The sequence below is a fragment of the Oncorhynchus mykiss genome, chromosome 5 (assembly GCF_013265735.2).
Source record: "Oncorhynchus mykiss isolate Arlee chromosome 5, USDA_OmykA_1.1, whole genome shotgun sequence".
Lineage (NCBI taxonomy): Eukaryota > Metazoa > Chordata > Actinopteri > Salmoniformes > Salmonidae > Oncorhynchus > Oncorhynchus mykiss.
Genome location: NC_048569.1, coordinates 63,459,684 through 63,603,862, shown reverse-complemented (window position 1 = coordinate 63,603,862; position 144,179 = coordinate 63,459,684). Strand labels below are relative to the sequence as shown.

General features: G+C 43.0%; 4 protein-coding genes across 4 annotated transcripts; 3 read left to right on the top strand and 1 right to left on the bottom strand.

Moving 5' to 3' along the window:
- Positions 1–46,739: 46,739 nt before the first annotated feature.
- On the bottom strand, positions 46,740–49,225 carry foxq2 (forkhead box Q2). The gene is made up of 2 exons (XM_021601329.2): positions 48,384–49,225; positions 46,740–47,416 (listed from the first exon to the last, which is right to left on the bottom strand). The coding sequence occupies exons 1-2, from the start codon at positions 48,816–48,818 to the stop codon at positions 47,042–47,044; spliced, it is 810 nt and encodes a 269-aa protein (XP_021457004.1). The 5' UTR covers positions 48,819–49,225; the 3' UTR covers positions 46,740–47,041.
- A 19,572-nt stretch (positions 49,226–68,797) lies between these two features.
- Positions 68,798–101,247, top strand: LOC110524294 (E3 SUMO-protein ligase PIAS4-A). Its single transcript, XM_021603817.2, has 11 exons — positions 68,798–68,955; positions 75,636–76,014; positions 79,264–79,348; positions 79,454–79,495; positions 81,509–81,599; positions 81,711–81,839; positions 82,061–82,166; positions 82,256–82,329; positions 82,527–82,687; positions 95,114–95,259; positions 97,375–101,247. Exons 1-11 carry the CDS (start codon positions 68,929–68,931, stop codon positions 97,629–97,631), a joined length of 1,497 nt encoding a protein of 498 aa, XP_021459492.2. The 5' UTR covers positions 68,798–68,928; the 3' UTR covers positions 97,632–101,247.
- A 248-nt stretch (positions 101,248–101,495) lies between these two features.
- LOC110524297 (dual specificity mitogen-activated protein kinase kinase 2) lies at positions 101,496–111,436 on the top strand. The gene is made up of 11 exons (XM_021603819.2): positions 101,496–102,182; positions 102,453–102,663; positions 106,168–106,314; positions 106,661–106,738; positions 107,367–107,418; positions 108,504–108,628; positions 108,834–109,053; positions 109,232–109,296; positions 109,413–109,474; positions 109,810–109,855; positions 110,259–111,436. The coding sequence occupies exons 1-11, from the start codon at positions 102,094–102,096 to the stop codon at positions 110,367–110,369; spliced, it is 1,206 nt and encodes a 401-aa protein (XP_021459494.1). The 5' UTR covers positions 101,496–102,093; the 3' UTR covers positions 110,370–111,436.
- An 821-nt stretch (positions 111,437–112,257) lies between these two features.
- LOC110524292 (zinc finger and BTB domain-containing protein 7A) lies at positions 112,258–141,359 on the top strand. The gene is made up of 4 exons (XM_021603813.2): positions 112,258–112,393; positions 126,118–126,654; positions 127,331–128,250; positions 134,282–141,359. The coding sequence occupies exons 1-4, from the start codon at positions 112,277–112,279 to the stop codon at positions 134,688–134,690; spliced, it is 1,983 nt and encodes a 660-aa protein (XP_021459488.2). The 5' UTR covers positions 112,258–112,276; the 3' UTR covers positions 134,691–141,359.
- The last annotated feature ends 2,820 nt before the right edge of the window (positions 141,360–144,179 follow it).

The window sequence follows — 144,179 nt, the reverse complement described above, 5'->3', positions numbered from 1 at the left end:
GCATTAAGAAGGAAATTAAATCCACAAATGACCTTTTAACAAGGCACACCTGTTAATTGAAATTCATTCCAGGTGACTACCTCATGAAGCTGGTTGAGAGAATGCCAAGAGTGTGCAAAGCTGTTATCAAGGCAAAAAGTGATGTGGGAGGACCACCAGAGGGCAGGTTGGGCTCACGGATAGTGGCCCAACAAGGCATGGGAGACAAGGTAACCAGAGGCAATTAAGCACAGCTGACGGTACTAATGACATATTCTCCTTCCCTTATAAGAGAGAGTATGGAACCAGCAGAGAGAGGGGGGGGGGTAACTATCTCTGGAAGATGGCCACCGAGACAGAGGAGCTGCCCATGAAGAACCACTAAGACGGTGACAATCCCGTGACTTTTGTTGTAGTTTATAAAGATAATCATATTGTGTTCCTGTTTCATCTGGAGAGGAAGATGTATGTTTTTCTTTGGGAGATTTTCATTGATTATGTTGGAGTGTTTGTGTTGACCAAATGCCCTCAAAAGACAACTGTGTTCAATCAAGTAAAACCTACTCCTGACTCGTTTATTCCACCTTCCCGCTTTAGAGTGACGCCCAATTACTTGGTCCGCTCACATTGGTGGAGAATGCAGGAATTAGGTGGACGAGTGACACAAGGATAAGTGAGTAAATCAAGATTCTTCCAGTAGACCCGGAGGAACTATTCAAGAACGATGGATATCGCCCTACTACAACAATTGATCACGGCACAGCAGACAACCATAGAACTCCTGCAACAACAGCTGAGCCGGCGAGAAGAACCTAGAGTTAAGCCAAGAGCGGCTGCTCACGCCATCTTACCTCGTCTCTCCAAGAAGGATGATATTGAGGCCTTCCTCATGACCTTCGAAAGGATGGCCACCTTGGAAGAGTGGCCGCCCACAGAATGGGCGAGCGCAATAGCCCCTCTTTTGACCGGGGTGGCTCAGGAAGCCTATTTTGACCTGGATTCCCGCGAAGCTGCGGACTATGGGTGACTAAAAACCGAGATCCTGTCCCGGTACCAGCTGACTGCCAGAGATAGGGCCGTAAAGTTCCATCAATGGACCTATACAGCTGATCAACCCGTCCGTGCCCAGATCTTCGCATTAATACGACTGACGAAACAGTGGCTAGAACCTGGAATGGGAGTAGGACATGTGATAGAGACCCTCATAGTGGACAAGATATTGAGGGAATTACCCAGTGATTTAAAAAGGGTTGTGGGGCAAGCCAACCCGTTGTCAGCCGACGACATAGCCCAGGCGGTGGAAACATATCGGTCTACAGGGGAGTTGTTAAAAAGTGACAAGGAGGAACAGAAGGATTCTTCCAATCCCGTACCACGACTCAGCCCGGCGCGTCCGCCACCGAAACGTCCAAACCCCCTCCGGAGGTGGGAGAAGTCAGACACCACACAGCAGGGTCGGTGTTATAAATGTCAGTCTCCCGACCATTATGCCCCACAATGTCCTAGCAAGGCCGAGCCCATGGTCACGGAGTCATCACTGCCTACCCCCACACATCCTGTTTTGAGGGGGCAGGATCAACACTGTTGGTTAGCAAAGATAGCCCCAGCCCCAGAGATTCCGGTTCGAGTCGAAGGACAAGATGTGGTAGCCATTCTCGACTCGTGAAGTATGGTTATGTTAGTAGAGGAGCGGATGGTGACCTCCGCAATACTGCTACCAGACAAAGTAGCAGTATCCTGTATCCATGGAGACACCCACTATTAATTACCCCACTGTGAATCTGCCTATTCTCACTCCAAAAGGAAGGTGTACAGTCAGGGCAGGGAAAGTGCCCCAGCTGAAGGTGCCATTATTGATCGGGAGAGACTGTCCCCTATACAAGGAGCTTCGGCAGATGACGTTATGCGGGAAGAAGGGGGACAGGAAATAAGAGAAAATCCAAGCCCGAAGTAGTAGTCCTACAAGGAGACGTAGCCGCGTCCTCGTCCTCTGCAGCAGAGGAAGAAATAGCAACCCAGCGTTTACGACAGATATTCCAGGAAACCACCGATGAAGACACCTGTGAAGGGTTATACACAACGTTGGAAGGAAGGAGCAACCAGGCGCTAAGGGATATATTTGAAGCTCCATCCGAGGAGGGAACCTGGAAGGGATTCTTCTCGGTCACCCCTGATGGGGATGGGGAACAACCTCCACATCCCTCTACCGAGGTCGACCTGCCCCAGGAATTAAAGGGACAGTTCGGCACCTCGCAGCATAGAGACCCAGACCTAAGGGAGGCCATGAGGAAGGTGAAGGTGATCGACCGGAGGAACGTCAACAGATCAGGTGAGCCCCCTCTTCCTTACTATGCAATCAGGCGGGGTCTCTTATACTGGGTCGTACGACGAAAGGGGGGAAAACCAGGAATTACTAATGGTGCCTAGACCATACAGGGATACAGTTCTACAGTTAGCCCATTCCCACATCCTAGGAGGACACCTGGCACGAGACAAGACTATTGACAGAATCATGCAGAGATTCTATTGGCCCCGGGTCACCCGGGATGTGGCCAGGTATTGTAGGACGTGTGATCAATGTCAACGTACAGCTCCACGGCCACACCTACGTAACCCTTTGATTCCTCTCCCCTTCATAGAGACTCCCTTTGAACGCATAGCTATGGATCTCGTAGGACCCCTCCCAAAATCTGCCAGAGGACACGAGTACATTCTAGTGGTTATAGATTGCGCTACCAAGTTCCCGGAGGCCATACCCCTGCGTAACATGTCGTCAAAGGGAATTGCCAAGGAGTTATTCATGATGTTCTCTCGTGTGGGCCTCCCCAAGACGATCTTAACCGATCAGGGAACCCCGTTCATGTCCCGGTTGATGAAGGACTTGTGTCGGTTATATCAGGTTCAACAGACACGTACAAGCATATTCCACCCTCAAACAGACGGGTTGTGTGAACGCTTGAACAAAACGATTAAAAGCATGTTGAGAAGAGTGGTGTCCCGAGACGGCAAAAACTGGGACATGCTTCTCCCACACTTAATGTTTGCCCTGCGAGAAGTACCCCAGGCATCCACTGGATTCTCTCCGTTTTAATTGCTCTATGGCAGACCCTGTCGAGGTATCCTCGACTTAGCCAAGGAGACCTGGGAGACCCAACCATGCCCCTTTCGATCCACAATAGAACATATTACCCTGATGAGAGACCGCCTGTCAGCAGTGTGGCCCATAGTCAAGGAGCATATAGAGAAGGCACAAAGGACCCAAGGCCGGGCCTACGATAAGTCCGCGACCCCCCCCCCCCCCCCCCCCCCCCCCCCCCCCCCCCCGTGAGTTCCCCGTGGGAGAGAAAGTGATGGTGCTTGTGCCCACGGCCGAACATCGCTTGCTGACGCAGTGGAGGGGGCCCTACGAGGTAATGAAAAGGGTCTCACCAGTCAATTACCTCATCAAGCAACCTGACAGGAGGAAGTAGGTCCAACTCTATCACATAAACCTGTTGATGACGTACCTTTGACGAGAGGAGGAGGTGGCTTTGATGGCCCTGGAGGGCAAAGGAAAAGAGGAGGCTCTACCACAGGTGCGCCATGGCCAAACTCTCCTGCCGGAGCAGTCAAGACAGCTAGACAAGCTGATTATGAACTTCGGTCGAATATTCTCTCCATTCCCAGGACAAACAGATATCCTGTTCCACCATATCCACACTGAACCCGGCAAGAAGGTGCATATCCGCCCTTACAGGATTCCTGAGGCTCGCCGAGTCTTCGCTAAGAACGAGGTAAGGGAGATGTTGAGGATGGGCGTGATCGAGCCATCGACGAGTGAGTGGTCCAGTCCCATAGTCCTGGTCCCCATATCCGATGGTAGTATGAGACTCTGCAACGACTTTAGGGGCGTGAATGCCATCTCTACATTCGATGCGTATCCCATGCCCCGCGTGGATGAACTCTTGGAGCGCTTAGGAAAGGCCAAATTCATCACCACCCTGGATTTGACAAAGGGATTTTGGCAAGTGCCGGTGGCTCTGGAGGATTGCCCAAAGACTGCCTTCACCACCCCAGAGGGGCTTTTCCAGTATGTGAGGATGCCCTTCAGACTGCATGGTGCCGCTGCATCTTTCCAACGCCTCATGGATGCCATTCTACGGCCCCATCAAGAGTATGCAGCGGCGTACATAGACAATGTGGTCATCCACAGCGAGGACTGGGATAGTCACCTCCTGCGATTACGGGCGGTGCTCGTGAGTTTGGAAGCCACAGGGTTGACAGCCAATCCAAATAAATGCTGCCTGGGCCTGTCTGAAGCAGAATACCTAGGGTACACTGTGGGGAATGAGAAAATACGCCCACAGGCAGAGAAGACCAGGGCAATTCGTGACTGGCCTCGACCCCAGACCAAGCGAGACGTTCGGGCCTTCTTAGGGATAACGGGATATTATCGCCGTTTTATCCCGGGATATGCAACCATTGCCAACCCCCTCACAAACCTCATCAAGAAAAACCTGCCAAACCAGGTAGAGTGGAAAGACCAGACGGAAAAGGCCTTTCAATTGCTAAAAGATGGCCTGTGTTCTGGTCCCGTTCTACAGGCTCCGGACTTCTCACAAGAGTTCATTGTGCAGGTCGACGCCTCGGATACGGGGCTCGGGGCCGTACTAGCTCAGGGTAAAGGCAAAGCAGAGAAGCCGATTCTCTTCATAAGTAGGAAGCTCAGCGATCGGGAACAGAGGTATGCTACCGTAGAGAAAGAGGCCTTAGCCATTAAGTGGGCCCTCGATTATCTCTGGTACTACCTACTGGTTTGGAGGTTTGCATTAGTTACTGACCATGCGCCCCTCACGTGGATGGCTGGTAAGAGAAACAATAACAACAGAATAGCCAGATGGTTTTTGTCTTTACAACCATTCTCTTTCCATGTCATCCACAGGTCCGGATCGAGGAAAGGGAATGCAGAAAGCGCTGTCCCGACGTGACCAAGACGTCGGGACGCCCGACCCTCCGGTTCGGTCCTGAGGGGGAAGGTATGTGGAAGTACCACCAGAGGGCAGGCTGGGCTCACGGATAGTAGCCCAACAAGGCATGGGAGACAAGGTAACCAGAGGCAATTAAGCACAGCTGACGGTACTAATGACATATTCTCCTTCCCCTATAAGAGAGAGTATGGAACCAGCAGAGAGGGGGGGCAAACTATTTCTGGAAGATGGCCACCGAGACAGAGGAGCTGTCCATGAAGAACCACTAAGACGGTGACGATCCCGTGACTTTTGTTGTAGTTTAAAGATAATCATATTGTGTTCCTGTTTCATCTGGAGAAGAAGATGTATGTTTTTCCTTGGGAGATTTTCATGGATTAAGTTGGAGTGTTTGTGTTGACCAAATGCCCTCAATAGAAAACTGTGTTCAATCAAGAAAAACCTACTCCTGACTCGTTTATTCCACCTTCCCGCTTTAGAGTGACGCCCAATTACTTGGTCCGCTCACAATGAATTGAAGAATCTCAAATATAAAATATATTTTGACTTGTTTAACTCTTTTGTTTTGGTTACTACATGACTCAATGCTAGTTATTTCATATTCTACAATGTAGAAAATAGTTAAAAATAAAGAAAAACCCTTGAATGAGTAGGTGTGTCCAAACTATTGACTGGTACTGTATGTTGAACAATGACAGTGCTGCCAGACAGCGATGTCCAGTGGAGTCCAGTTTGGCTGACGTGAGGACATAAGTCAATGGATGTTGTCAGTTATTACTGTAAATTAACAGACATAGAGGTAGTCCCGGAACTTATCAGTGACTGCCCTTTTGAGAGCAAGAAACTCAAGTTTATGGGCCGGATAGGTCTGTTCACTTCTGCTGAGTCATCTGCTGGCATATGCAACTACCCGCATCGGTCCATCTTGCATCTGATACAGGGCTGCACCAAGGCCTGATGTGTAGGCATCAGTATGAAGCACAAATGGAATTCTACAATCTGCAAATGCAAGAACAGGCACAGAGGTGAGCCTCTCAAAGACAGTCTCAAAGCTCTCACCCCGTCATCTTGCGAGTGGTGGGCTCTCCTTGGGCCTCTCCAGTTGCCCTTTTTTCTTCACGGAGGGATCTCCAACTCGAAGATCATTATCATTCAGTGGGCTCACAATTCTTTAATAATTCTGAACAAACCTTCTGTAATATGCAGAAAAATCAAGGAGTAACCTGTCCTTTGTGATCCTTGCAACAGGCCAGGTCTTGAGTACAGACACTGTCTTCAGAAGGCTCAATTCCCCTCTCAGAATGCCCCAAGTACAACTTGCATTTGGAGTGGTAGAGCTTGAGTCCATGCTTTGAGACATGAGACAGAACCTTCATTAACCTCTCTTCATGCTCCTCCAGCATCTCAGAAAATATGATGTCATTAAGGAAAGCAATGACTTCCTCCAGGTTTATCCCTGCCATTCCCTTCTCCATTGTCAACTGAAAAGTAGCAGGGGCATTGGTCAATCCTTGCGGCATCATCTTAAACTGCCAATTTCCAAAAGGAGTGGTAAAGGTCGTCTTAGGCTTGTCACCCTCCTCTATCTCAAACTGATAGTAGCCACTTTTCAAGTCCATTTGAACCATTTGAAACCGGCAAGAAGTCTGAAGGTCTCCTCTTTTCTTGGAAGAGGATAAGCATCACGCTCGGTTAAGCAATTCAGCTTCGGATAGTCTACTACCATCCTTAAAGCATAATTATTGTTCCTTACAAGCACAATGGGACAAGCATAGGGACTATCAGATAAAGGTGCTGCTTTAGATCATTGAAATCGGTCGGGGACATAGTACAAGTCCGCTCCTTGAAAGGCACATCAGTTGACATTGATCCTATTTTTCACTCCAGATATATGGCCTATATCCAAATCATGCTTGGAGAAAGCATGTGGGACCTCTTCGATCAGTCTCTTAATCACACGGTTGCAGAATTCAGGTACAGCTAGCGAATCTTCCAAATGAAAGTCAGACGACTGAAAAGCTGACTGTTCGGAAGGAGAGGAGTTGATGAAACATAAGTAGCCCTCCTGGCAAGCATGGATCTGAAGGCTCCTCTAGCACAGCACACTTGAACTTATCAACACTGCTGACGAATTCACCTGAGATTTCAACAGTTTCCTTTTTGAGAACAGCGACAGGCTTGCTGGTGTTCACTAGTAACTGCTCTATTGGTTCATCCATGACAGAGGCAGTGACTAGATGACATACAGCTTGCAGTACATGGGCAAAGTATTCTTGAATAGTGAGTTAGTCAAAAGCACTGTCACTTGTAACATCTCTACATGACCTGGCAACAAGTTTCAGCTAATTTGTCCCTACAATTATAGGCACCCGCATGGAGTACTGATGATCAGGACAGACAAGAACTAAGATATTGAAAGTTTCCTCTGTCTCACAAAGCTCTTCAGGTAGTTGAATGGCTATTTCGATATCATCCAAGTATGGCAAACTCTGCCCAGCAGCACCTTCAATGCTAATCAATGTATTCAGGAGAGTTAGTTCAGGGTGACTTTGGTGATATGGGAGGTCTCCTAAACACATGTGACCTGTGATCCACTGTCAATTAGACGTTTACATTATTTTCCATCAACAAACACTTTGGTTTCACATGCCTCTCTGACCCTGGGGTGACAGGGTAGCCTAGTGGTTAGAGTGTTGGACTAGTAACCAAAAGGTTGCAAGTTCAAATCCCCAAGCTGACATCTGTCATTCACTGTTCCTAGGCTGTCATTGAAAATAAGAATTGTTTTCATAACTTGCCTTGTTAAATAAAGGTAAAAACATGCTTTATTTTTTACTTCAGGGATTTTGAAAGGTTTGTGTTCCCTCTAAAACCTTTCCATCTGCATGTATGTTCTGTGAGTAAAGCATAGGACTTTTCTTTTAAAGCTTCTGTTTGTCCCCCAACAAAATCCTTCACATGTTTAAAGACTTGGGTTGACGTTACTCTGGAGCTCCTCTGTCGAACTCCTCTGTTTGGATCAGCAACGGTTTCATTTTTTCACTGACCCAAGTGATGGCTGTCTGGTAGTCTTCTTCTCTTTGCATTATCTGAGAGGTTGTATTTTAGATTTGATGCACCTGCACACACCACACAGCATGTGTCACTTCATTGACAGGTTTAGGTGAAACACCAGAGAAGACCTTCAGGTGGGGTCTTAAGGTGGGGCTAGATGATGTACAGTTGTAGTCGGAAGTTTACATACACCAAATACATTTAAACTCAGTTTTTCACAACTCCTGACATTTAATCCTAGTAAAAATTGCCTGTCTTAGGTCAGTTAGGATCACCACTTTATTTTAAGAATGTGAAATGTCAGAATAATAGTAGAGAGAATTATTTATTTCAGCTATTATTTCTTTCATGAAATTCCCAGTGGGTCAGAAGTTTACATACACTCAATTAGTATTTGGTAGCCAAAAAGAAAGGAGGACCAAGGAATTCTTCATATAATTGATTAAAATGCCTTTATTAGTATGGCATGTTCAATAGAAATAAAGTTTTTAAAAACCGACGCGTTTCGGCTGCATGGCCTTCGTCAGGGAGTACAAAAAAGAGTACTTGGTATCATTGCCTTTAAATTGTTTAACTTGGGTCAAACATTTCGGGTAGCCTTCCACAAGCTTCCCACAATAAGTTGGTTGAATTTTGGCCCATTCGTTCTGACAGAGCTGGTGTAACTGAGTCAGGTTTGTAGGCCTCCTTGCTCGCACACGCTTTTTCAGTTCTGCCCAAACATTTTATATGGGATTGAGGTCAGGGCTTTGTGATGGCCACTCCAATACCTTGACTTTGTTGTCCTTAAGCCATTTTGCCACAACTTTGGAAGTATGCTTGGGGTCATTGTCCATTTGGAAGACCCATTTGTGACCAAGCTTTAACTTCCTGACAAAAGTCTTGAGATGTTGCTTCAATATATCCACATAATTTTCTTTCCTCATGATGCCATCTATTTTGTGAAGGGCACAAGTCCCCACAACATGATGCTGCCACCCCCGTGCTTCACAGTTGGGATGGTGTTCTTTGGCTTGCAAGCATCACCCTTTTTCCTCCAAACATAACAATGGTCATTATGGCCAAACAGTTCTATTTTTGTTTCATCAGACTTCCTGAGTGGTATAACGGTTGCATGGTCCCATGGTGTTTATACTTGCGTACTATTGTTTGTACAGATGAATGTGGTATCTTCAGATGTTTGGAAATTGCTCCCTAGGATGAACCAGACTTGTGGAGGTCTACAATTTTATTTCTTTGGATTTTTCCCATGATGTCAAGCAAAGTGTATGCAAACTTCCGACTTCAACTGTCTCCCTCACAACATGCTCAACAGCCATCTTTTAAACATCAGCAGGAATGGAAAGAGGTGGATGTCTGGCATATGTGGGAGGATTTACTTTGGTGTGAAGGAGCCTATGGGGTACATCACAGTTAAGCTGTCTCGTACTGGGGTGCCTGACACACTGAGCTTCATGATTGCATGTTCCCTCAATGCATTTTCCCTCACAGCGTTTGCCGCAGCAAGTGAGATCCTGTACTGTCTTCAAGCAGCTCATCTAAAGACCTGACCCAAGCACTAGCTTCTTGCTGTGAATTACGCGGGGGACCCTGCTCTTCTTCAATGATCCTGCAATTCATCAAGATGTTTGACTGTGATTGTGTTTGAGAATTCACACAACATTTCACCTTGGCCCAAATACTTGCCTGTGGGATTTCACCAGATACATGAAATACCCTTTGTTAATTGTTGGTTGCTTGTCTCAGATAATCCATTGCAATGGTGAAAGGAATAATGGAAATTAATAATGAAGATGTATATGCTCTTGAAATAATGAGAGAATATTTATGATGTAGTCAATTGTGCATTTTCATTTCTGAAAAAGGACCCAGCCCTGCGTTGGGTGCCATTTATGCAACTGTAGATTCATGTAAATAATCAAATATAGCTGGGTGCTTATCCAGAAATGAAATAAATATGCAACAGTATTTTCAGAGACAAATGTATTACTGCTATCAAGTGAACAATTATATACAAGAATTCAGAAATAAACCTATGGCCATAGGAAAAGAAAACCACAAAAGAAAATGGCTATTTAAAATTAATCAGATTAATACCAGATTAATCAGTGAACTAGGTCTAGGCCAGACAGAGAGCAAAGACCCATAGGGCTGAGCTCAGGGCAGTCATAGTTGCTGTGTGTCCGTCTGTCCACACTCAGGGAAGAAAAACCTAATACACACACATCTAAGTAAAGGAATGGAATAAGAATGTATAAATACAGTGCCTTGCGAAAGTATTCGGCCCCCTTGAACTTTGCGACCTTTTGCCACATTTCAGGCTTCAAACATAAAGATATAAAACTGTATTTTTTTGTGAAGAATCAACAACAAGTGGGACACAATCATGAAGTGGAACGACATTTATTGGATATTTCAAACTTTTTTAACAAATCAAAAACTGAAAAATTGGGCGTGCAAAATTATTCAGCCCCCTTAAGTTAATACTTTGTAGCGCCACCTTTTGCTGCGATTACAGCTGTAAGTCGCTTGGGGTATGTCTCTATCAGTTTTGCACATCGAGAGACTGAAATTTTTTCCCATTCCTCCTTGCAAAACAGCTCGAGCTCAGTGAGGTTGGATGGAGAGCATTTGTGAACAGCAGTTTTCAGTTCTTTCCACAGATTCTCGATTGGATTCAGGTCTGGACTTTGACTTGGCCATTCTAACACCTGGATATGTTTATTTTTGAACCATTCCATTGTAGATTTTGCTTTATGTTTTGGATCATTGTCTTGTTGGAAGACAAATCTTCGTCCCAGTCTCAGTTCTTTTGCAGACTCCATCGGGTTTTCTTCCAGAATGGTCCTGTATTTGGCTCCATCCATCTTCCCATCAATTTTAACCATCTTCCCTGTCCCTGCTGAAGAAAATCAGGCCCAAACCATGATGCTGCCACCACCATGTTTGACAGTGGAGATGGTGTGTTCAGCTGTGTTGCTTTTACGCCAAACATAACGTTTTGCATTGTTGCCAAAAAGTTCAATTTTGGTTTCATCTGACCAGAGCACCTTCTTCCACATGTTTGGTGTGTCTCCCAGGTGGCTTGTGGCAAACTTTAAATGACACTTTTTATGGATATCTTTAAGAAATGGCTTTCTTCTTGCCACCCCTCCATAAAGGCCAGATTTGTGCAATATACGACTGATTGTTGTCCTGTGGACAGAGTCTCCCACCTCAGCTGTAGATCTCTGCAGTTCATCCAGAGTGATCATGGGCCTCTTGGCTGCATCTCTGATCAGTCTTCTCCTTGTATGAGCTGAAAGTTTAGAGGGACGGCCAGGTCTTGGTAGATTTGCAGTGGTCTGATACTCCTTCCATTTCAATATTATCGCTTGCACAGTGCTCCTTGGGATGTTTAAAGCTTGGGAAATCTTTTTGTATCCAAATCTGGCTTTAAACTTCTTCACAACAGTATCTCGGACCTGCCTGGTGTGTTCCTTGTTCTTCATGATGCTCTCTGCGCTTTTAACGGACCTCTGAGACTATCACAGTGCAGGTGCATTTATACGGAGACTTGATTACACACAGGTGGATTGTATTTATCATCATTAGTCATTTAGGTCAACATTGGATCATTCAGAGATCCTCACTGAACTTCTGGAGAGAGTTTGCTGCACTGAAAGTAAAGGGGCTGATAAATTTTGCACGCCCAATTTTTCAGTTTTTGATTTGTTAAAAAAGTTTGAAATATCCAATAAATGTCGTTCCACTTCATGATTGTGTCCCACTTTTTGTTGATTCTTCACAAAAAAATACAGTTATATATCTTTATGTTTGAAGCCTGAAATGTGGCAAAAGGTCGCAAAGTTCAAGGGGGCTGAATACTTTCGCAAGGCACTGTATATGGATGAGCAATGTCAGAGCGGCATAGGCTAAGACGCAATGGATAGTATTGAATACAGTAAATACATATGAGATGAGTAATGCAAGATATGTAAACATTGTTAAAGTGGCATTATTAAAGTGATTAGTGTTCCATTTATTAAAGTTGCCAATGATTTCAAGTCCGTATATAGGCAACAGCTTCTCTGTGCTAGTGATGGCTGTTTAACAGTCTGATGGCCTTGAGATAGAAGCTGTTTTTCGGTCTCGGTCCCAGCTTTGATGCACCTGTACTGACCTCGCCTTCTGGATGATAGCGGGGTGAACAGGCAGTGGCTCGGGTGGTTGTTATCCTTGATTATCTTTTTGGCCTTCCTGTTACATCGGGTGCTGTAGGTGTCCTGGAGAGCAGGTAGTTTGCCCTGGATGATGCGTTGTGCAGACCGCACCACCCTCTGGAGACCCCAGCGGTTGTAGGTGGTGATACAGGCCGACAGGATGCTCTCAATTGTGCATCTGTAAAAGTGTGTGAGGGTTTTAGGTGACAAGCCAAATTTCTTCAGCCTCCTGAGGTTGAAGAGGCGCTGTTGCGTCTTCTTCACCACATTGTCGGTGTGGGTGGACCATTTTAGTTTGTCTGTGATGTGTACGGTGAGGAACTTAAACTTTCCACCTTCTCCAATGCTGTCCCGTCGATGTGGATAGGGGGGTGCTCCCTCTGCTGTTTCATGAAGTCCACGATCATCTCCTTTGTTTTGTTGACATTGAGTGAGAGGTGATTTTCCTGACACCACACTCCGGGAGCCCTCACCTCTTCCCTGTAGGCTGTCTCGTCGTTGTTGGTAATCAAGCCTACTACTGTTGTGTCGTCTGCAAACTTGATGACTGAGTTGGAGGCGTGCATGGCCACGCAGTCATGGGTGAACAGAAAGTACAGGAGGGGGCTGAGTACGCACCCTTGTGGGGCCCCAGTGTTGAGGATCAGCAAAGTGGAGATGTTGTTTCCTACCTTCACCATCTGGGGAGGCCCGTCAGGAAGTCCAGGGCCCAACTGCACAGGGTGGGGTTGAGACCCAGTGCCTCGAGCTTAATGATGAGCTTGGAGGGTACTATGGTGTTAAGTGCTGAGCTATAGTCAATGAACAGCATTCTTACATGGGTATTCCTCTTGTTCAGATGGGATAGGGCAGTATGCAGTGTGATGGTGATTGCATCGTCTGTGGACCTTTTGGGGCGGTAAGCAAATTGAGTAGGTCTAGGGTGACAGGTAAGGTAGAGGTGATATCTTAGCTGATAGAATTTAGGGAGTCTTGTTTTCAGATTAGCCTTGTTAAAATCCCCAGCTACAATGAATTCAGCCTCAGGATATGTGGTTTCCAGTTTACATAGAGTCAAAGTTTGTTCAGGGCCATCGATGTGTCTCCTTGGGGGGGAATATATGCGGCTGTGACTATAATCAAAGATAATTCTCTTGGTAGATAATGCGTTCGACATTTGATTGTGAGGAAATCTAAGTCAGGTGAACAGAAGGACTTGAGTTCCTGTATGTTGTTATGATCACACCATGTCTTGTTAATCATAAGGCATACCCCCACCCCTCTTCTTACCAGAAAGATGTTTGTTTCTGTCAGCACGATGCGTGAAGAAACCAGCTGGCTCTGTACCGACTCCGATAGTGTGTCTCGAGTGAGCCGTGTTTCTGTGAAGCAAAGAACGTTACAGACTCTGATGTCTCTCTGGAAGGCTTCCCTTGCTCTGATTTCATCAACCTTGTTGTCAAGAGACTGGACATTGGCGAGTAGTATGCTTGGAGCGGTGTGCGATGTGCCCGTCTCCGGAGCCTGAACAGAAGACCGCTTCGTCTGACCCTTTTACGGCGACGTTGTTTTGGTTCGACGGCTGGGATCCGATCCATTGTCCCGGGTGGTGGGCAAAACACAGGATCCGCTTCGGGAAAGTTGTATTCCTGGTCATAATGATGGTGAGTTGACGTTGCTCTTATATCCAGTAGTTCCTCCCGACTGTATGTAGTAAAACCTAAGATTACCTGGGGTACCAATGTAATAAATAACACATAAAAAATGCTGCATGGTTTCCTAGGAACGCGAAGCGAGGCGGCCATCTCTGTCGGCGCCGGAGTACACGTCTTGGTAATCTGTCTGGCCCTGCGGCCTTCTGAATGTTGACCTGTTTAAAGGTCTTACTCATATCGGCTGCTGAGAGCGCGGTCACACAGGCGTCCAGAACAGCTGATGCTCTCATGCATGTTTCAGTCTTACTTGCCTCAAAGCGAGCATAGAAGTTATTTAGCTCATCTGGTAAGCTTGTGTCACTGGGTAGCTCTCGGCTGTGCTTCCGTTTGTAGTCTGTAATCGTGTAGTCCAACAAGCATCGGTAGTACGATTCGATCTTAGTCCTGTATTTACGCTTTGCCTGTTTGATGGTTCGTCGGAGGGCATAGCGGGATTTCTTATAAGCTTCCGGGTTAGAGTCCCGCTCCTTGAAAGCGGCAGCTCTACTCTTTAACTCAGTGCGAATGTTGCCTGTAATACATGGCTTCTGGTTGGGGTACAGTCACTGTAGGGACGACGTCCTCGATGCACTTATTGATAAAGCCAGTGACTGATGTGGTGTACTCCTCAATGCCATCGGAAGAATCCCTGGAACATATTCCAGTCTGTGCTAGCAAAACAGTCCTGTACTTTAGCATCTGCTTTATCTGACCAAATCCTTGAGACTTCCTGACCGAGTCACTGGTGCTTCCTGCTTTAATTTCTGCTTGTAAGCAGAAATCAGGAGGATATAATTACGGTCAGATTTGCCAAATGGAAGGCGAGGGAAAGCTTTGTACGTGTCTCTGTGTGTGGAGTAAAGGTGGTCTCAATTTTTTCCCCCTCTGGTTGCACATTTAACATGCTGATAGAAATTAGGTAAAACTGATTTAAGATTCCCTGCATTAAAGTCCCTGGCCACTAGGAGCGCCACCTCTGGATGAACGTTTTCCTGTTTGCTTATGGCAGTATACAGCTCACTGAGTGTGGTTTAAGTGCCAGCATCAGTCTGTGGTGGTACAGCTGAAGTCGGAAGTTTACATACACTATGTTGAAGACACAGGTTGAAGTCATTAAAACTTGTTTTAACTCGTTTAAATTTCTTGTTAACAAACGGTAGTTTTGGCAAGTCGGTTAGGATATCTACTTTGTGCATGACACAAGTAATTTCTCCAGCAATTGTTTACAGACAAATTATTTCACTTATAACTCACTCTATCACAATTCCAATGGGTCAGAAGTTTACATACACTGAGTTGACTGTGCCTCTAAACAGCTTGAAAAATTCCAGAAAATGATGTCATGGCTTTAGAAGCTTCTGATAGGCTAATTGACATAATTTAAGTCAATTGGAGGTGTACCTGTGGATGTATTTCAAGTGCCTCAGCGCCTCTTTGCATGACATCATGGGAAAATCAAAAGAAATCAGCCAAGACCTCAGAAAAAAAATTGTAGACCTCCACAAGTGTGGTTCATCCTTGGGAGCAATTTCCAAACACCTGAAGGTACCACTTTCATCTGTACAAACAATAGTACGCAAGTATAAATACCATGGGACCACGCAGCTGTCATACTGCTCAGGAAGGAGACACCTTCTGCTACAAAAAATAAAGATAAAACTCTCTAGGTAGATAGTGTGGTCTACAGCTTATCATGAGATACTCTACCTCAGGCGAGCAAAATCTTGAGACTTCCTTAGCTATTGTGCAACAGCTGTTGTGCACATAAATGCATAGTCCCCCGTCCCGTGTCTTACCAAAGGCTGCTGTTCTGTCCTGCCGATAGAGTGTATAACCCACCAGCCGTTTGTTCTTAATGTCGTTGTTCAGCCACAACTCGGTGAAACATAAGATATTACCGTTTTTAATGTCCCATTGGTAGTATGAACATGCTTTCAGTTCATCTCATTTATTTTCCAGCGATTGAACGTTAGCTAGCAGGACGGAAGGCAAGGGCAGATTAGCCACTCGTCGTCTGATCCTCACAATGCACCCTGATCTCTTTCCGCAAAGTCTCAGTTTCCTTCTCCAGTGAATAACGGGGATCTGGGCCTGGTCGGGTGTCTGTATTATATCCCTCCCGTCTGACTCATTGAAAAATAACTCTTTGTCCGGTTTGAGGTGAGCAATCGCAGTTCTGATGTCCTGAAGCTCTTTTCGGTCAAACTGTAATCGATGGTAGCAGCAACATTATGTACAAAACAAGTTACGAACAATGGGAAAAAAATATCAAAATATCATGGTTGGTTAAGTGCTGATAAGACGGCAGGCAGCCTTCCACTCCAGCGCCATCACCTCCCCAGTCAGCCTGTTGTGTGTATTGACATTCATATTTCACTGTACAGCTTTACCTAAGGATTGGGGATCAAAGAAATGGGGTATCAGTCGACTCAATGCCCAATATATTTTTTCCCAACGTCCTCCTCATTTATCAGACTCCAAAACATCCACGCAGTATGGTTTTTCCTCTGGAATAGTGTTCAATACAAATAGGTTGACAGTAAATGTGGCTCAATTCACAGTTGTTTCAGAGCCCTGCAATAAGAGCTACGACGTTAATGTTCTCTGGGTGTCACTGAGTAGACTGATACCATGTCATTGATCCACAATCCATAGGTAAGGCCGTACAGTGAAATAAGTATGCCACCAATGAAATTCTAAAGTATAATACATCCAGTGTGATTTCAACAGATTTTTGCCAAATTAACAAATTATTGCCTTTTGTTGATTTTATATAACTACATACCAACCTTGTTTAGCATCATCTAGTCAATTATGGCATAATTATACTATTTGTTTTCATTTGCATCACTGTCAATGACATACTTTTATTTTGAAGGCTAACCGCAGAGTCCACTATTGTGGCTAATTCTTACTGTGTCTAGCTTCACATAGATGGGTCCGACCACCATTAATCAAATAAGAACTGTCTTATAAATTAGCTAAACTGAGCAAAAAAAGAAATGTCCTCTTAATGTCAACTGTGTTTATTTTCAGCACACTTAACATGTGTAAATATTTGTATGAATATAATAAGATTCAATAACGGAGACATAAACTGAACAAGTTCCACAGACATGTGACTAACAGAAATTGAATAATGTGTCCCTGACCAAAGGGGGGGGTCAAATCAAAAGTAACAGTCAGTATCTGGTGTGGCCACCAGCTGCATTAAGCACTGCAGTGCATCTCCTCCTCATGGACTGCACCAGATTTGCCAGTTCTTGCTGCGAGATGTTACCCCACTCTTCCACCAAGGCACCTGCAAGTTCCCGGATATTCCTGGGAGGAATGGCCCTAGCCCTCAACCTCCGATCCAACAGGTCCCAGCCGTGCTCAATGGGATTAAGATCCGGGCTCTTCGCTGGCCATGGCAGAACACTGGCATTCCTATCTTGCAGGAAATCACGCACAGAACGAGCAGTATGGCTGGTGGCATTGTCATGCTGGAGGGTCATGCTAGGATGAGCCCGCAGGAAGGGTACCACATGAGGGAGGAGGATGTCTTCCCTGTAACACATAGAGTTAAGATTGCCTGCAATGACAATAAGCTCAGTCCAATGATGCTGTGACACACCGCCCCAGACCATGACGGACCCTCTACCTCCAAATCGATCCCGCTCCAGAGTACATTTCTTATTTCTTTAAAATGTTGTGCACAAATTTGTTTAAATCCCCTTTAGTGAGAATTTCTTCTTTGCCAAGACAATCCATCCACCTGAGAGGTGTGGTACATCAAGAAGCTGAATAAACAGCATGATCATTACACAGGTGCACCTTGTGCTTGGGACAATAAACGGCCACTCTAAAATGAGCAGTTTTGTCACACAACACAATGCCTGAGCCGTCTCAAGTTTTGAGGGAACGTGCAATTGCCATGCTGACTTTAGGAATGCCCACCAGAGCTGAATTGTTCATTTCTTGGCAGTTTGCTGATGTCACCGTTGTGAACAGAGTGCCCCATGGTGGAGGTGGAGTTATAGCATGGGCAGGCATAAGCTACAAACAACGAACACAACTGCATTTAATCTATGGCAATTTGAATGTACAGAGATAACGTGATGAGATCCTGAGGCTCATATTTTTAAAGGTATCTGTGACCAACAGATGCATATCTGTATTCCCAGTCATGTGAAATCAATAGATTAGGGCCTAATATATTTATTTTAATTGACTGATTTCCTTATATGATCTATAAGTCATAAGATATTTGAAATTGCTGCATGTTGCGTTTATATTGTTGGTCAGTATAATATAGTTACTATCTGTACTGTAAAGTAGTGCAACAGAAAATCTATAGTGAACCCAGATGCACACTGTGCAATACCGCAGAGTAATATAGCTGAAAAGTATGTTTCCAAGGAAAACTAGGATCCACTGGAAACCAGAATAGTTACTGTCCTTACTGTAAAGTAGTCCAACAGAACTATAGTAAACCCAGCGACACACTGAAACTCTCAGTGTAATAGAGCTGAGATGTGTTTCCAAAGGAAACTAATATAGTTACTGTCTGTACTGTAAAATAGTGTAACAGAATACTGTATAGTAGTCAAGTTACTACTGACCTACAGTATCAGCCTTTGTCTCATACACTGTCTGAAGGAGATGTAAATGGAATGTGTACTGCCTGGCCGCGAAGGGGAATTGAACTCTAACTCTGTTAAATATAAGATATGTGTTAAAATAATTTGTCTTGTTTTGTACATGTAGGTCGCCTATAACTCATGCCACGTTCATAGCTATTTTTTGCTTCATACGCGGGGGTTCAGGTAGGCAGGACTTAAGGGCAAAGCGTGTTCAGAACTTTGCGCTTAGTCCTGCAATGGTCACCTCTCACTTTGCATAGTTCGTTCACTGTGGAACACACAAGAGTCTAGGCAAGATTGCTGTACCCTGTGAGAGATGAAAGCGTGGTGCGCCTTGCGTCACCTTGCTTGCTCTCATGAAAGTCCGCCAGAGCGAAACATACCCAGAACTACACAGTCTCCCGATCTTGTGGGGTAGGCGCGGAGCCCGAAGGCAAAATAACGGTTCTGGTGATACCAGATAGATCAGGACAACCCAAATGGGGGACAGCAGTGCACTCAGATGAGGAGGCTAGCTAGCTGGCAAGCTATTTAATAGTTGCGGGAATACTTATGGGTACACTCTTACCATAGAGCTCTTACCAACCGAAAACTCTCTGGAATGAGCTGAGAATTGAAAGATGTGGAAGTAGTGCGTTACGTATATTTAAGGGGGTCAATCGCAGCCGCAGCACTACCAAGTAAGGGACTAATCTGAAATCATTACTCGGAATGTATTCTGCTGTGCGGAAGGATACCATATTGGAGTAATCCAATATAGTGCTATATAACAGCAATGGTGTATGATGTGCAGGTATCCACAATTCACCTAGTAACAGAGTATGACTAAAACAGTAGCTCCAAACACGTTCACAAAACATTCCACATGAATACTTCTGCGAGTAATACAGGACACGTCTGGATAAAGCAGCAGCCATAGAATAATTAACGACTCGCGCAAATTCTGGTTGAAAACAGAGAAACCTTAAAGGGGCAGCGCACAATTTTACTATAGCGCTATACTGTTATTATCAACTCCACTATGATATTACAAAAGTAACACAGGGTTACATGCGTAAAATGTGTGCGAGTCCATTCTAGTTTGTAGGCCCTATATGCCTTTCCTGTACACAGGGCTGCGTTCACACAGGCAGACCAATTCTGATCTTTTTTGTGGTCTTTTGACCAATTAGATCAGCTCTGAAAATATCTGATGTAAAAATATCTGATGTGACTAGTGAAAATACCAATTAGTGGAACAAATATCAGAATTGGGCTGCCTGTGTAAACACAGCATGTGTAGGCCTATATTTATAATAGTAGTTTGGGCTGTCGAGGACAGCATCATGAGATGGCATCTCTACATATACACAACACATGGAAATGTGAAGTCGTGTGTAATAGGCTTCATAAAATGAAAACCTATGGTCTACAGCACACAGAAAATCCCCACCAAATTTAAGAAATTCGTTTTATATGACCCGGAGTGTGTGTGTGTGTGTGTGTGTGTGTGTGTGTGTGTGTGTGTGTGTGTGTGTGTGTGTGTGTGTGTGTGTGTGTGTGTGTGTGTGTGTGTGTGTGTGAGTGTGAGTGAGTGAGTGAGTGAGTGTGTGTGTGTGTGTTATAATAAGTAGGTCTATTGGCCCGCCTAAACTATTTTGACTTGTTTTGCAGATATTACGCCTGCTGTATTGAGGATATTATGTATTTATTTTGCATACACTTCAGGACGGACAAAATGTTGTGAAAACGATAGTTCTACCCAAGTTAGGCATGTACTTTAATTAAAGTAAATTACGATTAGGTGCTAGCCCTAGCTAACACCACTTTATGAGTCCCCTGATTGTAAAATAGTGCCTTGCTGCTCGCCAGTCGATGATGCCACCGGTGGCATCAGGGAAACAACAGTGTTCGCGTGGGTTAATGTACCTCTATTGATCCCTGCAACCACTTTCATCGAAAATGAATTACTCGACCCTGCAGCGAATCCGTCAGCTCCGCGCAGTGAACCTTATTGGTCGGCTCTGTGATATATGTTAACTTTCGTCCTCCTTCGTTGGTAATTCACACGGGTGTAATACACATCGAAACTCAAGATTAAACGTTTTTACAGTGTATAGTTTTATAATTTTTATATCACCAAAATGTGATGTTAGGCTAGTGGTCGAAATAACCCTATTCGGTTTCTTGTTCGTTATACCCTCTCGTTTCAAATCGATGTTAAACTTAGTTGTTACTGTAGTTTTATTTTCAAAAGCTGTTGAAAACACTGTGTTCTGGGCCATCAATTGTAGCTTATTTAACATAATACAATCGAATGATCTTTTGAACACACACGCACACTTGGTTTTAATTAGTACATGTCCATATATTTTGCTTTGGTTAAATAATGTTAAATAATGTTGGCCAAGTTATTTCATGCACCTGCAGCTTGTGTGCACAGTTCATATTTGCATACAAACGATGCCTCACCCCCCTCATTCTTCAAAATCTATATGTATTAGCCTAGAGCTTGGTTTTAATTTGTATTTTAATCTACGGTTTTCGAATGTCCAAATAAGCATATCCTATGGCAAATACAATATTAAATATTAACGTTGTCGATATATGCGGTGTGAGAGGGGCGATGCGCGAGGCCCAGACATTTATTTCACATTATTAACAGCGGGTAGGTCGGTAGGGCTTCAGCACCACACTGGCATCGACTTTACTCAGCCACGCTGGTGCTGCTACCACCGCCTACATACTCCGGTTAATAACAGACTTACAGACGCAGACTGGTAGGAAATAAACAACTTGTATCCCCCTCTGTGAGATATAGTGCCTTACACTATTATTTTTTGTAGCACCTGTTGTTAAGTAGAACAGCCTTACCAAACGAGTTTCGTCATCAAAAAATGTAAGGACTTATTCTCTGGCTCTCTGTTAGACCTTCACAAATATGATACATTTTTGTCTCTATTATTTCAAAAACGTTTTGTGTGACCTTTGAATTTACTATAATGTGTCGAGGTTTTTGTTGTTAACATCTCCACCAGTTTTATTTTTGGAATAGACTAATACATTAATGCTAATATGAACACTTTTTAACGGATTTGATCGTCTTATTATTATTATTATATTAAGGACTAGGGATGATTGATTTCTGTATTCTCAAACGACAACATTTAGCGCACCTGTTTTTGTAATACCATGTTAAAATAATTAGTTAACAAAGTCTGCATGTCGTTTGGAAAAATATTGGCATATAGTGTTTTTATACACAAATAAATAGTACGAAAATTAATATTGAAATAGGTTTTTGTTTTTGTTTCCTCAAAGAGATTTGAACATTTGTTTTCTTGCTTGTACTGTATTAGGCCTACATAAAATTCTTGACCACATTAGCTGTTTGAAACCAATGAAAGAGAATTCGTACAAGTCCTCACACAAACTCTATTTTTTCGAGTCTTTAAAAAAATCACTCGATATAGAGACAGACTGATCTTTTCATGGCTTCTTGAAAGACTCCATCGCTGATGGATCACGCTAATGTATTCTAAAGTATATTTACTTGGATCTGGCTATTGGCAATAGTTAAGTACCGGTGTTTAGTAATGTTGCATTGATCAGGCCTCTGAGCAAGTCAGCGGGATGGAGCACTCTGCAATGCCACAGAGCCTCAGACGCTAGGTGGCCTTGGGTGTGAGAAACTCAGAAACTCGGTTGTTTGACTAGCTCTACTTTAAGTAAGTCTGTGTGTGTCTATGAAACTTAGTGTGTGTGTGTGTGTATCACTACCATCAATATGTGTCAATGATCTCGTATACACTGAACATTAGGAAAACCGTTTAGTCCCCCCCCCCCCCCCCCCCCCCCACACACACACACACAGCAGCTTTGCAGTTCTTGACACAAACCAGTGCGCCTGGCCAGGGCCGAATTAAGAAATCATAGGCCCCAGGGCTTTGTTTTTTATATATATTTCCACACATGGAAATATAGGATTTCCACACATGTGGAACATTTGTTAGCAGGATCAGGAAAACAATTGCCTTTTAAAAAATGGATTTCATGAGTTTCAACGTCAATTACATGCTATATGACATTAGCTGAATATTTTTTTAATACCACACAAATGACAGAAATTAGTGGCTACTCTGACACTGACAAACTGAGATCAATCTGGTCTTGAATTCAAACAAACAATAGCCAGGTCAATGAAGCGACACACAGATTGTACAATATTAGTAGGCAATGTATACAGTACCAGTCAACTTTGGACACACCTACTCATTCCAGGGTTGTTGTTTTTTTTAAACTATTTTCTCCATTATAGGATAATAGTGAAGACATCAAAACTATGAAATAACACATGTGGAATCATGTAGAAACCAAAAAAGTGTTAAACAAATACAAATATATATTTTATTTGAGATTCTTCAAAGTAGCCACCCTTTGCCTTGTTGACAGCTTTGCACACTCTTGGCATTCTCTCAACCAGCTTCATGAGGTAGTTGCCTGGAATGCATATCAATTAACAGGCGTGCCTTGTTAAAAGTTCATTTGTGGAATTTCTTTCCTTCTTAATGGGTTTGAGCTAATCAGTTGTGTTGTGACAACGTAGTGGTGGTATACAGAAGATAGCCTTACTGGGTAAAATACCAAAGTCCATATTATGGCAAGAACAACTCAAATAAGCAAAGAGAAACAACAGTCCATCATTACTTTAAGACATGTAGGTCAGTCAATTCGGAACATTTCAAGAATTCTGAAAGTTTCTTCAAGTGCAGTCGTAAAAACCATCAAGTGGTACAATGAAACTGGCTCTCATGAGGACCCCCACAGGAAAGGAAGAACCAGAGTTACCTCTGCTGCAGAGGATAAGTTCATTAGAGTTACCAGCCTCCAAAATTGCAGCCCAAATAAATGCTTCACAGAGTTCAAGTAACAGACATATCTCAACATCAACTGTTCAGAGGAGACTGCGTGAATCAGGCCTTCATGGTCACATTGCTGCAAGGAAACCAGTACTAAAGGACACCAATAACAAGAAGAGACTTGCTTGGGCCAAGAAACATGAGCAATATTATTTAACTAGGTAAGTCAGTTAAGAACAAATTCTTATTTACAATGACTGCCTATCAGGGAACAGTGCATTAACTGCCTTGTTCAGGGGCAGAACAACTGATTTTTACATTGTCAGCTTGGGGATTCAATCCTGCAACCTTTCGGTTACTGGCCCAATGCTCTACACATGAGGCTACCTGCCACCTTGTGGAAATCTGTCCTTTGGTCTGATGAGTCCAAATTGGAGATTTTTGGTTCCAACTGCCTTGTCTTTGTGAGACACAGAGTAGGTGAACGGATGATCTTCGAAAGTGTGGTTCCCACCGTGAAGCATGGAGGAGGAGGTGTGATGGTGTGGGGGTGCTTTGCTGGTGACACTGTCTGTGATTTATTTAGAATTCAAGGCACACTTAACCAGCATGGCTACCACAACATTCTGCAGCAATACGCCATCCCATCTGGTTTGCTCTTAGTGGGACTATCATTTTGTTTTTCAACAGGACAATGACAAAACACACCTGCAGGCTGTGTAAGGGCTATTTGACCAAGAAGGAGAGTGATGGAGTGCTGCATCAGATGACCTGGCCTCCTCTACATGATTCCATGTGTTATTTCATAGTTTATTGTCTTCATTAGTATTCTACAATGTATAAAATAGTAAAAGATAAAGAAAAACCCTTGAATGAGTAGGTGTGTCCAAACTTTGACGGATATTGTATATATATATATATATATATATATATATATATATACAGTGCCTTGCGAAAGTATTCGGCCCCCTTGAACTTTGCGACCTTTTGCCACATTTCAGGCTTCAAACATAAAGATATAAAACTGTATTTTTTTGTGAAGAATCAACAACAAGTGGGACACAATCATGAAGTGGAACGACATTTATTGGATATTTCAAACTTTTTTAACAAATCAAAAACTGAAAAATTGGGCGTGCAAAATTATTCAGCCCCTTTACTTTCAGTGCAGCAAACTCTCTCCAGAAGTTCAGTGAGGATCTCTGCATGATCCAATGTTGACCTAAATGACTAATGATGATAAATACAATCCACCTGTGTGTAATCAAGTCTCCGTATAAATGCACCTGCACTGTGATAGTCTCAGAGGTCCCTTAAAAGCGCAGAGAGCATCATGAAGAACAAGGAACACACCAGGCAGGTCCGAGATACTGTTGTGAAGAAGTTTAAAGCCGGATTTGGATACAAAAAGATTTCCCAAGCTTTAAACATCCCAAGGAGCACTGTGCAAGCGATAATATTGAAATGGAAGGAGTATCAGACCACTGCAAATCTACCAAGACCTGGCCTTCCCTCTAAACGTTCAGCTCATACAAGGAGAAGACTGATCAGAGATGCAGCCAAGAGGCCCATGATCACTCTGGATGAACTGCAGAGATCTACAGCTGAGGTGGGAGACTCTGTCCATAGGACAACAATCAGTCGTATATTGCACAAATCTGGCCTTTATGGAAGAGTGGCAAGAAGAAAGCCATTTCTTAAAGATATCCATAAAAAGTGTCGTTTAAAGTTTGCCACAAGCCACCTGGGAGACACACCAAACATGTGGAAGAAGGTGCTCTGGTCAGATGAAACCAAAATTGAACTTTTTGGCAACAATGCAAAACGTTATGTTTGGCGTAAAAGCAACACAGCTGAACACACCATCCCCACTGTCAAACATGGTGGTGGCAGCATCATGGTTTGGGCCTGCTTTTCTTCAGCAGGGACAGGGAAGATGGTTAAAATTGATGGGAAGATGGATGGAGCCAAATACAGGACCATTCTGGAAGAAAACCTGATGGAGTCTGCAAAAGACCGGAGACTGGGACGGAGATTTGTCTTCCAACAAGACAATGATCCAAAACATAAAGCAAAATCTACAATGGAATGGTTCAAAAATAAACATATCCAGGTGTTAGAATGGCCAAGTCAAAGTCCAGACCTGAATCCAATCGAGAATCTGTGGAAAGAACTGAAAACTGCTGTTCACAAATATTCTCCATCCAACCTCACTGAGCTCGAGCTGTTTTGCAAGTAGGAATGGGAAAAAAATTCAGTCTCTCGATGTGCAAAACTGATAGAGACATACCCCAAGCGACTTACAGCTGTAATCGCAGCAAAAGGTGGCGCTACAAAGTTTTAACTTAAGGGGGCTGAATAATTTTGCACGCCCAATTTTTCAGTTTTTGATTTGTTAAAAAAGTTTGAAATATCCAATAAATGTCGTTCCACTTCATGATTGTGTCCCACTTGTTGTTGATTCTTCACAAAAAAATACAGTTTTATATCTTTATGTTTGAAGCCTGAAATGTGGCAAAAGGTCGCAAAGTTCAAGGGGGCCGAATACTTTCGCAAGGCACTGTATATATATATATATATATATATATATATATATATATATATATACTACAGTCAGCTATTAAATATAATTTCAAATGGCACACTGACTCACCTAATGATGAAGATGAAGCCATAGGCTACTCATGGTGATGGCAGATGTCTTGGCAATAACCTGTCTCAAGATGAGGTACTTTGAAAAACAGTGTTTCTGTTCTAAAAGAAATGGGAGTTGTTAAAAAAAAATTATGTAATATTGGTTTCTACAGACATATTAGTCTTCTCTTTTCAGCTGTAGGCATTTGTTTTGCAAACAGTATGTTTTTCCCGTGATTGTATTTTGAAATTTGCAAAAGACATGAGTTTAATAGTGAAATTGCCAGGGCATGAGGTTCCAAAACCCTTCTATGGATTATGTGTCTATGGCCACAATGCAACAAGCTGTATATTTGGCTCGCATGCTGGCCAAACTGTGGACTTCCCGACCATACGCAACCGGTACCTGCCAAAATAAAGGAAACATTTGAGTAAATGAGGGATACAAGTAGTATGTTAGGGTCTGCATTTTCCTGGCATGGTTTAGGTCCACTTGTAGAATCAATGCCAAGGCACATTGAAGCTGTTCTGGCAGCTCATGGTGCTCAAGCACACTTTAAGACACTATGTTGGTGTTTCCTTTATTTTGTCAGTTACCTGTATGCGCTTGTGATAAAATGTCATTCACAGTTATTTTGGGGGGAATCTATTGACCCTCTGATGTATTTAGAACATTGAGAGTGGAATCCTGTGGCTTCTGTGGTTAGATAAAACATTTGATATATATTTGTTTTGCCTCTTGGTCCCCTTATGGGCTTGAGCCCAGCCCCTAACTCACACAATTGACCAGTCACATGTATTTCTTAGGCAGTTTATTTATATTTTTTATTAATAGTTACCCAATCAAGGCAGTTACCCATGTGTGCCCCCTATCTCTTCTACTCTCCCCATCTGGCAGTTAGCAGAGCATCAGCAGGCAGCAGCAGGAGAGCTGGATCCTGAATCATCCTGTCATCGGTGGTTGCAGTAAAAAAAAAAACTATATATATACAGTTGAAGCCGAAAGATTACATACACTTATGTTGGAGTCAATAAAACTCGTTTTTCAACCACTCCACAAATTTCTTGTTAACTTAACAAACTATAGTTTTGGGAAGTTGGTAAGGACATCGACTTCATGCATGACACAAGTAATTTCTCCAACAATTGTTAACAGACAGATTATTTCACTTATAATTCACAGCATCACAATTACAGTAGGTCAGAGGTTTACATACACTAAGTTGACTGTGCCTTTAAACAGCTTTGAAAATTCCAGAAAATGATGTCATGGCTTTAGAAGCTTCTGATAGGCTAATTGACATCATTTGAGTCAATTGGATGTGTACCTGTGGATGTATGTCAAGGCCTACCTTCAAACTCATTGCCTCTTTGCTTGACATCATGGGAAAATCAAAAGAAATAAGCCAAGACCTCAGAAAAAAATTTGGAGACCTCTACAAGTCTGGTTCATCCTTGGGAGCAATTTCCAAATGCCTGATTGTACCACGTTCATCTGTACAAACAATAGTATGCAAGTATAAACACCATGGGACCACGCAGCCATCATACCTCTCAGGAAGGTTACGCATTCTGTCTCCTAGAGATGAATGTACTTTGGTGCGAAAAGTGCAAATCAATACCAGAACAACAGCAAAGGACCTTGTGAAGATGCTGGAGGAAACAGGTACAAAAGTATCTATATATCCACGGTTTGCACCTGCACATGGGGACAAAGATCACACGTTTTGGAGAAATGTCCTCTGGTCTGATGAAACAAAAAATAGAACTGTTTGGCCATAATGACCGTCGTTATGTATGGAGGAAAAAGGGGGATGCTTGCAAGCCGAAGAACACCATCCCAACCGTGAAGCACGGGGGTGGCAGCATCATGTTGTGTTGGTGCTTGCTGTAGGAGGGCCTGGTGCACTTCACAAAATAGCCGGCATCATGAGGAAAGAAAATGATGTGGATATATTGAAGCAACATCTCAAAACATCAGTCAGAAAGTTAAAGCTTGGTTGCAAATGGGTCTTCCAAATGGACAATGACCTCAAGCATACTTCCAAAGTTGTGTCAAAATGGCTTAAGGACAACAAAGTCAAGGTATTGGAGTGGCCATCACAAAGCCCTGACCTCAATTCTATAGAAAATGTGTGGGCAGAACTGAAAAAGCGTGTGTGAGCAAGGAGGCCCACAAACCTGACTCAGTTACACCAGCTCTGTTAGGAGGAATGGGCCAGAATTCATCCAACTTATTGTGGGAAGCTTGTGGAAGACTACCTGAAATGTTTGACCCAAGTTAAACAATTTAAAGGCAATGCTACCAAATACTAATTGAGTGTATGTAAACTTCTGACCCACTGGGAATGCAATGAAAGAAGTAAAAGCTGAAATAATATATTCTCTCTACTATTATTCTGACATTTCACATTCTTAAAATAAAGTGGTGATCCTAACTGACCTAAGATAGGGAATTTTTAGGATTAAGTGTCAGGAATTGTGAAAAACTGAGTTTAAATGTATTTGGCTCAGGTGTACATGTATGTAAACTTCCGACTTCATCTCTCTCTCTCTCTCTCTCTCTCTCTCTCTCTCTCTCTCTCTCTCTCTCTCTCTCTCTCTCTCTCTCTATATATATATATATAATTATATACTGGATACAGTTCCTTTATTTATATATATTTTTGTTGCCTCCTGGGCCCAGGGGCTTCGGCCCTGGTAAACCCCTGCATTAAGCCAAGCCTGGCACCTACTACCATACCCCTTTCAAAGGCACTTAAATATTATCTTGCCCATTCACCCTCTGAATGGCCACAAACACAATCCATGTCTCAAGGCTTAAAAATCCTTCTTTAACCCTTTACTGCAGTTGGCTAAATCAGCGTTCTTGGTAGTTGTAAACAAATCTACTTTGAAACTAAAGTGTACACCTCACACACATGGTTATGGGCATTAAAAAGGAAGACACCTGTACCATGTCAGATATATAGTTGAAATGGTATATACATCACAGAAGACTGAAATAGAACACAACTGTTTGACATAGAAACACAGGATTTCTGGCTGTTTAACATATATATATATTTTTATTAATTATGAAATTATGAAAAATAATAACATTCCACCCATGAGGCCACTAGGTAATTTGACTGCAGGAAATAGATTCCCTGTCTCCTCTCCTTCATCTACACTGATTGAAGTGGTTTTAACAAGTGACAAGTGACAAGGGATTCTAGTTTTCTCCTGGATTCACCATGTTAGTCTATGTCACGGAAAGAGAAGGTGTTCTTAATGTTTTTTATACTCAGTGTATTGTGTAGCATTATGTAATGTGTCCTGATTCAGAAATGTCATAATCATTTATAATAGGCCTAGTTTATTTTAGTTGGCTATTTTGTTTTATTTCAAACTGGCTATCTGTTTTGCATTTCTGTATTGTGCTGGAATGTCCTCACATATCGCAACGTGCGACAAATGAAACACATTGACAACTGCTTCCCCGGATAACCATTCTCTTTCCGTCTCTCTCACTCTCTCTTTCTATTTTTTGTCAATATATTCTTTTCACACATCGGCACATAGGCCTGTACCAACGCTAATGTTTTACCTTCAAAACAACGGGCCTGTCTCTCTGCAGGGACACTCAAGTAATCAATATTATAGGCTTATGTTTTATAATCTATATTGTCCATGCTCAAGTTTTTTTTCAAGTAATGTTGTTTTTTGCTTGTAAAATAATGTGGCTTAAAGGATCATATCTTGAAAATATTTAGTTTTTCTACATTTCTACCATTGTACAATAGTTGAATTTGTACATGTGTGAAAGCTCCACTTGCTTTCATTGAATTTCAGTTTTTGTAAAGCGTTTGCGTTCAGTTTGTTAAGAAATATTAGTGTGTTGTCATAAATGATTATTTAGGTACATTTGCGTTTGAAAGCGTCCTGCAATAGAGGATTTGCGGTGAACAATAGCACTGGCGCCATATAGCTCTATCCCGAATTCTGATCAATTGGCAGGCAGTATAGGGCCTAGAATGCTTAGGGACACTATGGTTGGTTTTACTCGAATGATGTAATTTGGATTTTACATGTATGCATAATTTACTTATATGACGTAGCCTAAGATATACACTAAGTAATGTAAGGTGAGACAGTAAAAGTTTTCGGTTGCCCCAAAAACAATAAGAAAAGTAATGATTCTTTACAGCTCTGAATCTATCGATAATCTATATATTTAGCCATGCCAGGGATGTTTATTGGCATCCTATTAATCAGCCTGATCAGAGAGGAGTTTCATTTTTAAGATGAATTGCTTAGAGGGAAAACATAAATATCCACTGTGGGCTACACTTAACAAATAAAACACAACCTGAAATAAAATGTTTTATTTTGAAAACATTGTTTTTTGTATTAATACCTTGATTCGTATTCAATGGTAAATTATATAATGGCACATTTTTGAATAATAATAATAATATAGTTAATTTTATAATAACAAAAATAAGGCGTTATAACAGCATAATAAAACATGTGTACTCATTTCCTTTTGCCTAACACTGAAATGTACAAAGGGGTCGCTTATTACATCGTGTAGATACGACATAAGCATAAATAGTAATACGCATATAGAAATAGCCTACATATAATGATTTCATTGGCCCGAACGGAATACTTTTTAAATCATCAAAGTGTGTTAATCTGATTGTTGACTATTTCTAATTTGTGAAGGGCGTGTACGAGAAGGCTAAGCCTATAATAAGATGAACATGGATGTTATTTTCCAAATACAGTTGTGATATCCAGAATGTGTCTTACTGTTGACGAGTCTACTCACTACTTGTAATGACTGATGATGTAACCAATATTTAGCCGCCTGTCGACACTTCAGATACATTCTTCTTCTGCTATGTGAGCTATGCCAGCCGAATTAAAAAAATATAGCATTTTTTATTTTTTTGATACTTTTATGTGAGTGTGAGTCTGCTTGAGCCACTGAACATCGAACATGCATTTTTTGATTGCACTCCCACCAGTCGGGACTGTGGCTATAAGGGATATGCAGGATATACACATTGATTTGTGACTATACTTTTTTTTTTTAAACAGACATTGTGTCTAAATGTGGTTTTGTGTTTGATCTAAATGAAAACTCTTTTAAAATGTTTTTTTTTTGTGTGTGTATTTGTATTACGTAACCACAGCCCTGTTTGGATAGGCCTATAGCATGTCATCGTCGACATCCTTATCTAGAGCATCGATCTTATTGGGTGGATTGATTGAATCATCCCAGGTCTAACTTAATTTCGCCCCTTTTTCTGATGAATAAACAAATAAATAAAGTTGATGCTATGTTCCAAAACAACAAATCCCATATCCCTGCACATGATAGGCAACATTTATATGATATCGGATTTGTCTGGATTGTGCAATTAATGTCCCATATTCTTTACTAAGGAAGGCAACGGGTTTTATGACGCCATGGAGGAACCCATCATCTGTAATCTTATATTCTAGGTTGAAACTAAAACTCTAAATTACTGCATAACTCACAAATTAAACTATTTTGTAACATCTTGCTTTTTTATAAATCATCACCAAACTTAGGTGGTTTTGTATGAAAATGATGCCATTATTAAGCTGATAAGGAAATGAACTGGAGACTGCATCCAGTTTCTAACAATTTCCCAATGCACACTTTTGTTGTGTATAATGACGGTTATTATCTCACAGGGGGATAGTGACGACTGAGACCTTTGTTTGTTACCAATTAGACTTGAAATGTAATTACAGTTGCCATGTCTATCTCAGTCATAGTCAGCTGATAAGGTGCACCTCCCTCCTGATATGAATGTCCCTAGAGTATTCTCTCCATCCTTAAGTCCCCCTCATACCACACAGCCTTTTCACACTCTTAAAGGGCTCTATTCAATCTGTACCGCCATAGAAATGATAGAAATGTAAAGGTCATTTCAGATTGAGCCGACATATGCAGTGTTTACCGTGAATGCAGACACTGCTAAAGTGGGAACATTGCCTTTAAAGTTGTAAAGTTGAACTTCTGCAATGCGGATTGAATAGAGCCCTAATTACTCTCTTATTTACCAGATCCTAAATACTTGCTGGATTTTACTGAATGAAGGGATTCCAAACTTGCACTTTATTTCTAAATATTATTAAATAGGTTTTCTTTCTTTCACCTAAACACTTTATGAAATAAACAATATCAATGTTTAATAAGAGCAGTGACATCACAGACTGGATAGGATTTTTGTTGTTGATTCACAGTCTCATAAAATGGACAGAAAATCACATCGTCAAAGTTGTCACTCATTATGTGTTTACTGTTCCCCTGTAATGTACAGTATAGGCTATATTTGGTACTGTTATGGCAGTTGTGTAAAGTTAGACCTCTCATAACAGTCAAGCAAAATACTATAGAAGTAAGGCTATTCCATGAAATAAAGAAATTGGAAAGGTTATCCTAATATTCATCAATATCAACAAGCTCACCGATGTACAATAAGCTGTTAACCCCCCCCACCCCCCATTCTAAAACTACCAACCTCCACACCCGATAGAGCACTGGTTGCTAAGCGACAGAGGGAGAGATGGATTGAGAAGGCATAGTCGATCAATTCTACAGAGAGTGAGAGCAGAGAGAGAGAGCGAGAGAGAGAGAGAGAGAGAGAGAGAGAGAGAGAGAGTGACCCAGAGAAAGAGGAGAGGGGGAGAGGAGAGAAAGGCAAAATGCAGAGTGATTGCAATCATATTCCTGCTTTGAGTTGCAGAGAGGGGTTTGATATGATCCTTTGAAAAATATAGCTTTCTTAACAGTATCTTGCCTTGGCAAATAAATCCATCTCTAAAACTGTCCGCCTCTCAATCTCTTTTCAAATATTCCACTTTCATACGTTTATCACTACAAATTATAATCTGTTCACCCTCCCTATGTTGAATATTCACCAATTCATGAGAGAGTTTATACATTTAAATGTTAAACTCGCTCAGAATTTCTATCACACACACACACACACACACACACACACACACACACACACACACACACACACACACACACACACACACACACACACACACACACACACACACACACACACACACACACACACACACGCAATTACTCATGGCCAGCAGTAGCACATCTCCCCCAGTGTATGTGTGTCTGTGCAGAGCTTGGTGTTGAGCGCATCGACTGAGTATTGATCTCTCCACTCACCTCCCTGCAGTCAGCTCTTGTCCTACATAGCATGCCCTGTCTGATTTCTCCCTTAATGGCTTTTATCCAGCTCCAATCTTTATTTAAACTGAAAAGTAGGAATTAGCGCTCACTCCCATCCCACTCCCCCTTCCCCATCCTTTTCACCCTCCTCTCCAGGTAGTCAACACATCACTGAACCCCATTCCTCCTTTTCTGTCTTTCTCTTTCTGCCCATCCACATTTAACTTACTCCCCCCACCAACCTTGTTTGTCTTTCAGTGTGCTGGTAATGATTGTGGTGTCGTTTGTGTGTCTGTGTGACAGAGAAAGAGAGAGTAATAGCAACAGAAAGATCATATGAGTTTCAGTCATATAGTATCTGATATAACCAAAAATTAGCACCTAACTCATCAAACATCTCCTGAGAATCATCCTTTGCCGTATGTGATTTGCTGATTTCTGATTTGCGCATAATACCAAATAAATATTCAAGCTTGATATATATGTACATGTCATTTCCATCCTAGTGTCACTGACATTTCAGCCTGGGAATGGAAAGCATTTGTTCTCTGTGGAAGTCTTTGTTATTGATGGGCTTTCTTTATTGTGACTAGCTAAGCATTGGGTGCCTTGGGGAGGACCTGCTGCATGCCGTCACCCCACCATTCCATTCGGTTTGATTTGTTGTTCATAGAAGGAAGTGATTGCAGACTCTTATCTTGGCTGAGCAGAAAACAAGCCATACCAAATAAGACACGGCCGACTATCTGTGCTGGCACACACAATGGGGATTAATTGATCTCCTAATACCACCGATAAATCAATTCCTGCCTTCCCCTGGAGCTCATCTGTCCAATTGGAGGACTTATCGTTTGATCAACAGAGGCTCCCTGGCCAATAAGGAGGCAGGTGGGAGGGAGACTGACAGACAGCAGCATAGAGGTTAACCCTACTACGGCCAGGGGAGAGTCAATCAGAAAGCCATTGGCAGGAGAGTTGTTACTGAGCTGGATGGAATAGAGTGAGCGCTAAATACACAGAGCTACAGAGTGCCCTGTGTAGTACTGGCAAAGTTGGAGTGGGAAACGACTGCATACGAAGCCATCTATGGTCAGAGAACAATATCTAGTTGACAAAATATTCAGATACATCTAATAGGAATTAATGTGTTTGTTGAGTCCATTGATATCACAAAGCACACGAGTTACTGGAAACATTTGACAACATCATCAAGTATCATATGGTCACCCTTTCTGCTGGCCCCGCCCAGATAGCCCACCCTCTCCTCCTCCCATGCAGCCAAGTCTCTGCTCGGGGCATCGGCCATTTTCTCACAGTCGCATCCTGTTATCTCCACCTTCGTTTGATTCATCTCCATTAGACTATCGCTTCCATCCTCACCATCCCTCTCACTCTTCTTCGCCTTCTTTTGTCTCGCTCCTCGCTCTCCTCCTCTCCCTTATAAGCCGACATGCTGTTTCTGCCTTTCCCACAAACATGTTTTCGTCTTACAGCTCATATAATAAGGGGCTAAAAATATGCCTTTTTTTCTGGAGAGTATTGATTTTGCCTGTAGCATTGTCTATAGAGAGGGAGAGGAGAAAGAGAGAAGGAGAGTGGGAGGGGGAGATAAATTAACTAGCAGGAAAAAAGGGGAAAGGATTAGTCTGTGTCTTGTGATGCTCCCACCTTTTGTACGGCTGTACTTTAGCCTGTTGAAACATCAGGGCACTGTACATTACAACACAACAGTAATCCCACTAAGTTGGTTAGGTTTTTCACCATTGTACCGTCCAACAGCACAGGTAGTGAACATGTGCAATATGTATGCATGTATAAATATGTACCATTATAGTCTACTGTCTACATACATTTTGTGATATGAAAGAACATTTGACAGGACTTACAATGGCATATGCTCACCAAATATGTTTTAGTGCTGTGAATGGCTGGCTCTTTTGGCACTTGTGTGTAATGGAAATGGAGAGAGCTGATCAATAGGCTATTGATCGTAGCTGGCCATAGTCAGGGGAATTGAGAGTGAAAATAAGAGGGAGTCGGGGTGGGGGCTGGCTGCAGGTTGAATTTTTTCAAATGCTCTATTTCAGAGATGACAAATAGTCTGTTTGAAACGAGGGGAGAATGGCAGAGCTGAAGCCTCTCCTTCCAGTATGCACTCTGTCTGAACAGAGATCAGACAGACTGGGTATCCCAGAAGTTGTCTCTTGGATCTGAGCTGAATCTACTACAAAGCGATGCAGGCTTTTAAGGCCACAGCAGCTTGTGTGTGGGGATCTCTGTTTAAAGGCTTTCAGATCCATCCAGCAGTGTTTTAAAGCACTGCAAGCACATACAGTCTAGGGATTTGTACTGCTGTCCAGGGTGCAAGAGTGCCTGGAACCCCAGGGGAAACAGACACACAGAACACATTGACCAGGTCCTATAATCGTACACCTGACACTGGAGGAGTGGATAGCAGAGGCACACCAACATTTTATAAAGGGGGCACTGATGATCTATTAATTTTGTGTGGAAAGAAAGAGTATGTCTTTACTATACAAATGGATTACATTGAGGGGGCATGTAGGCTACCTTCTCAGTTTCAGTGGGTATACTGGCTGTGGTGGGCATTACCAGCTGGTAACCCAGGTCCACAGGAGCCATTGGTAAGGCATTGGTAAGTGGTTAGAGCCCTGGTCTATAAGTAAGTCTCCCTGAGAGAGGCCCCATACCTCAGTAAAAATGCAGCTGTAAATAATGTATTGAATGGAACCTTAAGGTCCAGAGGGAACAAGGGATGTGCTTATTATTATTTCTGGTTGCCTATTTATGCAGTGAAGGTTCAGACTGATCGGTTTCCAGCTTCATTCTCCATTATAATTTCAGCAGTCTATCCAAATCCATATCCAGAGGTAGGGCCTATAAATATATGTAGTCTTATTTTTCCATTTTGCCCTCAGGTTTGCATACAATAAACCTGTGCGCCCACATGTTTCTTGCCCTGGTTGGGGTTCATGTGTGTGTGTGTTACCTAGACCGGTATCCGAGGCGGATACATGGGACTAGGTGTGTGTGCCCTGTTAATGCGCAGAGCCATGATCCATTGATCTCTGTGCTGTGCAGGATGTCAAACATTTTAGCGCGGATCTTGTCCTTGTTATTGCCCTACACAAGCAGGCTGTTAATGCATTAAAAATCATTTCTCCCTATCTTTCCAAGCCTATTTCTGAGCCCTGCCCGGAGCAACACAAGAATATGCCTCCATTGTATCATATACCACACCTGACCCCCCTCCTTCCACAAACTGTTTCTCCCTGTCCTTCCATCCTCTTTGTCTTAATCAATCTTTACGACACCCGGTTGCATCTACCTAATGTTTCCGGACTTTATTTGTATCCCCTTTCAAAAATTCTTAATTAAGCCCGTTCTGTGTGTTTACAGTTGGGAAAATTACAATCTGACAGGGCTAATAAAATAACATTTGAGAGAGGAGGTCAAGAAAAGCATAGAGGGACCATTCTCTATGACGCTTACCTACTCCATCTACCACTCCATCTCTACCACTCTTTATCTCCCTCCATCCCACTCCTCACCGGCTGTTTAGGGCGACCTAGAAGGTGAATCAAATCAATGTATTTATGAAGCCTTTTTTTACATCAGCAGATGTCACAAAGAGCTTATACAGAAACCCAGCCTAAAACCACCAAACAGAAAGCAATGCAGATGTAGAAGCATGGAGAGAGGCCTACCATCATTTTTTCAGAGCAGAGTCCAACCACACGTGTCTGAGGTCAGAGGTCATGGCAGGAACAAATAAGGAGTGGTTTCCTCAGCAACCTGAAAAGAAAGCAATAGACCCCAAACGACGCAAGAGATATTCAAAGGGAGCGTTTGGGAAATGCAAAGGGACATATAAGAGGCTCAGTTTCACACAACTTAGGTACATTTATTGGCCAAATGATTGGAATGGTACAACTTATTGGTAAAGAGTCTTACTTACTTTCAAATATTCTAGTGACCAACAAAAACTAAAATAAGTTAAATGAGTTTGAAGCACTTTTAAAGTGCATTATTTTCTTTTGTATGTATGTGCGCGAGCAACAGAGGAAAAGAGTGTGTGTATGTGCGCGTTCGAGATGTTTTATGTTGCTCGACACAGTCTGACAGGAGCAAAGCCCTGTAGAATTGAGCGTATTGTATTTCACACTCCACTGGACATATACCTCACATTGGATGTGAGAGAAATCCATTGTGGTCTGTAAGAACCTTTCAGAGGGCCTCTGTGAACACACCCTCACCTCCTATATGTCAGCCACACACACAGGCAACCCACTGCAGTGTGATGTGTTTGACTCTCACAAGAGGGTGTGTGTGAGTGTGTGAACTGAGAGAGAGAGAGAGAGAGAGAGAGAGAGAGAGAGAGAGCGGCTCTGAGTATGTGTCATAGGATCAGTGTGCGTGTGTGTGTGGAGTGTGTGTCTGAATGGCTGTCTTTAGTGAGTTAATCAGAGGAGAGGCCTGGAGAGTGTCAGGCAGCTCAGTTGAAGTGTCCTCAAGCCCTCTCACTGTGCGTTGACACCTCTTAACCCCAGTCTATCATCTATCACACTGACACGGCCTCTCCATTGACACTTGCCACCACCGTACAACGTACAGCCCTCTCCAAAGGCTGAGAGTCCACTACAGGGGTTGTTAGCGTAAGACAGTGTTCAGAACAGTAAAGCATGTGCATGGACTGTACAGGGCCTTCAGAAAGTATTCAGCCCCCTTTCCTTTTCCCACATTTTGTTACGTTACAGCCGTATTCTAAAATGGATTAAATATAAACAATCTAATCAATCTACACACAATACCCCATAATGACAAAGTGAAAACAGGTTTTTAGAAATGTTTGCAAATGTCTATTTCAAAAAAATTGAAATACCTTAAGATCCTTTGCTATGAGACTCGAAATTGAGCTCAGGTGCATCCTGTTACCATTGATTATCCTTGAGATGTTTCTACAACTTGATTGGAGTCCACCTGTGGTATGTTCAATTGATTGGAGATGATTTGGAAAGGCACACATCTGTCTATATAAGGTCCCATAGTTGACAGTGCATTTCAGAGCAAAAACTAAGCCATGAGGTCCAAGGAATTGTCCTTAGCACTCCGAGACAGGATTGTGTCGAGGCACAGATCTGGGGAAGGGTACCAACAAATGTCTGCAGCATTGAAGGTCCCCAAGAACACAGTGGCCTCCATCATTCTTAAATGGAAGAAGTTTGGAACCACCAAGACTCTTCCTAGACCTGACTGCCTGGTTAACTGAGCAATCGGGGGAGAAGGGCCTTGGTCAGGGAGGTGACCAAGAACCCAATGGTCACTATGAAGGAGCTCTAGAGTTCCTCTGTGGAGATGGGAGAACCTTCCAGAAGGACAACCATCTCTGCAGCACTCCACCAATCAGGCCTTTATGGTAGACTGGCCAGACGGAAGCCACTCCTCAGTAAAAGGCACATGACAGCCCGATTGGAGTTTGCCAAAAGTCACCTAAAGACTCTCAGACCATGAGAAACAAGATTCTCTGGTCTGATGAATCCAATATTGAATTCTTTGGCCTGAATGCCAAGTGTCACATCTGGAGGAAACCTGCCACCATGCTTCATCTTAGGGATGCAGCATCATGCTGTGGGGATGTTTTTCAGCAGCAGGGACTGGGAGACTAGTCAGGATCAAGGCAAAGATGAACACAGTAAAGTACAGAGAGATGAAAACCTTCTCCAGAGTGCTCAGGACCTCAGATTGTGGCGAAGGTTCACCTTCCAGCAGGACAATGACCCTAAGCACACAGCCAAGACAATGCAGGAGTGCCTTTGGGACAAGTATCTGAATGTCCTTGAGTGGCTCAGCCAGAGACCGAACTCGAACCCCAAAATCTCTGGAGAGGCCTGAAAATAACTGTGCAGCAATGCTCCCCATCAAACCTGACAGAGCTTGAGAGGATGTGCAGAGAAGAATGGGATAAACTCCCCAATTACAGGTGTGCCAAGCTTGTAGCATCATACCAAAGAAGACTCAAGGCTGTAAATCGCTGCCAAAGGTGCTTCAACAAAGTACTGAGTAAAGGGTCTGAATACTTATGTAAATGTGATATTTCAGTTATTATTTTTATTTTTTTTGCTAACATTTCTAGAAACTGTTTTTGCTTTGTCATTATGGGGTATTGTGTGTAGACTGATGAGGAATACATTTTAATGCATTTTAGAATAAGGCTGTAACGTAACAAAATGTGGAAAAAGTCAAGGGGTCTAAATACTTTCCGAAGGCTCTGTATTGTATCAGAACCCCCCGGGATATTACATTGTAATGAATTCAAAAAGATCAAAGAAAATTAGGAGACGCTGATTCGTTCTGTAAAAATATGGATTCTAAAAGATGAAAATGAAGTATAATGACTTTCAGCTCCCATGACCATTCTCTGCATGCCTGTCACCTTCACGCTTATTATTCATTTATTGTGCAAATGGATGGATGGATAGATGGACAGATAGATGGATAAAAAGATGGATTGAAGGGCCAGTGATGAAGTGAAAAACAGCATCCATCTGTATTACCCCAGAAACAATGCAAATGTGTCCTTCTCCTGTACAGCTGCCCAACGGAAGAGAGAGGGGTGTCAGTACTGTCCCTGGCCAGTGTAAGTGGGGTCAGGGGGTGACGGTCAGTGGAGGAAGGTGAAAGGTCACCGAGCAGTGGGTCTTGTTAAAATACCTTTTAGCCTCCTTCAGGGATGTTATGTAATGGCTCGGGGACTAGTTTGGCTTGCAGGGTGAGGGGGTGCTAGCTAGGAGAATGTACATGCACTTTGCTTGATGCATATTTATTACTCTTTTTTTATTTGGAATCAAAGTGAGTGCACAGAGGTCAAGAGGGTCAGGGTCAATGTTTATATATTTTTGGGGAAGGATTATTATCATTCCGTTTTACCTAAAGAGGATGTGTCTTTAAGTATCATACTTGAACCTTCTTGAACATTTTAATGTCATTGAATGTCATGAAAGGATGGTCTTCTTTCATCTTTATCTTTAAATCTCGTGATAATAACCATATTCATTTTCATATGCTTTGCTCAATAGCCTTGTATCATGAGCGATGATATCCCCCTTTTACATCACAAATCTCCATCACTCTCTCCATATCATCATTGATCACTCCACATCCCCAGTCTCTCTCTCCCTCGGCTATCTTGCTCTTCACACCTCTAACCTCCCTCCATCCTCTAGCCTCACTGTAAAATTTGTCCTTATTCCCTGCTTCAGCAGGCTAACCGTGTGCTGTACCTTTTATCAGTCTAGAGCTGTTAAATTAATAAATTGATATTGACGAGCTATCAGCCGGGGGATAAATTATTTGGGAGCAGAAGGCCTGGGTCATATGACTTTTAGTACCCAGGATTCTGTAATTATTCCCTGCGAGTATGCTAGTGCATAACCCATCCCCCCATCCATACATTCACACATTGGTCTATAAACATCCACACGTACAGTGGATTACAGGGGGCTGTGGGGAATACTGATGATCATTATTTCTGTCATATTCATCATGTTTACATGGTTTAGAGCTGAATATTGTGCATTACTATTGGTATTAGCCTATCAATACACTCACAGAATACATACAGTATGTGCATCGTTGTTCATACAGTATGTGCAATATATGTATAGAACCAAATGCAAATTGTACACTATTGAGCCCGTATTCTGCCTTAAGGGCAGAATACCTACAGAAACAAACATATTGAAACATGGAATGTTATTCAGCAGACATTCCCATTATAAATGCCAAATTGGAGTTGATATCTAGGAGAAAGGTGACGACTGCAGATGAGGGGGCAATGAGCATGTCAGAGTGCCAATCATGGAAGCGCTCTCATTGCCCTCTGGCCACCACTAACCTCTTGACCCTGGCCATGGCCTAAAGGTTAAGGGTCACCAACAAGAGGATCACTGCTGGCCTGGCTGGAGAACCATCACCATAGCAACCCTGTCCCTGGGGAGGAAGAAAGGGAAAGGGCACTGGACTGCTCTAACATCTACCATCTCCCCCAACCAGGGGCTCCATCACATCTGTGCTGCTTTTAGAGATTTCCACTGCCCCTATGGCACACATTGGACTAGCAGAGAGTTGTATCCTTAGGCTTACAGTAGGAAATGTAGACACAAGCCATCTAGTAAGTGACCATTATCATGATCTATTTCCAATCAAATGAGGATTGGGAGTGACACTCTCAAGCAATCTGATACTCTCCCAGAGAGAAAGGGCTGATCTCTTGAGATTCTCATCTGACAACAAATGGACATTTGTATCTTGTTCTGTGAAGTATTGTTTTCCTTGTCTTACTAAGATGTCTTGTTATGTCTCTTATATTGTATACCCAGAAAATGACATGCAAGTCTAAATACTGCGCATGTAGGATTTCAATATAGTGCGATGAACATGAGGCCCACTGAAATATTTGTTCCAAATGATCGAAACAACGTTGAAGTTTACTGGCATCTTGCGTCATCTAGAGGCGAAATATCATATTGCTCTTTATGCAGCGCGGCACAATTGGTCCTTCACCGTCTCCGCTCTCCTCACTGCTCCTCCCGCAGAAAAAAATAATTCGGTCTGCCTCAGTCTCCCGGGAGCACCGGTCGATGCCTCGTCCTACCATATGTCTGAGCCCAGCTGCCAATCAACAGGTCAACGCGACCTCGGGGAGAGAGGGAGGGTTGTTGGGAGAGATCAAACAGTGTACCTCAGGGATGACAGATGCAGATGAAAAGAAAGGCAATAAAACATTGCTTCAAAGATGGCAACGGTGCACTGGGAAGCAAATTATTGTTAACAATAATGTGTAGAATAGCGCCTTGCATTCATGATGATCGATTGACTATTATGGGGCTTTTGATGCTCAGGCAGCCTGGGCTATTATTCCTACGCCATAGAGATAGGGGTTATGGTGCCAGCATAATGCTGATGTCTAATCTACCTGTTTCTATCTATTCAACAGCTTTACAAAACGTTGTTTCGACCTTTTCCAAAGTAATTGTTGGTCTATAACTATTCAAGAGTCCTCAAAATTGCGTAATTCTGTGTAAATTCATTCTATAGGTCGTGCATAATTCAGGTACATTTAAACCTTGACTAAATTTGGGTAATGTAAATGTTGACCAATTAAAATAATCTAACAGTTTTGACATGTTTATTGAAAGCATATGTTTATATTTTTGGCGGTGAAGTTGTGCTTCCTGTCTTATCAGTCACATCCACAGTTTGAATGTCCTTTTTGAAGCTCTGTGGAGTCAGACATCAACCAATGTTTTGTCAACATTCATCAATAATGTCTCTTGTCAATCCACAATCAATCCAGGAGACACTACGACAGAGCAATAAAAGCAGCTTTGGAATGCTATAATGTGGCCATAACATGGCCATACGTTTTCATCATCATCATCACAGCAGGACTCATCTTCTTACCTCACTCTCAGATTTGTTAATCAGGAGCAAATCGTGGGCAGTAATCCCAGGCCCCCTGCACCCTTCCGCCTATCCTATTAGATTAAGGAGATACAGCACACAACCTAACACGCCTCCCTCTGCCGTGGCCCTACAAGCTGCGGCTACACTGACAGCCTTGGTCAACTTAAACACATAACTTGTGGCCATAATGCGTTGAATGGAGACATTCTTTAGTAAACGGAAAAATCTGATGTTGATGGACGTTCACATATTCCTAACATGTCTGGCATCTAGTTGTGTGCCGCAATGAGTTACGAAACAGCTGAAAGAATGACAATAGGAGTAATGCTTGAATGGAACATTGCATTCACCCTCAATTTGGGTGTACATCATTACTAACACTGTAACAACTTGTCAACATGTCTTTTGTGTTGAGATTTAATTTTTTTTTTTTTAAAGGTGGTTCAGCATACATGTAGCCCAGTGTGTGTGTGTGTGTGTGTGTGTGTGTGTGTGTGTGCGCGCTGTAATGGAAAACTGTAATTTATACAGTAATTTTAAGTATTATTAACAGTAAAAAAAAAAACACAAACATTTACTGCATCATACTGTAAATTATAATACATTGTGGGAAAACTGCTGTATTTTGAATGATACTGTAATTCCACCCCACAGAATACAGTACCGTACCAGACTGCCCAAACTATTTTGACCACTAGTGGGTGCATGGGATTGTTGTTTCTGGCGTATTGACATATTTTGAGATGTGCCTTATAAGAGAAAATATTTGTTGCAGTGAGAATGCTCTAGCAATTTAACTCCTATGTGGTACAGTGCACCATCAATTTAAATTGTATAGGGGACAGATTGGAGTGGCAGCAAGTCTTAAACCTTAAATGGTTAAGCATTTTGCCATATCTTTCTGGTCTGTTTCTCCTTAAGTCGCTGCCTGTTTGGAAACCATTTGTTAAGGCCTCTAGAAGTGCAAGTGATATAAAACACCAAATATTCATTAATATGCTGTAATGCATAAGCACTTTACCTACATTCTAAAAAGAAAAGGTTCCTGGAGTATCCTTTAGGGGTTCTTCAAATTGAAACTGTGGGGGAACCCCTATGAGTTCTTCGAAGAACCTTTGAAAACGTTTCTTCAAAGAACCCTTTTTCATGGATCCTCAAATAACCTTTTGAATAACCTTTTTGGGGGAGTTTTCAGTGCCAAGAACCCTAAGGTTCTTCTAAGAACTTTGAGGATTGTTGAACGCTTGTTGAACCCCTCATTTTTTTGAGTGTAACAGCCAACCTGCTTGCACCAATCCCATATTATTACAAACAAATACTGTGAAACACAAGCCTCTCCCCTCAATAAATGTCATTCATCCATTCATTCATTCATTCTGATTAAGGTTGCATTTACTTTTACAGTATAACACAGTCAATACAATACAGTCACAGTACTTGCTTTGATACCATATTTCTATTACAGTAGGTGTAATATTAAATACAGAATTGTACTTGCCACCAAGCTGCCAGTATATTACTGTCAAATTAATGGTTACCCCTTTACAGTGTGTGTGTGTTTGTGTGATAGATGCAACCTGTTCAAAGCCTTGTTTCCTGCCAGCATGCAGAAAACATATGCAACAGAAGTAAAGCCCTAAAGCTTGCGAATTGAAGAGGATTTAATACAGAGTGCAATTCATGGGAATTAAACAAATTAGTGGTCCAATTAGCTTGTCCACAATGAACAGAGAGATTTGGTGAACAAAAATTAATTAGATGGATTTGTCATCGCTCTAATAAACAGAGAAGAAAATGGGGTTTTGACATGTTTGTCCACTGTATTTTTGTCTTTTCCCATAAATAAAGACATTCTCTTTTCTTTTTAGAATGTACTCTAATCTACCTTTCAGATGTATTGCCTCATCCAAATTTCCAATAATTGGTAAGCAAAAACTGCACATGAATTGACATAAACAAGCAGTATCAAAAGTCGATCTCTGACCTAATCCACTCAACAACAAAAAAAAAAACTCAAGAATTGTGAATTTAAATGCCAACCTTTGGAAATTACATCTCAGTTTCCTATCGATGGAATAACTGACAGCTGATGATTGACTTTTCTTTTTTTATGATAATCTTGTTGTATTCTCCAGATATAATTATCTGACCATGCTACTGCATATTTTAACACTTTTTGCCCTTTGATAAAGAAATATGGAGCCAGTTCTCTATACATTCTCAGACCGGTATAAAGATCAGTATTATTGTATATGGTATAATATACCTTTCACATTTCCAGTTGAACTGTTGTTTCTGATTGGACTCGTCCCCTTATATCTTTTACTTGTTGTTGCCAGTGAAGACTTTGACAATGGTCCCCTTTACACGCTCATACCTGCACCTTCACTTCTCCGCGCCACCCACTCCCCCGACCCTTCTGCCACCTCCTTCCCTTTACCTCCCTCCCCCTTCCGTTCCCTACCCTCCCTTCCCCCTCACCTCACCTCCTGCAGTGTCTCCTCAGCACAGGAACGGTAACAGATTACACTGTGTGATAAGCTTCCTATTTTTTGAAACTCCTTGGGATCTCTGGGATTATCCGGGTGCTTATCCCCTGAGTCGACTTTGGGAAGCCTGCTTTAGTCTCTTAGGGCACAAGATTTGGCATCCCGGCATCTCTGACTAATTAGCATCTAAACTAGGCCGGGCTTCAGGAGTGGGCTCACTTTTAACACCCTGAATCCACACACAACCACACATTGGAACACACAGGAACACACAACCACAAAAATACACACAGACACACAAAGGTAGAAGCACGCATGCACGTATTCAAGCATACACATGCACAGTTAATGAACTGTACCACCTGGAGTACCAAATGTCTTCTCAGAACAGTCATCTGTACAGTACTATGTCAGTACAGTCATCTGTACGGTACAATATTCTGTACATACTGTATAAGTTACTGTAAAGCACGGGTTGGAACCAAAAATATTTTTCATTCTGAACAGAACCATTCTTTTTTGTTGTTTCATTCCACTGTTCCGACCAGCGAAATAAAGTTCTGAACCAGTGTTTATCGTTCCGTTCTGTTCGTTTTCTTTACATTTAGCTCTAAATGACATTTCTTCACCAATCAGTGCGGATAGAGTAGCTTGCTGTAGAGTGGGTAAGCGATTGAATCTGTACACGAAAGTCGTTTAGAGCAAATTGTATTTTGCCGTAACAGCATAGTTGAATCATAATGAAAGACAAACTCACACACTGTGCTACCAGTCACAGTGTAGGGCACGAGATGCAACTGAAATGTTGAGGGTGAGGATGGAGGAAGCTTCCCTTGAAGCAATGGACATTTTGTTATCTGAATTAGGCCCACAGAATTATACCTACGGAGGAGGAACTTCTATAGAGGAACTTCAAATGTCTTTGAACTTCTGAGTTGGTTTAAAGTTGGACCAGAGCAAGCGTTAGCTAGCTAGCTTGTGTGTGCATAGCGGCACTAGAAATAAAAACACATCTTACCTTTTTGTAGTTAATAAATCCAAATGTGAAGCGTGATAACTATAGTATCCTTAACTAGCATTGAAAAAGTCAACCTATTCTTCTCTAATTTAACATCTCTCCCTAATTTCTGAATTACGCTTGTACCATTGTCAGTAGGCTTCAGTAACCTATGTTTCAGAGGGGAGGGGCAGGTAGCCTACACACACGCACACCTACTAGCAAAGATTTCTAGTTGTCAGACAGACGCTGGAATACGTTTCAGAGTGAAGGCTTTACGTAGGGGCTTTGTTGGCACTTTGTTTGTTGTGTGGGACTGAACAAAATGCCCAGAATGTTAGTAACCGGTTCCCATGCTTTTAAAATAACGGTTCTGTTCCAGAACAGTATAGATCACTTTTTTTTCAGTTAGCGTTCTGTTCTTCAAATCATTTTGTTAGTTTCCGGTTTTTGGTCAACCAGTTCCAACCCTTGCTGTAAAGTGCTTTATTTATAGATTTAAAATATTCTCATTCTGTGTAAGCATTTCTCATGTTTGACAGAAATCATTGACACATTGTTGGTTAGGTTTTTTTGTTTATTTATTTGAAATTGTTGAAGATATATAAAATAATGCAATGTGTTCATCAATATATTTACAATTCTATTTCTTCATATACAGTACTCATCAAATACAATATACATAATATTACAGTACAAATCTGGTGTATCACATTTCAAACAATAAATAGTGCAATATAGTACTTTGGTGCTTTGGTACTCTTATTTGTGCCAGCTAGCCACAGATTTCACAGTCATACTCAATACATCTCTCTCAGCCACCTGTCATACAAAGAGTAGTTCAACATCAAACATGTATCCAATTCTATGTGGTGCTATTGAACCGGAGCGTGGAGGGATGGGTGTCGTCTGACATACTGGCTAGCCCAGCTCCAATACATCCTGGCTGAGAGGCAGGACAGAGGGTGGGCCATGGAGAGAGGGTGGGCTGGGGGGCAGCACCAGCACGGCACCCCCCTGGGCCTGTTGAGGGGGTAATAGGGTGCGTGCAGGGTATACGGGAGCTGTCCTGTCACCCTGCGGATCCTGCGGCGAGCTCGGCGGCGATGGTAGTCCCCATTGGAGAAGTCCTGGAAGTTAGCGGGGTGGATGGCCCAGAAATGGCCTTTACCATTGTCACTCCGACCAGCCTTCACAAAGCATTCGTTCAGAGACAGGTTGTGTCTGACGCTGTTCCTCCAGTTCTTATCCTATAGGACAACAATAATGTTCACATATGAGACATGAAGAATAAAGGTGATTCATGAACTAAGTGTTGTATGTGGCCCTGGAACAGAAATGATCCAACATCATCCTTGTACTCAATTATTAGAAACCAAAAATGGCATTCCCTCATGGCTGAATCCACCGTATACATTGTACAGAGAACATTAACAATTTTCCCTTGCATTTATTTCATTGGTGCCAGGCCATGTAAAGGGCCATAGTGACGATTGGTTATGGTTGTTTGAGTTGACTGACTGACGAAACCACCACCTTCACCTTGTTTGATTCCCCTAATCCCATGAGGTAAACCTGTTGTTACACCTGTTAAAGAGCTAGTTTTAGTTCTTAACCCGTTGCGGCTATCAACAGAATTACCTGCAGCCTTTAGGTTACTCAGTTAGACCTTCCATGCAACAACATAATCAGCTGAGCCAGGTTCATGCATGCAGTAATTCTACCCATTACCGTGCCAGATCACCCTTTTTCAACAGTTCACAATGGGAATATAGTGAAAAGAGAAAACGGCAGATATACTTTTTTCACACTCTTTATTTTAAGATGCTGTCTTTTGACTACAGTGGAGGATGTGCGTAATGAATAGTACTTTAGGTTTTTGGAAACTTTCCACACACTAGTCATTTCTTGATCAAACAGCTTTGCAAATGTTTTTCTCATGAGCATCTAATGTTATGCAGTTAAATTGATTAGAATTACAGACTATTGCCAATACAGGGAGCTGGCAATGTAAATTCCAATTCAATTCAGTCCGTGTTTGAAGTGAACTGAAATAGAATTTCAAGAACCAAAAACAATCGGCTTTGAAAATAAATGGCACTCTTTTCAATTCCGAATTGGAATGTACCTCCTGAATTGAAATTAAACTGATCCCAACCCTAGTTCAGACAAATATTCCACTTGGAATGAACCCTGAATTGAATCACTTGGACATACCTTGCTCTTGAAGTAGGGGTAGCTATCCATGATCCAGTGATAGATGTCACACAACAACAGCTTCTTCTCCTCTGAAGCAAGTATGGCCATAGAGATAAGGGCGATGTAGGACTGGGTGGGCTTGTCCCGTGGACTGTCTGTAGTGGTCGCCTCTTGATCTTCTTTCACTTTGACCTCCTCCTCCTCTTCATCCTCCTCCTCTGACCCCTCTTCTCCTTCGGGCCCCTTCTCAGGGCTCCCAAGTTCGATACTTTCCCTCTCTGAGAGGATGTCAGGACTCCGCTCCTCCACTGGACTATGAGAGGTCTGCTCTGCTGGGGGACTCTTTGCCTCCTCTCTCATGCTCTTACTGTCCTTGTTGTACAGCAGGTAGTCTATGGTGAAGCGTAGTCCCAAGCGCTCCCGGCCAGTGTTGCAGCTGCTTCTGTCCTCCATGGGCCTTCTTGGACTTTTAAGGCAGTTGCTAACACTTTAAATGTAGATGACCTATTTCCACCACAATATAATCCTCAGATTCTTCACAGATGTTTTTGTTGCTCAGTTTCCCAGTGCTGGTCTATGACACTGCTGTGCATCAAGTAAGATGCCTCTCTCCAATGTACTTTGGGCTAAGTAAGTTAATGACTGCAGTCTCTTTGGTCACAAGATCAAGTTAGGACAATTAAATGGGATAGTCCCAATTTACCCTGATTGTTTGGTAACTCAACTCAATGTGATGCCAAAGCCTGTATAGGTTAAGGACAATCAAACGTGTTATACCACATTGATCTGATAGAAGAAGAAGAAAATGAAGGAAAAAAAGAATTTATGCAGTGTTATTTCCTTCCTCAAATGTATCTTGTGAAAACTAGATCAGAATGGATCAGAGTTGTGATGGTACCACTATTTAAACGTCTGTAAATGTTTCCCTCACAGTGAGGGGCAATAGAGACAGGAGAAGCAGAGGTAGGGGGTCTAATCAAGGCCGATTAATTTTATTAAACCACAGCAAATCTTTGTAATTATGGGAGATTAAACACTGATTTAGTAGGACATGGTGTTCAGAGGGTGCTTCAGCAGCACCAAAAGGCATTTAAACAGCATTATCCCTACTTAAATGGGTTTGGACGGAGGATGCTCCGTATAGTGCACATTATCAGAGTTACTGTAAGAGATTCTGTTATAAAACAGTAGTACATTTGCCATAAATTAGGTACTATAATACAAAAAACATCACTACAGCATGATGCTGCCACCTCCATGCTTTACCGTAGGGATGGGGCAAGGTTTCCTCCAGAAGTGAAGCTTGGCATTCAGGCCTTGTTTTCATCAGACCAAAGAAATGGGCTGTCATGTGCCTTTTACCCGAGGAGTTGCTTCCGACCAGCCACTCTACCATAAAGGCCTGATTGGTGGAGTGCTTCTGAGATGGTTGTCCTTCTGGAAGGTTCTTCCATCTCCACAGAGGAAATCTGGAGCTATGTCAGAGAGACATCGGGTTCTTGGTCACCTCCCTGACCAAGGCCCTTCTCCCCTGATTGCTCTGAATACTTATGTAAATAATGTATTTCTGTATTTTATTTGTTATAAATTAGCAAACCTTTCTAAAAACCTGTTTTCACTTTGTCATTAATGGGATTGATGAGGGAAAAATAATTTAATCCATTTTAGAATAAGGCTGTAATGTAACAAAATGTGGACTACTTTCCAAATGCACTGTACAGGCTAATGACAGAAGAGAAGCTGCATGTATGTAACTATAGACAAGTTGAGTGACGAACAGCCAACCAAAATGTTGGACATTATAAGCAGAAACGTATCTAAATCAAACAAAAGAAATCCTGCACCCCCTGTCAAAAAATTATTTGGCCTGTTAACGGGTTAGGGTTGGGTGCTGGCCTATATTATTAATATTTTTTTCAGGGGGGTGCTGCAGCACCATCAGCACCCCTAATACCCACGGCTATGTAAAAAGATGTGGATTCGTTCATGCCTAAGTATAAAGGCTTAGATATGTCAGCATGTTGACACATACCCTTTCCAGAGTTAGAATATTCTACAAATACAGTGTCTTCAGAAAGTATTCATACCCCTTGACTTATGAAAATGTATTCTCACCCATCTACACACAATTACCCATAATGACAAAGTGAAAACATGTTTTTAGAAAAATGAAATAAATAAATATGTTATTTACATATTCACACCCCTGTAGAAACTCCTTTGGTAGCAGTTACAGTTGTGAGTCTTTCTGGGTAAGTCTCTAAGAGCTTTCCAGGCCTGGATTGTGCAACATTTGCCCGTTATTCTTTTCAGAATTCTTCAAGATCTTTCAAATTGGTTGTTGGCCATTAATAGAAAACCATTTTCAGATTTTGGAATAGATTTTCAGGTAGATTTAAGTCAAAATAGTAACTCGGCCACTCAGGAACATTCACTGTCTTCTTGGTAAGCAACAGTGTAGATTTTGGCTTTGTGTTTTAGCATACCCATAAGATGTTGCAGCCATCATTATACTTGAAAGTATGGAGAGTGGTACTCAGTAATATGTTGTATTGGATTTTTCCTAAACATAACATTTTGTATTCAGGATTTTGCTTTACCACATTTTTGCAGTATTACTTTAGTGCCTTGTTGCAAACAGGATGCCTGCATGTTTTGTATTAATTTTATTCTATACAGGACTCCTTCTTTTCCCTCCGTGTCAATTTAAAAAAACATTTTTATTTCACCTTTATTTAACCAGGTAGGCCGGTTGAGAACAAGTTCTCACAACTGTGACCTGGCCAAGATAAAGAAAAGCAGTGTGACAAAAACAACAACAACCACAACCAAGTCAAACGTTGTGAACTGAGAGCAAAGGACATTACTTTTAATTTTGGAGAAACTATCTTAGCTAGGAACTACCTCAGAGGACCAAAGTGGGTTCCTGCTACAGTCATTGCTCAGACTGGTTCTTTGTCCTACTGTACACTATCCAGCCTGCAGAGGACATCATCTGGAAAAGGCACACATATCAGTTACTGTTGAGTAAAGCCACACTGACAGAACTACCAGAGTGGTCCAGAACTGTTACTGGGTGACACCCTGACCCAGCAGTCGTCACCTAGGGCAGTGTTTCCGAACTCCAGTCCTCGAGTACCCCGAACAGTACACATTTTCACTGTAACCCTGGACAAACTCATCAAGGGCTTGATAATGATAATGGAGCTGGAAGAGATGGCTGCCGTTTTACGGTCCCCTAACCAATTGTGCTATTGTGTGTGTTTCTTTCACATTATTTGTAACTTAATTTGTACATAATGTTTCTGCCACGTCTCTTATGACTGAAAAGAGCTTCTAGATATCAGGACAGCAATTACTCACCTTGTCCTGGAAGATGATTTTTTCTTTAACGAGTCGAACGCAAAGGATTTACTTCAGACACCCGACAAGGCCCTCATCCCTGTCATTCTCAGGAGAAAGAGATAGAGATATTTGGACGTAGGTCAGGATGCCTTGTAAGGATCCGAAGGCGAGTGGGTAATCTGCCTTTACCATCAGTCCTATTAGCCAACGTACAATCATTGGATAATAAAATAGACGAAGTACGAGCACGTATATACTACAAACGGGCCATTAAAAACTGTATTATCTTATGTTTCACTGAGTCGTGGCTGAACAACGACATGAATAACATGAAGCTTGCAGATTTTAAGTTGCACCGGCAAGATAGAACAGCCACCTCTGGTAAGACAAGGGGTGGCGGTCTGAGTATATTTGTAAAAAAATACAGCTGGTGCACAAAATCTAATAGAGTGGAAGTCTCAAGGTTTTGCTCTCCTGAGGTAGAGTATCTCGTGATAAGCTGTGGACCACACTATTTACCAAGAGAGTTTCATCTATATTCTTCGTAGGTGTCTATTTACCACCACTAACTGATGCGGGCACTAGACTGCATTCAATGAGCTGTATACGGCCATAAGCAAACAGGAAAACACTCACCCAGAGGCGGCACTCCTAGTGGCCGGGGACTTTAATGCAGGGAAATTTTAATCCATATTACCTCATTTCTATCAGCATGTTAAATGTGCAACCAAAGGGAAAAAACTATAGTCCAACTTTACTCCGCACACAGAGACACATACAAAGCTTTCCCTAGCCCTCCATTTGGCAAATCTGACCATAATTCTATCCTCCTGATTCCTGCTTACAAGCTAAAACTAAAGCAGGAAGCACCAGTGACTTGGTCAATGAAGAAGTGGTCAGATGAAGCAGATGTTAAGCTACAGGACTGTTTTGCTAGCACAGACTGGAATATGTTCCAGGGATTCTTCTGATGGCATTGAGGAGTACACCACATCAGTCACTGGCTTCATCACAGATGACGTTGTCCCCACAGTGACTGTATGTACCCCAACCAGAAGCCAAGGAATACAGGCAACATCCGCACTGAGCTAAAAGCTAGAGCTGTCGCTTTCAAGGAGCGGGACTCTAACCCGGAAGCTTAAAATAAATCCCGCTATGCCCTCAGACAAACTATCAAACAGGCAAAGCGTCAATACAGGACTAAGATCGAATCGTACTACACCAGCCTCAATGCTCGTCGGATGTTGCAGGGCTTGAAAACTATTACAGACTACAAAGGGAAGCACAGCCGCGAGCTGCCCAGTGACACGAGCCTACCAGATGATAGAAATTACCTCTACGCTCGCTGTGAGGCAAGCAACACTGATGAGAGCATCAAATGTACGGATGACAGTGTGATTACGCTCTCCGTAGCGGATGAGAGTAAAACCTTTAAACAGGTCGACATTCGCAAGACAGATTACTAGGAAGTGAACTCTGAGCATGCGCTGACCAAGAGGCAAGTGTCTTCACTGACAACCTGTCCCTGACTAAGTCTGTAATACCAACATTTTTCAAGCAGACCGTCATAGTCCCTGTGCCCAAGAACACTAAGGTAACCTGCCCTTAATGACTACCGACCCGTAGCATTCACGTCTGTAGCCACGAAGTGCTTTGAAAGGCTGGTCATGGCTCACATCAACACCATAGTCCCAGAAACCCTAGACCCACTCCAATTTGCATACCTCCCCAACAGATCCACAGATGATGCCATCTCTATTGCACTCCACATTGCCCTTTCACACCTGTCCAAAAGGAACACCTATGTGAGAATGCTGTTCATTGACTACAGCTCAGTGTTCAACACCAGGGTGCCCACAAAGCTTATCACTAAGCTAAGGACCCTGGGACTAAACACCTCCCTCTGCAACTGGATCCTGGAATTCCTGACGGGCCGCCCCCAGGTGGTAAGGGCAGGCAACAACACATCCACCATGCTGATCCTCAAAACTGGGGCCTCTCAGGGGTGCATGCTCAATCCCCTCCTGTACTCCCTGTTCACTCATGACTGCATGGCCAGGCACAACTTCAACACCATCATTAAGTTTGCCGATGACACAATAGTGGTAGGCCTGATCACCAACGATGAGACAGCCTTTTGGGAGGAGGTCAGAGACCTGGCCGTGGGGTGCCAGGATAACAACCTCTCCCTCAATGTAATCAAGACAAAGGAGATGATTGTGGGCTACAGGAAAAAGAGGACGGAGTGCACCCACATTCTCATCGACGGTGCTGTAGTGGAGCAGGTTGAGAGCTTCAAGTTCCATGGTGTCCACATCACCAACAAACTGTCATGGTCCAAACACCAAGACAGTCGTGAAGAGGGCACAACAAAACCTATTCCCCCTCAGGAGACTAAAAAGATTTGGCAGCGTCAAGTCAAGGGCCAAAAGGCTTTTTGACAGCTTCTTCCCCCAAGCCATACGACTCCTGAACTGCTGATCAAATGGCGACCCATACTATTTGCATTGCCCCCCCTCCCCTTTTACGCTGCTGTTACTCTCTGTTTATCATCTATGCATAGTTACTTTAATTCTACCTACATGTACATATTACCTCTATGACCTCAACTAACCTGTGCCCTCGCACATTGACTCTGTACCAGTACTCCCTGTATATAGCCTCTATTACTAATATTTTACTGCTGCTCTTTAATTATTTTTGTGTTAAGTCAAATATATATAATTTAAAAACATAAAATAAAATAAAATAAAAAAATATATATATATATATTTAAAATTATATCTATTTTACTTAACACTTATTTTTCTTTAAACTACATTGTTGGTAAAAGGCTTGTAAGTAAGCATTTCAATGTAAGGTTGTATTTGGCACATCTGATTAATACCATTTGATTTGATTTGATTTGATTTGATGTGTAGTTGACAAGTTGAATCAGGTGTGCTTGTCCAGGGTCACAATACAAATGTGTACTGTTAGGGGTACTCAAGGACCAGGATTGGGAAACACTGACCTACAGTTGAGGCTCACAGTCACTTTCTCAGGACACTGACTCATCCGTACCCAAACAAGACTGTGACACAGGCTACTCACATGCCTACAGCTGTGTCAACGCCACAGTCTAAAGACGTTGTTGTTAAGAGTCAGGTTGACTGTCATTACCTTATGAAAGATAGGCAGGCACTAGAGGTTTTCACGGTTTCAACAGACACAAAATACTGAGATCCGAACCGGGACCCGAACAAGTCTGGGCCATGAATTCAGACTTTTGTCTCAGACCTGGTCGGATATAATTTCCACGGTCTCGGGTATGTGCAATTAAAATGGATTTACCGATTGGAACCAATTGGACCTGTCCTCTGTTAATTTAGTGTTTATGTGATGAGAACTATGTGAGCTTGTTATCTGTGACAGCCAATTGCAACTTAATAAAACGTATAGCTTGTGTCCAGCTGAAACTGGTTCTGGCTGCTACCTCACGTGTGCCTGCTGCTGAGAAGAGAGAGAGCGAGTAAAATGAGCCTTGGCCTCGGCTACTTTCATTTAAGTGATGAAAGTTAGAGCAGAAACAGTATAGTAAAAAGTATGGTGAAAAGAAGCCAACAAGGGAAATGTCCTCTGGGAAAAGTTTTAATATTTTAGTGGACAAAGATGAAAAGAACATTGTTGTGGCCAAATAGACTGTGTGTAAATCATTATTCAGATTTGATGCAATCTTCTAACTTGAATTTATTTATTTTAGTATTTATTAGAAATTGTGTAGTCATTATTATTATTATTGTAAATTGTTATTATTATTATTATTATTGTAGGCCTATGTAATCATCTGAACCAGTTCTTGAAATAGCCAATGCAATAAGTATTTTCTTTCAGTTTGTTGAGACATTTTTGTTGGCTAAATTACAGTACCAGTAAAAAGTTTGGACAAATCTTCTCATTCAAGGGTTTTTCTTCATTTGTACTATTTTCTACATTGTAGAATAATAGTGAAGACATCACAACTATGAAATAACACATATGGAATCATGTAGTAACCAAAAAAAGTGTTAAACAAATCTAAATATATTTGTTATTTTAGATTATTCAAAGCCACCCTTTGCCTTGATGACAGCTTTGCACACTCTTGGCTTTCTCTCAACCAGTTTAATGAAGAATGCTTTTCCAACAATCTTGAAGGAGTTCCCACATATGCTGAGCACTTGTTGGCTGCTTTTTCTTCACTCTGCAGTCCACTCTGCATTTCCAAACCATCTCAATTGGGTTAAGGATCCACCCCTTTTTTAAAATTTTGACATACCCTTTTATTCAATTTTGAGATACCCAAATCTAACTGCCTGTAGCTCAGGACCTGATGCAAGGATATGCATTTTCTTGATAACATTTGAAAGGAAACACTTTGAAGTTTGTGGAAATGTGAAAGGAATGTAGGATAATATGACACATTAGATCTGGTAAAAGATACAGTGCCTTGCGAAAGTATTCGGCCCCCTTGAACTTTGCGACCTTTTGCCACATTTCAGGCTTCAAACATAAAGATATAAAACTGTATTTCTTTGTGAAGAATCAACAACAAGTGGGTCACAATCATGAAGTGGAACGACATTTATTGGATATTTTAAACTTTTTTAACAAATCAAAAACTGAGAAATTGGGCGTGCAAAATTATTCAGCCCCTTTACTTTCAGTACAGCAAACTCTCTCCAGAAGTTCAGTGAGGATCTCTGAATGATCCAATGTTGACCTAAATGACTAATGATGATAAATACAATCCACCTGTGTGTAATCAAGTCTCCGTATAAATGCACCTGCACTCAGATAGTCTCAGAGGTCCGTTAAAAGCGCAGAGAGCATCATGAAGAACAAGGAACACACCAGGCAGGTCCGAGATACTGTTGTGAAGAAGTTTAAAGCCGGATTTGGATACAAAAAGATTTCCCAAGCTTTAAACATCCCAAGGAGCACTGTGCAAGCGATAATATTGAAATGGAAGGAGTATCAGACCACTGCAAATCTACCAAGACCTGGCCGTCCCTCTAAACTTTCAGCTCATACAAGGAGAAGACTGATCAGAGATGCAGCCAAGAGGCCCATGATCACTCTGGATGAACTGCAGAGATCTACAGCTGAGGTGGGAGACTCTGTCCATAGGACAACAATCAGTCGTATATTGCACAAATCTGGCCTTTATGGAAGAGTGGCAAGAAGAAAGCCATTTCTTAAAGATATCCATAAAAAGTGTTGTTTAAAGTTTGCCACAAGCCACCTGGGAGACACACCAAACACGTGGAAGAAGGTGCTCTGGTCAGATGAAACCAAAATTGAACTTTTTGGCAACAATGCAAAACGTTATGTTTGGCGTAAAAGCAACACAGCTGAACACACCATCCCCACTGTCAAACATGGTGGTGGCAGCATCATACTTTTCTTCAGCAGGGACAGGGAAGATGGTTAAAATTGATGGGAAGATGGATGGAGCCAAATACAGGACCATTCTGGAAGAAAACCTGATGGAGTCTGCAAAAGACCTGAGACTGGGACGGAGATTTGTCTTCCAACAAGACAATGATCCAAAACATAAAGCAAAATCTACAATGGAATGAATCAAAAATAAACATATCCAGGTGTTAGAATGGCCAAGTCAAAGTCCAGACCTGAATCCAATCGAGAATCTGTGGAAAGAACTGAAAACTGCTGTTCACAAATGCTCTCCATCCAACCTCACTGAGCTCGAGCTGTTTTGCAAGGAGGAATGGGAAAAAATGTCAGTCTCTCGATGTGCAAAACTGATAGAGACATACCCCAAGTGACTTACAGCTGTAATCGCAGCAAAAAAAAATGGCACCCCAGATGGGACAGCTCAACATTGAGAACTAACCAAAGCAAATATTTTGTGTGGAATTAAAACAATGGATTCACCCCAAGATAATGTGCTCATCCATTTCATACCTGTCAATGGGAATACACAGGGCCATTCTGACCATCAAGCTGACAACACAAATCATAATGGGAATGGAGATAATGGAGTTGATTTGGGCCAGAGCCCTGGGAATCTGAATGCTCGGTCTGGACCACAGGCCACAGGAGGTCTAACCAGTTACTCACTTATTGACATGGATCTGTGTGAAAGTACTGAGCCAGCCCTCCATCTGACACCCAACCTTCCTCCATTGTCTGGTTTATCTCCAGAGGTTGTAGTTTTACAACTTCAAGGTGACATCCTTGATATTCGTCGGACTCAACAACATCTCCAAACTCTTATCCACGATAAATTCCAATGTCTGAGGGAAGAGCAACAACAGAGTGCCATGGAATTCAGAAACTCACTGAGCACTCTAACCCACACACTGACAGAGCTCAGTGAGAGTGGAAGACGGGAAATTACTGGTGCCATGGACAGGCAGTTTGACTACCAACGAAACCAACTCACTGCCACTCTCCAATGGCGCCTGCAACATCATCACACTGAGGTCCTCAAGGACGTTAATTCTGTTTTTTCTCCCATGGCTAACACTGTAGACCACTTGCAAACAGAGCTCTCTAATTGTGTTAAAATGTTGGATGACGTGTCTGTGGACATGGCCTCCATTAGGCACAACTCCTTACACAGAGTTTCTCTAGTGTCCACTTCTGTTCAGACCACTGAGGGCCAAGCTGGCACCTCTGAAGAGCCAAGACAAGGACATGCTACAGCAACCCCTTGCAGGATGCAATCCACCATGCATCCTGGTGTTCATTTTCATTGTCCGATAACGCCCTCCCCCTCTACTTCCTCAATCCCTCCTAGCTCGTTTGTTCATGGTGAATTGAGTAGACGTCATGTGGGGGCGATGCCCATTAAATTGCAATTTCCCACCTTTGGGAAAAAAGATGACAGTCCGGATCCGCTAATGTACCTAGAAAGATGTCGTGACTTTCTTGCCCTCAATCCCCTGGCTGACGAAGAACTCCTTGCCACATTGAGGAATGTGTTGCATGGGACAGCTCGAGACTGGTGGGATGTGGCACGTCTCACCACTACCTCCTGGGCTGACTTTGAGGCCAAGTTTTCCTCTGCATTTCTGTCTGAGGACTACACAGATGAGCTGGCAGACAGAGTCAGGAATCGAGTGCAAAGAGAGAAAGAGAGTATCCGTGACTTTGCATACGGTTACCACTCCCTGTGCAGAAGGTGGAAACCTGGCATTGAGGAGGAAGAGGTCATTAAATTGATCTTGAAGAACATCAACCCACTACTAGCCAGTCAACTCCGAGAACGAGTCACCACTGTCGATGGACTGGTTCGCTTGGGACAGCAGTTTGAGAAGGACAGAGAATGCCAACAGCAATATGACCAAAGAAAGAAACAGTTACCCAAGACAGACCATCAACAACAGCTAGAGTCTCCAGCCAAGACCCCTCTCATGTTCTGTTGGAGATGTAGCCAAAAGGGACATTCTTCAGCTACATGTCCAAGACCGTATCAAGAAAACCCTTCCAGAAACCACAAATCACAACAGGCCAACACACCTAACTCTCTTCGCAGGAATGACCATCCTTCTCTGGGTGCTTTAACCAGAGCTGAAACCCCAAGAGTCACTGCCTACGCCCCCCCATCGACATCCCCTTCCTTTCAGTTCATACCGCACCAACTGGTGTTACCCCTGTCCATAGGCCCATGGACAGGAAGAGCCACCCTGGACACCGGGTCATCCTACACACTGCTCAATGAGAAACTGTGGAAGGAGGTTAAAGGTCCGCAATACAACTTGAAGCCGTGGACAGAAGGTCCACTCTATCTGGCTGATGGTGAGGCTAAACGACCACTTGGATGGAGTGAGGTAGAGTTCCGCCTGTGTAACCGCTCCTATATGATTCCTTCGGTTATCCTACAAACCAAGAACCTTGCTTTTCCTGTCGTGTTGGGAATTGATTTCATGTACTTCAGTAGTGTCCAGATTGATATAGCACACAATTGCTACTGGTTTCCATACAATCCGAGCAAGAAGCATTTCTTCCAATCAGAAGCTACGAAGTTACATGATTGGGGTTCAAATGTGGCAGTCTTCTCTGCCGTTGCTCCGTTACCACTAACCCTTGATAATCCTTCTGACGATCTCCTTTTACAGGCTGTAAGAAGAGCTCAGCTGGAACATCCAGAGGAGTTAAGGCTGTTGGAACAGCTGCAGAATAATGCTGATGTATGTACTTCAAGGCTAGGACGCACCGGGCTCCTGAAGCACAAAATATTCCTTACACAGGAAATGCCGATCAAGCAAAAGCCATATCGTTTGTCCCCAGCGAAGCTAATCATCCAAAAGGGACTCATTAATGATATGTTAACACAAGATATAATAGAACGTTCCTCCTCTCCTTGGGCTGCTCCTGTTGTCCTCATCCCAAAAAGGACTGGTGGTCTTAGATTTTGTGTGGACTATAGGAAGACCAACAATGTTTCCCAGACTGATGCCTATCCTCTTCCTACCATCCACGAGATCCTGGAGTCATTGTCTGGCGCTGTTGTGTTCACTACCCTTGACCTCAATAGTGGTTATTGGCAAGTTGAGATGGACCAGGAAAGCAAGGACAAGACTGCTTTTGTCTGTGCTGAGGGCTTGTTTTCCTTTAAGGTGATGCCTTTTGGATTAAAGAATGCACCTGCCACTTTCCAAAGACTGATGGAGATTGCGTTAGGTGAGCTCAAAGGGAAGATCTGTTTCGTTTACCTGGACGATATAATTATCTACTCCCAGAACAGAGAACAACACTTTCAAGATCTTCAAGCAGTGTTGGACAAGCTAAGAGAAGCTGGTCTGACCGTGAATATGAAGAAGAGCAATTTCTGCCAAACTTCCCTGAAGTTCCTTGGCCATATTGTGTCTTTCGACGGCATTCATGTGGATCCTGAAAAGACCAAGGCGGTACAAGATTTTCCTGTGCCAACCACACTCAAGGCCCTTCAACGGTTCCTTGGGATGGCTGGATGGTACCATCGGTTTGTGTCGAACTTCTCCCAGGTGGCAGAACCCCTCAACGCGTTGAAGCGAAAAGGAGTGAAATTCCTATGGACGGCAGAGTGCCAGACATCCTTTGAAACCCTGAAACGACACCTCGTCACACCTCCCATTTTAGGTCATCCCAACTTTGATTCCCCTTTTGTTGTTTACACTGATGCAAGTGATGTTGGACTTGGTGCTGTCCTAGTCCAACAGACTGGACTTGGCACTGAAGAAGTGCTAGCGTTCGCCAGTCGGACATTGAATGGAGCAGAACGGAACTACTCCACAACCGAGCAAGAGTGCCTTGCAGTTGTCTGGGCTTTGGAAAAGTGGAGGTACTACTTGGAGGGAAGACACTTCACTGTGGTCACTGACCATTCCTCCCTTGTGTGGGTGTTCAAGACCAACAAACCAAGCACCAGACTCATAAGATGGGCTCTACGGTTGCAAGAGTTCACCTTTGCAGTAGAATACAGGAAAGGAAAATACAACACTGTTCCAGATGCCTTATCTGGAAAAAAGTAAAAAGTAAAGTATTAACTTAAGGGGGCTGAATAATTTTGCACGCCCAATTTTTCAGTTCTTGATTTGTTAAAAAAGTTTGAAATATCCAACAAATGTCGTTCCACTTCATGATTGTGTCCCACTTGTTGTTGATTCTTCACAAAAAAATACAGTTTTATATCTTTATGTTTGAAGCCTGAAATGTGGCAAAAGGTCGCAAAGTTCAAGGGGGCCGAATACTTTCGCAAGGCACTGTAATACAAAGAAAAAACAACCTTTTTTGTATTGTTTTTTGCACAATCATCTTTGAAATGTAAGAAAAGGGGCATAATTAATTATTCTAGCCCAGTCGCAATTTAGACTTTGGCTACTAGATGGCAGCCCTGTATGTGCAACGTTTTAGAGTGATCCAGCGAGATCTTGCGTATCTATTCAAAATGTTGTATCAATTCTGCCCAAATGTGTCTAATTGGTTTATTCATACATTTTCAAGTTCATAACTGTGCACTCTCCTCAAAAATAGCATGGTATTCTTTCACTCTAATAGCTACTGTAAATTGGACAGAGCAGTTAGATTAACAAAAATTTAATCTTTCTGCCCATATCAGATATGTCTATGTCATGGGAATTGTTTTGTTTCTTACAACCTCATGCTAATCACATTAGCCTACATTAGCTCAACCGTCCTGCAGACGGGACACCGATCCTGAAGAAGATTTATTAAGGGCAGGTGATTGTTGAGGCCAAGTCATCTGATGCAGCACTCCATCACTCTCCATGGTCAAATAGCCCTTACACAGCTTGGAGGTGCCCCGGTCATTGTCCTGTTGAAAAACAAATGATAGTCCCACTAAGTGCAAACTAGTTGGGATGGCATATCGCTGAAGAATGCTATGTTATCCATGCTGGTTAAGTGTGCCTTGAATTCTAAATAAATCACTGACAGTGTCATCAGCAAGCAATCCCACACCATCACACCTTCTCCTCCATGCTTTATGGTGGGAACCTGATTAGGACTCATCAGACCAAAGGACAGATTTCCACCGTCTAATGTCTATTGCTCGTGTTTCTTGGCCCAGGAAAGTCTCTTCTTGATATTGATGTCTTTTAGTAGTGGTTTCCTTGCAGAAATTTGACCATGAAGGCCTAATTCACGCAGTCTCCTCTGAACAGTTAATGTTGAGATGTGTCTGTTACTTGAACTCTGTGAGGTGCAATCTGAGGTGTAGTTAATTGCTAATTTCTGAGGCTGGTAACTCTAATGAAGTTATCCTCTGCAGCAGAGGTAACTCTGTGTCTTCCTTTCAAATCAAATCAAATTTAATTGGTCACATACACATGGTTAGCAGATGTTATTGCGAGTGTAGCGAAATGCTTATATGGCGGTCCTCTGTGAGCCAGTTTCATCATAGTGCTTGATGGTTTTTGCAACTGCACTTGAAGAAACTTTCAAAGTTCTTGAAATGTTCCAGATTGACTGACCTTCATGTTTTAAAATAATGGTGTACTGTGGTTTCGCTTTGCTTATTTGAGTTGTTCTTGCCATAATGTGGACTTTTTCCAAATAGGGCTATCTTCTGTATACCACCCATACCTTGTCACAACACAACTGATTAGCTCAAACGCATTAAGAAGAAAGACATTCCACAAATAAACTTTTAACGAGGCACACCTGTTAATTTAAATGCATTCCAGATGACTGCGTCATGAAGCTGGTTGGGAGAATGCCAAGGGTGTGCAAAGCTGTCATCAAGGCAAAGGGTGGCTATGTCACGTTCTGGCCTTTATTTCCGTTGTTTTGTATTTATTTAGTCTGGTCAGGGCGTGAGTTGGGTGGGCAGTCTATGTTTGTTTTTCTATGTTTTGGGGCATTTCTATGTTTTCGGCCTAGTATGGTTCTCAATCAGAGGCAGGTGTCATTAGTTGTCTCTGATTGAGAATCATACTTAGGTAGCCTGGGTTGCACTGTTTGTTTGTGGGTGATTGTCTATGTTGATGGCTTGTTTCAGCACAGTCCATATGATTAGCTTCACGGTTGTTATTTTGTTTACTGGTTTTGTATAGTTTTCAGTGTTCACTACTTTCTTTATTAAAGATTGACCATGGACACTTACCACGCCGCGTATTGGTCCTCAGATCCTTTTCGCCTCTCCTCTTCAGATGAAGAGAAGAACGGCCGTGACAGGCTACTTTGAAGCATCTCAAATATAAAATATATTTTGATTTGTTTAACAATTTTTTGATTACTAGATGATTCCATTTGCGTTATTTCATAGTTTTGATGTCTTCACTATTATTCTACAATGTAGAAAATATAGAAAATCCCTTGAATGAGTAGGGCAAAAGTCCAACCTTTTGACTGGTACTGTATGTTGAGTTGAGCACGTTCCAGATAAATGGCTGAACTGAATTCCTGTATCCTGTCTCCCGTCTCATCATTGTTGAATTGATTAAAGATGTGGTTATGAAATCTTCGAGAAATAACAATGAACAAACAACAGGCACAAATCCGATATATAAAAAAAAAATTCTCAAAGATTCAGGAATGTCACATGCACAATCCGTGTCTCAATTGTCTCAAGGCTTAAAAATAATTATTAAATGGCAAAACGGAAGGTGGATACTGAGAACCGGGGGTTTCAAACAAGGTGGGAGTCGGAGTATATGTTCACGAAGGTAGCTGGAAAACCTGTGTGTCTTCTGTGTGGAGAAAGTGTGGCGGTACTGAAAGAGTATAATCTGAGACGACATTATGAAACGAAACACGCGGACAAAAACAAGAATATGGACATGGAACAAAGGCTACAAAAGGCAGAGGAATTAAAACGAGGCCTCAAATCTCGACAGGCTCTGTTCAAAAAAGCCAAATCACAAGGCCAGGCTGCTGTCAAGGCCAGTTTTATTTTGGCAGAAGAGATCGCTAAATCAGCCCGGCCATTTACGGAGGGGGATTTCATCAAAAACTGCATGATTAAAGTTTGTGACGAAGTTTGCCCAGAAAAAAGGCAACTCTTTTTAAATGTGAGTCTGAGCAGAAACACCATTGCCGAGAGAGTAGACCAGTTGTCCATCAATCTAAAAGAGCAGCTTGTGAAAAAGGGAAAAGATTTTATTGCATATTCCTTGGCTGTGGATGAGAGCACCGACATTTCTGACATTGCCCAGTTGTCAATTTTCATCCGCGGAGTGGACTCCAACCTAAGCGTGACAGAGGAGTTTTTGGCTTTACGTCCTATGCATGGCACAACTACGGGGCATGATTTGTATGAAGAGGTGTCAAGATGTGTAAATGAGATGGAGCTGCCTTGGGAAAAACTCGTGGGTTTGACAACCGACGGAGCACCTGCGATGTGTGGACACAGGAGCGGACTGGTGGCGAAGATACGGGAAAAGATGCAAGAGGAAAACGCGACAGGTGAGCTGACAGCTTATCATTGTATCATACACCAGGAAGCGTTGTGCGGTAAAGCCTTGAAAATGGAGCATGTAATGAGCATCATCACGCGCACAGTTAACTTTATCAGAGCCAAAGGTTTGAATCACCGCCAGTTCAAGGCATTTCTGACGGAGTTAGAAACGGAGCATGGTGATTTGCCTTATCACACAGAGGTGCGATGGCTAAGCCAGGGAAAGGTGCTTCAAAGATGTTTCGAGCTTCGTGAGGAGATTTGTCTGTTCTTGGACAGCAAAGGGAAAGACACAACACAACTCCGAGACGAAATGTTTCTGTGTGAAATGGCTTTTCTGTGTGACATTACGAGTCATCTGAATGCAATAAACTTGCAGCTGCAGGGTCGGGATCGTGTCATCTCTGATATGTACAGTACAGTGAAGGCATTTAAAACCAAACTGACTCTGTGGGAGACGCAGATGCGGAAAGAAAATTTGAGCCACTTTCCCAGCTGCCAGACCATGAAAGGGAAGCTCTCTACCAGTGCGTTCCCGAGCACACAGTTGGCTGATAAAATAGGTATGCTTGCCGCTGACTTTCGACGCCGATTTGCTGACTTTGAAGCACAAAAAAGCAGGTTGGAACTGCTCGGTAACCCATTTGCTGTTGACGTGGAAAGCTCACCACCAAACCTCCAAATGGAGTTGATTGACCTCCAATGCAATGATGCACTGAGGGCAAAATATGCGGCAGTGGGTGCTGCGGAGTTCGCCCGTTTCCTCCCCGGCACAATGCCCCAGCTGCGCATCCAGGCTGCTCAAACGTTGTCTATGTTTGGCAGCACATACCTGTGTGAACAACTGTTTTCTTTGATGAACCTGAACAAAACATCACACAGAAGTCGACTTACTGCTGAACACCTCCACTCAATTCTGAGGATTTCTTCAGCTCAGAGCCTTACCCCGAACATTGATGAACTTGTGGAAAAGATGGGACACCACCAAGTATCACCCTCAACCTCAAACAAGTGAACATTACTGTGCAATCACATATTTAGAGTTTTTACTCAGTTCAAGTTTAAAAGTTAAAATTTAATATTTGTTTTCACTGCATGTTACTTCTCCTTAAACAAAGTGTTGTTTTTGATTAATAGATTTTTGCACTTTATTTTTTTGTATTTCAATCCAATTATATTTTACAAATATTTCAGTTGAGTGGATGATAGAAAATTGCTATTATTGTTTTTTCTTTGAAGTAAATTTAGCCCACTTTTGCTAAAATAGAAAATATAGTCTACTGATGGTGCCTTCAATACCGGTTTCTTTCATTTAATGTTCATGTTATGGGGATATTTATATAAAGGAAATTTGTCTTTTGTGTCTGTTGAAAATTAAAGATTACTGACAGAGCCATAAGAAAATATTGCTTTATTTATCTGATCATATTGTAATATATTTGTTAGGTTTTCAGTAGGTTCAATTAGGTTCACTAGACTATATGCGTCATTTAAAAATTTTTCAATGAACATTCGAACAGTCCGGCCCTCGTCTTGTAGCTGATTTTTTTATTTGGCCCTCCGTCCATTTGACTTTGACACCCCTGGTCTAATCTATCAAAATAGCAATTCCCTTTTATCTTGACCAAATTTGACACTCTCATTGCCCCCCATACAAAAACCCTCCCTCGGTCTGCTTAGCGCTTATTTTAACTAGGACAGATTTGGAGCGGAGTCGACCCTCTCGCCTCTGTCTCTCTGGTTGTAGTTACTGTAATAGAACAAGGTGGGGCATGCAAACCGTTTTACACCAATGATGTGTATAATGTATACACTGAGTACACAAAACATTAAAAACACCTGCTCTTTCCATTAAATAGACTGACCTGGTGAATCCAGGTGAAAGCTATGATGCCTTATTGATGTCACTTGTCAAATCCACTTCAATCAGTGTTTAAATAATTATTTTTAAGCCTTGAGACAATTGAGACACGGATTGTGTATGTGCCATTCAAAGTTGAAATGGGCAAGACAAAATATTGAAGTGCCTTTGAACTGGATATGGTAGTAGGTGCCTGTCTCACTGGTTTGTGTCAAGAACTGACCATCCTACCGATACTCGATTTCGGCGATATCATTTACAAAATAGCCCCCAACACTCTTCTCAACAAATTGGATGCAGTCTATCACAGTGCCATCCGTTTTGTCACCAATGCCCCATATAATACCCACCCCTGCAACCTGTACGCTCTCGTTGGCTGGCCCTCGCTTCACACTCATCGCCAAACCCACTGGCTTCAGGTCAACTACAAGTCTCTGATAGGTAAGGCCCCGCCTTATCTCAGCTTACTGGTCACCATAGCAGCACCCACCCGTAGCACGCACTCCAGCAGGTATATCTCTCTAGTCACCCCCAAAGCCAATTCCTCCTTTGGCCGCCTTTCCTTCCAGTTCTCTGCTGCCAATGACTGGAATGAATTGCAAAAATCACTGAAGCTGGAGACTCTTACCTCCCTCACTAGCTTTAAGGACCAGCTGTCTGAGCAGCTCACAGATCACTGCACCTGTACATAGCCCATCTGTAAATAGCCCAACCAACTCCCTCATCCCCATACTGTATTTATTTATTTTTCTTGCTCCTTTGCACCCCTGTATCTCTACTTGCACATTCATCTTCTGCACATCAATCACTCTAGTGTCTAATTGGTATATTGTAATTACTTCGCCACCATGGCCTATTTATTGCCTTACCTCCCTTTTCTTATCTCATTTGCACATACTGTATACAGAGTTTCTTCAACTGTATTATTGACTGTATGTTTTGTTTATTCCATGTGTAACTCTGTGTTGTTGTTTGTGTCGAACTGCTTTGCTTTATTCTTGGCCAGGTCGCAGTTGTAAATGAGAACTTTTTCTCAACTTGCCTACCTGGCTAAATAAAGGTGAAAAAAAAAAGAAAGCTGCAGAGTTTTTCACACTCAACAGTTTCTCGTGAGTGCCAAAGGACATCCAGCCAATTTGACACAACAGTGGGAAGCATTGGAGTCAACATGGAACAGCTTCCCTGTGGAACACTTTCGACACCTTGTAGAGTCCATGTCCAGACGAATTGGGGCTGTTCAAGAATGAGAGGAATGAACCACCGGTGGACTATATTGCCCTCGTCTGTCCAAGTTGAAGAACTACTACTACAGCCTGCCTACACCATCCAAGTAGCCTGAATGAGACATGTGATAAAATGTATCATTAAATAGAAATGATTCCATAATAAAAAAATACTGAAGATAATTATGTCATTGTCAAGAGGACATACACCTCCATTTTAATTTACAATACCTTAAGCCAACACTGTTTGATTATAATATGAAGCTGATATTTCACAGAACTGCAGGTTTTGTAAGACACTGACTGTCCTGTGAATATAATTTTTGCTCAAATGTGTATGTGTGCAAGCAAACAACTTATGATAAAGCACACAGGAATGGTATTAAAGTAGGCCTACATAGAGCAGAGCTGGGACAATATATATTGTTCCAATTATCTGTTACTTATCACAGTTAATATCCAAACTTGAGGTGAAAGTCAAATCATGCAAAGATTATATATTAAAGTTTATATTATTCTTTCATTTGATTTTAAACATAAATGGTTTTGGTTTACGATCTCTGTTCTTCAGCACAAATCAAGAAGTTTGAAAATCCAGAAATGGATTTCCAGGGGAGGGTGTGAAATCAAGAGAAAATAATTAACACAGGGCTGCTCCTATTCGTTGGACTGCATTTTTAAATCGAGAAGCATGTATAACCTCTCTTCCAATGTGACTTCAGTACACTACATCTGTGTACTGCATCTTGACTTGGCTCCCTGTGAATATTTAGATTATTGTTCAAAATAGATAAAGAGTTTATTCGATATCCAATGGTTCGTTGCATTTCCCGAAGCGGAGTATTTCACTCGGACAGGAGTTGATTGGGCCATGCGCTCCTCCCCATTTAACAGGTCATGCGTTCCTCTTGTTTTGAATTTGAATTATTTTCACAATGCATATCCTCTTTGATTCGATAGTATAAAACTCAGCAAACTCCAGCGTTCAGCTACTTAGTGGCTGGTTATGTTTTCTTATAAGTGAGGCCTTACATAGATGGGAGGCCTGTCTCTGAGTGTTTAAAAAAAGTTGAACTGTCACTTTAAAACAATGATGACACGCCTACTTTCAACGTACTCCTTGAAGCTCGTAGTGTGGTTGCGCTGTGATTGGAAGCAGAGAAGCGTCGAGCAGCGAGCGTCCCGTCTGCTTCTCACTGGTGAAGGACTACCTTTCGGCTCTGCCTCTCGCGGGGCTGCTGTACAAAGATGGCGGGCGAACTGGTGGAAGCGATGGTAAGCAGAGATCCGCTCGACCGGTTTGATAGGAAAGGGCCTGCGTGGGAGATGGCCGGTTAGTATGGGAAACTGTAAAGGTTTCCCATGAATACTGTATAAAAGGGTTTAACTTAGTGAAGGTTGATTAATTGTAAGTTATATTGAAACTGGTTTCTCTTCGCCGCTAAGTGCGTCTAGCTAACGTTAGCTAGCAGGGACATGGAAAATGAATGATGAGGCCATAAAAACACTCGCCAGCAGGGAGTCAGTGCGAAATTGTATCATTCAATGTTTATGCGAGAGATTGCATTCAACATTCGGTCCATCCACTGGCACTTTGACTTGTCAATGGACGTATTTTCACTGTTGGGATAACAACAAAGCAAGTGGAGTTAACGTTAGCTTACCCACTAGCCTAGCTTCTTGTCAGACAAGGCAATTGTCAATGCCGCTGTCCACCTCTACACGCTGCAAGCCTGATACACGAGTGGTAGAAATGAACCTGAATTAATGATATTGATGTAATTATTTTGCAAGACTTTTCTAACTACACTGAACAAAAATATAAACGCAACAAATATTAGACTGAGTTACAGTTCATATAGGAAATCAGTCAATTGAAATCAATTAATAAAGCCTAATCTATGGATTTCACATGACTGGGAATACAGATACCTTAAAAAAAAAGGTAGGATCGTGGATCAGAACCTGTCTGTCTGGTGTGACAACCGTTTGCCTCATACAGAGCGACACATCTTCTCATAGAGTTGTTCAGGCTGTGGAAAGTTGTCCCACTACTCTTCAATGGCTCTGCAAAGTTGCTGGATATTGGCGGGAACTGGAACACTGTCGATTCAGAGCATTCCAAACATGCACAATGGGTGAGATGTCTGAGTATGCAGGCCATCGAAAAACTGGGACATTTTTCAGCTTCAAGGAATTGTGTACAGATCGTTGTGACATGGGGCTTTGCATTTCGTGCTGAAACGAGGTGATGGCGGCAGATGAATTTCACGACAATGGGCCTCAGGATCTCATCAGGGTATCTCTGTGCATTCAAATAGACAATGAACAATTGCATTCTATCAATGGCTATCTTATGCCAGCCCATACCATAACCCCACCGCCACCATGGACACTGTTCACAACGTTGACATGTGAGTGAGCAAACCGCTCACCCACAAGATGCCATACACTGTCTGCCATCTGTCTGGTACAGTTGAAACTTGGATTAATCCGTGAAGTGAATACTTCTCCAGCGTGCCAGTGGCCGTCGAAGGTGAGCGTTTGCCCACAACTCTGTTACTACACCAAAATGCAGTCATGTCAAGACCCAGGTGAGGACGACAAGCACGGAGATGAGCTTCCCTGAGACTGTTTCTGACAATTTGTGCCGAAATTCTTCAGTTGTGCAAACCCACAGTTTCATCAACTGTGTGGTGGCGTGTCTCAGATGATCCTGCAGGTGAAGAAGCCAGATGTGGAGATTCTGGGCTGGTATGTGGTTGTGAGGCCGGTTATTTTTTTATTTAACCTTTTATTTAACTAGGCAAGTCACACAACACTACATAAAGAGAGAGACCTAAGACGACAACCTAGCATGGCAAAAGCACATGAAAACACAGCATGGTAGCAACACATAACAACATGGCAGCAGCACAAAACATGGTACAAACATGATTGGGCACAGACAACAGCACAAAGGGCAAGAAGGTAGAGACAACAATGCATCACGCGAAGCAGCCACAACAGTCAGTAAGTGTCCACGATTGAGTCTTTGAATGAAGAGATGGAGATAAAAACAGTGGAGTTTTTTTTTTTGCAGCTCGTCCAAGCCTCTAGCTGCAGCGAACTGAAAAGTGGAGCAACCCAGGTTAGACGTACCACCATTGGATGCGATTTATGATAGAGAAATTAACATTCAAAATTCAAAGGGCACTCGCACATCTGAGCTGTCTTTTCTTTTAAGGTGCATGGTAACAGTTGAATAAGATGAGGGAAAAAAATAAGAAACCCACACTTCTCCTGATAGTATCACTTCTCTTTAATAGGCTTTACGTATCGGCCTTCGTCAGAGCTTTTGAGTTCATTATTTTTTTTATGTCGACATGGCTCCACCCACATCTGTTCCATGCATCAAATGGGGTTAGAGTCGAGGGAAAATAAGTAAGCGTTACCAAAAATAATGTGCATTTGATAAATATTAAAATAGTGTGACGTCAGAGTAATCTGAAATGCGGGCATTAATTGATCAAATTTACAACGTAACATACATTGGCATTTCATCATTAAAAACATTCTCTTTGGCTCAGAGTATTATTTATGTCACCTCCCCTGTCTGATATCTTGACCTTCTCAATGCCACAAAATCTGACGGTAGAAACGTCATATTTTTGGTCTTTTAAAATCTACTGGGACTGTATAATCCCTGTCGTTTCTCCTGATTTTTAATTTATATTCACAAATTCTCTGTTAGAGAGAATGAGAGGTTTTACCTACATAACACAATCCACATGGACATTTCATCATGTAGATAACATGGGTGGTGGAGCACGTATGGTCATTTATTGGGAACCGTTTTGAACATGAATGAATGCTCCCATTTCAGATTACTCTGTATTGCGCTGTACCCAATGATTTATGAAAACTTGCTTGGTGGGTTGATGTCCTCATTGTGGTTTTACAGATGTGTTTAATATGTTTTATGTACATCCTTTTATTAGAATATTTATGAAATTCACAATGTTATATTTGGTAACACTAACTTATTTTCTGTCGACTCGAACCACATTCGAGTCGGATGTGAGTAAAGCTGTCTGGATGTGAGTAAATGTGAGTAAAGCTGTCTGGATGTGAGTAAAGCTGTCTACATAAGGGTGAGAAGAAAAAAAGACTGGGGAAAAAAAATCACAAAAGCTCTGGCGAAGGCCTTGGGGCTGATACATAAAGCTTATTAAAGAGCACTGATGCTATCAAGATTAGTGTGCGGGTTTATTTTTTTTTCTCTCAAAGAAATAAACATTACATTCTTTGGCAACAGCTCTGGTGGACATTCCTACAGTCAGCATGCCAATTACATGCTCCCTCAACATGAGACATCTGTGGTGTTGGACAAACTGCACATTTTTTGTGGCCTTTAATTGTCCCCAGCACAAGGTGCACCTGTGTAATCATGCTGTTTAATCAGCTTCTTGATATGCACACCTGTCAGGTGGATGGATTATCTTGGCAAAGGAGAAATGCTCACTAACAGAGATGTGCACAAAATTTGAGAAGTATTTTCTGCGTATGTAACATTTATGGGATCTTTCATTTCAGCTCATGAAACATGGGACCAACACTTTACATGTTGCATTTATTTTTGTTCAGTGTAGATAGGGACTAGCTAGCTAAATGCATTGATGGGTCTTCAAATGCACCAACGGTGTTGTGTCCTACACTACTTAAAAGGGGGGCCAGTCTAGGTTTTGTTTGCAGGAAAAATATTCTATGCATGGTGTTAGGAACAGAAGGGGCTCATGGGTCATGCTACTGAATTCTAGATGGGAGGGAGGAAATATTACTTGAAGCAAGTGCACAGACACTATATTTACACAAAAGTATATGTGGACACCTTCAAATTAGTGGATTCAGCTATTATTTCAGCCACACCCATTGCTGCCTGGTGTATAAAGTCAAGCACACATCCATGCAATCTCTATAGACAAACATTTGCATTAGAATGACACCATCACACTTTCCAACAAGTCAGTAAGTAACTTTCTGCCCGGTCAACTGTGAGTGGTGTCATTGTGAAGTGGAAACGTCTAAGAAGTGACAACGGCTCAGCCGCGAAGTGGTAGGCCACACAAGCTCACAGAACGGGACCGCCGAGTGCTGTAGAGCGTAAAAATTGTCAGTCCTTGTTTGCCTCTGGAAGAAACGTCTGCACACAAACTGTTTGTCTGGAGCTTAATGAAATGGGTTTCCATGGCCGAGCAGCTGCACACAAGCCTAAGATCAACATGTGCAATGCCAAGTGTCGGCTTGAGTGGTTTAAAGCTCGCCTCCATTGGACTCTGGAGCAGTGAAAACATGTTCTCTGGAGTGATCAGGCTAGGCCCCTTAGTTCCAGTGAAGGGAAATCTTAACGCTACGGCATACAATGACATTCTAGATGGTTCTGTGCTTCCAACCTTGTGGCAACAGTTTTGGGGAAGGCCCTTTCCTATTTCAGCACGACAATGCCCCCATGCACAAAGTGAGGTCCATACAAAAATGGATTGTCGATCGGTGTGGAAGAATTTGACTGGCCTGCACAGAACCCTGACCTCAACCCCATCGAACACCTTTGGTATGAATTGGAATGCCGACTGAGCCAGGCCTAATCGCACAACCTCACTAATGCTCTTGTGGCTTAATGGAATCAAGTGCCAGCAGCAGCAATGTTCCAACATCTAGTGGAAAGCCTTCCCAGAAGAGTGGAGGCTGTTTATAGCAGCAAAGGGGGGGACCAACTCCATATTAATGCCCATGATTTTGGAATGAGATGTTTGACGAGCAGGTGTCTACATACTTCTGGTCATGTGTATTTCAATTTAGCATTAATCATTTGAGTTGACATGCTGAGTGTTAATTTCTTTATACCAGGTAATTATATAGATAGGTCTGTGCACAGCTCTTCAAATCAAATGTTATTGGTCAAATGCACATATTTAGCAGATGTTATTGCGGGTATAGCAAAATGCTCGTGTTTACAGACAGATTATTTTACTTATAATTCACTATATCACAATTCCAGTGGGTCACAAGTTTACATACACTAAGTTGACTGTGCCTTTAAACAGCTTGGAAATTCCAGAAAATTATGTAATGGCTTTAGAAGCTTCTGATAGGCGAATTGACATCATTTGAGTCAATTGGAGATGTACCTGTGGATGTATTTCAAGGCCTACCTTCAAACTCAGTGCCTCTTTGCTTGACATCATGGGAAAATCAAAAGAAATCAGCCAAGACCTCAGGAAAAAAATTGTAGACCTCCACAAGTCTGGTTCATCCTTGGGAGCAATTTCCAAATGCCTGAAGGTACCACGTTCATCTGTACAAACAATAGTACCCAAGTAACAACACCATGGGACCACGCAACTGTCATACCGCTCAGGAAGGAGATGCGTTGTGTCTCCTAGAGATGAACGTACTTTGGTGCGAAAAATGCAAATCAATCCCAGAACAGCAAAGGACCTTGTGAAGATGCTGAAGAAAACGGGTATAAAAGTATCTATATCCACAGTAAAACGAGTCCAATAGACAACCTGAAAGGCCGCTCAGCAAGGAAGAAGCCACTGTTCCAAAACCGCCATTAAAAAAAGCCAGCCTACGGTTTGCGACTGCACATGGGGACAAAGATCGTACTTTTTGGAGAAATGTCCTCTGGTCTGATGAAACAAAAATACAACTGTTTGGCCATAAGGGCCGTCATTATGTTTGGAGGAGAAAGGGGAAGGCTTGCAAGCTGAAGAACACCATCGCAACCTTGAAGCATGGGGGTGGCAGCATCATGTTGTGGGGGTGCTTTGCTGAAGGAGGGACTGGTGCACTTCACAAAATAGATGGCATCATGAGGAAAGAAAATTGTGGATATATTGAAGCAACATCTCAAGACATCAATCAGGAAGTTAGATTGCCAATGGGTCTTCCAAATGGACAATGACCCCAAGCATACTTCCAAAGTTGTGGCAAAATGGCTTAAGGACAACAAAGTGAAGGTATTGGAGTGGCCATCACAAAGCTCTGACCTCAAACCTATAGAATATTTGTGGGCAGAACTAAAAAAGTTTGTTTGACCCAACTTATTGTGGGAAGCCTGTGGAAGGCTACCCAAAATGTTTGACCCAATTTAAACAATTTAAAGGCAATGCTACCAAATACTAATTGAGTGTATGTAAACTTCTTACCCACTGGGAATGTGATGAAATAAACAAAAGCTGAAATAAATCATTCTCACTACTATTATTGTGACATTTCACATTCTTAAAATAAAGTTGTGATCCTAACTGACCTAAGACAGGACATTTTTACTAGGATTAAATGTCAGGAATTGTGAGCCAAATACATTTAAACTCAGTTTATGTAAACTTCTGACTTCAACTCTCCTATCTATATTGTGTGTGTGTGTGTGTGTGTAATATATATACTGGATACAGTTCCTTTATTTATATATATTTTTGTTGCCTCCTGGGCCCAGGGGCTGCAGGCCCGGTAAACCCCTGCATTAAGCCAGTCCTGCGCCTGGCACCTACTACCATACCCCTTTCAAAGGCATTTTGAAAGGGGTATATCTTGCCCATTCACCCTCTGAATGGCCACATACACAATCCATGTCTCAAGGCTTAAAAATCCTTCTTTAACCTTTTACTGCAGTTGGCTAAATCAGTAATTTTTTACTATGATTAAATGTCAGGAATTGTGAAACTGAGTTTCATTGTATTTGGCTATGTAAAACTTCCAACTTCAACTGTACATATGAAATGAGTAAAACATTATTAAAGTGATCAGTGATTTCATGTACATAGGGCAGCAGCTTCTTAACGTGCAGGGTTGAGTAACTAGTGTAGGCTACCTTTTTTAAGTTATTGGCACTTGCCTAGCTCAAGGAATCAAGATGGTAATCCAAAACTTCCCCTCTTCCTATCACTCTCTCCTTTGTGTCTTCCCTTCAGAACATGGTGAAGAGTTTCCGGGTTTCTGACCTGCAGACGCTGCTGGCCTCCATGGGCCGGAGTAAGAGTGGTCTAAAGCATGATCTGGTGGGACGGGCGCTGAGGCTGGTGCAGACAGAGTACAGCCCAGAGCTGCTGAAGAACGTGCGGCAGCTGTACGAGTCACGCTTCCCCAAGGCGTCAGGTTGGCTGGCTGCTCGGCGCCCGGAGGGGGTTCCGGTGGCCTACTCCTCCCTCAGCTCGTCCCCCACAGGCACTCAGGGCGCAGACTACCTCAACGGCATCCCCAAGCTGTCCTCCACACCTGCGGCTGAGGTCAAGCTGGTGTCGCTGCCCTTCTACCAAACTCTGGAGACGCTGTTGCCGCCAACAGAGCTAAGTGAGTGATTTTTGTCAGTGAGATGTGGAGAGCTTTCGGTCTAGTCAAGTCCTTGTAGAGAGGCCAAAAAGTTCCTGGTCAGCTCTTATGGTCAGTAAAAAAACCTGGCCCGCCTTTGGAAAGTATTCAGACCCCATGACTTTTTCCACATTTTATATTACAGCCTTATTCTAAAATGTGTTAAATACATACAAAATCCTCAGCAATCTACACACAATACCCCATAATGACAAGTGAAAACAGGTCTAGAAATTTTTGCAAATACCTTTTTTGATTTACATAGTGGGGAGAACAAGTATTTGATACACTGCTGATTTTTGCAGGTATTCCTACTTACAAAGCATGTAGAGGTCTGTAATTTTTATCATAGGTACACTTCAACCGTGAGAGACGGAATCTAAAACAAAAATCCAGAAAATCACATTGTATGATTTTTAAGTAATTCATTTGTATTTTATTACATGACATAAGTATTTGATCACCTACCAACCAGGAAGAATTCTGGTTCTCACAGACCTGTTAGTTTTTCTTTAAGAAGCCCTCCTGTTCTCCACTCATTACCTGTATTAACTGCACCTGTTTGAACTCGTTACCTGTATAAAAGACACCTGTCCACACACTCAATCAATCAAACAGACAGACTCCAACCTCTCCCAATGGCCAAGACCAGAAAGCTGTGTAAGGACATCAGGGATAAAATTGTAGACCTGCACAAGGCTGGGATGGGCTACAGGACAATAGGCAAGCAGCTTGGTGAGAAGGCAACAACTGTTGGTGCAATTATCAGAAAATGTAAGAAGTTCAAGATGACGGTCAATCACCCTCGGTCTGGGGCTTCCATCCTTCTCCTCTCCGCTACCTGGGCTCGAACCAGGAACACATCGACAACAGCCACCCTCGAAGCAGCGTTACCCATGCGGAGCAAGGGGAACAACTACTCCAAGTCTCAGAACAAGTGACTTTTGAAACGCAATTAGAGCGCACCCCGCTAACTAGCTAGCCATTTCACATCACATCGTTACACCAGCCAAATCTCGGGAGTTGATAGGCTTGAAGTCATAAACAGCTCAATGCTTGAAGCACAACGAAGAGCTGCTGGCAAAACGCACAAAAGTGTTGTTTGAATGAATGCTTACGAGCCTGCTGGTGCCTACCATCGCTCAGTCAGACTGCTCTATCAAATCATAGACTTAATTATAACATAATACACAGAAATACGAGCCTTTGGTCATTAATATGGTTGAATCCGGAAACTATCATTTAGAAAACAAAACGTTTATTCTTTCAGTGAAATATGGAACCGTTCCGTATTTTATCTAACGGATTGCATCCCTAAGTCTAAATATTGCTCTTACATTGCACTACCTTCAATGTTATATCATAATTACGTAAAATTCTGGCAAATTAGTTTGCAATGAGCCAGGCTGCCCAAACTGTTGCATATACACCGACTCTGCGTGCAATGAATGCAAGAGAAGTGACACAATTTCACCTGGTTAATATTGCCTGCTAACCTGGATTTCTTTTAGCTAAATATGCAGGTTTAAAAATATATACTTCTGTGTATTGATTTTAAGAAAGGCATTGATGTTTATGGTTAGGTACACGTTGGCGCAACGACAGTCCTTTTTCACGAAAGCGCACCGCTTCGATTATATGCAACGCAGGACACGCTAGATAAACTAGTAATATCATCAACCATGTGTAGTTATAACTAGTGATTATGATTGATTGTTTTTTATATAAGTTTAATGCTAGCTAGCAACTTACCGTGGCTTCTCGTGAGGCAGGTGGTTAGAGCGTTGGACTAGTTAAGCCGTAAGGATGGCTAACTGAACAAGGCAGTTAACCCACTGTTCCTAGGCCGTCATTGAAAATAAGAATGTGTTCTTAACTGACTTGCCTAGTTAAATAAAGGTGAAAAAAAAAAAAAGAATCGGCAAAATCAGCATCCAAAAATACAATGTTCGATTACGAAAACTTCAAATCGGCCCTAATTAATCGTCCATTCCGTTTAATCGGTCGACCTCTATTACCAAAACAATTCTGAGGTATTGAAGGTCCCTGAGAACACAGTGGCCATCATTCTTAAATGGAAGAATTTTGGAACCACCAAGACTCTTCCTAGAGCTAGCCACCCAGCCAAACTGAGCAATCGGGGGAGAAGGGCCTTGGTCAGGGAGGTGACCAAGAACCTGATGGTCACTCTGACAGAGATCTAGAGTTCCTCTGTGGAGATGGTTGTCCTTATGGAAGTTTCTCCCATCTCTGCAGCACTCAAACCATCAGGCCTTTATGGTAGTGGGCAGACAGAAGACACTCCTCAGTAAAAGACATATGACAGCCCACTTGTAGTTTGCCAAAAAGCACCCGAAGACTCTGACCATGAGAAACAAGATTCTCTGGTCTGATGAAACCAAGATTGAACTCTTTGGCCTGAATGTGAAGCGTCACTTCTAGAGGAAACCTGCCACCATCTCTACGGTGAAGCATGGTGGTGGCAGCATCATACTGTGGGGATGTTTTTCAGCGGCAGGGACTGGGAGACTAGTCAGGATCGAGGGAAAGATGAACAGAGCAAAGTACAGAGATCCTCAATGAACCAGCTCCAGAGCACTCAGGACCTCAGACTGGGGCAAAGAATCACCTTGCAAACAGGACAATGACCCTAAGCACACAGCCAAGTCAACACAGGAGTGGCTTTGTGACAAGTCTCTAAATGTCCTTGAGTGGCCCAGCCAGAGCCTGGACTTGAACCCGATCGAACATCTTTCGAGAGACCTGACAATAGCTGTGCAGCAACACTCTCCATCCAACCTGACAGAGTTTGAGAGCATTTGCAGAGAATGTGAGGAACTCCCCAAATACAGGTGTGCCAAGATTGTAGCGTCATAACCAGAAGACTCCAGGCTGTAATCACTGCCAAAGGTGCTTCAACAAAATACTCAGTAAAGGGTCTGAATACCTATGTAAATGTGATATTTCCATTTTAATTTTTTTATAAATTAGCAAACATTTCTTATACTGTATTTGCTTTGTCCTTATCAGTATTGTGTGTAGATTGATGAGACAAATGTCTGTAACCTAACAAAATGTTGAAAAAGTTAAGGGGTCTGAATACATTCTGATGACACTGTATATTAATGACAGAAACATGACATTACAATTAAGCGCTAAGGACATTTTGGAAGCACAGGGAACTTGTGGTATGTGTGTGTATCTTTTTTCCTTCTGCATCTGTCCTTGTAGTTGCCCAGAACAGTGAGAAACTGCAGGACAGTCAATGCATATTTGAATTAACACAGAGCCAAGCGGACCAAGTCAGAACCTCAACGTGAGCATAACACTTTTATTCAAAGTTAACTGTTTTTTTTCTACTGCTTGTGACTTTGAGTGGACACTGAGGGGTACCATAACATTCCCTCCCTTGTTGTTTTAGTGAGCTTCGACCAGGAATGAAGGCAATCCAGGTGGTTCTTAGGTGAGTTTACAAGAGTTCAACTGCCCTACACATAACAGCACACCAATCCCACAATTGCATAGGTAATTTCCGGTACATACAGTTGAAGCCTATTCTAGATCAGTAGCTAGGCTTCCATCAATTTGTTCAATGATATTCAAGTGAATATTATAACATTCAAACAAAAAATATGTACATTTTACCTGCAGTAGTTTTCCATCAAATTGTCTTTTTGGTAACCTTGAGATTAGAGCGTTGGACCAGTCACTGAAAGGTCCCTGGTTTGAATCCCAGAGCCCACAAGGTGATTTTCTTTTTTTTGCTGTGCCCTTGAGCAATGCACTTAACCCCAATTGCTCCAGGGGCGGTGGACAATGGTGACTGTGGCATGATCCCATTCCCTACGGGTGTCTCAGGGGGAGTTGGAATATGCAAGAACACATTTTCATTACACATTTATAAAAATTTGTAGCAGGACAAATATAACCCCCCCCCCCAAAAAAAACATTGTTAAAAGCTGTACATAATTACGCTGTAACTTCATTTACAGAATAAAAAACAGAAGTATGTGTTTCCATCCCATTTTTAACACTTTAGATGTTTTTGGCACAAAAGACTGCAATACACAGCAAGTGTGCCCACTTTGGTATTGGCACATGCGCTCTAGCCAACAGCTTGCAGATGCAGCACAGAGGGTAGGCTTCATTATGAGATTATGGACCAGTCAGTTTTAATTTTTTTATTTGTCAATTGACAGTCAAGCATCAATCATCATGCCAACAGCATAACATTTAAGGCCCTCTATTGGAAAGAAGCATAAAAAAAATATATATAAAAAAATAGAATTGTACCTTTTTATTTAACTAGGCAAGTTGAGAACAAATTCTTATTTACAATGACTGCCAAACCCGGATGATGCTGGGCCAATTGTGCGCTGCCCTATGGGACTCCCAATCATGGCCGGTTGTGATACAGCCTGGATTCAAACTAGGGTGTCTGTAGTGACGCCTGGGAAGGCTTTCCACTAGATGTTGGAAAATTGCTGCGGGGACTTGTTCCATTCAGCCATGAGCATTAGTGAGGTTGGGCAATTAGGCCTGACTCGCAATCGGCGTTCCAATTCATCCCAAAGGTGTTCAATGGGGTTAAGGTCAGGGCTCTGTGCAGGCCAGTCAAGTTCTTCCACACTGATCTTGACAAGCCATTTCTGTATGGACCTCGCTTTGTGCATGAGGGCATTGCCACAAAGTTGGAAGCACTGAATCGTCTAGAATGTAATTGTATGCTGTAGCATTAAGATTTCCCTTCACTGGAACTGAGGTCTAGCCCTACCCATGAAAAACAGCCCCAGACCATTATTCCTCCTCCACCAAACTTTACAGTTGGCACTATGCATTGTGGCAGGTAGCATTCTCCTGGCATCCGCCAAACCCAGATTCGTCCATCGGACTACCAGATAGTGAAGTGTGATTCATCACTCCAGAGAACGTGTTTCCACTGCTCTGGAAACCAATGGTGGTTGAGTTTTAGACCACTCCAGCCGATGCTTGGCATTGCGCATAGTGATCTTAGGCTTGTGTGGCTGCTCTGCCATATTCACTTGTCAGCAACAATTTTGGCTGAAATTGCCATATCCACTAATTTTGAAGGGGTGTCCACATACCTTTGTGTATATATAGGGTAGCATTTCTTGACTGCAACATGGTTATATTCTATAAAAAATGTGCATCAAAGCATTTCTACTGCATTTGTCACATGGTCTATTTCACAGATAAGGAAAATTATTCACCTGTCTATTGTAGTTTGTTCTGTCGACATTTGGAAAGTTTACAGGCAATTATAGTTTCCTCTACTGTGTCCTTTATCAACTTGTATCAAGTCCCAACAAAAGTGTACATTTTGTGTGTATTGAATGACAAATCTGACCACCACAACCATTCATTGAGAATGGCTGTGTTTAAGAGGATTACATATGTTGCCATCTAACACTGATAACCACTGAACCTCCTGTGCTTTTGCTATGATCTTTTACAGAATCTGTTATACAGACTCAATCGGTGTCCAGGAAGATCAGTACCCTCCCAATATTGCTGTCAAAGTCAACCAGTCCTACTGTCATGTACCAGTAAGTAGTCAAGCTGGGGAATCTCATGCCCTCAGGCAAACAAACCAACCAACAAATCAGAAGAAAATGCCTATCTTGGTTGCTAAACATTTCTATATTTCTTCTGTACAGGGTTACTATCCATCTAATAAGCCAGGTGTGGAACCGCGTCGTCCCTGTCGCCCAGTCAACATCACACCCTGGTTACACCTCTCCACTGCCACCAACCGGGCCACTGTCACATGGGGCAACTTCGGCAAGGTCAGTCTCTGGTTGAAACTTTACACTGTTATTTTAGAACCTTGCCAAGAGGCGACGCCTTTTGCACATCTAAAGTAAACTCTGTGATGTACGCAAGCTGTTTTGATTAATTTCCATGACAAGTATTTGAAATGGTGTGGTTGTTTTTCAGATATCTGCTGCTATTTCCAGTGTGTTCATTCTGTTCAGTGCTCACTCATGTCTTCTCATCCTGTGTGCAGCGCTACTCGGTGGCAGTGTATTTAGTGCGGGTCTTCACATCAGCAGAGCTCTTCAGCCAACTTAAACACTGCTCAGTGGAGAGTGCAGAACGCTGTCGTGAACGCAGTAAGTGGCCTTTCATGCTTTATTGCATTTTAGTAATGTTTACACCTGTGCTGTGTGACGTTGAACTAGTTTCTTTCTGCTGTGTCCAGTCCAGGACAAGCTACGCTTTGATCCAGAGAACGAGATCGCCACCACAGGGCTACGGGTGTCCCTCATCTGTCCTGTGAGGATTTGCACTCTCACCACAAGCCATATCCACCCAGTCATGCTTTAATTTCTTATTAAAGAGCAAGTCTTAAACCTTTCAGTTGTTACTGACCAAAACAAAGAAAACCACAACACGAGGAACAGGCTACCACCCACCATTTGTCTACAGCCTAATGCTAATAACATACCTCCCTTTCCTCTTCCTCCTCTCAGCTAGTGAAGATGCGGATAGGAGTGCCGTGTCGGGTGCTCACCTGTGCCCACTTGCAGTGTTTTGATGCCATCTACTTCCTGCAAATGAATGAGAAGAAGCCCACGTGGACCTGCCCTGTGTGTGACAAACAGGCTCCCTTTGAGCTGCTCACCATCGATGGGTAAGTAAGGCATGCTGAGGCTTGTCACTTACCAACAGCACCACTACTACTCACTCTCCAGGAATTTGAGAACCACTCTTCCTTTTAAGGGTCTTTGCATGGGTTAGAATTTTTGGAGCAATTAAAAAAATTAAATAAAAAACTCTTAACTTGCAATGTCCTACCTACACTGGGCTACATTTTCAATAGGGCTATTGTCCCAATCAGGCTATTGCAGTTTCAATAAGTCGGTCTCAATTCATTTTCATTAAGGATATTATGGGGCAAAAAATGTATGATTTAGAGACACATATCAATGTACGCTAAGTTATCCAACCTTGAAGGGCCTTATTGAGGACCTGGATAACTTCTCTGGACTAAAACCCAACTACTACATTATGGATGGAGTCTCTAAAAGATAAAACTACGAATGTAAAAAAAAATCAATCTACACACAATACCCCATAATGACAAAGCATAAACAGGTTTTCAGCAATGTTTGCAAATGTATTAAAAATATACGTTATTTACATACAATACCAGTCAAAAGTTTGGACATCTATACATTCAAGGGTTTTTCTTTATTTGTACTATTTTCTACGTTGTAGAATAATAGTGAAAAAATCAACTATAAATTAACACATGGGGTCATGTAGTAACCAAAAAAGTGTTAAACAAATCAAAATATATTTGAGATAGTAGCCACCCTTTGCCTTGACAGCTTTGCATTCTCTCAACCAACTTCATAAGGTAGAATGTATTTCAATTAACAGGTGTGCCTTGTTGAATTTATTTCCTTCTTAATGCGTTAGAGCCATTCAGTTGTGTTTTGACAAGGTAGGGGGGTATATAGAAGAGAGCCCTATTTGGTAAAATACCAAGTCAATATTATGGTGAGAACAGCTCAAATAAGCAAAGAGAAACGACAGTCCATCATTACTTTAACCTCATTACTTTAACCTTTTAACCCCCCCCCCTACTTTGTGCCATTTCCACCTGAAGACATACCCAAATCTAACAGCCTGTAGCTCAGGCACAGAACCAAGGATATGCATATTCTTGGTACCATTTGAAAGAAAACACTCTGAAGTCTGTGTACATGTGAATTGAATGTAGGAGAATATAACACAATAGATCTGGTTTAGATAAAACAATGAAAAAAAACATGTGTTTTTTTATTTTTGTATCCTCTTTAAAATGAACAAGATAAAACAAACATTCAGATCGGATGATGGGGACAATTTCAGTGAAAAAATATGAGGGCAACAGTACTTGTGTAAAGTTTCAGAATGATAACTTCCAAAATGAGTGTGCTACATGACATTTATCATGAAGTCACCCAGGTGTCCCCAACAAGTAGCCCAAATGTAATCAAGTGGCCAAATTGGTGACGGTATACATTTTGAAACAAATAACTATATGTAAAATACCAACACACCCCCCCCAAAAAAAATTGGAAAAATAAATGGAACAATTATAATTATTGATTTAAAATATATATGAAAAAAAGATATATACATTTACAAAATAACATGGGTAACTATTTACACACTTTCAATATTTGGAAGACCCTCAGTCCTCTTATCAAATCAAATCTATTTATATAGCCCCAGCCTAAAACCCCAAACCCCAGGTGTAGAAGCACGGTGGCTAGGAAAAACTCCCTAGAAAGGCAAAAACCTAGGAAGAAACCTAGAGAGGAACCAGGGTATGAGGGGTGGCCAGTCCTCTTCTGGCTGTGCCGGGTGGAGATCACAGTGGTTGTAGAGGGTGCAACAGGACAGCACCTCGAGTAAAAATTAACAGTTTAGGGTTCCGTAGCCGCAGGCAGAACAGTTGAAACTGGAACAGCGGCAAGGCCAGGTGGACTGGGGACAGCAATGAGTCATCATGCCAGGTTGTCCTGACGCATGGTCCTAGGGCTCAGGTCCTCCGAGAGAGAGAAAGAGAGAATTAGGGAGAGCATACTTAAATTCACACAGGACACCGGATAAGACTCCCATTCGGAGTCAGTGTCACTGTGAAAGAAAATGTTCAGTTAGAATAGTTTCACATATGAGCCCTGTATCAACAGGTATAATAAACAGATATATATAGAGAGTTGAAGGTTGAATATATTAGATTGAATATATTATTATTGCCTGCTAGATCTACTGTCTCTTTTATGTTATGACATTTCAGCTAGATCTACTGTCTATTATATTATGACAGACCAGCTGTATCTACTGTCTCCATTTCACTTTGGCCATTGATGTGGTCCTGCCCTCTCCTCAACAGCCTCAAATAGGCTATTTCATGTGGGTTGGGGTGGGGAGGCAGACACACGCATCTCACATTTCATGACATTACATTACATGTTTATATATTGCTTCTAAATAAAAATAAAAAACCACAAATAATATTTTATATTGTTCATTTCAAACAAGGGCATTAGCATGATCAGAACTTACCAGTCCAAAATAATGTCCTCTCCTGTTCAAAAAATATTCCTCCACAATCGCTAAATGAAGCGTCCTACAACAATTTCTGTCTCACCTTCCCAATCAATTTATTCTAAAATTGTGTGTACATCTGTATATCTAGACTTAGATTTAGCTTTCCCTGACTTAGTCGCCATAATGATTGATATATAAACAGCTGAATCTGCGCATTCACCAAACAATGCAGTGCGTAATATGCGTAGCTCCTTCCGGTATGAAACTTCAATAGCGAATGACCCACTTTACGCTGAAGCTTACTACATGGGTTGGTCTTGCAACACATAAACATGGCGTATTGCCCTTTAGCTCAGCTCATTGGCTATCTACACAGCTAGATTTCAAGACGATCAGTGGTCATTGGGTTAAGACAGTCAATCAACGAAACAGTGGGCAAATCATTGGTGCACAATGATGTCATGACTTGTTGTCTTCAAATTGGTTTATTTCAGTCAATACGTCCCGCGAAATGGCCCATCAGGCCATTGATTGCAGTGAAACCAAACATGACTGGAAAAGTCACGTTCTGTGTGGGTTATTTACCTGGAATGTGTCGTCGAAAATGGAATGAGACGGAATTCACGACACAAGCGGTTCACAAAATGTTTCGTGTTAGGCTATAAAAACGGATTTTATCAAACAAAAGATCATTCATTGTGTAACAATGAGCATTGGAGAATTGCAAACAGACGAAGATCGTCAAAGGTAAACAATTTATTTTAATGCAGTTTGATTGTTACGCCTGTGCTGTTTTTTAAAAAATAAAAATTTATGGGGCTCTATGCTCAGATAATCGCATCGTATTCTTTCGCAGTAAATCCTTTTTTAAATCTGACAACGCAGTTGGATTAGCAAGATTCTAGGCTTTCGATACATGTCAGACATTTGTATTTTCATGAATGTTTAATTTGACTATTTGTAGCGATCACCGTATGTTGTGGAATTTCAGCCCGCTAGCGGGTTCCGTGCGCAGAGAGGTTAAGACATGAAGGTCAGTTGATCCGGAACATTTCAAGAACTTTGAACGTTTCTTCAAGTGCAGTCGCAAAAATCATCAAGCGCTATGATGAGGACCGGCACAGGAAAGGAAGACCCAGAGTTACCTCTGCTGCAGAGGAAAAGTTCCTTAGTTACCGGCCTCCAGAAATTGCAGCCCAAATAAATGCTTCAGAGTTCTAGTAACAGACACATCTCAACATCAACTGTTCAGAGGAGACTGCGTGAATCAGGCCTTCATGGTCGAAAAGGACACCAATAGACTTGCTTGGGCTAAGAAACACGAGCAATGGACATTAGATGGTGGAATTCTGACCTTTTTAGTTCAACCGCCGTTTCTTTGAGACGTAGAGTAGGTGAACGGATGATCTCCGCATGCGTGGTTCCCACTGTGAAGCATGGAGTTGTGGAGGTGCGTTGCTGGTGACACTGTCCGATTTAGAATTCAAGGAACACTTAACCAGCATGGCTACCACAGCATTCTGCAGCAATACGCCATCCCATCTGGTGGGACTATCATTTGTTTTTCAACAGGACAATGACCCAACACACCTACAGGCTGTGTAACGGTTATTTGACCAAGAAGGAGAGTGATGGAGTGCTGCATCAGATGCCCTGTCCTCCACAATCACCTGACCTCAACCCAATTGAGATGGTTTGGGATGAGTTGGACTGCAGAGTGAAGGAAAAGCATCCATCAAGTACTCTGCATATGTGGGAACTCCTTCAAGACTGTTGGAAAAGCATTCCAGGTGAAGCTGGTTGAGAGAAGGCCAAGGGTGTACAAAGCTGTCAAGGCAAAGGGTGGCTAGTTTGAAGAATCTCATATAAAAATATATTTTGTTTTGTTAAACACTTTTTTTTGGTTACTACATGATTCCATGTTTGTTTTCGTAGTTTGTCTTCACTATTCTACAATGTAGACAATAGTAAAAATAAAGAAAAACCCTTGAATGAGTAGGTGTGTCAACTTTTGACTGGTACTGTAAGCATTCAGACCCTTTGCTATGAGACTCGAAATTGAACTCCGGTGCATCCTGTTTCCATTGATCATCCTTGATGTTTCTATGACTTGATTGGAGTCGCCCGGCCCAACTGAGCAATTGTGGGAGAAGGGCCTTGGTCAGGGTGATGACCAAGAACCTGATGGTCACTCAAACAGAGCTCCAGAGTTCCTCTGTGTAGATAGAACCTTCAAGAAGGACAACCATCTCTGCAGCACTCCACTAACCAGGCCTTTATGGTAGAGTGGCCAGAAGGAAGCCACTCCTCAGTAAAATACACATGGCAGCCCGCTTAGTCCTTTAGTTGCCTTTTGGCAAACTCTATCAGATAATGGCTCCGGCTCACTCAGATAATGGCGCCGGAGGTGATGGCTGCAGTTTTACGGGCTCCTAACCGACTATGCTATTTAGTTTTTTTCGCATTGTAACTTATTTTGTATGTAATGTTGCTTCTACCATCTCTTATGACCGAAAAGAGCTTCTGGATATCAGAACAACAATTACTCACCTCGAACTTGGCAAATTATTTATTTCTTTAATTAGTCTGATGCAGCTGATGTGAAGAATATACTGCTTCCTCGAGACCAGGCCCAAATCTGTAATTCGCGTCAAGAAAATACAAATGCAGGGGGAGGAGATCGGGGTGCCTTGTGAGAATTTGTTACCATTTGTTCTATTGGCCAACATGCAATCACTGGAAAATAAACTGGATGATCTTCGTTAGAGATTATCCTACCAACTGGACATTAACTGTAATCTTATGTTTCACTGAGTCGTGGCTGAACGACACCAATAATATACAGTTGGCTGGGTTTTCCGTGCATCGGCAGGACAGAACAGCCAAGTCTGGTAAGACAAGGGTTAGGGATGTCTGTTTGTCAATAACCACTGGTGTGTGATGTCAGCTAATATTAAAGAATTCTCCAGGTATTGCTTGCCTGAGGTAGTCTGGTCTACAGCTTATCATGAGGTACTCTATCTACCAAGAGTTTATATTATTCTTAGCCGTCTATTTACCACCACAAAGCAATTCTGGCACTAAGACTGCACTCAATGGGCTGTGTAAGGCCATAAGCAAACAAGAAAATGCTCATCCAGAAGTGGTGCTCCTAGTGGCTGGAAACTGTAATGCAGGCAAATTTAAATCTGTTTAACCTAATTTCTACCAGCATGTCATGTGGAACCAGAGGGGGGAGAAAAAAACTCTAGGCCACCTTTACTCCACACACCGAGATGCATACAAAGCTCTCCCTTACCCTCCATTTGGCAAATCTGACCATAAATCTGTCATCCTGATTCCTGCTTACAAGCAATAACAAAAGCAGGAAGTAGCAGTGACTCGCTCAATACGGAAGTGGTCAGATGACGTGGCTTCTACACTACATGACTCTTGTGCTAGCACAAAATGGAATATGTTCTGGGATTCATCTAATGGCATAGAGGAGTATACCCCCTCAGTCACTGGCTTCATCAATAAGTGCATCGACAACGTCGTACCCATAGTGACCGTGCGTACATATCCTAACCAGAAGCCATAGATTGCAGACAACATTCGCACCCAGCTAAAGGCTAGAGCTGTCGCTTTCAAGGAGCGGGATACTAATCCAGGAACTTATAAGAAATCGCGCTATGCCCGCTGTGCCTGTTTGAACCATCAAACAGGCACAGCGTCAATACAGGACTAAGATTTGAATCCTACTACACTGGCTCTGACACTCAACGGATGTGGCAGGGCTTGCAAACCATTACGGACTACAAAGGGAACCCCAGCCGCGAGCTGCCCAGTGACGCAAGCCTACCAGCCGAGCTAAATGCCTTTCTTTTTATGCTCACTTCGAGGCATGCATCACTTAAGCATGCATGAGAGCACCAGCTGTTCTAGACGACTGTGTGATTACCTTCTCCATAGCCAATGTAAGCAAGACCTTTTTTTAGACGGGTCAACATTCACAAAGCCGCCGGGCCAGAGGTATTACTAGGACGTGTACTCGGGGTCCAAACACACCAAGACAGTTGTGAAGAGGGCATGGCAACACCTACCCAGATCCTCAAAGTTCTACAGCTACACCATCGAGAGTTTCCTGACCGGTTGCATCACTCCACGGTATGGCAACTGCTTGGCATCTGACCCTAAGGCGCTACAGGGGGTAATGCAAACAGCCCAGTACATCACTGGGGCCAAGCTTCCTGCAATCCAAGACCTATATACTAGGCGGTGTCAGAGGAAGGGCCAAAAATTGTCAGACCCAAGTCATAGAATGTTCACTCTGCTACTGCACGGCAAGCGATTCTTAACAGCTTCTACCCCCAAGCCATAAGCCACAATTAATCAAATGGCCACCGAACTATTTACATTGTTTTTACACTGCTGCTACTCGCTGTTTATCACTTTACCCCAATCTGCATGTACAAAAACTGCATTGTTGGTTAAGGGCTTGTAAGTAAGCATTTCACGGTAAGGTCTACACCCTTTGTATTTGGAGCATGTGACATACGTTTCTCATGGTCTGATCAAAACAAGATTCTCTGGTCTGATGAAACCAAGATTGAACTCTTTGGCCTGAATGCCAAGCGTCACGTCTGGAGGAAGCCTGGCACCATTCCTACAGTGAAGCATGGTGGTGGCAGCATCATGCTGTGGGGATGTGTCAGTGGCAGGGACTGAGAGACCAGTCAGGATCGAGGGAAAGATAAACGGCACAAAGTACAGCAAGATCCTCAATGAACCTACTCCAAAGTGCTCAGAATCTCAGACTGGGGGGAAGGTTCACCTTCCAACAGGACAACGACCCTAAGCACACAGCTGAGACAGTGCAGAAGTGGCTTTGGGACAAGTCTCGGAATGTCCTTGAGTGGCCCAGCCAGAACCCGGACTTTAACCCTATCAAACATCTATGGAGAGACCTGAAAATAGCTGTGCAGCAACGCTCACCATCCAACCTGACAGCTCTTGAGAGGATCTGCAAAGAAGTGGGAGAAATTCCCCAAATACAGGTGTGCCAAGCTTGTAGTGTCATACCCAAGAAGACTCAATGCTGTAATCGCTTCCAAAGGTGCTTCAACAAAGTACTGAATAAAGGGTCTGAATATTTATGTAAATGTGATATTGAAACATTTCTAAAAACAGTTTTTTTTGCTTTGTCATTATGGGGTATTGTGTGTCGATTGATAAGGGGGGAAAAAAACAATTTAATCCATTTTAGAATGAGGCTGTAACAAAACGTGGAAGTCAAGGGGTCAAATACTTTTTGAGTGCAATGCATTCTGTTCATGTATTATGATAAACTTGGGCAAATGTAATTTAATACTTTTAGTTGAAGCCCTGCTAAGGGGCGGCAGGGTAGCCTAGTGGTTAGAGCGTTGGACTAGTAACCGAAAGGTTGCAAGTTCATGTCCCGAGCTGACAAGGTACAAATCTGTCGTTCTGCCCCTGAACAGGCAGTTAACCCACTGTTCCTAGGCCGTCATTGAAAATAAGAATTTGTTCTTAACCTGCTTGCCTAGTTAAATAAAGGTAAAAAAAAAAAAAAATGAAATGCAAATTAAAATAAATAAATTCTCCCCCCAAGCAATGGGAGTCGTTGTCCCAAAGGCAGGAAGGCAAGTTTAGGTTCAAAATAAAGCTAACACATTGGGCTTCGCCTCTTCCTCTCTGTTGCGTTTCTCTGCCATCGTTAGACATGTGACTGCCTATCCTATCAATAGCTGGATAGAAGATGCATATCATTCATTCCAGCGGGAGGGCTCGACAGACTAGCGAATTAAACTTTTAAATGAAAAGTAGCCTAATTAATATGAAGTGGAAAATGTAACCAACTCCATTAGCTAATGGAAAATACTTAAGTCAATGTATTTAAATTGAAGTTTTATCCTAATTTCAATGTTTACAACGCTGGTTAAAATGATATAATAAAAAAAAAAAAGTAATATCACCAATGCGCATTGGTCCCCGATTGAACTATTTAGCTGATTAAATGTAATCTACGTAATCCCCAAAGGTAATTATTTAGGCCATAAACTATAACTAGTAATCCTGCATACTCCAAGAGGTTCAAATTTCACCTTTCTGGTGAAAATGGCTGAGGTGTAGTCATTTGAGGACAAGCTCAAGTACACAGTACAAATGTGATAAAAATGAAATATTTGATGTATTTCCTATTCCACAACTATTCCACACCCAGGCTTGAAACGACGTGTTCTTTCTAAATATAATCAAATTTATAACACAACCTAACTATAAGAGTCCACCTTCCTTTATAACTGTAACATATAAATACAGTGGGGCAAAAAAGTATTTAGTCAGCCACCAATGTGCAAGTTCTCCCACTTAAAAAGATGAGGCCTGTAATTTTCATCATAGGTACACTTCAACTATGACAGACACAATGAGAAAAAAAATCCAGAAAATCACATTGTAGGATTTTGAATGAATTTATTTGCAAATTATGGTGGAAAATAAATATTTGGTCAATAACAAATGTTTATCTCAATACTTTGTTATATACCCTTTGTTGGCAATGACAGAGGTCAAATGTTTTCTGTAAGTCTTCACAAGGTTTTCACACACTGTTGCTGGTATTTTGGCCCATTCCTCCGTGCAGATCTTCTCTAGAGCAGTGATGTTTTGGGGCTGTTGCTGGGCAACACGAACTTTCAACTCCCTCCCAAAGATTTTCTATAGGGTTGAGATCTGGAGACTGGCTAGGCCACTCCAGGACCTTTGAAAGGCTTCTTACGAAGCCACTCTTTCGTTGCCCGGGTGGTGTGTTTGGGATCATTGTCATGCTGAAAGACCCAGCCACGTTTCAACTTCAATGCCCTTGCTGATGGAAGGAGGTTTTCACTCAAAATCTCACGATACATGGCCTCATTCATTCTTTTCTTTACACGGATCAGTCGTCCTGGTCCCTTTGCAGAAAAACAGCCCCAAAACATGATGTTTCCACCCCCATGCTTCACAGTAGGTATGGTGTTCTTTGGATGCAACTCAGCATTCTTTGTCCTCCAAACATGACAAGTTGAGTTTTTACCTATTTTGGTTTCATCTGACCATATGACATTCTCCCAATCTTCTTCTGGATCATCCAAATGCTCTCTAGCAAACTTCAGACGGGCCTGGACATGTACTGGCTTAAGCAGGGGGACACGTCTGGCACTGCAGGATTTGAGTCCCTGGCGGCGTAGTGTGTTACTGATGATAGGCTTTGTTACTTTGGTCCCAGCTCTCTGCAGGTCATTCACTAGCTCCCCCCGTGTGGTTCTGGGATTTTTGCTCACCGTTCTGGTGATCATTTTGACCCCACGGGGTGAGATCTTGCGTGGAGCCCCAGATCGAGGGAGATTATAAGTGGTCTTGTATGTCTTCCATTTCCTAATAATTGCTCCCGCAGTTGATTTCTTCAAACCAAGCTGCTTACCTATTGTAGATTCAGTCTGCCCAGCCTGGTGCAGGTCTACAATTTTGTTTCTGGTGTCCTTTGACAGCTCTTTGGTCTTGGCCATAGTGGAGTTTGGAGTGTGACTGTTTGAGGTTGTGGACAGGTGTCTTTTATACTGATAACAAGTTCAAACAGGTGCCATTAATACAGGTAACAAGTGGAGAACAGATGAGCCTCTTAAAGAATAAGTTACAGGTCTGTGAGATCCAGAAATCTTCCTTGTTTATAGGTGACCAAATACTTATTTTCCACCATAATTTGCAAATAAATAAATAAAATCCTACAATGTGATTTTCTGGATTTTTTTTTCTCATTTTGTCCGTCATAGTTGAAGTGTATCTATGATGATAAATTACAGGCCTCTCTCATATTTTTAAGTGGGAGAACTTCCACAATTGGTGGCTGACTAAATACTTTTTTGCCCCACTGTATGTATGTTTAGTGTTAGAACGTCACACATAGCTCTAGCTTGAGTTCCTGAACTCGTTAGGAACTCTCCTTTCATCTCATATTGATCTTGTCCGTCTATGACAGTGTTTTTGTTTAAAATCAATCTAATTTTACATTTGATAAAGTTGGCTATAAATCGAATGTGCTAGAGGGACGAAACCACTCTCCTGCTGTGCTACGATGTGACGTAGGGTTCAGCAAGGAGTTGGACAGTCAGAAGAGCAAATTAAATGGTGAGAGGGTCATCCCAGCTTCAAGTGGTGTTAGATTTGACATCCTACTTCACATAGGCGGATGAGATATACTCCTGTGTCCGTGAGAATCAGAGCTACCGCTCAATGAAAGCCATTTCGATCTACGGTGTCACAACGAAACTGGTACCAGAACCATGCAGGTCATCTAAACGGGGGAATTTATATTTAGAGAGAGTTAAGATACAAGTGCATCGATCCGCGGACCCAAACCAATAAAACGTAAAAATAAAAAAAAAATTCAGATAAATCAAACGTTATGAATCGCCGGTTCACAAAAAATTATTTGCTCATATCACATTATTTCTACTTTCTGAAAATACTTATTGTGACAGATGCGTCCTCTCTCATTCAGTGTCAGACAGACTCCATTCAACTGTGTAGACAGTCATTTTGCATGCCGAACAACCCCAGGCCTAGTCAAACTGTGCACTGTGCCCAGCTTTGCGCTCTGACCAACTTGCGGTAGGCAGCCTGTTCCTGATCGAGCACATCTGCGCGGTACTTTCAGCATTCAAATGCTAAAATGTATTGCGTGATGTTAAGCTTTATTAGTTGAGTAACAACATTAACCTAGCAAATTACAGGTTATCTATCCGCTGTTGAAAATGTGTTTTGCTATTATTCCGGTAAGATACTGGAAACACAACTCATCTGGCTATAGCTGCTAAACAGGGCTTACAATAGATTTTATTTTGATGGTTCAGGTTCAGCAATAGGTTTGATAGTTTAAAGTCATTTTTGCTAGGTCATTTTTATATATACAGAGTCAAGTTGATTTCATATTGAAGACCACAATCATTTTTGCAATCAGCACTGCAAATGCCTGAAGCAAGAGAAGAGAAGTTTTCTGTAAAAACCATTTGAGATTGGGGGGTGAAATCCAAAGTTGCTATGTCTTCATTGGCTAGGTCATAGCTCAATTTTGGAAATGATAAATATTGATACATTAGTAGCTAAAACACAAACTGCAAAAATTCTAGAACCAAAGTGGAAGGACAAAAACATATGCTACATTGCCACCCCACTCCCTCCCTATTCTGGTAGTAGGGTGGTAAATGCCTAGGCTCCCTTATGGCTCAGCTCACATTCCTACATAATACATACACCATAGACATGTATCATCTACACACAATCCTCCCCGTCCCCCATGCCGTGGACCCTGCCGACTTCCCCTTCTGGCTGGTGCTGCTGTGGGCCGGGGAGTTGCTGTACGCCTCAGGTATGGAGATGTATACTCAATACAAAAGTATAAGCAACTCATCACAGCTCTGCCACAAACATAGAAGAGGCATTTACTCAAAAGAGAAAAGAATGAATGTTTGTCTGCCGCCAATCAAAAATTTGCATGGCTAAAAATGACTAGTATATTTCGCAAAATGTATCAGTACCACTTAAAGTTGAGAGGATTGACAACTATACTGCATCAAATTCAAGATGGTTAGGAACCGATTTGATGTCCCATACCATGGCATCGGGTTTCAGATTTAAAAAATATATTTGACTCATCAATCCGTTCTTTTCGATTTAAACTATTATATACATTTCTCGCCACAAAAATAGTGCTCAATATATGGGGCATGAACAGTCAGCCCCGTGCAGACTCTGCCACGAGGAAACAATCAATAGTGTCTCTTTTGATACTGTCGCTTTTGATTTGTTGAGTCAATGTCCAGTACAAATAGAAACTATATATAGATTATTTCCACAGACTTCCTTAAAATGTATATCTAATATTTAAGAGTTGTGTGTTGTGGGACACATCCAATCCCTGCTTGTGTGTCCTGATATATGTACTTATTTGACTGACTCTTTGTCTCCGTGTGTCCAGGCTGGCATCTGAGATCTTAAAGGAGACCCATGAGGATATTGAGGAGATTGAATATCTGACTGACGGTTCATGGAGACCTATTCGAGATGAGAAGGAGAGGGAGAGGGAACGGAGCAACACTCCTGACTATCCTGTAGTGGATATATGTAAGTGCATGTCAAATGGGGCTGGGTGGTATGGGCAAAATATCATCACGATATTTGTAGAAAAAAAAAGTTATGTCTCCATTTTGTTTTTGAATTATAATATTATTTGAGTAGTCCATGACCCTAGGGGGGCAACACGTACATATCAATGGGTCTTTCTCCATTCTGATTTGTTTTATACTGTTCAATTTAACTTCAACCACCAACAATGTCTGCATTTTCATCCATTTCTACATTGCCTGCACTCATTTGTTATAATTTCCACACTGTGCCACGTAGGGCTGCATGATATTGGCAAAAAATCAAGCCCTAATATTGCGATTTGACTTTGCAATTTAGATAAACACTTGAGTGAACTGTTGGAATCATGGCCATAGAATAATTATTCTAATGTTATAGTGGGCAGTACTTTGAATACAGTGTTTGAAATGACAACGAATGAAATGAAAAATGATAAAGCCAGGGAGGAATTATTTTGACAGGGAAGTAACCAAGTTAGGCTCAGTGTTTCCCAGGAGACCCTAATTTAGATGTTACTTTACATGGTTTCTCTTACTTCATGTAGCTAGATACCGTTGCACAAACATGCTGATCTAGGCCTACACCAGCACAGTTATCCGTTTGTTTTAGTTAGCAACGTTTGCTCTGACACTGAAAAGACAAAAAGGAAAGACAAACTAGCTATTTGCAGACAGTACGACACATTATCAGTTTGTAATTATAGAACGCTTGTGGATTTATATTTTAAGAAGCAAAGTGTAACGCCGTATCATTGTCACCAACATCTGACCATGCAGCAAGTGACTGTGACTGTGGTCGAGCAAAAACGTGGCTCCTTGAGTGGCTGGGAAGGGCTTGGTGTGTACGTGCAGCAGGAGTAGGGTGAGAAACGACTCAAGTAGCAAATGGAGTAAACTATAACTGGTGGCGTATCACATTTAACAAACCAAACATTGAAATACCGTTATAAAGGTAAAGTAAAAACCCAAACCGGTCCGTGCATCAATACCGGTGTGTATATAGTAAAATATGGTATTCCGCCCAGCCCTAATGTAAAATATTTTCATTTTAGCTCTTGCAGACTGATTTTGATACTTAGAGCTTTGGGAAAGTATTCAGACCCCTTGACTTTTTCCACATTTTGTTACAGCCTTATTCTAACATGGATTAAATAAACAATCTTCAGCAAACTACACACAATACCCTATAATGACAAAGTGCAAATGTATAAGAAATAAATATTTAAAAAAAACTATTTACATAAGCATTCAGACCCTTTGCTATGAGACTCAAACTTGAGCTCATGTCCATCCTGTTTCCATTAATCATCCTTGATGTTTCTACAACTTGATTGGAGTCCACCTGTAGTAAGTTCAATTGATTGGACATGATTTGGAAAGGCACACACCTATCTATATAAGATCCCACAGTTGACAGTACATGTCAGAGCAAAAACCAAGCGATGAGGTTGAAGGAATTGTCTGTAGAGCGCCGAGACAGGATTGTGTCGAGGCACAGATCTGGGGAAGGTTACCAAAACAATTCTGCAGTATTCAAGGTCCCCAAGAACACAGTGGTCTACATCATTCTTAGATGGAAGAAGTTTACAACCACCAAGACTGTTACTAGAGCTGGCCGCCCGGCCAAACTGCGCAATCGGGGAGAAGGGCCTTGGTCAGGGAGGTGACCAAGAACCCAATGGTTGCCTAGAGTTCCTCTGTGGAGCTGGTTGTCCTTATGGAAGGTTCTCGCATGTCTGCAGCACTCTACCAATCAGGCCTTTATGGTAGTGGCCAGACGGCAGTCACTCCTCAGAGGCACATGACAGCCTGCTTGGACTTTGCCAAAAGGCACCTAAAGGATATTTCCGTTTTTATTTTTTGATATTTCAATTTCTAAACCTGTTTTTGCTTCGTCATAATGGGATATTGTGTGTAGATTGATGGGGGGGGGAAACAATTTTAGAATCAGAGTGTAACCTTTAAGTGGAAAAAGTCAAGGGTTTCTGAATACTTTCATAGTGCTCTAATTTAGACGCTTTTCTTTGTAGGTCATTTATTTGATATATATTTTTTTATAGCATTGGTTTATAATAGTGTTCACTTGCCCCCCCAGGTGTTCCTGAGGCGAACGGCCACTCCCCAGCCCACAGCAGCACCAGCCAGACAGGGAAGTCAGGAGCAGGGTCCACGGCGGGGGGAACGGGCGGAGGAGTGGTGGTAGATCTGACTCTGGACTCTGAGGAGGAGGAGGAGGAGGAGGGGGGAGGAGGGGCTAGAGGAGACAGCGATGACACAGAGGACAGCCAGGACAGCCCCGCCCCCAAGAGGGGCCGATACGACTATGACAAGGACCTGGTCACTGCCTACTGACTGGCGGACTGACCCCACAAACTGAGAGAGAGGGTTGGGCTTGATTGGAGGACAGGAAATCATTAGTCCCTACTGCATCCCCTGCCCGCCCGCCTGCCCCCACTTCTCTGGTGTTTATCCACACACAGACACACTCTCATACATGCACTGTCAACCTCTGGAGTGGTTAGGCTTCATCTATACACCACTGGAAACAACAGCTCCCTAACACTTGTGACTCACCCCTCCCAGCATTCTGTATCCTCCCTCCTTAGAGACAATTTAATATGGTAACCTCCTCTCAAACTATTCCCCCTCCATCTCCTTGTACTTTGTATTTGACTTGAATTTAAGGCTCTCAAAGCCACAAGCATTTGGTGTTTCTCCACTTTTTGTGATCACAGGCAATGGGAGATATGGAGCATCGTCGTTGTTCAGTAGTAAGAGGTCAAGATGACCTATATGAAGAATTTGTGAATCGAGCCACAGACTAGATTTTTCTGGAATATGATGAAATTGAACACCCCAACTTTCTGTTTAATTCATTCAGACAATGAAGACAAAGAAAATGGGCTCTAACAGTATTTCAAATTGTTTAAGTCAGAAAATCCCTAAAAATGATTTGTTTGATACTTCCCCCATTTAATTTTGTCCTTAGATGATGACAACCTACCTCAGTCGTACATAGCAAACTTGCTTGACCAGAGAGAGTAGCACCTGAACTATGGTTGCTATAGTATTTTGACAAGAGGGTCTACTATTTTTTTTTTTCTTCACTCGCATCACTTAAAAAAATAAAGAAACCCATTAAACATTTTATACAACTTGTACGGCCCAAATAGGGAATAGGTTATGGGAAGCAGGGTCATGTTCATTAGGGCACAATAGCAACATGTTTTTTTTTTAATGGTTTGTAATGGAAAGAGTTCTTCCCTGTTTCACTCCGTTTGAGTGTTTTTGTTTTGTGCTGAATATGACCCAGGGGTGCTGTATCTTTGAGAAGTTCTTGTAAGTACTCCCCACTGCATTGAAATATATGATTTCAGTTGGTGTCTGATTAGCTACACAGTATGACAAGCAATTGTCATAGTGGCGGGTAAGCAGAGACCAGCAGTTATCATTTGAGGTTTTGGAACATAATCTTTTCAGATTCTGCCCAATGTTCTGTGTTGCCAATGTTGTTCATATTGATCAAGGAAACTAATACAGCATGGATTATTTTCACCTGCCAATTTGTCAGTTTAACAGTTGGATAGTCTGAGACTAAACACTACTGCATTCAACCTTCTTCCCCCTAAATCATGAGAGCTTCAGTGTTTTGAACCAGATTTGTTTTTCTTTCAGTTTCTTAAATTTGTTGATATTTTTTTTTATTGAACAAGGCACTTGACTAAAGAATGTCACATTTTAGTATCCAAACAAAACTGGTCAAACCCATGTTGAGGCAATTGTGCCAAAGCAGATTTGTGTCAATTATCTCTTGTTGCAAGGTCAGATTTGGGTGCCTTTTTTTGTTTTGAGTTTAGATTGGTGGAGGCTGGAGCCTACAGTTGTTTGGCTATTTGACCTGGTCTACACAGGAAGTCCCAGTAAGAAAATACATTATTTAAGACTATTTGTCATTATTTACTGTTTTTTTTTTGTTGTTGTTTTTTACAGTGTGGGGGACTTAAGGAGGGATGTATCTCCAGGTGTGGAATGGTATCAATTTGTGAGTGTCGACATCCTTTTGACTTAAATTGTCTTTGTCTAAAGTATAGTATTTATTGATAATTGATTGCGTCACAACTTTGTTTTATTTGAAAGGCAGTTTGTATTAAATTGTACATATGTGGCAATCGAGTGCTGTACCAGAGCCATTTATATATGGCTTTGTACTGTACACAAGTTCCCAGTAAGGGGTAGCAGAACACTTACGAAGCTGGAACCTTTTTTGTGAATGAATACGTGGCAAACTGAATGATCCAGGCTCAAGGCACTGCCATCGTTAGACATGTCCCTTTCCGAGTTCTAACCAATAACACATTCTGCCTCTTCCCAGTTCAACGATATTACACTCAAATTAGCCTTTATTATTGCATAGGCCCTAGATGAATGTCCTCTCTACAGGTAGTTTAAACGATACAACAGTAATTACTGCTTCAGATGAGCTTTTTCCACAGGCACAGTTCAAATTGTAGTAAACATGGTTCATCTTTTGGGTTACAAGGGTTGCTGAGACTTACAAACTTTTAATATTTTCATTCCTGGTCATTAGATTCCTCACCCCAGCGATAGTCCCCGTTTTAATTTGTGCTGTTTATGGCGTTTGTCTACTTTCAGGATTTTATAGAACAGAGTCTGTTGTAAATTCCTAGAAGTCTCTCAAATGGTATTGGTAATACATGCATTTGACTATAGCATAAGCATATTGACATTTTGTGATCATCGTGAATTCAGACTTGCATAGACACTCAGTACTGTATGAGTAAGCCATTTTGTGGAAGATGTAGTAGTATACCTAATCTAATAATGAGATGGTATTGACTGAGGAAACGTATGGGATCTTGTCTTCCACTTTTCTGCAGTACTCATTTCCATATATTTCTAGCTTGCGGATGTTATACCGATAGGTGAGTTCTGAAACAATTATAGGTAACACGCATTGTTTGATGGCACTTTCTGTCAAAGAACCCCAAACCGTAGCGGTGTCCCTGAATATGACCATAGTTGTATGATTCATGCATTTTAAGCAACATCTTATTATGTCTAGCAGAATTTCATCTTAAACTAAGCCAATCTATCCAACAAATTACTCTACAGATTTGAATCGAGTTGTTTTAATTTATAAGTGTAGAACATCACTGCGCAGATAATAGTTTTCCTCAAGCTTTTTCATATTGCGAGACAGAGGTGAAGTACAGGTTGTTTCTGAGGAACTGAGCCAGATGGTGAAACCTGGGTTAGGGTCCAGACTGGGTTTTAAGCAAATGGTGGATCAGGTCTTGATGGTGGCATTCCTTATTATAACAATGCTTAAGGTAGCATGGGCAGGGCTTGCAACCCATTATGTAAATGTTTTGTTTGTCTTTTATATCTTCGTATTAAAAGACAATACAATTAAAATATTTTATTAAGCTTCGAATCGCCTTCAGTTGTTACAAAAGTCAGACACAATAAAATCACAAATACCAGTATTGGAACTGATGCCACTTTAGGTGTAAGAGGTGGTTGGGTTGTCACTAGTTACCACAGCCACAAAGTCATTTATGGCTAATTATCGCCTATTTCTACAATTTAACTTATTAAAATCTGACTTTAACCTTATGCCTAACCTTAAGACCAAAAAGCAAATGTTTGTTTTCATTAGTTTTTACGGTATAGCCATTTGACTTTGGCTGTGGTAACTAGTGACAACCAGATGGTTGAGGTGTAGATTGGTGTGACATCATTTACCTGATGCTGGGGCCTCAGGGACACATTTGTCTCCTTTTCAAAAATAACTGTACAATTCAAAATCATATTCTAACACCTGTTATTGACTTGTGGAATTAATTAAACTTTTTTTTTCTCTTTTTTTATCGAATTGTCTGCTAAGTCATGTTAGCTTGAAAAGTAACAAGTTCCTTCTGGAAAATAAAGTTATTCAAAACAGAAATCATGATTAAATTACTTTTGCCAGTTTTTCCCCATGGGTAGATTTCCCTCAAGTTTTTAAATACTAAAATTAAACATTAATCAAGTCAAACCTCTTGAAAAGTGAAGTTTGTAAATTTAGGAGAGTAATTTACGTAGTAGTTGAGTAGCTAGACCTTGTTGTAGAAATCTGCTTGATGGTAATTTCTACAATGTGCCATTGGAGGTCGCTACCATTAAACATGGATGTTATAAAATCCCGCGATAGTTCAATTGCCATGGCATGATGGCTCAGACTCGCGATTTTTTGGAAGACTCCCCATGTTGCTGCTTCCTGTACTGAAACACCGAATTCCGTCTCCGCAGTCTGCAACCAAGCTTCACACCCCGGCTCCATACAGGGAAAGGTCTACAAGTGTACCCCTTTAACCTTCGAACGCTAACAATCCTCGGTCAGTGACCAGACAGTCCTGTCAACCACAGCCGTTGTCCTTGTGGCGAGGGCCGCTCTGATTTGAGGAACGCAGCACACGATTTCCGTAGGGGAGGTGGTGCTTGCTGGACAAGAAGCGAAAGGAACAGTAATGTGTACAAATCTAGTGTACTATTATAGCTAGTTGTTTTTTTTAAATATACCTTACTCGTTAGATATCTAAAATAGTCAAATGCACCTGACCTGATGGTGACGTGCATGTGTGATTGTCCTTACAAACATCTATCTGTCATGCTCGCAAAGTAACTAGCTGGCTAAGCCACTAACAGCCAGCAACATTTACCCCTGTTGCTGTTTTAGAACAACTTTGAATTATCAGTTCCTTGTACTGATTTGCTTCGGAAAGTCGTCCAGGGCACTGTAAAATATTTCGATATGGCTCCGAAGAGAAGACCCGTTCCTCTAAATATCACGCCCATTGGAGAGGGGCAGTCCATCTCCACAACCATTGATGCTGCGTCTGAGTGAGTAACTCGGGAGGGCCGAGAGCACGTCTATTGTGTACTGTACTGATATCGGGTAAATTATGGTTCTGGGGACTAGATTAACAATTTTGTTCCAGTCGAACACTTACCTATATAACACTAGCCTAACTCACCTGATTTCAAACCAATCATGGGCTCAGTGATTAGTCTTATCCATGTGCACCCATATGTCCCCAGGACCAGGATTGAAAGTATGTTTGTTTAATATTGATCTTTGTCACGCTCCCTCAATGCATCTCCACTTCTCAGAGCCAATCTGGAGGCCTTACAAAAGAAGCTAGGAGAGCTAGATTTGGACGAACAGCAGAGGAAACGTCTGGAGGCTTTCCTCACCCAGAAAGCCCAAGTGGGCGAGCTGAAAGATGATGATTTCCACCCCATATGTGAGCTGGGCGCTGGCAACGGTGGAGTGGTCAACAAGGTCCGCCACAAACCCTCCAGACTGGTCATGGCCCGAAAGGTGAGTCTACCCTTGGATCAATTTTTGATATTTCTCCCTTTTATTTTTTAAATTCACCTTTATTTAACCAGGTAGGCTAGTTGAGAACAAGTTCTCATTTGCAACTGCGACCTGGCCAAGATAAAGCAAAGCAGTGTGACACAGACAACAACACAGAGTTACACATGGAGTAAACAATAAACAAGCCAATAACACAAACAAGTCAATGACACAGTAGAAAAAAGAGTCTTTATACAGTGTGTGCAAAAGGCCATAGGAGCGAATAATTACAATTTAGCAGATTAACACTCGAGTGATAAATGAGCAGATGATGATGTGCAAGTAGAGATACTGGTGTGCAAATGAGCAGAAAAGTAAATCAAATAAAAACAGTATGGGGATGAGGTAGGTAGATTGGGTGGGCTATTTACAGATGGACTACGTACAGCTGCAGTGATCGGTTTGCTGCTCAGATAGTTGATGTTTAAAGTTGGTGAAGGAAATAAATGTCTCCAACTTCAGCGATTTTTGCAAATCGTTCCAGTCACTGGCAGCAGAGAACTGGAAGGAAAGGCGGCCAAATGAGGTGTTGGCTTTGGGGATGATCAGTGAGATATTCCTGCTGGAACGTGTGCTACGGATGGGTGTTGCTATCGTGACCAGTGAACTAAGGCAGAGCTTTACCTAGCATAGACTTATAGATGACCTGGACCCAAATATGTAGCGAGGGCCAGCCGACTAGAGCATACAGGTCGCAGTGGTGGGTGGTGTAAGGTGATTTGGTAACAAAATGGATGGCACTGTGATAGACTGCATCCAGTTTGCTGAGTAGAGTGTTGGAAGCTATATTGTAGATGACATCGTCGAGGATTGGTAGGATAGTCAGTTTTACTAGGGTTTGGCGGTGTGAGTGAAGGAGGCTTTGTTGCGAAATAATAGAAAGCCGATTCTAGATTTCATTTGTGATTGGAGATGTTTAATATGAGTCTGGAAGGAGAGTTTACAGTCTAGCCAGACACCTAGGTATTTATAGTTGTCCACATATTCTAGGTCAGAACCGTCCAGGGTGGTGATGCTAGTCGCGCGGGCGGGTGGGTGCGGGCAGCGAATGGTTGAAAAGCATGCATTTGGTTTTACTAGCATTTAAGAGCAGTTGGAGGCCACGGAAGGAGTGTTGTATGGCATTGAAGCTCGTTTGGAGGTTAGTTAGCACAGTGTCCAAGGAAGGGCCAGAAGTATACAGAATGGTGTCGTCTGCGTAGAGGTGGATCAGGGAATCGCCCGCAGCAAGAGCGACATCATTGATATATACAGAGAAAAGAGTCGGCCCGAGAATTGAACCCTGTGGTGCCCCCATAGACTGCCAGAGGTCCGGACAACATGCCCTCCGATTTGACACACTGAACTCTGTCTGCAAAGTAGTTGTTGAACCAGGCGAGGCAGTCGTCAGAAAAACCAAGGCTATTGAGTCTGCCGATAAGAATACGGTGATTGACACAGTCGAAAGCCTTGGCCAGGTCGATGAATATGGCTGCACAGTACTGTCTTTTATCGATGGCGGTTATGATAGCGTTTAGTATCTTGAGCGTAGCTGAGGTGCACCCGTGGCCGGCTCGGGAAGCCGGATTGCACAGCGGAGAAGGTACGGTGGGATTCGAAATGGTCAGTGATCTGTTTATTAACTTGGCTTTTGAAGACTTTCGATAGGCAGGGCAGGATGGATATAGGTCTGTAACAGTTTGGGTCTAGGGTGTCACCCCCTTTGAAGAGGGGGATGACCGCGGCAGCTTTCCAATCTTTAGGGATCTCGGATGATACGAAAGAGAGGTTGAACAGGCTGGTAATAGGGGTTGCAACAATGGCGGTGGATAGTTTTAGAAAGAGAGGGTCCAGATTGTCTTGCCCAGCTGATTTGTACTGGTCCAGGTTTTGCAGCTCTTTCAGAACATCTGCTGTCTGGATATGGGTGAAGGAGAAGCTGGGGGGGCTTGGGCGAGTAGCTGCGTGGTGGGCGGAGCTGTTGGCCGGGGTTGGAGTAGCCAGGAGGAAGGCATGGCCAGCCGTTGAGAAATGCTTATTGACATTTTTGATTATCATGGATTTATCAGGGGTGACCGTGTTACCTAGTCTCAGTGCAGTGGGCAGCTGGAAGGAGGTGCTCTTGTTCTCCATGGACTTTACAGTGTCCCAAAACATTTTGGAGTTAGAGCTACAGGATGTGAATTTCTGCTTGAAAAAGCTAGCCTTTGCTTTCCTGACTGACTGCGTGTATTGGTTCCTGACTTCCCTGAACAGTTGCATATCATGGGGACTATTCGATGCTATGGCAGTCCGCCACTGGATGTTTTTTTGCTGGTCAAGGGCAGTCAGGTCTGGAGTGAACCAAGGGCTACTTCTGTTCTTAGTTCTGCATTTTTTGAACGGGGCATGCTTATCTAAGATGGTGAGGAAATTACTTTTAAAGAATGACCAGGCATCCTCGACTGACGAGATCCTTCCAGGATACCCGGGCCGGGTCGATTAGAAAGGCCTGCTCGCAGAAGTGTTTTAGGGAGCGTTTGACAGTGATGACCCATAGCGGATACAGGCAATGAGGCAGTGATCGCTGAGATCCTGATTGAAAACAGAGGTGTATTTGGAGGGCAGGTTGGTCAGGATAATGTATATGTGGGTGCCCATGTTTACGGATTTAGGATTGTACCTGGTGGGTTCCTTGATGATTTGTGTGAGATTGAGGGCATCTAGCTTAGATTGTAGGACTGCTGGGCTGTTAAGCATATCCCAGTTTAGGTCACCTAACAGAACGAACTCTGAAGCTAGATAAGGGACGATCAATTCACAAATGGTGTCCAGGGCACAGCTAGGAGCGGAGGGGTTCGATAGCAGGCGGCAACAGTGAGAGACTTATTTCTGGAGAGGTTCATTTTTAAAATTACAAATTCAAACTGTTTGGGTATAGACCTGGAAAGTATGACAGAACGTTGTAGGCTCTCTCTGCAGTAGATTGCAACTCCTCCCCCGTTGGCAGTTCTATCTTGACGGAAAATGTTGTAGCTGGGTATGGAAATCTCAGAATTGTTGGTGGCCTTCCTAAGTCAGGATTCAGAAACGACAAGGACATCAGGGTTGGCGGAGTGTGCTAAAGCAGTGAGTAAAACAAACTTAGGGAGGAGGCTTCTGATGTTGACATGCATGAAACCAAGGTTTTTTCGATCACAGAAGTCAACAAATGAGGGTGCCTGGGGACACGTGGGGCCTGGGTTTACCTCCACATCACCCGAGGAACAGAGGAGGAGTAGGATGAGGATACGGCTAAAGGCTATCAAAACTGGTCACCTAAACTCAGTTGTAGATCCACGCTACACTACTAGCCTTGGGTACCAGGCTCCTAGGTTGAGACATACAGCCGTTGCAGGAAATCAGATCCACACAATCAAGTCTGTTTTAATTCTGGTTCTAGACTGTTATTCTAGATGAGCACTTGATTATTCTTATATTGTTCTCATCTGATTCCCTCCCCCACAGCTCATCCACCTGGAGATTAAGCCTGCCATCAGGAACCAGATCATCAGAGAGCTGCAGGTGCTGCATGAGTGCAACTCTCCCTACATCGTGGGCTTCTACGGGGCCTTCTACAGCGACGGAGAGATCAGTATCTGCATGGAGCACATGGTGAGCTTCTGATAGAGACCGGTTTGAGTTGAAGGGGTGGATCAGTTATAGGACTAGCATTGTGCTGGAATGTCGGAAGACATTGGGGGTCAGTAGCAAAAGGCTGATGTGTGAATTAGAGTTTTGGCCGGGAGTAGGAATATTTGTTTGTGGTTTTGAGACTGCAATGGTGCTTATTACAGGACCTGTGGCGTAACACTAACAAACCAGTTGTAACTTTGTTTTAACAAGTTAAAATGTTGCAGTGGTTGTTATGATATATTAATCATGTCATGCACCTGGAGCAATAGTGCATTTCAGAATGTGGACAATGTACAGACAATAAACCGTTGCCTGTTGGGTACAGGATGGAGGCTCTCTGGATCAGGTGCTGAAGGAAGCCAGGAGAATCCCTGAGGAGATCTTGGGCAAAGTCAGCATAGCAGTAAGTATTACTCAACTTAATTAAGATTTCAATTGTTTGTGCTTAATTGGTGGTGTTTGCATTCATTTGGTATTTTTTCATAAATACCCAAGGTAAGTTTATTAAAAAGTGTATATATATAATATAAAATGCTCTAATTATTTGTTACTTTTATCTCATTGTTTTAGGCATTTTCTTAGCTGTATTGTTGGTTAAGGGCTTGTAAGTAAGCATTTCACTGTAAGGTTGTATTTGGTGCATGTGACAAATAAAATTTGATTTGATATTGTTGATCTACACGCAACTTGGCAGTTTGTCACAACTGTGATCAAGTGCACTCTGTTCCTTTCCCTTGTGGTTAAGGAGTTTTTTTTGTTTCTCAGTGGACTGCTTTTTCTCCTGTCATTGTGATAATCATGAGACACAGGAAGCTCAACATGCAAGGCCTTCTCGCTGTTCTCACCATTAACACTGTGGGCGTCAGTGCGTGTTTTGGTGTGATATCTTGTATGGATGTAACTATGGACCCAGGCAGGGTAAAACGTCTCCGAGCTGGTCTTTGTGTAGGATTTCAGGTCCAGGAAGTGTGGATGGTACGCTGTCAAGAGTATGTTGTGTTAAGTAAAATGTTTGCATATCACTCTTAAAGGTACTCCGAGGACTTGCCTATCTGCGTGAGAAGCACCAGATCATGCACAGAGGTAAGACAGCGCTCCATATGGACTATTGTTTTACATATAGATTGTACTATGTTTTTGTGCACATAAACTATATGATTTGAGACCCTGGGTGTAGTGTTTTATTTGGACATAGAGAAATAGTGTGAGGTGTGTTTTGGGTGTATCTTGAGTTGAGGGGTTGTAACGTTTAATGTTTGGTGTATAATAATGTTCTGGAGCTGAGGGTGATGGTGGTGTGTTTTGAGCTGAGGGTTGTGGTTTAGTGTTTTTAATTGAGAGCCCTGGTGTGTGGTGGTGTATGTGGAGCTGATGGGTGGGCTCTGGTGTGTTGTAGTATAGTGTTGTTCTGGAGTTGAGGTCCATGGTACAGTGTTTTGGGCTGTGGTGTGTTGTGGCAGGGCTGAGGCAGAGCTGTCCGGGAGCCCAGGCGGTAATTACAGGCTCTCAGATGTGATTACATGGCAGCCGCGCCCTGCAGCCCCCTCCCTCCGTCTCTCCCTCTCATTCTCGCCCCTGTCTCCCTCTCTCATACTCGCCCCTGTGTCTCCTCTGAAGTGGGAGGGGGTCACCACAGAGGATGGATGTCAGGTCTACAACCCCATTATTCAGTTTCAATTTTCCAGACTGTTTGTGACTAGGGGGATTGAGGAGGGTTTGGCTTGTTTGTATGGTCTCAACTGTAACTGTAGTGTTCAGCTCTAGCTACCACAGAGTAGCTTTGTGAAATGTGTCAGTGTTGAGGTGTCTGGCATGGTAGAGGGGCTTGGACAGGGACGTGGGGAAGGGGCAGCTGGTGCTGCTGGGTCTGGGACCTCGGCCTTCTCTCTCTCTGGGACCTCTGCCCTCCCTCTCTCTGGGACCTCAGCCCTCCCTCTCTCTGGGACCTCAGCCCTCCCTCTCTCTGGGACCTCAGCCCTCCCTCTCTCTGGGACCTCAGCCCTCCCTCTCTCTGGGACCTCAGCCCTCCCTCTCTCTGGGACCTCAGCCCTCCCTCTCTCTGGGACCTCAGCCCTCCCTCTCTCTGGGACCTCAGCCCTCCCTCTCTCTGGGACCTCAGCCCTCCCTCTCTCTGGGACCTCACCTGTCCTCCCTGCTCTGCCACGCAGACGTCAAGCCCTCCAACATCCTGGTGAACTCGCGCGGGGAGATCAAGCTGTGTGACTTTGGCGTGAGTGGCCAACTCATCGACTCCATGGCCAACTCCTTCGTGGGAACGCGCTCCTACATGTCGGTGAGTCAGCTCTCCTTCTCCCTCCCTGCCCAGGATGCCCTGCCAAGAGCTGAGGCCGTGCCCAGTAGAGGGCCGTGTGGCACGGAGGCAGGCTCTGCCAGCCCTGCCCCCTCCCCTCAGACACCTGGAGGGCGCAGTGCACAGCGACGCCCGCCCACTTGGCCAGCTCTGCCTGGGTGTGACGTACGTGTGTGTTCCTCAACAGCCGGAGAGACTGCAGGGCACACACTACTCTGTGCAGTCGGACGTGTGGAGCATGGGCCTGTCCCTGGTGGAGCTGGCCATCGGCCGCTACCCCATCCCCCCGCCTGATGCCAAGGAGCTGGAGGCCATCTTTGGCCGGCCCGTACAGGACGGAGCCGAGGGGGAACCACACACCATCTCCAACCGCCTCCCCAGACCACCAGGAGGGCGACCAGTCAGCGGTGAGAACTGACCTGAATCCTCTCCTCACACATAATACAATATATATGATATTAGTGCTTTTCAAACAGATTTCCTTTTGCTTCTCAATAAAAAGTAACTGGAATCAAAAATAATAAAACATGTAAGTATCTTTATTTATGATATCTAAATATATCTCCATATTCTCCTGTTCCTCAGGACATGGGATGGACAGTCGACCAGCCATGGCGATATTTGAGCTGCTGGACTACATTGTCAATGAGGTCAGATGAGCTGCTGACTCCACATATTATTCTCCGTATTACCAATTCTTCTTGTCTGTGTGCTCCGGGGATTTTGAAATAACATTTGTCTTACACACCTTTTTACTCATTCCCAGCCTCCTCCCAGGCTGCCACTTGGTGTCTTCACCAACGATTTCAACGAGTTTGTGACTAAATGGTGAGCCCAAGTATTCATCATATAAGAATAGTGCCCATTACCTCAGCACCTTTTGTTGTTTTACCATGACTTTTCTCAGTTTTTTGGCTGTGTGGACTCAACACACGTCTTGTGAATTATTGTAGGCACAGCGTAGAGCAATGTGGAGCAAATGTACATTTTTAAAGATAGCCATCATTCTCAAGGGATGAGAAAGTTATGTCAGCAGAATGAGATTTCTTGTGCAGCTTAATCATGGCTTTCTTTTCTATTCTTCTTTGGGGGGGGGGGGGGGCTAATGACTTCTCTGGAGTCATGTCATGGAGATTTTCAAATGTTTCTGTTTGTGTTAATAGTCTGATCAAGAATCCAGCAGAGCGAGCTGACCTGAAGATGCTGATGGTGAGTAGCTATTAACTGTTATCGCTGTCGACTGTTATTTGAAGTGCATCTATGTAGTTGGACAGTTCAGCTCTGATTGTTCATTGGTCCTCTGTAGCTCATGTTTCTCTAGCTCAGTTGGTAGAGCATAGCGCTTGCAACGTCAGGATTATTCGGTTATATTCCCGGGACCACCCGTATGTATCCATAAATGAATAAGTCGCGTTGAATAAAAGCGTCTCCTAACTGACGTATTATTATATATATATTATTACTATATTTATTATTATTGAGGTTTGTAAACACATTTTATAGTTTGCAAATTGGCTATGTTCCCTACTGTACATGCCCTTTCGATATCAGCCATGGACTAATATTGATGCGTTAATGAACTAACTTGCGTTTACTGTTTGTTATTGTTTAGAACCACACGTTTATCAAACGTGCTGAGGTGGAGGAGGTGGACTTTGCTGGCTGGATGTGTAAAACCATGGGTCTCAACCAACCCAGCACCCCCACCCGTGGCACTGAATGAGAAACCCAACGCCAGCTGCTTCCCACATGAGGATCCCCAGTGCCTCACTGTCTCTCTCTCTCTCACACACACACACTTTGGCACCCCTTTCGTCTTGCTCTTAAGAGGTTTCAGCTCTTAAGTATACTTATCATCAACAGGGCCCATTTACCCATTGTATGACCACAGGTTTCCCATACCAGTGTCGTGGTAGAGTCACACACATGCTATTTTCTCCTATCATATTAAAGATGAGGTACAAAGCATGGAAGGACTGCCAGTTTATCATTTCATGAATTGCCATTGATATCATCTTACCACTTGTATTGGTAAATTATGTTCATGGTATACCATGGTATACTAATGTTTTGGATATCATGCCTGATCAAAGTACTTAGTTTTGTACATTCATGACCAGTACATTTTTGAGAGAGGAGTACTTTCAATGTTGACATTTTTATTTGATTTTAATGGTCATTAAACACTGTAAAATGAACATCAAATGTGCTCATTTTACAAAATGGAATGATTTACGATCTTATATTTTCCAGACACCCGGGGTCATTATTTTGTTTTAACTTGTATTTGTATCAACTGCCTGAAACTCATTTGTCAAGTTAGAATCTCTCAAACCGTGACTACAGATGCTCTGAAAGGTTCCGATTTTTGCCAGTCTACTCAATTTATTCCCCAGAGTGTTTTTCGGTTCTGCTCCACTGTTTTGCTTTGCGTGAGTAAGTGTAACCTACACTCCAAGCGTTCTCTTTGTGAAGCCCCGGTGTGGTGACTGGCTTTGTGCAGGTGGGTGGGTGGTGGTTGTAACATGTATTAATTAGCCTGTCGTCTATAAGAGCCCATGTACTGTATGTATTCTCTGCTTCTGGCTGATTTTATCATTCTCAAAGTGGATGCATTGTCGCCTGTATGTGTATAAAGCTATATAAACAGTACGCAAGTACAATTTAGCAGTCTTAAGAAAAAAAATGTTTTTGACTCGTATAGGGGGAAGTGGAAGAGATGTCATTTTATTTTAAAATGTGTTGGATACGGTTGTAATGTAAAAATAAAACTTTGGATGTATATGGCAATTTGTTTTTTATGTGGGAGGGTTTTGTGGTTAGTTATTGTGAGAACTGAATGGCGTTGCCCTCGTGAAGGAGCGTTCCTTTAGATGAGACGTGCAGCAAGCACTCCGAGGACCCTACCTGCGGCTTACTGAGGAAAGACTGGAGCTAACAAGTGCCAGAGGATGTTCTTTACTCAGGTTAAAACATGCTACACATCCTCTAAGGCAGCTCTATGCGGCATGTCTACATATTTCCCAAGTCGATCTACGTACTATTACAAAAGCTTTCACCCAGATAACTGCTTTGGATACGTCTACTAAAACCAACCTCTATTAGGATATTTATCTCCGCATTGTTCTTCAGTATAGTTTGACTGAAGTTTCTCTCGCCTTGGGCCTGAATTAAATCAAAACCATGGCTCAGCCACAAATGACAAAAGCAGAGTAGTTGGTGGGTCTGTGGTGGAGGGAGAACTAGTTTATATTGGACTGAGACTATTGTAATAAACATGGCTGACATCATCTGGAAAGCTACCAGAAGGGAAAATTAACCAGTTTGACGGTTTGTTAGTTTTCATACAAATCTGAAATAATGATGTATTGTAGCTGTCTTTTTAAGCAAAGTAGAATTGTATTTATTTGTTTATTGAAACAATGTTTGTTTTTATCCGTGAAATCGTTTCTATTAAGTGTGGAACATGTATTGCATAGATCATGATCAACTGAAATGATCGTGCAGTTCAAATGTTTTTTATAGTATACGTTTTTCTCTGATTGTGAACTACCTCTGGTACCTACTGAAGTGCTGACACTGCCCTCTAGGCTGGGTGTGTGTTACTGCCTCTCCCCATGCTGTCAGAACATGCCTAGCCTAGTTCTCCCCACAGTGCCAAGCCATGTCACACAGTGGGGTGCATCAGCTTCCAGTCAGACCGAAGAGACACCTTTCATGGCTAGCGGTTTCATCACATTACACAAGGTAAGCCGTTTCACTTCATATATGATAAATGCATTCCTACTCTGTGTGTAGGCCTGTTAAAGATAGTTTAGAGTATGGAAGATCTCCACCCCAGTCCACTGCAGCGTGACTGACGGTCCAGGTGTACAGTGTAGAAAATGTCAAGTGCATAGGCATGTTAGAAATCAGTCAAAATGATTTCTTCTAAGCGATATAAACCTGATTGATTTTGACTGGTGTCTTCCACGCCACCGAAAAAACATTGGTAAAAGTGGGCTTGGTGTGAATGAAGAGGTGAGGCATGTGGTTAAGATGTTACTGTACAACGTGAGAAGGGGAAGAGATGAAGGTATGGGTGTCGAGGGGGTTGCTGGCAGCCCCTGTGTCCTGGAATGTGCCAAGGCTTGTTTTTGGGGTGGGACACTAGGACCTCAGGCTATGGGATGGGTGGGTGCGACTCATCTCAAGGCGCGAGAGAGAGATACAGTAGGAGAGAAGAGAAAAGACAAGAGTAACAACTATAATCCGATCATAACCAATTAATCTGGATGCTGTTTACAACTCTATCAACATATACTTTCAAAAGCAAGAGGATGAAGTCGAGTACAAATTTGTCATTTTTTATGTGATCGATATGATGAATGTCCACTCTTGATCGCAGGTGAATATCTCTTTTACTTTGCTCCCCCAGAGAGGAGAGGAAGAGAAACATTGAGGGGAATGCTGTTTCTTTAAGAGAGAGGGAGGGAGAGGGAGAGAAAGGGAGGGACCTCTTTGCCCTCCAGAAACCAGGAAGGGAATTGAGTTGATCTGCTGCTGCTTGGTTAGCGCATATGGGGCTTTGAGCAGCACGACAGTTAGAGAGAGCTCCAGAGAGGAGGAGGGCTGAGCTAACCCACAACAAGCACCATCACGGCCATCGCAGGTGAGCTAAAGGCACCCCCGCAAACCCCCCACTGTCCACCCAGGGCCTGTCGACAGGAGGGAGCAAGCACAGGAGGAGAGGAGAATGAGGGAGGGGGACAGAGAGATACTTGGGGGGGGAGGGTGAAATGGGTTGCAGTCAGTAGTTATGGTTCTGTTTTTATTCCTGCTAAATTACTTCTCTGATTCCTGCTTTGACCTTTTGTGCTTGCTATGATAGTTTTATTTGCCGTGTTTGAGGCATTAACTTTACGGGCAGGTGGGAGAACTTAGGGGAGGAGGAGGATGGTGGCGTTCGGGGGGGTGGGTTCTGAAGAAGAGGAAGGAGGAACCAAAACTAATTTTATAGGACATGGTACGATGACAAGCGAATTACTTTTCGGGATGGTGTCATTCACTAAGAAATCATGCTTGGAGGGAAAAGTTCCTGACCCACTTGCATTGTTCATTCTTTCCTGCTGGTTTGGAATTTATCAGAATAAGAATGTCTTAATTTAGGTCAGGAGTCTTGAAGTGCGTTTAAAACATAGACAGAGGGGTTGTCACAGAATGCTACCCCAGTGTTTGGCTGTGGCTTAGACAGTTCTGGTCGAGACCCTTTTTTTCATGTGCAGCACAATCCTGTTTGATGGCTGGTCTGTACTTTTAATACCTGGCATTCTGCTAGCAACATACTGAAGTGTATAATTCTGCCCTGAGTGCTTACGTTGGAACAGGCTTGGAGAAGTGGGGGTGGTGAGGGATGGAAAGCTGGTACTCGTAGTTCGCAGCAGGGGCTATGAAGCAGGTCAAATAGCATTTAAGGACTCCACATCCCAGAGTGCCTTGCCCTTGGCCATACAGGAAAGGGAACACCTACCAGCCTATCCCAGCAAGGAGGTGTGGTGAGTGAGCAGCTGTCAAGCCAATCACAGAAGGGGAAGAGATGCCAGAGCAGAGCAGTGGGCTGAAAATAGAGGGGGGTGGTAGGTGTCTGCTTGTTTGGGATCAGGCAAGGGCTTGCCTGTATGACTAGGGCCACTCGGAAGTTTCCTGTCTGCAAAAGCTCCAGTACTGAGGCACCAGGCAGGGCCCTACCCAGACACGGAGACAGGAGAGCAGGCAGGAGAGCCGGATAGGGCCTGGGGAAGGGACACACGCTTCTGCTTCTGCCCAGCTGGTAAGAGCTCAAACTGCACTCTCTCCTGACACTGAGAGTGAAAGAGGGGAGAGCTTGGAAATAAATACCAGGACCTGCGTTTGTAAGAGAGCGAGGGAGATGGGGCTTGGTAGAGTTCAGAGTTCCTGACCCACTTGCATATAAAAAAAATAGATGGCAAATAGGGCACTGCTCAGAGCAGGTTGAGCACATCATGTTTAGAGAGACTGTTGTCTTAAAGTTTTGGCTATACACACGGTGCCCTTTTAACCCTTTACTTAATAGTTTGATTTAAAATTAGTACAGTTAATCTAATCATCTGAATTGGTGTTATTGTGTGTAATGTTATTGTTGTTAATGTATGAGACTAGGAATAAATGAGCCAACTGCAGATCCTTTATATATCCTTACCCCCAATGCGCGACTGTAACTGGATAGAAGATGTGACACCTCTTGTAGACAATTTCACCCAGTTAGTGAGGTGTAGTAAATGAGCTGCCATAACACAATCATAGCACATGGAATCTTGAGCAACTGGAAACTTTACCCTCTGCCCTCGGGAACTCCTTTATTCGTTTATTAACTTTCAGTTCTTCTCCACGGCTGCCCACACCCTTTTTGTTGTTCTCTACATCCCTCTTGCCTCAAGTAGCCCCTATGGCACTGTGTGATTTGTGTCACAACATCATTTAGTCTACGGTAGCTGTCCGTACGTTGGTGGTTTGTTAAAAGGCGTTAAAGGAGCGTAACTTATCTTCTAATTCACAGATGCGTATTCCTGGCAACACATACTTGTTGGACTTGTTTTGAAGCGTGCGGGTACAGCGAGAGAGGGAGGGGAGTATTTTATTGTCAGACGCCCAGACTCAGGGAAGTATTTGGTTAGATTTCAGATGCAGAGTTTGAAACATTATTCATTCTGTCAAATGTCACAGTGTTGATGTCATAATGTTACTCGTGCCACTCCTGAGTGCCAGTTGCAGAAGGCTGTACTTTCAGCCTGAGTAAATTCCACTAAGAGGTTAAGTTGGGACACTCCATGCTACCCACAATAGACTCCAGGGGAATTGTAGGGGACTTCAGTGGCTGTGGGTAGGCCCTAGACACCACCCATCAATTTGGCGGTGAGCATGTTGAATACAGTTTGATATTCCTGTATGTTTTGCACCATAATGCCCCAAACTAGCAGGTCCACAGCGACAGGAGGAGACAGGTTGCGTGCTATTACACTGCCATGCCTTGGAAGGACTAGTTTTGGGGTTGTGTTGCTTTTGGGTGGTGCGCTAAACTATAAGCTACCCCCTTATTAAGGGTGAACTCCCCTTGTCAGCAGTTAAATGTCCCACTGCTCCTGGCCCAAGCTGACAAACAGACAGACAGGGCTCTGTGTGTTGTGTTGTCTTGGGGGAGTCATAGGGGCTGTTCTGGGCCTGCTGGTTCATGAAGCAAGCAGTTCACACAACCTGATCAAATTAGAGGCTGAGATGCAGCCCTGGGTTAGACTAGGCCGTTGTGTTGTGAGTCTGACTTCACTTACATGGTTTACTTTCATGGTGGTGGGTTGTCTCCAAGATGTCACACCTTTTTCTGGCTCTGCTGAATGCCGTTGTTGTTTTCATACATTAGACACTAGACAACCTTAGACAATAGTTGTCAGAAAAAGCAGATGTTTGAGTGAGTAATCCCACGTTGACCTAAGGCACTACGTAGGGATCAAAGAGTTAGCCAAACTCTCCTGTGATCATGGGAGCGTACCATATGACAATCTCATGGTTGGTGAGTTCCCATCCTATCTCTCGACGTGGGCCGGTGGGTGAGTGTTTCAGCTTCCTTAGCAAGCTGAAGGGGGAAGTGGGCAATGTGGTGGGCTGATGTCTGAGAGAGCCAGCGAGAGGGAGAAGGAGGGATGGTCATCTGATAACAGAGCAAGTTCTGTTACACGCCTGTCACAGACACACAGGAAGTCCTCTGCCCACAATGCACGGTAGCACTCACAGATTGGCACAGGGCTCAGGGGAGGAGCTGTTGCTGGACTTGGCACTATGGGTGTAGCTTACGGCCTACTAGGGGTTCTGTTTCTGGTGCCACGTGGGAGTTTGGATCCGCTACTTCCTGACTGACAGCATGGCAGCGTTAGGAAAGTCTAGCTCCAGCAGCAGAAGTTGTGTCTCTGTAACACTGCTGCCAGATGTGCACGGCTGTTTCTGGACCAGCTAAGTCAGGCTGGAGGAAGGAGGCAAGGAGTCAGGCTGGAGGAGGGAGGCAAGGAGTCAGGCTGGAGGAGGGAGGCAAGGAGTCAGGCTGGAGGAGGGAGGCAAGGAGTCAGGCTGGAGGAGGGAGGCAGGGAGTCAGGCTGGAGGAGGGAGGCAGGGAGTCAGGCTGGAGGAGGGAGGCAGGGAGTCAGGCTGGAGGAGGGAGGCAGGGAGTCAGGCTGGAGGAGGGAGGCAGGGAGTCAGGCTGGAGGAGGGAGGCAGGGAGTCAGGCTGGAGGAGGGAGGCAGGGAGTCAGGCTGGAGGAGGGAGGCAGGGAGTCAGGCTGGAGGAGGGAGGCAGGGAGTCAGGCTGGAGGAGGGAGGCAGGGAGTCAGGCTGGAGGAGGGAGGCAGGGAGTCAGGCTGGAGGAGGGAGGCAGGGAGTCAGGCTGGAGGAGGGAGGCAGGGAGTCAGGCTGGAGGAGGGAGGCAGGGAGTCAGGCTGGAGGAGGGAGGCAGGGAGTCAGGCTGGAGGAGGGAGGCAGGGAGTCAGGCTGGAGGAGGGAGGCAGGGAGTCAGGCTGGAGGCAGGGAGTCAGGCTGGAGGCAGGGAGTCAGGCTGGAGGAGGGAGGGAGGCAGGGAGTCAGGCTGGAGGAGGGAGGCAGGGAGTCAGGCTGGAGGAGGGAGGCAGGGAGTCAGGCTGGAGGAGGGAGGCAAGGAGTCAGCTGGAGGAGGGAGGCAAGGAAAGCCAAGTAGAGCCTTCACTTTGGTTTACTTTACTTTGCAAGGAGGAGGGGGATGGTACAGTAAACCCATACAGTAGCCAGTGATTCCCGACAGTGGCTCTCCACCAGCTATCTCGCAATCTCTGGGGTAATGGTACCCTTAAAGGAACTTAGACCTTTGAAATTAAATCATAAAAATCTCCCACTTCCCCTTGCACTAAACTTTTATTGACAAACATGATATAAAGATTTAAGATAATGATGTCAAACCCTTCCTGCAGTGAGGGGTTAGTTTCTTACAGTGGCTAAGGTTTCTCAAGTATGAGACACTTTGGAAAAACATTCAATTTACAGTATCCCGTGGGCTGATGTCAAGGTTGTGAGTTTTTAAGACTGCCTCACCCAGTACCTTTCAGTCAGGGGCATTGTCTGATTTTTGGCAGACGTCGGACGTGTTTCAAGTCGAGTAGCCCAGCCCCACAACTCCAGTTTTATCAGTTGCTCGCCCTCTTCCTGCTTGCTCCCAATACGACCAATCAAGCTTCCTATCCTAGCAAGCCTGGCAGTAATGACTCACACAGCCACACTAGCACTAGACCAGGCAGGCTCAACCTCAGTCAGAATCTAGTTCTTCTTGGAACTGTCCAGCCCCCCCCACCTCTCCACATAGCTTTTCCGATTATCCTGTAATATCCTCTGTGACTTGACCTTGAACCCTTGTGACCCGATCCAGTGATTCCCTTTCTCTGGGCTGCATGCACTCCTGTCACTAATCATCAGGGGGCTCTGCTTATCCCGTGACAGTCAGCCAGGGAGAGACAGCCTACGTGAACTCTGTTGTCCATCTATATTACTCGATCTATGCTTCTAGGAGTTAGACCCTGGCTTCTGCTCTCGTTGTTTCACTCTGGTTTGGTTCTTCACAGATATGCTACTTATCCCCCACACACAGCAGAGCAACAACGTATTGTGGTGTTGACTACTCTTAAAAAGCATCATAATAAAGAACTTAGTTGAAGTGACATACATTTTTTGTCATGTAAGGAACACCTGAGATTGATCTGGGTAAGGTTGATAGTCATTGTACTCCAGGATGAATGGTATGTGTAGGACAGACTGTAGATCCTTTGACACGGGTTTCAGTTGACCTGAGATGGTATTTCCAGTAAAACGCCGCACCACCCAGTTTATAACCACGTTTATAACTACCAGTTTAACCACAACATATCGCTGTAATGGTCATTAAATAAGAAGGGAACTACTGTAACTAGGGGAGAAGCCCGTCTGTCTCTCACAGGTTTTAAGAAAAGCCCAATTGAACTGAAACAAAGTTGACGTCCAGGGTTCCCCAGCTGACGGCCCGGTGGATTTATTTGGCCCCCCAAGTTTTCTGAGCAAAAGCAAAAATATAGAATTATTGTTTTTGAGAATTTTCATTGTTGGACATAAGACTGTAAAAACACCAAGAAATTGGCTCAAAGTGATTTTACATTTTGGAAATGTGTTCCGAAGTATTCCCCTGCATAATAGAGAGATGTGATCATATACATATGTAAGCAAGGTTGGAAATGATTGTTTTAGTCAAATATATCGATTTGGGCTTCTTGCGGTCAGTTTGCAGTCTGCAAATGATTTGTAATTATGTTCCGTTCCCCGACCAACCGTTCAAGAAAAAATCGTCCCGCAGCTGAATCTAGTTGATGATCCCTGTCCTAGTCTTGCGTTGGATCATCCCCGAAATCTAATCTTGATAGCGGCTCTCAACGTTTGCTTGGCGCAAGCGCAGGGGTTATTGTTGAGTGATGGTGGGGGAGGAGTGGGATCTGCAGCAGTAAGTAGTGGTTTGACTTGCAAAGCAGCGCTCTGCGTGCGGAGTGGGACCCAGTGAACTAGGCAGGCAGCTCTTGGTCGGTGGCGGCCCTGGGAACTGAGACGGTGTGGTGCTGCAGCCTCTCACCCACAGCCATGAATAAGTGATAAGGAATGTTTCAAGCCATGAGAAGGTGTCAGGATCAGGTTTGTTTGTACAGTTTTTCCTCTTTCTTTCTTGGGTCATCTTTGTGGGTTATTCCTGGCCTGGGCCTTTACTCTCCCTATAGCTCCTGTGTATGACAGAGCAGCTGGATGCCTCAGTGGACTGTATGCTGGGCTGTTTTAACTCCTTTCAGCCTCTTCTCCCCTCCACAGAGCTGTGTGTGACCCAGGGTCAGTCATGTATGTCCTGGGGATAATGTGTAAGCAGGTTTTCACCAGGGACCAGCCCAGCAGCCTGGTGCAGTAAACAGCAGCATCAGTGAGAGCAGGTTGACTCGGCTTGAGTCTCTGTAGGCTCACCCAGGATCTATTTCCACACTGTGAAGGACGTGACCGTTATCCCTGTGGTTGCCCTCTCTCTCTGTGACTCTCCCTATCCCTCTCTCTCTGCCCTCACTCCCCTCCCACAGCATATTCAGATGAGAGTTGGAGGATAATAACATTTGCCCATGTCAGACAGGGCAATTTTATCAGGAAGACAATGGGAGAGGTTGTAGTGGCGGTGTGGTCAGTTGCGTATCAAAATGGTAGAGGGTTAAAGGAGAAAGAGTAGGCTAACTGGGTTTGAGCCAAAATGAAAGGCCATTGTGTCATGAATAAAAGACACACACTACTCTGAATGGGAACAAGTGGGACAGTATTATTTGCATGTGCAAGGCTGCAAGCTTGTTGTTTTAAGATTACCACGAGACAGATGGACCGGTTTTCCATACTTAGAAAAGTGTTTATACACAGTTTATTAGGTACACCCATCTAGTGCCGGGTCGGACCCCCTTTGCCTCCAGAACAACCTGAATTCTTCGGGGAGCTGAACCTTTGCTCAATTGGTATCAAGGAACCGAACATGTGCCAGGAAAACATTCCCCACACCATTACACCACCGGCACCAGCCTGTACCATTGACACCAGGCAGGATGGGGCCATGGACTTATGCTTTTACGCCAAATCCTGACTACTATCAGCATGACGCAACAGGAACCGGGATTCGTCAGACCAGGCAATGTTTTTCCGCTCCTCAATTGTCCAGTGTTGGTGATCGTGTGCCCACTGGAGCCGCTTCTTCTTGTTTTTAGCTTAAAGGAGTGGAACCCGGTGTGGTCGTCTGCTGCAACAGCCCATCCATAACAAGGCGTTCCAACATGCTGTTCTGCACACCACTGTTGTACTGCTCCGTTATTTGCCTGTTTGTGGCCCACCCTTTAGCTTCCGCTATTCTTGACGTTCTCCTTTGACCTCTCATAAAGGAGCTGTTTTCGCCCACAGGCTGCTGCTGACTGATGTTCACATCATTCTCTGTAAACCTTAGATGTGTCGTGTGTGAAAGTCCCAGGAGGCCGGACATTTCTGAGACACTGGATCCGACGCGCCTGGCACTGATGATCATACCACGCTCAGTCACTTAGGTCGCGCGTTTTGCCCATTCTAACTTTCAATTGAACAGTAACTGAATTCCTCCATTTCTGCCTGCTTTATATAGCAAGCCATGGCCACTTGACTCACTGTAGGAGAAAAACATTTTCTTAAACAGGGTGGTGTACCTAATAAACTGGCCATGTCACACGAGTTGACTGACAGGTCTGTTTTAAGGATTTGAATCTTTGTCAACAGTGTTGGAGTGGAGTTAATAGCAGAGTAAGGGCAGTTATGTTCGTAGTACCCAGAATTGACTTCTCAGAGAGCGTTACCTAAGTATGACCTGTGGTTAGTGCTGACACAGTGCCAGAGTTCTAGGTGTGGAGAGAGGTGGAGCTTTGTGAGGAGGTGTGGGAAAGAGCCGGGGAGAGGAGAGGCAGCCAGGTTGAACAGGTCTAGTGTACATACCAAGAGGCTTGATCTGAAGGAATGTCATTTGAATGCTTCTAGAGAATAAACCCCCTGGCTTCACCCCCTGCTGGGTCTCCCTGGCAGATGGAGAATGGAGGGGCTGGCTTTTTTGTGTGTGTGTAAATAGACAAATCAGGGAGGGCTTGCGTTGCTGAGCCCCCCCCCCCCCCTCCCCCGCGCAGGCAAGCTGCAGTCTATAATTTTAATCCCCCCTGCACACGTGAGCGAGGGGACAGCCTTTCCTGAAACTTGGCACACAGTACAGGGTGGGGTAACCGGCTCAGACTGGATTGACAACCTCCCTTTTTAATAGCGATCCCTTGCAGCTTGTGCGTGTCATCCTCCAGTGGGGTTTTTCCACGGGGTCTGTAACCGGCAGCCTCCCCCTACCCTAACTGACAGAGCGATGCACACGCTGCTGCACAGAGCCCCGCCTCTGCTCCTCCTCCCAGCATGCACTCTGATCCTCCCTGCTCTCCCTTAAACTGCCCTTCACTCTCTCTCATGGTAATAGGTTCAGCAGTGGGCCAATATATCCAGCGTTCCAGCTAATTCAACACTGAAGGATGTATGCCATAGCTATAGTTTCTATTAGATTGGTCTGTAAATACAATGTCTGCCAATAGCTGATCGTCAGTGAAATCATGGTAACTGTAGTGTTGTACGTTGATTATGTTTCATCATCATCATTTGGGGCCTGGTGTTTAAGGTATAAAGTGACAGACATGACAAGAGGTAAACTGATTATGCACGTCCCAATTTCGAAATGGCATTCTACTATTACAACTTTCAAGAGTAAGTTGAAAGCCGGACTGAGTTCATAAAAAACTGTGTGTCACACTGTGAATAACTTTGGGTTCTTCACAGTAACCAGCCCATAGTAACTCTGACGTGATTTAATAGTTATTTGATCTTTAGTATCAGAGTGAGCAGAGTCAAAACCGGTCCATTACTTGCAATGACAAGCCACGTTATTGTGATATTAGTGAGCAATGTTTCAACACATGAGTATTTCCATCTATAAGGACCAAGGACTAATGAGCACTGACGGGAAGTTCATTAGAGCATATCTAATTGGGTGTCAAATGAAAGCTGAGTCTATATTTTTGAGAAATGAAGCCATAGTTGAAGTTGGAAGTTTACAAACACCTTAGCCAAATACATTTAAAATCTGTTTTTCACAATTCCTGACATTTAATCCTAGTAAAAATTGTCATAGGTCCACCACTTTATTTTAAGAATGTGAAATGTCAGAATAATAGTAGAGATAATTATTTATTTCAGCTTTTATTTATTTCATCACATTCCCAGTTGGTCAGAAGTACACTTAATTAGTATTTGGTAGCATTGCCTTTAAATTGTTTAACTTGAGTCAAATGTCCAATACCTTGACATTGTTTTCCTTAAGCCATTTTGCCACAACTTTGGAAGTATGCTTGGTGTCATTGTCCATTTGGAAGACCCATTTGCAACCAAGCTTTAACTTCCTGACTGATGTCTTGAGATGTTGCTTCAATATATCCACATAATTTTCTTTCCTCATGACATCACCAGTCCCTCCTGCAGCAAAGCACCCCCACAACATGAGGCTGCCACCCCCGTGCTTCACGGTTGGGATGGTGTTCTTCGGCTTGCAAGCCTCCCCCTTTTTCCTCCAGACATAACAATGGTCAATATGGCCAAACAGTTATATTTTGTTTCATCAGACCAGAGGACATTTCTCCAAAAAGTACAGACTTTGTCCCCATGTGCAGTTACAAACAATAGTCTGGCTTTTTTAATGGCGGTTTTGGAGCAGTGGCGTCTTCCTTGCTGAGCGGCCTTTCAGGTTACGTCAACATAGGACTCGTTTTTCTGTAGATATAGATACTTTTGTACCTGTTTCCTTGTGAAGACATGGTCCTTTGCTGTTGTTCTGGGATTGATTTGCACTTTTCGCATCAAAGTGCGTTCATCTCTAGAAGACAGAAAGTGTCTCCTTCCTGAGCGGTATGATGGCTGTGTGGTCCCATGGTGTTTATACTTGCGTACTATTGTTTGTACAGATGAAGGTGGTCACTTCAGGCGTTTGGAAATTGCTCCCAAGGATGAACCAGACTTTTGGAGGTCTTCAATTTTTGTCTGACTTCTTTTGATTTTCCCAAGATGTCAAGCAAAGAGGCACTGCATTTTGAGGTAGGCTTTGAAATACATCCATAGGTACACCTCCAATTGACTCAAATTATGTCAATTAGCCTATCAGAAGCTTCTGAAGCCATGACTTTCTGTGGCCATCATTTCTGAAGCCATCATTTTCTGGAATTTTCCAAGCTGTTTAAAGGCACAGGAAACGCCTGACCCACTATAATTGTGATACAGTGAAATATAAGTGAAATAATCTGTCTGTAAACAATTGTTGGAGAAATTACTTGTGTCATGCACAAAGTAGATGTCCTAACCAACTTGCCAAAACTATAGTTTGTTAACAAGAAATTTGTGGAGTGTTTGAAAAACTCAAGTGTATGTAATCTTCTGACTTCAACTGTACATTAAAACACAATGTTGACGAAAAGACCCCTGCCAACGAATATCAACACTTACTGTATATTTTGTTTTGGAGAAATCATTTACCTTAAAAAAACATTGCCTTGTCTTGTAATTCCGTTTCCGCAAACCTACATATCTTTAAGATATTTTGTCATTTCTCTCCCTCATGAGGGAGGACAATGAAAGTTCACAGAAGTAACAAGGACAGGTAGACCTACCAATTGTTTTTCACTAATAATAAATCAGTAACGGAATTACTATAATTGAATTGGCTACAATGGGAAATCATAGTTGCCAAAAACCACAGTTGGTTCACCTGCTACTGTCCTCCCTTCCTCTGGCATACTGTTATGTTCAGCTCATAACTGTTTTCTTTCTGTCATCTGATGGTCAAAACAGGACTGTGAAAACAGTCTGGACAACCTCTCTCTGCCTCTTCTCTCTCCAGTTAATGTCACCTCTCCCAGCTCTTACTGACAGGTACCATTACAGCTACCACCTACCCTCTTTCCATTTACCGTAACAAGCATCCTCAACCACTGATCACCGACTGATCGACTGATCGACTGATCCCGGACGTCCATGGACGTTGAAAAGTAGTTTGGTCCGCTCTGGCCGGACCAAATCTGAACCAACCAATACAGAGAACAGTACAGAAAAGTAGAGTACACAAGCAAAGTGAAATGGTCAGAGGAAAGTCAACTGTGTGTGAGGGTGATCAGGCGTGTAGTCATTCCACCGATTCTGTTGCAAAATATTTCTTAAATGGAAGCAAACGAAACGGGGAGGAACCTACAAGAATTTATCCAATAGAAACGGAACGCTTTGTAACGGTTTGGGCTAATGATTACACCCTAGATCAGCTAGATGCAGGTGAGAGTGTGCAAGGTGGTATTGAATGGGTCACTGTCTTTCACCTTGATTACTCTAATTTGTCTCTTGACCTGTGCACTTACGTTGTAAACTTTAATTAATAGCCTAGGTTGTAGCAACCTCATGGGTATTGGGCAAATTATAGTTTCATGTAGTAGCCTAAACCTGTCAATGTTACATTGAACTGGTGAATGGAATATGAATGACAGTCATCCAATATGCTGTAATAGAAATCATCCTACCTAATTCTGAATGGCACTAACCAACACTGTACAGTAGTATACAGTTGAGTAGAACACATGAGTACAGTATTATGTAGTGTACTGAACATATTTACTGTACTTTACTGTGAAACATAGATATCTATGACTGGTTCAGATTTAGTGTGGTCTTATTTCGGGGAGGAGCTCGTTAGAATAACAACCAAATGTGGTCTTATTTCGGGGAGGAGCTCGTTAGAATAACAACCAAATGTGGTCTTATTTCGGGGAGGAGCTCGTTAGAATAACAACCAAATGTGGTCTTATTTCGGGGAGGAGCTCGTTAGAATAACAACCAAATGTGGTCTTATTTCGGGGAGGAGCTCGTTAGAATAACAACCAAATGTGGTCTTATTTCGGGGAGGAGCTCGTTAGAATAACAACCAAATGTGGTCTTATTTCGGGGAGGAGCTCGTTAGAATAACAACCAAATGTGGTCTTATTTCGGGGAGGAGCTCGTTAGAATAACAACCAAATGTGGTCTTATTTCGGGGAGGAGCTCGTTAGAATAACAACCAAATAGGCAAAAGAAGGATATTGCATATTCCCTATTTTTTGTGTACCTATTCTGGATACATCACAATGAAGAGAATTATATTCATATCCAGAATGATGCATTTCTGTATAGTACAGATCAGGGACCATGATCTAATTCTGTTACTGTAATTCCATTAACGGTTGTAAATCCACTGCACTTACTGTAGTTTAATAACCAAAATATACTTTTTTTTTACTCAACATGTCATAGCTGACACCCCATTCTTTCTGCAGGCATTTTTTAATCTTAATTCGGAGCAGATATTTAAAGAGTTTTTGGAAAACGTAGTCTCATAAAAAGGGGGATTTTACCATAATTCAATTCTGCCAATAAATATGTTTTTGTGAAATGTTCTGTGTACATTGTTCAAAGTAGTCCTTGCGCATAGAGTTTTACGGTTTGTTTAACTTTTTAAAGTATAAAATTGGAGTCAAGACTAATTCCGTTACTGTGAAATTGCCCACATGCAACTCTTGCCAATGTTATTTTCATGTGTTGTCTCCGGTGTGATGGCTGAAGCCTGTCGGAGCACATTGAAATTACTGTAATTTCAAAATAACCCCCAGCCCTTACCCTGAGGCACCTAGCCTACCGTGCATTGCTACTGTAATACTGTGCCTACCCAATCCCAAGGAGTATTGCCTAGGAATTGAACTGGGAATATGTGTGTCTTAAAGACTGAGAACTGATCCTCTCCATCTCTTCCTCCCTCAGACAGGCAGACGGACAGACGGCAGGACGGACACGCGGGCGGCGGCTGTGATTGGCGGCTCGGCGGCAGGCTGGTGGAAGATGTCGTCGGGAGCCGGTGGGAGGGGTGGGCGGCGGCTCAGGGGTGGGGGGGGAGGGGAAGCGGCAGAGGAAGGCCCAGTGGGCATCCCCTTCCCCGAGCACAGCGCAGACATCCTGGGCAGTCTGAACAAGCAGCGCCTCAGCGGCCTTCTGTGCGACGTGCTCCTGATCACCCAGGAGAGGGAATTCACTGCCCACCGTTCGGTCCTGGCCTCCTGCAGCTCCTACTTCCACAAGTTGTTCACCTCGGGCCCGACCGCCAGCCAGCAGAACGTCTACACCATAGACTTTGTGGCGGCCGAGGCCCTAGGCGCCCTGCTGGACTTTGCCTATACAGCCACGCTAACGATCAGTCACAGCTCCGTGGGAGACATCCTGGCTGCCGCCCGCCTGCTGGAGATCCCGCCCGTCCAGGAAGTCTGCACTCACCTGCTGGACACCAAAGTGCTCTCCCCGCCGGTAGGCTGGTCATCATGACAACACTATCTTAACATTCCGTCAACAGTCTCTGTCCTATCCTTACATCCCATCACCTTTACTAGTATGTCCTGCGGGTAGATCTGCATCGAAATATAGTCACTTAACAAACAATTTTATCTAAAGAGACTTACCGTACAGTTAAAATACATGTATTCAGTACGACCTATGTGGAAATCAGTCAAACCTCTCTTGTTTTGAGTTATAACTATTGTGTTGTAAATGCCATGCTTGATTTCCATCCAACTGCGCCGCCACAGACCACTTACCACACAACCTCTGTCATCGCGTCACTCTACCAAACAAACACTCCATCATCAGTCTTTGGCCATCACATAGTCAGCACGCTTACATCATGCTCTTCATTAATCTCTCTCTCTCTCTCACACTGCCAAACACACATCCACACCCTGGGGTCACAATAACACTAAACTTTTAACACTTACCCGTGCTGGGCCAACACCAGTCTGAGTCTCAGGACAGTGTGCTCTTTCACAAGCTGCATTACATAGACAAAGCATATTGCAGTTACATACTACGCTTCAAAATGTAGAATAGAAGTGGCGTGGTCCTATTCATGGTAATGTGTCTTTCTGTTTTGTGTGTGTCTGATTGTGAGTGTGTGAGAGTTATGAAATCCTGTTTTGTTTTTTCATAGGCGGGCAGTGAGCGAGGAGAGGAGGATGATGATGATGATGAGGGGGATGGTGGGAAGGGTGGAGGAGGATGGGGGCAGCAGGGGAATCGACTGCGTGCCCGGGAGTATCTAGAATACTTCCAGAGAGGGGCCCACTGGAGCAGCAGCTGCAGCACGCCAGAGCTCAGGGACATGCCCACACACCTGCACTTTAACCATGGCAATGGGTCCCACAGCAACGGGGTCCCCGGGGGCCCCAGCGAGTTCTGCTCTCCCCTGGACCTTGCCCAGGCCCCCACACAGGACCCAGATGATGATGAGGAGGACGACGAGGAGGACGAAGTAAAGGTGGAGCACTCTGAGAACCGCAGGGACATGCTGACCTGGGCCAGGGGGAATGGAGGGGGGCCAGGGGCCTCTTTCTACGCCCCTGCCCAGAACGGCCATTTCTTCCTCCCCACGAAGCCCAAACTGGAGCCGGAGGAGGAAGAGGAGGAAGATGGCATGCGGGATGGGGAGAGAGGCTCGGCCAGCGCACTCCTGCAGCAGATGATGGACTCCATCGAGAGGCAGAAGGAGCGGGCCGCGGCCGGTGAGGAGCTGGGGGAGGGGGAGGACCCGGATGTGGAGTTTTACTTGAATTACTTTAACAGCACACAGCATGAAGACGCCGCCGTCTCACAGGGACTGCTGCCCCTCTGGGCGACACGGGGAGGCTCCAGCCAAGATAGAGGGGGAGGAGAGAGGGGAGGAAGAGGAGGAGGAGGAGGAGAAGAGAGAGGAGGGGGTGGAGGGGAGAGGAAGATGCGCTCCAAGGCCTTCCAGAAGTGCCCAATCTGCTCCAAAGTCATCCAGGGTGCAGGCAAGCTACCCCGCCACATCCGCACGCACACGGGAGAGAAGCCCTACGAGTGCGCCATCTGCAAAGTGCGCTTCACCAGGTACGCCCCAATTAATGCACTGACCACCCATGTCACACCTACTCATGGTCAGGAAGAGGGCTGGAGGAAAAACAAGACCACTGTTGTCCCACAGCCAAGGACACTCCTGCTTAGCAATAGCTACTTTAGCCAAATGTTTGCTAGATGTCAATTAATTACTTCACTATCCTGAAAACAAAGTGAGAAACATTGTTGATAGCATAGGAAACAAATTATCTCCTAGATGTCCCTCCCCCACCCCATGTAATAATATGGATCATTTTGCCAAGACCTTTCTGGAAAACTTTAGTCAGAGATGAACATATTTATTCTAGTGAATGGGGACAGAGTGTCATAAAGATGTGTTTTATGGAGACGGGGCTCATGGCAAAGTCCTGGAATGTTAACGGGGGGGGGGGGGGGGGGGGGGGGGGGGGGGTGGTATAACAGGCTATTGAGGAGGAGGCTGCTATAAAATGTTTGTTCTGATACAGGCAGTGAGGTTAAAAGCAGAGTGGTGCCCTATCTGTGCCAATGCCGTAATTTGTTTTGAACTTACTGATCCCTGAGTTTGTTGATTATTGCCCACGGCAGAACCGGCCTTCTCTCTCTCCCAGTCCCTAGCCAGTTAATGAAATCTGCCCCTGCTCAGACAGCCCAGCTGGCTACAGGCCAGTGTGTACTACAATTAGTGGTTTCCCTGTATGATAATATTTTTTTTTTAGGGGGTAGATCATTATTATTATTTTTTTAGGGGGTAGATCAGCTTTAATATTGCAAATGGATTGTAGCTTCCATCACTGTAACTGTCTGCATCATTTCCAGTCCCCCATATATATATAAATAAATATATACAGTACCAGTCAAAAACTGACACACCTACTCATTTATTTGAACTGTTTTCTGCATTGTAGAATAATAGTGAAGACACCAAACATATGAAATAACATATATGGAATCATGTAGTAACCAAAAAAAGTGTTAAACAAATCAAAATATATTTTCTATGAGATTCTTAAAAGTAACCACCCTTTGCCTTGATGACAGCTTTGCACACACTTGGCATTCTCTCAACCAGATTCATGAGACAGTCACCTGGAATACATTTCAATTAAAGGGTGTGCCTTGTTAATTTGTGGAATTTCTTTCCTTGTTAATGCGTTTTAGCCAATCAGTTGTGTTGTGACAAGGCAGGGGTGGTATACAGAAGATAGCCCTATTTGGTAAAAGATAAAGTCAATATTATGGCAAGAACAGCTCAAATAAGCAGACAGACACAGTCAGTCAATACGGAACATTTCAACAACTTTGAAAGTTTCTTCTAGTGCAGTCGCAAAAAACCTCAAGTGCTGTGATGAAACTGCCTCTCATGAGGACTGCCACAGGAAAGGAAGTCCCAGAGTTACCTCTGCTGCAGAGGATAAGTTCATTAGAGTTACCAGCCTCAGAAATTGCAGCCCAAATAAATGCTTCACAGAGTTCAAGTAACAGACACATCTCAACATCAACTGTTCAGAGGAGACTGCATGAATCAAGCCTTCATGGTCAAATTGCTGCAAAGAAACCACTACTAAAGGACACCAATAATAAGAAGAGACTTGCTTGGGCCAAGAAACACGAGAAATAGACTTTAGACCTGTGGAAATGTATCCTTTGGTCAGATTTCCAAATTTGATATTTTTGATTCCAACCGCCATGTCTTTGTGAGACGTAGAGTAGGTGAATGGATAATAACCGCATGTGTGGTTCCCACCATGAAGCATGGAGGAGGAGGTGTGATGGTGTGGGGGTGCTTTGCTGTTGACACCGTCTGTGATTAATTTAGAATTCAATGCACACTTAACCAGCATGGCTACCACAGCATTCAGCAGCAATACACCATCCCATCTGGTTTGTGCTTAGTGGGACTATCATTTGTTTTTCAACAGGACAATGACCCAAAACACACCTCCAGGCTATCTAAGGGCTATTTGACCAAGAAGGAGAGTGATGGAGTGCTGCATCAGATGACTTTGCCTCAACAATCACCCGACCTCAACCCAATTGAGATGGTTTGGGATGAGTTGGACCGCAGAGTGAAGGAAAAGCAGCCAACAAGTGCTCAGCATATGTGGGAACTCCTTCAAGACTGTTGGAAAAGCATTCCAGGTGAAGCTGGTTGAAAGAATGCCAAGAGTGTTCAAGGCAAAGGGTGGCTACTTTGAAGAACCTCAAATATATTTTGATTTAAAGCCTTTTTGGTTACTACATGATTCCATATATGTTATTTCATAGTTTTGATGTCTTCACTATTATTGTACAATATAGAAAATAGTACAAATATATTAAACCCTGGAATGAGTAGGTGTGTCCAAACTTTTGACTGGTACTGTATGTACAGTTGAAGTCAGAAGTTTACATACACCTTAGCCAAATACATTTAAACTCAGTTTTTCACAATTCCTGACATTCAACCCTAGTAAATATTGCCTGTCTTAGGTCAGTTAGGATTACCACTTTATTTTGAGAATGTGAAATGTCAGAATAATAGTAGAGAGAATTATTTATTTCAGCTTTTATTTCTTTCATCACATTCCCAGTGAGTCAGAAGTTTACATAGACTCAATTAGTATTTGGTAACCTTGCCTTTCAATTGTTTAACTTGGGTCAAACGTTTTGGGTAGCCTTCCACAAGCTTCCCACAATAAGTTGGGTGAATTTTGGCCCATTCCTCCTGACAGAGCTGGTGTAACTGAGTCAGGTTTGTAGGCCTCCCTGCTTGCACACGCTTTTTCAGTTCTGCCCACACATTTTCTATGGGATTGAGGCAAGGGCTTTGTGATGGCCACTCCAATACCTTGACTTTGTTTTCCTTAAGCCATTTTGCCACAACTTTGGAAGTATGCTTGGTGTCATTGTCCATTTGGAAGACCCATTTACGACCAAGCTTTAACTTCCTGACTGATGTCTTGAGATGTTGCTTCAATATGTCCACATAATCTTTTTTCCTCATGATGCCATCTATTTTGTGAAGTGCACCAGTCTCTTCTGCAGCAAAGCACCGCCACAACATGCTACCACCCCCGTGCTTCACGGTTGGGATGGTGTTCTTCGGCTTGCAAGCCTCCCCCTTTTCCCCTCCAAACATAACAATGGTAATCGTGGTCCAACAGTTCAAAAAAATAATAATCAGACCAGAGGACATTTCTCCAAAAAGTACAGACTTTGTCCTCATGTGTAGTTGCAAACCGTAGTCTGGCTTTTTTTATGGCGGTTTTGGAGCAGTGGCTTCTTCCTTGCTGAGCGCCTTTCAGGTTATGTTGATATAGGACTCTTTTTACTGTGGATATAGATACTTCTGTACCTGTTTCCTCCAGCATCTTCACAAGGTCCTTTGCTGTTGTTCTGGTATTGATTTGCACTTTTCGCACCAAAGTACGTTCATCTCTAGGAGACAGAAGGTGTCTCCTTCCTGAGCGGTATGACGGCTGTGTGGTCCCATGGTGTTTATACTTGTGTACTATTGTTTGTACAGATGAACGTGGTACCTTCAGGCGTTTGGAAATTGCTCTCAAGGATTAACCACACTTGTGGAGGTCTTCAATTTTTTTTTTCCAGAGGTGTGATTTCTTTTGATTTCCCCATGATGTCAAGCAGAGGCACTGAGTTTGAAGATAGGCCTCGATATACATCCACAGGTACACCTCCAATAGGCTAATTGACATAATTTGAGTCAATCAGAAGCTTCTAATGACATCATTTTCTGAAATTTTCCAAGCTGTTTAGAGGCACAGTCAACTCAGTGTATGTAAACTTCTGACCCACTGGAATTGTGATAAAGTGAAATAATCTGTCTGTAAACAATTGTTGGAGAATTACTTGTGTCATGCACAAAGTAGATGTCCTAACTGACTTGCCAAAACTATAGTTTGTTTACAAGACATTTGTGGAGTGTTTGAAAAACGAGTTTTAATGACTCCAACCTAAGTGTATGTAAACTTCTGACCTCAACTGTATATCATTTGTTTTTGTAAATATATGTTCCTCTATTATTTTCCCCTAACCCTTTCACCCCTCCCCTAATTTGAGTTAACTAATTGACAACACTTAGGCTTCTACTTCCAGTTTATACATACTGTATAATCTTTTTTTCATTAGTTATTTTTTGTTTGTTTTTATTCCCATCCTTTTGTGAAACAGCACAGTTAAAAATATATGGCAAATATAAATCAAACTGGAATGTCTTCAGAGATAGAGGGGAGGGGTTGAGGGGAGTTTTCCCATATTTAAAAGCACCATCTCTTCCTTGAAACCATCCCCTTAATTAATTAATCAAGGGACTTGCATTGGAAATAGATGCACACTGGATATACCCAGGACCCTTTTGCGCAGGCGGGCGGGTGGGCGTGCCTGATCTAAATGTGGCGTCTAAATTCAGCCGGTCGGCAGTGCACTGAGAAGGGAAGGTGGTATTGTAATCTTAATCCTGTTTGATCAGGGCTAAGAGTGTGCTGCTCTCGCACTAATAAATCACTCCTCCTGCCCTTTAAATAATTCACCTCTGTCATTGTGCTACTTTGTGTCACTGTGTGTGTAGAGGTGGGGTGTGTGGTGTGTAGTTTAAGGTCAGTGAGTGTATCTGCCTATACGTGCTTCGTTCACCAGCATTTTTAATTTATTGGATTTCCACTTTCCAGGTATTAGTGTGTGAAGGTATCTGCTCCAGAAATAGATTTCCCGTGAACCCAGCCACACTGAACGTTGAGCTCTGGGCCGGGTCTCTACGTGTGCTTTGAGAAATGTTGTAGATAAAGATGTGAAGTTTATGGTCTATCCTCAGATGACCTGGCTGCCATGACAGAGTAAACAACCTGGAATGAATGAATGACTGAATGAATAAATACAAAAATCTGTATCAATCTCGCCATTTGGCAACCCACCCTTTAGGGGATTAATTGACACAGACAAACATTACATTAATCCAGTCATATTTCACAATGATAATTCTTCCGGTGTTCTGTGCAGTGCACTCTGCATAAAGAATGAAAAATAAACAATAATTACCATTTTTATTTAACCTTTATTTAACTAGGAAATTCAGTTAAGAACAAATTCTTATTTTACAATGATGGCCTACCCCGGCCAAACCCTCCCTTATGGAAGTCCCTATGGGACTCGCGATCACGGCCGGTTGTGATACAGCCCAGGATCGAACCAGGGTCTGTAGTGGCGCCTCTAGCACTGAAATGGAGTGCCTTAGACCGCTGTGCCACTCGGGAGCCCAATGCGTATCAGTAGATAAGGTTATCCAAGCGATAATATCCTTAGTGCAGTAAAAAGTACAAAATAAATACCTGGGAGTGGTCCATCAGCTGTTATAGTGAAGGAGATAGACACAGGCAGACAAACTGCCTCCATAGGCACGTTCACCCAAGGCCAGGGATCATCAACTAGATTTAGCAGCGGGCAAATTTGTTATTGAGCGGAGGGTCAGGGGGCCGGAACATAATGGCAAGTCCTTCGTAGACTGCAAATTGACCGCAAGAAGCCCAAACAGATATAATATTTGACTAAAACATAATCATTTCAAACCTTGCTTACATTTGTATGCGATCGCATAGATTCTCTTTGGAATACTTTGGAAAGATTTCCAAAAATGAAAATCACTTGGAGCTGATTTGCTGTTGTTTTTACAGTCTTATGTCCAACAATAAACAAAGTTTCAAAAATGGACTCAGAAATAAATAAATCACCCGTGGGCCGCCACCCTGCCCACGCCAAACACCTTACTTTAAGATCACACGTTCCTCAATATAACCAGGTGTACTGTGTCATATATTGCAAAGATAAATAGCTACGTTTTGGAACATTTTATACTTTTTATCAATGTCAACACAGACATGGTTCAAATGGTTGTTTTTCTAAAATATAATGTGTATAAGATTGTGATTCCTATTGTTTGGTTAATAGTAGTAGTTTACTTAGTACTTTAACCTTGTTGCTATCAGAGTTCCTACTGTACTAATCAATTCTCTGTTGTCTTGGACTGAGTCTCTGTGTTCTTCCTCCGCAGGCAGGACAAGCTCAAGGTTCACATGCGTAAGCATACGGGAGAGAAGCCTTACCTGTGTACGCAGTGTGGTGCTGCGTTCGCCCACAACTACGACCTGAAGAACCACATGCGCGTGCACACAGGCCTGCGGCCCTACCAGTGCTCCAGCTGCTTTAAGACTTTTGTGCGTTCAGACCACCTGCACCGCCACCTCAAGAAGGACGGCTGCAACGGTATCCCCTCCCGCCGGGGCCGCAAGCCTCGGGTACGGGACCCCGGGCTCCTGGAGGCCTCCATGGGGCTGGTGGGCCCCGGCCCTCGCAGTGGCAGGGAGAGACGGCGCATGGAGGCAGCCTCGGCAGAGGGGGCCTCCAGAGTCCATGCACACAGTCCCCAGCCCCAGGAGAGGCCAGAGGAGCCGGGGCACTGAGGCAGGGAGACAGGGAGGGACGCTGGACGCCATAGTCATACTTGGCCCCTGGAGGGGCCGCTGCCGAAACAAGAGGAGAAAAAAAACACGCTAAGGCAAAAATACAAAAAACACAACTAACTATTTCTCTATAAACCAAATCAGGGTGTCACAAATCTAATATTTTCAGTTTATTTTATTTCTTTGCTTTAGGAAACAGTAGACACAACAGACAAACATGAGTCAGTGTTCTGTTAAATAGCAAGGAACGCTTCAAATCACACACCCATGATGTCTCCTTTCTGGGTCATTCCTGTCTGATCTAGGTTTTTATACATTTGGCAAAAATGCTTTAAAAGCATAACAAAACAACAGAAAACCCTGAGCAAACTATGCAGTTAAAATAGGTTTTGAATTCAGAGCCAAGCGATGAGGTGTCCCACACCTACTAACTGCTGCAGGGGTGAACTGAGTGTAATCTCTCATATTCAGATGGAAAGCAACCAATCTTTTTCTATTCTTTTGCAGTTCTAAAATGTACAGTTACCATAGAAACAGTATTGTCAGAATATGGCAATATATGCAAGATTAACTTACCCACACCTCTGATGCAGCTTCCTTTTTTCTAAAGGCTTCAGAAAGAATCAGACAAGGGTTTGATTTAAGTGTTACTTACTCGATAAAATATATTTTAAAAATCTATGGTTCATCTTTTTTAAATGTCGAGTCGAATCCACGTTTGGGGGGCTCTTCCATTGCAGGGGTAGGGAACGCGAGGGGAGGAGGGGGTGTGTTTCTGAAGCACTACCATGGCCATGGTGCCATTCGGCTTGACCACGTCGTTGACTCTTAGCCCTCACAACCCTGACATTTCATTTCTATTTTCTTTTTGATTTGTCTTTGTTATTGTTGTTTGTCCCTTTTTGAGTGACTGCTTTGGGTACTTGACACTTTATATTTGTATACATGCGTGTGTATATATATATATAGATATACACATTAGGTGGTGATGATTTAATGCTGAGGTATATTAGCTTACCAATCGGGGTTTCCTTCGGCTTGACGTCAGATTTCTCACAGAGTGAAGCTTGTGGGTAAAAGAGAAAGGAAACTATATGAATGTTAGAATATATTGAATTTAGAAACCCATTGGTCCTAAACTTAACACTTGATTGAGATGTATATAGAGTTCCTGCCTGAAGGTAGAAGCGATACTATGTGGTTAACTTTGTGCAGTTCTGACAGGATCTGTCCTCTAACCAACAGCAGGTTGAAAGAGGAAAAGCAGGGATAGACCGAGATATATACGTTTGCACAGCTTCACTAAAGAGATCCCACAGAGAGAGGTATATTTAAAGGAGGTTGTTGAGAAAAGGTGTGTATTAGTGCTTATTCCAATCTTTTTTGCCCTAGGGACCACGGAACCATGAGGCAACCTGTGTGATGAAGAGAGCAATAAATACCTGTCCAAGTTGGGAGGCCAAATAAGCACACAGCTGCAGGGTGAGGCAGGTTGAGGGGAGGGGGATTTCACAATGTCTGTTGCATTCCAAAATATAATCTCCCCGGCACAGCCACTTTTCCAGGCAGAACGGGTTCAAATCAGACATTTTCTCTCTCTCACTTTAGTTCTCCATAGCCCCAAAACCAGCCTGTGCAGTACATGGTATTATAGAGCCCTGGGCAGAGGAGGTCTGGTCGGTGGCTGACTGGACTGCTGCTAGGTGTTGGTGTGTTTGGCAGCCAGGGTCTTTTCTCTGACTCACTCACTAGACTTGGGCTGGGAGTGTCAGCAGCTCCTCCAGTTGTGGACACGTTGAAACATGCTCCCCAAACTGCCAGTGCACTAAAAGCCAGGCAGCCATTATAGTGGGTAAAAAACATGAGGGCAGCCACCAGAGATCTTGGGGTGTTGCTCCACAGCCTTATGATGTGTGTTTGGAAACGGCCACTGGTTCACATAGATCTGAACACGTTTGTCTTTGTGTTTTGAGTCGCTTGGCTTGTCAACTCTGTTTTTAACCATACTTGTACACTGGTTTTGGGGCAAAGGAGAGTGTGCCGTGCCGGTGACTGTAGATTGAATTCCCCTGCCATTGCTGCAATGCTGTGTCCTTAGTATCAGTCCTTTGCACCTTAATGGGAAAGAAGCAGGTTCTGAATGCACTTTGTTACTGAGAAAGGCACTTTTGTCAAAGAAACGGGTACTTTGAAACAAACTAAGGTGAATTAGCTTAATATCCCCATCGCAAGTGGTTCCGTTAAGCTTGTTCTCTGGTTTTGTTCAGTTTTTGACGACAAGCTGCCAAAAAAGAAAGATGTATGCGTGTTTCGGGTCTCTTAAGAGAAGTCAGGCGGGTTCAAAAAACGAACAATGTTTTGTGACCTTAAAAACATTTTTTTTTTAAAGACAAAATAACCCCATGTAACTGATTGCACTTGAAGTTAGGTTTGGTAAAACAAGCTCTAGTGAGTTGTCTATGTTCATGTCTTAATGCAGAGTGGGGGGTGGGGTGTGTGTGTGTGTGCATGGCTGGAGGGTCTCAGGGCAAGCCTGGATAAACAAACTCTATCTCCACCCATCTGTTCACCAGCTCCCTTCATAGCTCCACATATTATCACAGAGAAGAGAACGCAGTCAGACACTCTCAGACCAACTGCACGGCAGTTCAATCATACACAGATAGACCCTTTTCCAAGTAGTGGCTAACTAACGGTGTGTGTGTGTGAGTATACTTGAAACTTCCACACACCCCCAACCATCTTTTCCATCGCTTTTCACTGCTTTGTATTCTGTTGAAATCCTTATTTCCCTGGGATGTTGACTCCTTCTCTTAGAAGAATGCAAATCAATAGTCTGTCAATATTTGATATACACAGATCAAGTAGAAGACAAGGAGGTAGATGAGAGGGGTTGATATGTATAGCCTGACAGCCAGGAGCTCAGGATAAAGTCATGTATATGAATAGGTCTGATGAAAGAAGCCGTAGTCAGGTGATCTGTTAGGGGTTCTAAGTTATCACTCAAGTAAATGTAGCCATCAAAACGTATAATGTTCTTGGGCCTTAATATTGTGATTTCAAGTTGTATTCCTATTTTATTTCTTGGTTTTATTATTTTATTTCTTGGTTAAGCCAAAGTTACCCTGATTGTACATAGTACACTCTTATAGAGTTCTCCCTAAATTGCTATTCATGTCTTGTATATGATATAAAGGTATGAAAGTAATTCTAAACATGTCCAGAATGAGACCACCTCTGACCAAGCCACACACCAACAAAACCCACCCCCTCGATATGTATGCAGGAAATTGTGTAGAATCAGTTCACATTCTCTTTATTTCCGTGGACTAAAATCAATAGTGTAGATGGAATAGCTTCTCTTTTATGTCTTTATGTTGAATTCTTCTTAAGGTGTCCCTACAGCTTCACTTTTTTTCTAATCAACTTTATGGCTGTTTTGTGTGTGGGTCGGGGTATAGGAATTGTTTTAGGGAGGGTATTTTCTGAGTTCGATTAAAAGGGGTGTTTTGGTCGGGGATATAAAGCCTGATAGCACTGGAAATAGTGTTTTAGCTGAGACAGCGAGAGTTTGCACTAAAGTCCTTGTCCTACTAAAGGAAGGAGGGCGTGAGACCTCAGCAAGGCCCTTGAGTTTCTGTGAGCACAGGGTGTTATACACTCAACGGTCCAACACAGACAGTCCATCCATTCCCCTAACCAACAAGACTTAATCATGTAGAGGTTCTTCTGAGAAGTCTACCAACAAAAGACTTCAAATGTATGGGATTTGAATACATCAAAACCTGAAGGTGCTCTGAAAGTTTTAGGATGGTACACACAGAGGAGACAAAACTGTTGTAACCCTCTGAGCAGTGTGTTTAAGGTCTAGATGTATTCAGGTGTCCTTCAGTTAGAGTGAGTGTCCCTGGGACTCTCTGGCCTTGTCTGAGGACTAAGCTTTGTTTAATGGGTCCAGTAGAAGTCTGAGGCTGGGCCTCCGTCTAGCTCCCAGGTGGACATGGGTCATGGGCAAGAACGTGACTTAAAATGGAAGGAATGGGAGAACCTTTCTCTCCCTCATTCTAATTTTAGAGAGCCACACTCTCAATCCAACTCCCACTGTAGTGTTTGACCAAACTACTATGACTTACTTGAATGAATTGGTTATTGTGAGAAGTGTCCCTGTGAGAGAAACATACTACTGGGTGATGTAGTGGTGTAGCTCTCTCCTCCTTCGTGGTCCTATGCTCCCATTCCTGCTGAGACCTCCCAGCCTCCGCCCTAGACCACTGTTACTCCAACACGTTACGCTGAGATGTCTCACAACTCCTTAAAGAGAAGACGTATCGTTGGGGTTAATCCAAAATCCACCAGATGTTTTGTTCCTAATTCACTATGACACAAAATAAAATGTCTGAAAGCATTAAAAACGACACAAAACATTTGATAACAATGATAATTGTAATAATCATGGGACAGGAGTGGGTGGTGGTTGGAGGAGTGTGTTTTGTTAGTGGTGCTGCACACCTGAATGTCCAGGCTGGTGAAGCACAGCAAGTTGAGGATGACATATGTAGTATGGCATAATGCACAGCGTGGCACTGGCACTTACACAGCCATCCCTGGGGCCAGAGAGGCTGTTGGCTGGTTGGTTGGCCAGTTTAGGAGTTTCTCTACGTCAGTGGGCTACAATGGTTTGCACAACGTGGGAGGGCCAGGATTGGAGTGGGAAGGGACCAAATTGGTCAGCAGCGACGACATGGGAGAGACTAGATCAGGGTTGCGGTGCAATGGTTCAGGTTGCCCCATCTTGTTGTGTTTCACTGGGAATTATATGATGTAGCAAAATTGTGGAACTGGTGATGGGGAATGTTGATCTATTTTTCTGTGCTTCTAAGTTGAAAAACAACACTGAAATACATGGTGTTCCTGTTTCTGTTCAGTTTGTGGTTTGATTCAGAATTAACATCTCTTTCTTTGCCTTCCATGTACAATTGGCAAATTGTACCAATGTTTAAAGAAAATGGTTTTCAAAACAAGGAGTGCGGAACAGTTGGTTCCCCATTGCCATGTGACTGACCCCCCCCCCCCCCCCCCCCCCCCCCCCCGTTACTATTGTTAATGTTGATTCAAAAGCTTGTCTGTGGGAGGGAGAGTGCTGAGAAGTGTGTGTTAATCAGGTTGAAATGTATAAAAGTAGCTGGGTATAAGAAGCACAGGGGGGGTTTCTCTCTCCAGACCTTGGTGTCCACTTCTCTACTGACTGGCCTTTGATTACAGATCACAGGCCCTCAGCAGGGGAAGCTAGGAGGCAAAGGGGGAGAGAGAGAGAGAGAGAGACTTGTGGTTTGAAGTCACCAACCAATAGAGGATACATTCCATAACTTCATACTGTAATTTCCACTTTTGAGTCTTGGCGTGGGGAGACGGAGGGGGTGGAAGGAGAGGAACAGTCAGCGTTTTACAGCCGAGTGTTTCAATCTGTCCGTCCCCCCTTCTACCACCCCCAGTCTGACAGTGAGTTGGGCCTTTCCAGACCTGGCCATCCAACTGCCTGTCTGTCTCAGCTTCTGCTATTGTAACAAAGCACTTTGCAAAAGGCCATCCAGAATATTGTGTGCTGTTGTTTTTTTGGTTATTACTATTGTTATTATTCTTGTTTATATTTTTGTTCTCATTATGGATGATTATTTAAATGCAAAAACTTCATGAAAAAATGAAAACTTGAATATTTGGGTTTAGGTCCATTTGAGCTGCCGCCCCACAAGGCCATACATACACTTCTGGCACACACACCGTCTCAGCTGATAGATAGATACTCCGAGTGGAAGGGTAAAGGCAAGGTCTCCCTATCTCCACATACAATCTCAAATATATTTGGAAAACAAGTCATATAAAATCATTGGGAGAGTTGCATTGCACAGAAACTTCCATAACATAAGCTTTCTGAGAAGGCGAACTGTGCTGTACTACTTAATGTCAAACATGCAGATTTAAAGCTGTTTTATTTTGTATCCCTCACATCATTTACACGTAGTAGCCACATTAATGTATGCGGTGTCTATGCCCTACACTAGTGACCCTTGTGTAGCTAAAGTAAATTGCTGGATCTGGTATAAAATAGACACAACCAAATGATTATGCCATTTTTTGTCACCTTTGGATTTAAGGTTTTTTACAGAATCGATTAATTGATTGGCCTCAATAGATTTTTTTTTTTTTTCCTTCTGTCAAATCAAAATTAGTTTCAGCAAAATATAGTATGTAGACATATAGCAGGTGTGAGGGAGAAGAGTTATTATCATTGTAGAAGGATTTCTGACTGCAAAAATGACAATAATCATCCATACTAGTTTAGAACTCTGCTGCACATTTGGGGGAGGCAGAATATTTCCTGTCTGTCAGGCTTGGATGCTAAAAACCCTATCCTCTTCTTTAAAGTCATTTTCCTTAAACATTGGCTGTTAGTGTCTGTTGGAAGTTATGCGGGATAGGTGGTTTTGGAGATTTGCACTTTTGGCTACAAAAATAAATTGTGTTGTATATGAGACCACTAAATCCATACCATCTAAACCATATAATTTCATTTGTTTCGGTTTTTGTTCTGTTTTTCTTTTTTAATATATCCAAAAATGTCTGTTGTCCTGGTTTAAAGAAATTTCTATTAAAAAAAAACAATGGTTGCGACTTTTTGTGTGCATGCTCGTGTTGGTTTGTTACTAAGAAAAGACAGCGAATGCATTCAGGTGCAAGTCTCTGGCTATTGTTACATCAAATGTCAGGAAAAGGGTTTCTTTTTTTATGCCCACACACTAAAAGCACATCAAGTAGCCTTCATAATTATCCATTTCTCATCAAATATGATCTAAACACACTTCAAAGTACTGTAATAGTTTACATACATGTGTACATTTTACAATGTATGTACATTTAGTCAATCTGCTTCACTTTAAAACGGTCCTACTGACAAATACACAATCATCCAACCTGTTTGTGAATTTCAAATAATTAAGAATATTATAAACTACACATGTACTTAATCTATCAATGTAGTATCAAATAAATTATTACAATATTTTATTTTGGTATGAAGAGCTCCCACAACTTTTTTCCACATGCAGTGCTTAGGACATAAGTCCCTCCCCCCCCCCCCCCCCCCACAAGATGGCAGTATACTTTCTAAAATGACACACGAGTACTAAAACTAGATACCTTTTAGTAACTTGCTACTGCACCTGTACTACACACACAAACTGCTGCTTTTCATTCTGCTGGATCCACCACCGCGGAAGCAGACCCATTCAAATAATTTACCGTATTTAGCTACTTAAGCAAAGAAAGAAACACACCACCATTATGTTTTTTGATACTTTCTAACATATTATGAAGTGAAATGTGTACTTTGACTCTTAAAATGAATTCCTCCCTGTTTGCTATGGTCTTGGACCCTGCAGTGTCCACTAACACTCCTCTTGTCTTTCCGTGCCTGATTCCTTCAGGCTTTCCTGTGGTGAGTGAGCGGGATCACGTGACAGGTCGTTACCCGACCCAAACGGCCCCGCTAGGATACACTTGGGGAAATTCTCGTTAGGAAAAAGACGGTCCTCTCTTCTCTGTGACCCGGAAACCGCTAAGTGGTCGAAGAGTGTGTCAATTCGTTAGTATCCAAACGGCGGGGTCCCCACCTCGATAGCCACCTTTCATCGAGCATACTCCTGTGTATCCTACCGCGGAAGTGTTTTGAAATCTGCCACACCCCCTTTGAATCAGCTTTTGTTTTGCCAGAGGAAAAACATGCACACGTTAAAAACAATATGCAACTTATTGTTTTATCTATAAAATGTATTGCACAACTAACTTTGTTTTTAGCACTTTACACATCTATTTGGGATCCACCCATGTAAACGTAATTTGCCTAATGACGCTTGAGTGGAGAAGGACCTTTCATTTCAAGCAAGCCATTTCCATCCACGTTCACTCTCCTCGCTGACTGAGTGGACGAGGAGAGATGACGGAGGAGGTGAGCAATGTACTTGATAAAAGGGCCATGTGGCTATATACACCATATATACAAAAGTATGTTAACATCCCTTCAATTAGTGGATTTGGCTATTTCAGCCACACCCGTTGCTGACACGTGTATAACAATTGAACACACATCCATGCAATCTCCATAGACAAGCATTTGCAGTAGAATGGCCTTATTGAAGAGTTCAGTAAATTTCAATGTGTCGCCATCATTGGACGCCACCTTTCCAGCAAGTCAGTTCATCAAATTTCTGCCCCGCTAGAGCTGCTCAGGTCAACTGTAAGTGCTGTTATTGTGAAGTGGAAACTTCTAGGAGCAACAACAGCTCCGCTGAGGTGTGGTTGACCACACAAGCTCACAGAACGGGACAGCCGAGTGCTGAAGCGTGTAGAACGTAAAAAACGTCTGTCCTTGGTTGCAACACTCACTACTGAGTATCAAAATGCCTTTGAAAGCACGACCGAGCAGCTGCACACAAGCCTAAGATCACCATGCTCAATGCCAAGCGTCAGCTGAAGTGGTGTAAAGCTCGCCTCCATTGGACTCTGGAGCAGTGGAAACGCGTTCTCTGGAGTGATGAATCACACTTCACCATCTGGCATTCCGACAGACAAATCTGGGTTTGGAGGATGTCAGGAGAACGCTACCTGCCCCAATGCTGTAGGGATGGTCCCAGGATTCCCCCAGACGTGACGCTTGACATTCAGGCCAAAGAGTTCAATCTTGGTTTCATCAGACCAGAGAATCTTTTAGGTGCCTTTTGGAAAACTCCAAGCGGGCTGTCGTGCCTTTTACTGAGGATCTGGCCACTACCATAAAGGCCTGATTGGTGGAGTGCTGCAGAGATGGTTGTCTTTCTGGAAAATTCTCATATCTCCACAGCGGAACTCTAGAGCGCTGTCAGAGCGACCATTGGGTTCTTGGTCACCTCCCTGAACAATACCCTTCTCCCCCGATTGCGCAGTTTGGCCGGGAGGCCAGCTCTAGGACATGCACTGTGAACTGTGGGACCTTACATAGACAGGTGTGTGCCTTTCCAAATCATATCCAGGCTGCATCACATCCGGCCGTGATTGGGAGTCCCATGGGGTGGTGAACAATTTGGCCCAGCAGCGTCCGGGTTTGGCTGGGGTAGGCCGTCATTGTAAATAAGAATTTGTTCTTAACTGGCTTGTTTAGTTAAATAAAAAAGTCCAATAAATTGAATTTACCGCAGGTGGGCGGTAAATTAGTAGGAACATCTCAAGGATGATCAATGGAAACAGGATGCACTGGAGCTCAATTTCGAGTCTCATAGCAAAGGGTCTGAATACAGGTATTTCTGTTTTTTATTTTAATACATTTGCTAAAAAATATATAACTGTTTTCACTTCGTCATTATGGGGTATTATTTGTAGATTGATGAGGAATTGTTTTTATTTAATCCATTTTAGAATAAGGCTGTAATGTAACAACATTTGGAAAAGGTCAAGTGGTCT

What these genes read in the sequence shown, in the direction of transcription:
- LOC110524292 (XM_021603813.2), top strand. Translation starts at nt 112,277, where the DNA reads ATGCCTAGCCTAGTTCTCCCCACAGTGCCAAGCCATGTCACACAGTGG. An exon ending in CCAAAGTGCTCTCCCCGCCG is followed by an intron (nt 126,655 to 127,330) that starts GTAGGCTGGTCA and finishes GTTTTTTCATAG; the next exon opens with GCGGGCAGTGAGCGAGGAGA. An exon ending in TGCAAAGTGCGCTTCACCAG is followed by an intron (nt 128,251 to 134,281) that starts GTACGCCCCAAT and finishes CTTCCTCCGCAG; the next exon opens with GCAGGACAAGCTCAAGGTTC.
- LOC110524297 (XM_021603819.2), top strand. Translation starts at nt 102,094, where the DNA reads ATGGCTCCGAAGAGAAGACCCGTTCCTCTAAATATCACGCCCATTGGA. An exon ending in GTATCTGCATGGAGCACATG is followed by an intron (nt 106,315 to 106,660) that starts GTGAGCTTCTGA and finishes TGTTGGGTACAG; the next exon opens with GATGGAGGCTCTCTGGATCA. An exon ending in TGGGCAAAGTCAGCATAGCA is followed by an intron (nt 106,739 to 107,366) that starts GTAAGTATTACT and finishes TCACTCTTAAAG; the next exon opens with GTACTCCGAGGACTTGCCTA.
- foxq2 (XM_021601329.2), bottom strand. Translation starts at nt 48,818, where the DNA reads ATGGAGGACAGAAGCAGCTGCAACACTGGCCGGGAGCGCTTGGGACTA. An exon ending in ACCCCTACTTCAAGAGCAAG is followed by an intron (nt 47,417 to 48,383) that starts GTATGTCCAAGT and finishes GTTGTCCTATAG; the next exon opens with GATAAGAACTGGAGGAACAG.
- LOC110524294 (XM_021603817.2), top strand. Translation starts at nt 68,929, where the DNA reads ATGGCGGGCGAACTGGTGGAAGCGATG. An exon ending in GCGAACTGGTGGAAGCGATG is followed by an intron (nt 68,956 to 75,635) that starts GTAAGCAGAGAT and finishes TCTTCCCTTCAG; the next exon opens with AACATGGTGAAGAGTTTCCG. An exon ending in GACCAAGTCAGAACCTCAAC is followed by an intron (nt 79,349 to 79,453) that starts GTGAGCATAACA and finishes TTGTTGTTTTAG; the next exon opens with TGAGCTTCGACCAGGAATGA.